The sequence below is a fragment of the Eretmochelys imbricata genome, chromosome 11 (genome assembly GCF_965152235.1).
Source record: "Eretmochelys imbricata isolate rEreImb1 chromosome 11, rEreImb1.hap1, whole genome shotgun sequence".
Taxonomy (NCBI): Eukaryota; Metazoa; Chordata; order Testudines; family Cheloniidae; genus Eretmochelys; species Eretmochelys imbricata.
Genome location: NC_135582.1, coordinates 41,859,001 through 41,998,553, shown reverse-complemented (window position 1 = coordinate 41,998,553; position 139,553 = coordinate 41,859,001). Strand labels below are relative to the sequence as shown.

Genomic DNA, 139,553 nt, shown 5'->3' with positions numbered 1-139,553 from the left:
TATAACATCATTATATTCCTCATGGATACACAGTTGGGCTCAAAAACCTAAAATCAGTGTAATAATTAAGGTCTTTTACTGATTTGAATATTTAGAAGTAGTTTATTTTGATAGTTTAATATGTTCTGTCCAGTTACATATGTCTAAAAATTATATTATATGTGTTTAAATATCCATGTAGACTGATTACAACCATAGAGATAGACTAATTTATTCCCTGAGGACAATAAGAGCTGAGCTGTAATGGTTTGCTTTTGAATGTAAATACATTATAATATAGAGATTAGTACTAAAAATATTTTGAAGTGCATATACTTACAAATTTCATTTTACAGATTATAAAAATATCAACTTTCGGAGGTAGTGAATGTGTCATTGAGTTTTAATCTGCTGCTTCCATTTATTTTAGGGCTATGTAATGAATTTCAGTGCTGCTTTGATTTCATTTCAAAGAAAATAATTTCTGTTTTCAATAACCACTGTAATTTATTCCATTAAATTTTTATTTTGATTTAATATTACTAAAGATGTTTAGGCATTTCAACTTCGATGTTAAATATGTTTTTCATGGGAATTTAATTTTAAGTTTTCTCCACTCCATCCCCCTTGAAGTGATGACTCCTAGCCAAGGTCCGTTATATAGGTTCACAAAATAACATTAAATCATGAATGTATTGCTACTCTGCATTATTTGCCATTGTTTGAAAAACAACCTTCCAAAACTCCAGCATTTCCAGTAGGAAAGATGTTTGCCCTTTCCTAGAAAATTTGAAAGCTGGTTTATCTTAAGACTGATTGTAAGTATCCTTGATTTAATGTGCTAAGATATTTAGTCAGGTAAGCATCAGTGAGTAGCCATATTAACCCAATACATCTTTTATTGTAAAAACTGTGCTTTACAATGTCAGACTCCTTAGCACTTTAACATGGTTTATTAAGCAGCCTTTAGGTCACCATTATTTCTCAAATTTCTTTCCATGGTTGTGTGTGCACAGAATGTATGCCCTTGTAATTCAAGACTGGCAGCATGCATTGTTCTACATAAATTTAAATACTCTTTTATGAAGGTTGCATGAATATATGTAGTTTTATATTTTCATTATGTATTTATGATTAGAATGTCATTGGATGGCAATTTTTAAAAAAATATTTTTTCCGTATTTACACTTATTAAAATTGTGGAATAAGATGTAATATATTATTCAGGTTTGAGATTTTTAAAAATGTATTCATGGTTCCTAATATACTTTTTGAGTAGATGAAGTAGTCTAATTGAAAGACGGTGAACATTTATTTGGACTCAACTGAAGTCTTTGATAATTCAGCTTTAGAAGTTACTTTAAAATCTTCAGTTTCCTCACTTTCTCTGGAAAGAACTGGAGATCAAAGTGAATCTCACAACAGAACACAACCACAGCTTATAAAATCAATACTGCTGTTGATACCCATTAGGAAAAAACAAAGCTGCCCTTCTTTAATATCAGTTGGTTTATCTGTGCTAAGGGCATCTATCTATATGTCCTAATATTGAGAATTCGCAAGTTGTATGCCTAACGTTTTAACTGATATGAAACAAAGTTTCAGTAGAGCCTGAAAGCATATGAGAAAGGAGAAACCTCTCTCCTGCAATCAGTCTTCTTAAATGCAATTAATTTTCTTCTGGTCTTTTCTTTGACAGAAAGGGACGAAGGCTCCTCAGGCAGCAGGAAAGATTCACACAGATTTTGAAAAGGGATTCATTATGGCTGAAGTAATGAAATATGAAGACTTTAAAGAAGAAGGTTCGGAAACAGCTGTCAAGGTGAGCTCCCCATCTTTTCCTGTGCCCCTCCCCCATACACACCATTTTCCCATTTCAAGACTTTTCTTTCATTGGGAAGAAATCTCTGGTGGTAAGTGAATCTGACAGTTAACTCTAATAATAGACCACAGATGAACTGTCATTTTATACTTGGAAAAGAATTAAAATACAGTAGTTTAACTAACAGAGATGTGACAATTTTAGTAACTGAAATATGACAGCTAACAGACCAAATGTCAACATTACGAGCAAGAGTTCTGATAAAGTTTCACACAGGTTTATAATATTAACCATCTAATCTTAATATTTTAGACCGTGATGATATTTTGGTAACATTTAAAAATATTTTGACTCTTTAGAAAATTGACTATTCCTCCTCCACCCCCTACACACACACACACACACTCTATTTCTATTAATAAGAAGTAAGTTTGTTTTGAAGTCAGCAGTGAAGGCATTACATTACAACTGTGTGTCAAGTTTCTAATGCAAACATTTAAGGAAATATTTTATGACTGAAATATAATAATGGTTTTGTTAGTAGTACCCTATCATAGTAGGCACGATTAAAATGTTAACGTTTGCCATGTTCAGCAGTTGATTTTATGAAAAAATGTGCAGGCTTCCTCATCTTAAGTACAGGACGAACTGCAGATGTCATGCATAAAGTCAATGCTGTGATGCAGTAGACATCAAGATTTTATAGTGCCCCGAGTAATTGTATGTAGCCTATAGTGTACAATAGATAGTTTCCTGGCTATTATTTACGGAATAGGTTATAAGCTAATAAATGAAAAACTTTTTTCTTGCAGTGACACTTCGTAACTTTTTTTCTTGTGCTGTACACATTCATAAAGAATGAGGCATTTTATCTGCATTCTCAACACTAGAGGGCAGAGACTGATTGGGTGCCCATAGTTGGGCCCTTATTACTTCTGATAAATTAAATCTGATTTGCAGTTATTAAACACAGAGTAAAATTATACATGACAAATAAATGCAGTAAGAAGAGCTGTATATCTTTGTAATGCTGTTTGTCTTTGCAGTTTTTGTTTTTATTATAAGGAAGTAGAATTTCCCTTTATTTCACATAGACTTGGTGAGTGTTGCATTTCTAAATTGAAGATGTGTATTTTATAACATTGAGATTTTAAAAAGGTTAGTTAGATTTAACCCACCACAGTATTTGAAGGCTCCTACTATAATGAGTTAAAGAATTTAAAAGGCTCTGCCTCATTTTTTATATTTGATAGTTTGAAAACTATGCAAAATTGGTTTCAGATTCCTCTTATTCTCAGTAGTATCACTAAGGAAGATGATAGTGAGCAGCAAGGCTTTTATAGGTCTGTTTGAACCCCAGGAAGTGGGGGGGCGAGGGGGAAATCCCAGTATAATTGGTTCATTGCAGCATGTGAGCTATCTTGTGAAAAGGGAAGTACAGCTAAACCACAGTATAAATAAATCAAATATTCCTTAGTCAGAAAACTTGTTTATGTAGCTGGGACTCAAATTATACCAACAGTAGTTGCTGAAATACAAATATGAGTATCCTGCATAAGAGCTATGTCACCTTAGTAGATATTGTGATCTTCAGTAAGTATTTTTCTGGTAAGATTTTTGATTTAGATGTTTTCTCCCAATGTATGAATCTAGAAATTAGGACTTTTTCTGTGCTCCAACTGAAAATCGTAATTAAATATATTTTGTTATGAACAAATTTGAAGATGTCTGTAGAGCACAAATAATTACATTTGCTTATGCAAACTTTTTAAAAGCCAAGTAAAAGGAAATCCTTGCTTTTAGAAAAATGTATGATATTACATAGGCTTTTTAAATATAATTTGAAAAATGCTGTCTCAGGCTATAGACCATATTAATTAACTTACAGTGCTGTTAGATTTCAAAATTAAACTTGGGAGCTTTTGGATTCAGTTAAAATAACAGTGGTATTTGGAGTTGCTTGCTTTGTATGTTATCAAGTTGATCGATTTTTAAGTTTGATTTTGTGTGTGTGTAACACCAGTACAGCATAACTAATTTAATGCCAGTGCTGTGAACTATATACTGAATAGCTCTGTGTGGGCTTTGTAGTCTACAGGGATATCACATTATTAGCAATCATATCTGCTTAGGCAAAGCTGGCTTCTACAGATGGCTGCTTTCAAGTGCAAATGAACTGGTTAGACGTGTCTTGTTTAATACATACTCAAGATTCACAAATGGGTATTGATTTTTTCAACCAGTGTTTCTGGTAGCAATGGAAATGGATTAAATGGTCTCTAGAGAATTTAAAGGAACACTGTCACTGTTAATTGTAAACTAGCAACAGAAATACATAAATGTATATTAGTATGTCAAAATGAATTTAATGAAAGAAGACTATACCACTTTATGACAGAATATAGTGGTGTCCTAGAAACCCTGAACTGGTGCTGCTTTTTGTAAACTAGGTTATTCTGTAAATATTTGTGACTAATGAATCTCTCCTTTCTCCAGTGGAAAAGTGTATGTATTTATCTGTAAAAAGTCTACATACCTGTGCATGCAGATTATGCTTGCTGATAATTTTTTGCAGCAGACTGTTTTATTAGTGTTTATGCTGCCAATTAGTCTAATTACTCTTGACTTAGAGCATTATTAGTATCTTCAAAGGGAAGATCTACTAATATTACTTGAGAGCGAATCTTGTATATTCTAAGTAAATTTCCAGAAAAAGAAGTCAATGTTTTTAAGCTCTTATTTCGGTAGTAATAGACATGTCGTATGGGATAGGGTCAATTACTATAGCATTAAGTGTTTGTTGTATAGGCTCTTGCATCTGAGAGATTTACTGAAGAGTAAAGTCACTGGTCCTCCCATTTAAATTGGGAATGACAGCTACAAGATCATTGAGCTTCTAGATTCCTACACACCAACATGGGAAATGTGGTGTTTTGCAAAGGAGGGTTTTGTGGCAGAAAAGTACCTAACGTAATTATGTACCATTAATCTGACCTGTTCTGTTGTAACTAAGGTAATTAGTTAACAGCTTTTTTACAGTGGTATCTTAGCATGCCACCACTGTGGTAGGTCATTGAGAATATTGGCACAGCAAAATCTTGCATGAAAGCAGTTTCCCTTGCAGGAGAACTCTTCAAAACAAAGAGTATTGAGCTACAGGAGTGGGTCTCATCTTTTCCATGTTATAGATCACATCTTAAAAGTAAATGTTCATGTAGACCTCCTTAATGCCCTGCCTCACAGTGTTGATCCCACACCTTCCTTGTAGCCCTTATAATACTTGTCTTAATAAAAACCAACCAACCTAGGACAACATTGAAGAGAGAAGAAAATTATCACACGCTTCAGTGCAGTGAGGTACCAACGTGTAGTAGCATCAACACCTATTTTGTATCTGCTCTATTTTTTCTCCCAAAGTGTAGGATTTTACATTTGAGTTCCAAATATCCTGTCATTGCCTCCAGCCTGCTCTTTCAGCCCTGTACAAAACTCAGCAGCCCACCTTGAAGGTCACTTCTGTCCTTTTGTGGGCTTGCTGTCCTTCTAACTTCTGTGGCACCGGTAAATTTGATTAGTTGAATTTACTCCAAACAAATACGTAGCAAAAAGACTGAGACTTTATTTTGTGTTTCTCAGCCCTTCCTGTCCTGTGCTGAAGCATAGAAGGAAGCTCTGCTTGAAGAGTACTGCATGCCCAATTTTAACTTTCTGACATGGTGTGATGATCTTTGTTTTGACCATGCTTGCTTCTTCATTGATAGCAGCAGCTCAGTAGACCACCTAGAAGTGGTCAACAGACTAGTATGAGAGCCGTGTAGTTAGGATACAAACCATTTTTATTGTCTTTCTAGCAGTAAAATCTTAGATTGCTATCATTAGTATTTACACTTGAGGACATTTTGGAGGTGGGAATAAAAAGCCTAAGAACTAAAAGAAAATGGTGTTTTATCCATTTTGTTCTCATGAGTTGCTGGTGTTTACAGACACATCAGAAATGTACCATTAACATCATGTAATAAAGCTTCATTATACTGTTCTAATCATATTTATGTACCATAGTTTAGTGAAGAGGAAATTATGGTTATCTATGTATGTAAAATCCAGTTCTGCCCAAATCAAGAATTCATTACAAGAATCAAACTCTGAATTTGAGATAATGGTACTGTTTTATTTTAAACAAAATATATAATATTTTTAAATCTGGGTTTTTTTTATAAAACTTAATTTTAAAGTAATAACCTGTTTTTCTCCTGTCTTTTCCATTTACAGAGTGCTGGGAAATATAGACGACAAGGCAGAAATTACATAGTTGAGGATGGAGATATTATCTTCTTTAAATTTAATACACCTCAGCAATCCAAGAAGAAATGAATATTAGATGTTGCTCATTGTTCACAATAAACTGTGCTACTTCAAAAAGCATATGAATTTTTATTTAGACAGAATATCTAAAACCAGAAAGCATACAGTGTATACCTAGGGGGAAAATCCTTTCCCCCGCCCCATGAAATTACTCGTTTGCTCTTAATTAAAATATGGCACCACCAGTGAACACACAAGTTCACTAAATGTGAACAGCTTTGCATTTCAAATGATTAAGACCCTACTCCAAATTGTAGAAGCTTTTCAGGAACCATATTACTCTCATGATACTTCATTAATCTCCATCATGTATGCCAAGCCTGACACGTTTGACAGTGAGGACAATGTGGCTTGCTCCTTTTTGAATCTACAGATAATGCATGTTTTACAGTACTCCAGATGTCTACACTCAATAAAACATTTGACAAAACCAGCCTTGGTGTGTTTGGGGATGTCTGTATTGACTGACTGTGGTGTGCTGAATGCGATACGGCACCTGGTGGATGCTGATTACAGAATTTAAAGACATGTGTATGATACAGTAACCGGCAGCGTGGGGCAGCTGCAATTGTATCTTAAAAGTGAGTCTTTCATGGGACTCAGAAGATTAGGATGCCAATGATTTGTCTCAAAGTTAATGAATTTGTAGATGGACATTCATTGAAAGATGATAGTAAGGATAATAAAAAGGATATAGCATAAGTGATTTTGACCAGAGAGAGCAAAATATATGTAGAAAAATCATATTGTCTTTGAGGCTAAAGCATTTTTGTTAAAATCATTCTGAAAAGAATATTTAATTCCTGCTTTGAAATTGTAAAATTGCAGAGGCTGGCCCAGTGGTGCCCTGTGTAAGATGTCCTCTGTTCAAGGTTTTAGGGCAATGGAGGAGTATGTAATAATCTTGAAGAAAGAGGTCATGCTGTTCTGTCAGTCAGACAGTTCCACTGACATGGACTGTGGCTACTGGCTTACCCCTTCAACCATGAACAGGAGCAGATTTCTCTGGATATTGTGGAAGGATAAGTTAAAATGGGGATACAACTAAAAATATTAACTCACTTCAATACTTTGAATATCTCTTAAAATGCATTCAATTAATTTAAGATATCTTGTTTGTTTTCTAAAATGAACCCTAACTCAGTTCGGGTTTACACGCCGGAGGGGCTCCAATGGGCAGTGTTAGGGAAGAGAATGATCATTGGAATGGAGTCCAAAGGTAAATAATGTTCTTATGTCCTTTAATCACTTCATATAAATGAAGAAATTATGCTAGAAACCAGAACTGCAGAATTTGGAGACTTCATCTGACTGGATTTCTTAATTGCATTTTAATTTCTTCATAACTTGACAGTAATTTTGTTAGCTGTATATTATAGCATTTCCAGTATCTCCCCAAATTTTAAATTTCATCACAGAAACTGGCCTGAACTAGACTTATTAACTGGACTGAAAAGTAAGTCATCTCTCGCTGAATAATTTGTCTGGTTCACCTAATAATTTTAATTGATCTTTTAGAAGTGTTGTCTAAAAAAAGCATAATCTGACAACTTTGCCTGTGATCAGTACTCTCCAATCTCCAGTGCTGCGTGGCACAGACAGTCTTCATTTTCTCCAGCAGGACTGTGAGTCTGCAGGGCTCTAAAATGTAAACTCATAAAATCTAACTGTTCTTGTAATGCCTGTGAACACTTATAATTTTATGCACAAATTTGACTCGGTCCCACACAATCTGCGTGGTAGGAAACTTCACTTAAGACCAACCAACCACCTCTGCATACCAACCTGCTCAATTGCTTCAAGACCCATATATGGCCATGCCCCACACACCTCTGTACAAATGCTTTAAAGTCCATACAGATTTGCCCCATCACTAGTGCATGAGATCCACACAAACTGGTCACTACAGTGGTTAGAATAGAATGAAGTGGAGGGAAAGCTCTTGCTACACCAGCCAGATGAGGAGCTGTTGTGGGGGCAGTGTTCCCCAACTCGGAGAAAGGAAGGAAGCGCTCCCTTTACAGTTGGTATAAGAGGTGAAACTGTGCTCCCTTTGCTTCAACACCTGAGTTACTGTAAATGTGACACCCTTTGATGACTAAAGTACAACACAAGCACTGACAGAGCAAGAAAATTGTTACCTGCCCCCAGTAACCCAACATAGGGGAGGGAGCCTGGAGTTTTGCAACAGCGTAGGCAGAGCAGAAAGGGACCTGGTATTGCCTTTTCTGGACAGCACCAACTCTGAGCAATCAGTAGGCTCCAGCGTGACACTTTGTTTCTGAGGCATGCCAAAAATGTGATGTTCCAAAGCTCAATAAAGCATAAAATACATCACTAAAACTTAAGGCTTCAGACTACTGACTCCATTCATTCATTAAAAGTATAGAAGGCCAATTCCCAGTATCTGATTGACCTTGATGCAGGACCTAGATTGTCAGGGGAACATGATTTAAGCCACCTTTCTGCTCCCTTGATCTTGGGTTTGACTGGCTCAAATCAGTCCCACAGGGAAGGTTTCACCAGCCAGGGATCACAAAATTGCAGTGCTCTGGCCAAAGCCCCTTCCTCCCAGGCTGTCTATGCCTAAGAGTGAGGGGGAGCGGGGGTGGTAGAGTCAGCTAGGCTGGCTTGATGCCACCTGCGGGTTCCCCTAATGTTGGGGGATCCCCACTGGCCCTTTCAGATTGGCTTTCAGGTCCCCAAGAGCAGCACAAAGGGGACAGAGATGAGGCGCAGGATCTGGTCCAGAGTGTACAGCAAAACGTAAAGTGGTTGTTTCCAGAGTACGTTAGTTCAAATGAAACACCATTGTGGAAAATACGAAACTAATAAATGTAGTGATCGTAAAAAAGTCAAATTCAGGTGCATCTGAGCTCCTCTTAAGAAGCCTAAATGTTTGCTTTGGAAAAGTAGTTGTACCAGCAGTTAGAGTGCAGATTACCCTCAGCAATGTATGTTTAGTTGATCAGCATCCATATGGGCCCAGAATATTTTATTTGGAATGCAGGGTTTCAGTACTTTTGTAGTTGTAGAATATAAATTTAGTATATTCAGTCTCCCTGCATTCTGCTGCCTCAGGCAACCACCCAATTCACCTTTCCTCAAAGGTCACCCTGAAAACACCCAAATGTTGCATAATATTTTTCTTTGCTGTGTTTATTTGCACATTTTATTAAACGTTTCACTTTCTTATTTGCTCAATTTCACCTTTATTTGCTCTTTCACTGTGTGTCTGTTTTATGGTCCCTTGCTATTCCAGCATTACATTTCCTCAATTGTGTACAGATAGACTGGGGCCCTGTTTGCTACAGCTTCCCATCCTCCTCCCTCCTCTCACCACCCGTACACAGTCTGAGCTCTTTCCAGACAGAAGAATTTAGTTAATCAGTGAGCTTGTATATCAGGGAGTCTGGGTTAAAAGTAGGTGGGTGAAAGCCGCCTTTTTGTTCCTTACATACCTCTCCTCTCATGCTACACAGAAATCTTGTCCCAATGACTATAGTGGGGCTGGGATGGCTTAACTGAGCTCTTTTCAGAACTATATTAATTCTGGTCATGATTGCCCAACTGTTTCTGCTATGAGCAAAAGCCTCACCGCTGAGAGCCTCCTGTAAAGTACTCTCCAGCCCTGCTGGCTCAGGCAGTAAGAGCTTCCAGTTTGGAATTCAGATGGGTGGGCTGTGTGGTAGCATGTGCCACGGGAAGCTATGCCACCAGGCTGACAAAGAACTCTTTTTAGCTTCAGACTGTAGCAGTGCTTTTCCAGTGTAACGTTTCGTTACGTTCTTAGGCCTGCTTTTTAAAAATGTTGTCTGCAGAATTTTATGTAAAAAAGAAGTCAGCCATGGTGCTATATTGCCCTCTTTATCAGATGTGGTTAAATAGTGAGTATTACTCAACCCACATGTAAGCTCAGGCTATAAAATCCTGTTGTAAAACAGAAGCATAAGAATATAGCTAAGTGCAATTTGTAAAATTTAAAAACAAGCATATTCTCTCTTCTCCCCTCCTCTGACCTCCCGGGCTCGCCTTCCCTCCCCCCACACACACTAGATTAAGTGAGATCATCTTTTAGAACATTAGTAATTGTTTAAAACTGAATTGTCCATTTTCATTTTGACTCTTTGGAAACTACTAATTACATGTGTTTGATTACGCTAATTCTATCATTTCACTTCACTTAAGCTAGGAAAACCACTGGATGCTTTGGAAAAGAAATAGAAGTGGTGGCATTCATCACTGTGTTGCAAGGGATTGAAATAGCAGTGTTGTTTTAGCTTTTAAAGTTTTAATGTAAATTCTTTGGTTTTAGGCTCTCTTAGAAGCAGTTGTTACTTGGCTTCTATCTACAGGTAGGGTCCATTTCTGATCTTTGAGAGCAGGTACATATTGCAGCACATTGTAGCTTGTAAAATTGCTCTCATAAAAGAGCTGAGTCAATATGTCTGTACATCAGAGATCTGAATAGTTCTCTACATGGACAGAATCCCCTAGGCTTTTATTTTCAATACACACAACATTTGATTCTGCTCAGTGCACAAGCACTTTATAAACCACATAGCAAAATCAGTTACTGCTTTTGCAAGTGCATGTGAAGTAGCAAATTAGCCACAAAATAGATTTTTCCTGGCATGAGAATGGAATTGAGTCTAAAGATTTAGGATGGATGAATAGAAGCTCATGTAGTTCTCCCTGGCCCTTTAACGTTCCACCTATCCTTTAGAAAGGGAGTGCCTTTATTACAGGAACTCTGTTATTCAGTGGAATTCCACCTGCAAGGCCGGACATCTGCACAACAAAAGGAATTTTAAAGAGCCAAGGCTGTATATAACTGAATATGTGCAATCAGGGGTATGCAGTATGGTGTGGGTTGTTTCTGTGAGTAGAGCTGATGCAAGAATCACAATGCTGTATTGACTACATTTTGATGAAGTGTTCCTAGAAGAGTGGGAATATTCATGCTAACTGGGACCAGGTGTAGCATGGGGAGCTGCTGGGTGCTGCTCATTCCTGACTTGCAACAGCTGCACTGTTCCAGCCCTGAGCAGAGAGTGACAATTATTGCAGATTCTGATGTGACTGTGGAACATTTCTCCATCCAACTGAGACCACCAAAAAATTGTCAGTTGCGATCCAAGTCTAATTTGACCCAGGCTTCAATCTGGTGAGTTAAATCACTTAACCTCTAAACCCTTAGGTAACTGGCCAGCTCCCAGGTGGCTGAAACCTGGGGACTAGCTAACTTTCATGGATTTGGTGAGGCCATTTAGGGGGACACTTGGGGGGAATTAGGGGAGAGGGTCTGTGACAGCAGAGAAGGGAGACTGGGTCAAACTCCTTCAGCCCAGGAAGCCAAGAGAAATGATGGGCCTACAGCAGGGACTTTGGTGTTGCCTTCCAAACAGAGATCAGAGTGACGCTGGTTCCTGAGAAGAGTGAATGGGGAGCCTCTTCGAACAACCAGGGTTTAATTTATCACAAATTTTTAACAATTAATGTTATTAATTGATTATAAATCAGTTTGGTTTTCATTCATACTGAGAGACTTCATCCTTTTAAAGAGGCCCTCTACAAGTGTTGGGTTGATGAAACAGCCGATCAGCACCTAAAAGGGTACTTGGAACGTTGTTCTGCCTGCGTTACACACAAAAAGTGTTAGAGCATGGCTGCCCCCCACCATGCTAGACAATCATGTGGAGCATGATTACAGCTGTAGTGTAACAAGAGTGCATCAGAGCACTGGGAGAATCCACTGCACTAATGGGCTAGTGAAGGGGCAATCACAGGTACAGTTTCAGCCCAAAGCTACCTTCTATACTGGACCCAATTCCTTACCTTCCTGTTATTCCTTCCTGGACTTGCCAGATTCTTGCGTTCCAGTAAAAGGAAAAGCTCTCTCTTGCAACATGTGAAACCAAGATAAGAGCGCTGTAAATGTGCTTAACACCTGCTTTGGTGTTTTCTGTGTTCTGTTGCTGAAAAGACCCATCAGCCAAAACAGGCAGTAAAGGAAACTGCATTTGCTCTCCTTTAAAAACTGCAGGAGAAAACTACTAGCTATAAGAGTTAAATTTCCCTAACATAATAATTATGTGCAAACTATTAGGCTTTGGGTATAAATTCTATTTGTTTCAAAGCACAGTATTATTGGAGGTAGCAATAGTAACATCAAACAGCCTTGATAAGATCAACAAATTACTAAGTATAATTGTTTCTGCTGGGGTGTGTACAAGGAGATAAATAGCTCATAAATTAAACCTGAGTGCCTGAGGGTGAGTCATTCATGGACCCATAGGTGTCCTTATACTCTCAAGCAAAAATAATTTTCTCTTCAGTAATTATACAATTTCAGCTCCAAGAACTGCAATCATAAGCACATATGCCTGGAAAATTAAGGGGAAAGTGCAATAACTGGCTACAGGAGTCTAACCTTAATAACAATAAAAAAGCCTCATTTGTCTTCTCAGGAATAGTTTAATTGAGGTACAGTTTTTGAAACTGGATTTTAACTCATGTAGAAGAGCAGCAAAGTGGAGCCCTAACTCTCCCAAATGCTGCTGGAGGCAGAGGGAGCTCAACACGTAGCACAATCTCTCCCCAGGACAATTAAATCTTCAGGTATGACTTTTCTCATAAGCCCTGGGGAGCCTCTCTAAACAGGGATGTCCTAGGGACAAAGGGCACTAATACAATCTTCTGTTTATGCAAGATGTTCTTTTCTCCCCCATTACAAGAAGAGGAAGCTTCTTAAGCCACCATTTTGATCTCCATGTATTTCCTAATGCTCTGCCAGCCATTTATTATGACCAACATGCCTGTTTAAGGGTTATTCTGCAATACTGAGTCAGAGATGATCACGTTAAGAGATGAAATACTGTTGTTGGACAAGTGATGGAAATCACATTTATTATCAGACAGTGGTTGCCCAGTGTAAAGCTGCACACCTAGAGAGAGAACCTAGTGCATTCTAGAATCATTCCAATGATTGCTGTTTCTGCCTTTTAGGCTTGGAATAATATTCCTTCCCACCTTCCCCCCATGTTTCTAGATGTCTGTGTGGCTGGAAAGGAGGTGGAAATTCTTTCAGTGTAGGAAGGAAAACTTGACTGTGATAATTAAAAGCAAAGGTGAACTGTCCACTGTGTCATACGCTGGCTAAAAGGATGGTTTCGAGTTTTGAGGGACACTTGGTAGCGAAGCATGCTGTGACATTCAGATGGCTGAAACCAGTGCTGTCACTCTGCGCAAGGGAGCTGCAGCCAAAGGAGTTAGAAAAATATTCCTAACGAACCAGATAAAGCCTGAATACCTTTCCCAAAGGCCCAAGAGGAGCTGGCAGTTTTGGTCAGGTTTAATCACAAGTTGGATGATGCACAAATAAGATGTTTAAATTACAGATTGATTTACCCCAAGGAAGTGCTGAGACACAAGATCAGGTACAGCTCCAAATTTCTCTCAAGGTCAGGGTCTTTGTATCTAGGGTTTGGCCCATCCCTAGTTAAGACAATCAGTACTGCAGGGAACAAGGAGAAAAAAATTCCCCACTCTTTATCCCTCCAAAAATAATTCACCTCCACTCCTGCCTGCACATGGGAAGGAAAGAAAAGACATATGCCTTCCCCACTGCCAAGGCCTCACCTGCTTCCTGGCGCCCAAAAATCAACTTTCTTCCCACCTCTCTCCAGCTGTGGTGGAGGGGGAAGAAATACCACTGCAGTGCTAACCAAGATCCCTGCAGTGCCATTTCAGTGACTACAGGAAGAAGAGGTCTCCTACATCTTCTGAATGCCAAAGTCCATTCTGTTCATTCTGTAGATGCTTCCTGGATAGTAAGAGAGAGGGGAAGCCTTGGTGGAATGTGCACAAGGCCTCAGTCTTTACTGGATTGATACCTATGCCACAGCAAACCTGGCTTTCCCCCATGGGGTGTGACTACACTTGGAGCTGGGAGCAATACTGTCGCTGTCTTGTGTAGAGCTAGTGCACTAAAAGTAGAATGTAGCCTTACCAGTGCAACCAGCTGAAGGAGTTAGTTGCCCCTAAGTGTGCCTAGGGTCTTGGACAGACATACAGTGTGGGTGGGCTAGCCCTTCCCACTCCAGCTACATTCTTATCTGTAATGCACTAGCCTGACAATAGCACACGCCTGTCTCCTCTAGCTTGGAATCACCCTTCCAGCTCCATGTGTAGACAGAATCCTAGAGTAGTAGGAACAGGCGTTTCTGTGGCTAGAGAGATGGTTTTAAAAAATGGAAAGTTCCTTCTCATTCCCATTTTAGGGTTGCCACCTGCCCAGGTTTTCCCAGGATCATCCCTTTTTTGAGGTTGCTGTCCTGGGAAATCTGTCACAGTGCTCAGTACACGCTGCTAGCTGCCTAGTTTTATCAGCTCAGGATCATCCCACATGTCCCAGGTTTTTGTATCTCAGAGATAGTAACCCTATTCCCACTGCCTCATTTCCCTGTATGAGACTGCCAGAGAGATCCCAGCAGATCTCCCTATTACTGTCTTCATTGCTTCTGCCTGCAACTCACACGTCAGTCTGTTTGTTTAGCTACTGTAACATCCTGCTGCGGACACCCAAAGCAGTGAGCCACTGTAACTCTGCCTCAGCAAGAGTGAGCTTTGCTGGTGATTAGACTGTGCCAACTCCCTGCCACATCAGTCTGTCTTCCTCACCTGCAAACTCCTCAAGGCTCTCCCTGCCCAAACTTTGCATAGCAGCTTACAATAAGTGATCTCTAACCCCTGAGCTCCTCAGATATGTTTCTCTGCAATGCACAGCCCCTATGACTATACATTCACAGAAGATATTAAGTTCGCTGCTCTTTTAAAGTTAGTCCATTACCCCAGTTAATAAGCCGTAAACAGCCTCATCCCTTCAAACACAGCACTATGTTGGCTTGTACTAAAAATAAAACAAGTTTATTGACAATAAAGGACATGGGTTAAGTGATACCAAGTAGAAGGAATAATGATAGAAATGGTTACAAACAAAAGTAAAAATACGCTTTTGAATGGCTAAAACCTAATTCAACAAGCTAGAGTCTTTGTTCAAGGTACTTTCGTCACCAACCTTCCTGTCTCATTAATAGCTGGCTAGCTCTTAGCCAGGACCCCACCCCCAAGTCCAAGGTGCTAGTAGTCCTTTTTCTCCTGCGGCGAAGGGTAAGCCAAAGGCTTTCTGTGTGTCCTTATATCTCAAAGTCTGCCTTTGTTTCAAGGGTCAAATTAATCCCCTGGGGTTCAGTCTTCTGTATCCTCCCAGGGGGCCAACTCCATCTTGATTAAGGTGTGTCTGGTGTGTTCTAATGTGATGCAACTGTACAATGTAAATGTTCTTCTTCTGCAACCTCCGAAACAAATGCATAGCCCACTGAATTTGGTCACACCTAGTTAGTGTCTTTCCTTTGTCTTGAGAAAACCTGTTTTATCAGCTGCCCCTGACATGCCTGGTTTGGTTTTACAAAAGGTAGATCGTGCCAAGCTAACCTGATCTCCTTCTTTGAGAGAATAACAGATTTTTTAGACAAAGGAAATGCAGTGGATCTAATTTACCTAGATTTTAGTAAGGCGTTTGATACGGTGCCACATGGGGAATTAGTTAAATTGGAAAAATGGGGATCAATATGAAAATTGAAAGGTGGATAAGGAATTGGTTAAATGGGAGACTACAGCAGGTCATACTGAAAGGTGAACTGTCAGACTGGAGGGAGGTTACCAGTGGAGTTCCTCAAGGATTGGTTTTGGGACCAATCTTATTTAATCTTTTTATTAATGACTTCGGCACAAAAAGTGGGAGTGTGCTAATAAAGTTTGCGGATGGTGCAAATCTGGGAGGTATTGCCAATACAGAGAAGGACTGGGATATCATACAGGAGGATCTGGATGACCTTGTAAACTGAAGTAATAGTAATAGGTTGAAATTTAATAGTGAGAAGCGTAAGGTCATGCATTTAGGGATTAATAACAAGAATTTTAGTTATAAGGTGGGGACGCATCAATTAGAAGTAATGGAGGAGGAGAAGGACCTTGGAGTATTGGTTGATTATAGGATGACTATGAGCCGCCAATGTGATATGGCCGTGAAAAAAGCTAATGTGGTCTTGGGATGCATCAGGCGAGATATTTCCAGTAAAGATAAGGAGGTGTTAGTACCATTATACAAGGCACTGATGAGACCTCATCTGGAATACTGTGTGCAGTTCTGGTCTCCCAAGTTTAAGAAGGATGATTTCAAACTGGAACAGGTACAGAGAAGGGCTACTAGGATGATTCGAGGAATGGAAAACCTGTCTTATGAAAGGAGACTCAAGGAGCTTGGCTTGTTTAGCCTAACCAAAAGAAGGCTGAGAGGAGATATGATTGCTATCTATAAATATATCAGAGGGATAAATACCAGAGAGGGAGGATAATTATTTAAGCTCAGTACCAATGTGGACACAAGAACAAATGGATATAAACTGGCCATCAGGAAGTTTAGATTTGAAATTAGATAAAGGTTTCTAACCATCAGAGGAGTGAAGTTCTGGAACAGCCTTCCAAGAGAAGCAGTGGGGGCAAAAGACCTATCTGGCTTCAAGATTATACTCTATAAGTTTATGGAGGAGAAGATATGATGGGATAACATGATTTCAGCAATTAATTGATCTTTAACTATTCATGGTAAATAGGCCCAATGGCCTGTGATGGAATTTTAGATGGGTTGGGATCTGAGTTACTACAGAGAATTCTTTCCTGAGTATCTGGCTGGTGAGTCTTGCCCACATGCTCAGGGTTCAGCTGATCGCCATATTTGGGGTCGGGAAGGAATTTTCCTCCAGGGCAGATTGGAAGAGGCCCTGCGGGTTTTTCAGCTTCCTCTGCAGCATGGGGCACAGGTCACTTGCTGGAGGATTCTCTGCACCTTGAAGTCTTTAAACCATGATATGAGGATTTCAATAGCTCAGACACAGGTGAGAGGTTTGTTGCAGGAGAGGGTGAGTGAGATTCTGTGGCCTGCATTGTGCAGGAGGTCAGACTAGATGATCATAATGGTCCCTTCTGACCTTAATATCTATGAAACACCTTTTAGTCACAGACTTGAAAGCATAATATCCGTGAGTATTCAGAATCCTCACACAGCATTGTCACATACATTTCACAATGGTATTAGTGACTGTGCGGTGGTAGTTTTCAGATGATACCTCCCAAGGCGCATTCTGTCCAAATATCACTGCAGCAGCGTGTAGGGTGTGGACACGGGAGTGCCCACGGTCCCAGCTACTTGTATGGCTTCTATCACCATAATACTGAGCATCTCACAAACATCAATTAAGTGATTTGCCTAAGCTCAGCCAGAGAGTTGGTGATACAACTGGGATATGGGTTCTGATCTCCTAAGTTCCAGGCCAGAGCTTTAAGCACATGACTATCCCTCCTCGCTGAACCGCGTGAGCTGACATATTTAACACATTAATTCCAGCCTGACGTATCTGAGAGGCAGAAACATCATTGGGGGTAAAATTCTGTTTTTAAATTACCTTTATCTAATTACAACTATTGGACCCTGATGCATATCTCCTCTTCCCTACCTCCTTGCTATTGAAGGCCCTTGTCCAGGGTTTTCTTGCCAATACTAGCAGTGTTATAGAGATACAGTCACTTTAGCTGGTGTATAAAGACGTTACAAGGGAAAGAGAATTCTGTTGTTAAACGTAGGCTCATCCAGGCTGTGTTTCAGGCAAAGTCTCTGTACTGGACAGGTTCAAGTCTAAAAATGGCTTACTGATTTTTAGGTAGGCGTTTGACAAGCTGTGGTCAGCCATGGCTTCTCCAGCAGATGCCACTTTGGGCATAGAGGAAAAATATTTATTGTCTCAAACGAAAAAGCTACAAGTATGCTCCTTTATTCCCGAATCAAAATGCTTTAACGACTGGAGCATTTAGCACATTGGGGTTGTCATTATTTGCAGTGATGTGCCTGTCTGAAAGGAGAGCGCTGATGCTTAGGCTGAATGGAGATTGGTGCCGCTGGTATTTGTGCTTTTTAAAACATTTTCTATACTACTTTAAGAGAAAACTGTAAAATGGCAATAATGACATATTATTACAAGTAAATTACACTGGGGAATAGCTTTAATACTGTAGTCGAAACCTAGAATTTGAAATAAGATGGAAATATTCATTTGCACATGGCTTTTGTTCTTATCAAAAACAATTTAGATTAAGAATGAGATTTACTTATGCCTGCACATATAGTCAAGCTAATGTTCAGTCACCTGGTTCTAATGCAGTCTGTCAAGCTCATCTGTCATGTGTTGCCACAATACCCCTCAGGCAAACCACGGCGCACCACAAGAGTGGCATAAAACATTACACGTTCTGCAGAGAATGGAGATATTACAACAAAACAAAAAAGCCCATTGCTAATAAAGAGCTTATGTTTAAAGAGAACACAGGCTGGTTGTGACTGTGGGGAAGGGTAATAGCTCTTTCCTTTCAATTTGACCTTGATGATAAAAATAGATCCATCACACAGCATGTTAAGTATACTCTGTTCTCCCGTCTAATGAAGAAAAATTAATATATAGGAATTAGATATTAATAAGCCCAAACGAGATGCAGGCTAACTAGGGTTCTTATAGGTAGCTAGAGTAGGACTAGGACTTCCGCTCTCCCTTACAAAAATTGCCCTGAATGTTTGGCAGGCCTGTTCTTGATCTGCTCTTCTATGTTTGCTAAAAATCTCCCTTTCATCTTTATGGCAAAAATCAAAGAAACCCTAGAAAGGCCACTGCTTAACGGTGAATTTTTGCATTTATAAAGTCCACACGGGAAATCTCTCAGGGCTGGCTGCATAACTTCATTTGGGTCCCCCTTCTTGATGGCCTAATTGTCATGATCAAAGTGTAGCAGGAGATGCAGATTTTCAGCCTGGGGAATGTTCTTGGTCTAACATTTTCCCCCGGAATAAAATACTCCTGATGCCACTTGTGATGTGTAATTCCATATTCTTTATGAAAAATACGCTTATGATATGAATATGACATAACTGAGATATAGTTTATGCAAGATGGTTCATGTGAGATATTGGAAAGGTTATGATTTACTGAATGTGATTATTCAATTTGTATGCCTGTATCATTTCTGTCTCTGAATCTAGGAATATTGGCTATGTATCTATATTCCAACTGTTACTTTGGGTGACACCCCCTGCTAACACTTCAGGTACGACACTGAAAAAGCCTGACAGTGCTGATGGCCCATCAGCAAGAGCCAAATGGACTGTAAAAGAGCTTAGTCTTCCTGTGAACGTGTGGGTCAGCCTGTGAAGAATGGCTAGAAGGGCCCTACAGAGTCAGGTGATGTTGTCACCTGATGATAAAACATAACCTGGGACTTCTTGTAACTTTCCACTGGAAGGGAATGGGGGTCAAACTAGGAAACAAAGGACTCCTGCCTTATGCAAATCCTATTTAAGGGTGGGGAGTGAGGCAATCCTGGTCGTCAGTTCTCCACTGGTACCCCACCTAAGATGACTGCTGGAAACAACTAAGACTGAACTGTGGGAAAGAACTGAACCCAGGCTGGAAGATGTATCTGGCCTGTGAAGAAGATTATTAGAACCATATTTAGGGTGAGAACTTGCATGTAACCTGTTTCTTTAGTGTATTAAGCTTAGTTTGCGTGCTCAATTTTATTTTCTTAATAATCTGCCTTGTTCTATCTGCTACCTCCTTAACTACTTAAAATACACCTGTTAGTTTATACGTTTATTTCTGGTTTACAGTATAAGCCAGTTTATGATTTTTAACTGGGGGGCAAGAAGTTGTGTACACTCTCCTCCATATTGAGGGAAGAGGCGAATTTCATACAATGTTGGGTTTGTACTCCAAGGTGGGCAGAGGTGGACATCTGGGTTCTGTGGACATCTGGGTTCTGTGGCAAGCCCCTTAAGCTGAGCCTTCCCAGAGCAGATCTCTCTCTCTTTCTCTCTGCAGCTGGGTGTAGCCCTGCCTGTGTGCTTGGCTGGAAAAGACTGGGGAGCCTAACCCAGTAAGACAAGGTAAAGGGAACCCAGGCTGGCAGAATAGTCTGACTCAGTGTCCCAGCACACCAGGTGACATCCCAGGGGGTCCAACCCATCACACCACTTGCTGCAAAATTTTGAACTGTGCAATGTACCTACCATTAGAATTTTAAGTGTTGTTCTAAACTCAAGCATAAACTTTCTTTGAACAGCCTTAGTACATATATGCAGGGCCCCTGGGTACTTGTGTAGCAAGAAGCCATAAATTGCAAAGCAGCAACTCTTAAATTCTGTTCCATCTCCATGAAATACCCTTGATTCTCAGTGAGAATAAAAAACTGCCACGCGGGTGGCCACATGATCAATTAAAATGTCCATCCAAGGCATGAGGGGAAAAGTAATTGGATGCCTATGTTGCTAAAGCAGAGGTCCCAAGAATCTCAGTATCCCATTGACCATTTTGTCATAACTCACTTGAAAAAGAACTGCTACCACCAGCTCAAACTCAGCTCCAAAGATTACATCCATCTGAAAAACTGAGTATCCGGCCAGTCCCCTCTTCTAACATGTCACCTGTGCCTTCCAGAGCTTTTTAACTTTCAAAAGTCAGAAGACTTTTTGATTATTTTGAAAGTCTTAAATGATCCAGTATCTTGACTTTGGTGGATGAAACAAACCCACTAGCATCTTAATATTTATGAGAATCAGACCTTGTATCATCTTAAAGAGCTAATAGCTCAGTGGAGTATAACGAGAGAGCTGTGGGATGCTGCAAGCTCATATATGAGAGACCCAGAAATGGGTCAGAGGGTCGCTGATTATTGTCGGTTTCATTGTGACGGACTATAACACCTACTTCACTGGAATGGTGACACGCGTCTCTGTTTTGTCCCTTAGAAGTATAGCTATCTTTAAATCTATTTCTGCATGTCATGGACCATCAGAGCTATTTGTGACTGATGATGTGCTGTCATGTGCTTCTCCTATCTTCACTACTGAATAGGTTTGAGCACCACACCAGCCATAAAAAATGCCCACAAGAAATGGGAAGATGAAAGAGAAGACCAGATTGTTAGAGAATCGTTGCAATACTTTGCTGATCCGTGCTTAGTTGTCCCAGAAGTAGGTCCCTAAGAAATACATAAATTCACTCCTCAAACCTGTGTTCTACACTACCAGATTGTGAGAAAATATGCTTGCAAAAGCCTGTTTAACCAGAAACTTAGGGTTTTATCCAGACCAGCGAATCTGGGCATCTAACAAAGCAGCCAGCAATCCTGTTGATTCTCTGTTAATTTCCTCCATGATCCTACGCCACTGAGGGTGGGATATGAGATGAGGACTTCACATGAAAAATCAGGCCTCTAGCTTTTAACAGCTAAAATGGGTATTAGCTACAGAAGCAGAGTGAATATAAGTTGGGTGGGTATGTTTGTTTAGATAACAACATTTGGCTAGAGTATTGTGTACACAAAAACAGTTTGTTCCTAGAAGGGGGATGTGGTAAATGCTTAGGAGTAAATTCAATAATCTCATCTGCAGCTGTTAGGAGGCAGCATATGGGTATCTTGACAAGGGGTGTCTAACTTCTGGGACAATGAGTCACCAAGGTAACTGTATGTGGTATGGCTACTTACTGTATCAGTCTGTATCTAGCAGAGCTGAAGGTATCCTGTAGGACCTGACTGGCATGTCTGTAATAAGGCAGTAAATCCTGAACAAGCTAACTGATACTGCCTTGCAGTTACTCCAGGTCCCAGACTATGTTACTACAGGACCATGTATATTTCCTACAGGAAAATGACACTCCTTGGTGATTCTTATTGTAGTTCTGCAAAGTGCTTTACGCGCCTCCTGCACGAATGATGCTTCAGTGTACTGTGTAAGGCATTCTTATTAAGCAAATGATTGTTTATCGATATAGAAAACCACTTTAAAAGGTTGGATGTGTATTATGCAATTTAAGCTTGAAACACTTGCCCCCAAATTGTTGGGTCTATTTTTAAAAAGTAGAATGATCTCTTTGTAAAATTGTCACATGTTAATTGTGTGGCTAGCTGCATTTTAAAAGCATTTATACTTACTTTTTAGCTATCATCCAGATCAGATGTTTTATTTAAAAGAGGTACCTAATTCTTCTATAGCTCCTCTTAATCTGAAAACTCACTTTATAAATATCATGAATTCATCCTCACAGCATCCCTGTGGGACAGGGGAGCCATTTCAGCCAGTATCCTCAAAACTGGATACCTAGAGTTACACACCTACATCTAAATTCAGGCATCTCAAGAAGTGGTCTGGTTTTTCAGAGGCACTAAGTAACCATGGCTTTCATGGAAGTCGATGAGAGCTGCAACTGTTGAGCACTGCTGAAAATCAAATAGCTTTTTAGGTGCTGTCATAAATATAAAGGGAAGGGTAAACACCTTTAAATCCCTCCTGGCCAGAGGAAAAGCCCGTTCACCTGTAAAGGGTTAAGAAGCTAAGGTAACCCTGCTGGCACCTGACCAAAATGACCAACGAGGACACAAGATACTTTCAAAGCTGGAGGGGAGGAAAAACAAAGGGTTCTCTCTATCTGTGTGTTGCTTTTGCCAGGATCAGAGCAGGAATGCAGATCAGAACTCCTGTAAAGAGTTAATAAGCAATCTAGTTAGATATGCATTAGATTCTGTTTTGTTTAAACGGCTGATACAATAAGTTGTGCTGAATGGAATGTATATTCCTGTTTTTGTGTCTTTTTGTGACTTAAGGTTTTGCCTAGAGGGATTCTCTATGTTTTGAATCTGATTACCCTGTAAGGTATTTACCATCCTGATTTTACAGAGGTGATTCTTTTACTTTTTCTTTCATTAAAATTCTTCTTTTAAGATCCTGATTGCTTTTTCATTGTTCTTAAGATCCAAGGGTTTGGGTCTGTGTTCATTTATGCAAATTGGTGAGGATTTTTATCAAGCCTTCCCCAGGAAAAGGGGTATAGGGCTTGGGGGGATTTTGGGGAGAAAGATGTTTCCAAGTGGGCTCTTTCCCTGTTATTTTTGTTAGACGCTTGGTGGTGGCAGCAATAAGGTCCAGGGAAAAAAGGTAAAATAGTTTGTACCTTGGGGAAGTTTTAACCTAAGCTGGTAAAAATAAGCTTAGGGGGTTTTTCATGCAGGTCCCCACATCTGTACCCTAGAGTTCAGAGTGGGGAAGGAACCTTGACAGGTTCCTAACTTTAAGCACCCAGATTTGGAAAATGTCCTTCATTTCCATTTGTTGCAATATGTTAATATAATAGAGATGACATACTAATAGCAAAGCATTCTCTCGCACCATTAACTGCCCTGTGAACATAAACAGTGGCATCTGAAAAGCTATTCCGAGTCATGAGGTGTAAGTGTCCATATCCATTCATCGTTAGTAAGAAAAAAATATTATCAAATACATTTGTTTTGAAATGTCTCCCACGAGACAAAGAAATATAACTACAGTTTGACAAAGTTGCCTCTTTATAATAATGAGCAAGTCTGCAAAGATGAGCACCAAGGAGACTGAAATATAATGATAGGGTGGCATAAGTCTGTCATGCCAACAGAAGGGCATTAACTCTTCAGGTCTAACAAAACTAACTCAGTTGATCCTGCAAAAACTTGCTATGTACTTACCTTCTAATCATCTGATTAATCCCAGTGAATTTAATGAAACTACTCATGTGCTCAAAGTTAAGCATGTGCCTATATCTTTGCCTAAATGAAAATACATCATTATAAATGAAGTCTGGGTCAAGTTAGAATACGATTATCACTGTCAGATAGGGAACTGCAGAGTTTTTCATGGTAAGAAATCAGAGGCGATTTATGTATCTTGGTTACCTAGCAGTTTCTCAACAAACCTCCACATTACATATATAGGCACTCACTGTCTACAAGTAAGATCTGTGAGGATGCCACAAGGTAGTGAAAAACTAAAACTGTGTCATTAAATTCATAATAGATTTTGGATATTGCCAGAAAGACATGTTTAGGTTTCTGGATATTGTTCATAGACCAAGCTTAGAACTCTTGAGCTCATCGTGTGTCTTTTTGCTTCCACATCTTGATAAATTCAGGGACACACTTCTGAAAAGGTCTGTCAGCAATGGTCTCTTCTGTACACACCCTCTTTTCCAGGGGTCTATGCTTCAAGTCTCTGAACTGGAGGCTTTTGCCCACACACACTGGTTTGTGCTTTTGGTCATGCTATGCACAGAGCTGGGAGGAATTCTGTTTCATAAAGAGGAAACTAGATACATTTGATGGCTTTCTAAATGCATGTTTTCTCTTATTTCTGAGGCAGGGAAAGTTATGGTTTAGCATCCCTACACCACTCTGTAGGTCTCTGTGCAATCTCAGTTTCTATAGAGGATTTGATGGGGAATAGAAATCATTTGGTGGTGGTGGTGGGGTATTTGAGAATTTTTTTTAAAAAAGGCTGTATGTTGATAAAAATAGTAAGTAACCTAGACTACTTCATAACGGTTTCATCTTTAAGTTCATGCAAGTTTAGGGAACTGTAAGTGACTAAAAAGATGAGTGACTTAAGATTCACTGAGTGATACTGCAAATGCAACTACTGAAATACCAAAGGAGTAAAGGATACATAGACCTTTGCCCATTACATCAAGAAAATGAAAAAGTTAGAAAGGGGGAGGATTCCTGTGTTATATTTTTCAAGTCGTACTCCAAAAGGGGTAACCAGCTTATTAGTATAGGTGCCAGGAAACTTGCTTTTGTGACATCTTACCAAGCATACCTACATTCACTGGACCATAGAAAGATCAATCCTGTCTGAAAACCACCCATTACCTAAGATACCTAATTTATATTAAGCTCAGTAAAAGGCACTGTCTGGCCCCCAACCTTCACTTACAATGATAAAGAGGATGTTTTACACCATATGTGACACTTAATCAAAACCGATATTCTTTAACAAACCCTTAACCTTTAGCACACAGAAGTCACTTGAGGCCAAGGGACAAGACACAGATCCAGCTCAGGGTGGCATATCCTTTGATTAAGATGATACAGATTTCCCATCTTTACAAGGGTAACAAATTCTGGATATATCCCCTTTTGATTTGTCAGCATTAAATTTCTGTAGAGGTTCAAGCCAAAGAAAGACCACAACTAGTTCTATCTTCAACTGTGTATTAGGAAATAATTTCTCAAAATCCTCTACAGTAATGATCCTCAGATCTTCTGATCTTTCTGTAAGCAAGTTTTTCTGGGAACCTGGATTTAAACTATGGCACAAACCTTGCTTGTATCTGGGTCCTTTCTTAAGGAGGAGTATCTAAATACACTTATTCTACAAGCCCTGAAACAGACCTTTTTTCTTTCCTCAGGTCTTTTTCAAAGAGACAAATCTTCAAGTGAGTTCTTTCACGCTCCCCTGGATTTCTGGGGCAGGAGGTTTTACTTATCAAGTATACAGTACTTTAGACAAGCATAGCAAACTTCAGGGGGTTAGACAGTTTTTACTATCTGCAGTATATTGGAATTCTCCTCAGTAGAGTCCACTTTACTCCAGCATGGTATTTTGTACAGTTTTAGCTTTTTGTAGATATCCAATTTGGGGAGGTGAAAGACTTCCCTAGATCTTCACTGGTGTAGGGAAAAGTTTTCTGTTTTATCCATCAAAGATATTAACTCAGATTACCTTTAGCCATCTTTGTAAAGCGCTTTGAGATCTACGGATTAGAAGTGCGACGTACGTACTAATTATCCTCACAAGTGTTGAAAGAAAAACTAAATGTATGCCCTATTTTTTTTCTTCTGTATGATATATAAAGAAAGGAGTGTGTGTGTGTGTGTGTTTGTGGGGGGGAGAGGATTGTTTTATTTTTTGTTTACATTCTGCATATTTTAAACAATAGAAATGTAAGCCTTGTCTACTCTGTCAGACTCTGTGGATGACTGGAGAATTGGTAGAAATCATAGATGCCAAGAAAGTGAACCTCATTATTTGTGATTTTTATTCAGACTGTTCAAAAAAATGATGTCTTTGTGTTTGCGAACACCTGTGTCACCAATACACTTAGGTCAAAAGCTCTTTTTGTTAAGGATTCATTCCGTTTCCCTTGTCCTTTCCATTAGGAGCTCATCCAAAAAGTCCTGTAGCAAAACAGGAGAGAGAAGACTTAACATGCCAAGGTACACCAAGAAAACAAAAGACAAGCAGGTAATAATGGATTTAAAATCTTCTGGGCTTTCTTTATGCATAATAAAGAACAAAAAGGAAGAAAAGCCATTTTTTTTCTTCATGCAAGTTACTCTTTGAGTGAGGGGTGAGAAAACTTCAATTGTAAATGGAGGCCTGTAATCATGTTAAATTATCTTTAAGGAAAACTTCTGTTTAGTGAATGCAAAGCTGACAAGCAAAAATCTGGAGGGCTGGTTCTAGTTTATGACATAACATACATTAAAAAAAATCAGTCTTTTCTTCTCCATCTCCTTCTAGTTTTTAAAACTTCAGTACTAAGCAAAAGCATTCAAGGAGGACAATGATTCCGGCTGTTTACCCTCAACTACCCACCTATCTAGAATTCTTAATCAGAGAATTAACTGAACACTGAAATTTTTAAATTTAGCAAAATCTCAAGATTTTATGAGGGCACTCTGCTGGAAACAGTCTTTCACTTTAACATTTCACAGAATTGAAGCTTAAGGAACCATGTTATTTCCTGAATCAAAAACATCAAAGTTTGTTTTAACTAAATATGTCCTTTGTATGGTTTTTTTCTCTTTATTCCAGATTGAATCTATATTGTATTTTCTCTGGAAGTTAAATTTACTGCACTGCAAAATACTTCAACACTCATACATTAATAGTCAATAAATCAAAGTAATCAGCCCCTTTGCAATACATGGAGGGGGAGCAGTACTGGGTAGGTTTTCACTGGTCCTAAAGCCACCTTTGATAACAAGTATGTTTTGGTGTTTTACACAACAGGAAGAAGAGACAGTATCCTGTATCACTGTCTAATTAATACATTCACTATTTTTTATTTTTTCGCGATGCAGTGAGAATTGAAAAGGGCTGTAATCTCAAAGTCTTCCATTTTTGAAGTGTTTAACAGCATATTTTAAATGCAAATGCTTTTATGCATGCTTTTTTCCTTTAGGATTTTGTGGGAAAGAAAAATGCACATAATGAAGAGGTTAGTAGAGGAAGTAGAACTTGGTGCAATCTAGTCCAGATTTCATCTGAAACACAGTTTAGTGTAAGTGGGAAGCTGGTCTCAAAGCACTAGGTAAACCCCAGTGCATCCAAGAACGGCTGCATTCCACAGCATTAGAAATCAGCCTAGTACGGTTTTATGGTTACGGAATGTTAACAAGGAGATCTGTGTGGCACAGAAGGGATTTATTCCCAATATGTTGTAAAGAGTTAATTAAGATCAATGCTTTTTCCTACTGGACTCATCTGAACTATCTTTACTGATAACAAATGTCTGATATTTATTTTAAAAATGACACCTCCCCCTCAGTATCTACATCAATATTTTTTAAATTTAAAGAACTTTATGTAAAGTATCAATACAGTTCCTATTAAACCTCATCAACCCAAGAGCAAATATTTGTTTAAAATAGCTTTTTGAATGTGAAATGTGCTGAATGTACCTCTCCCCAGCATCTGAAATACTAAACAGCACTTTTCCCAGAGTTGGGGGAGAGAAGCCCAAGATTCTGATCCAAACACCCCACAAACTGTGAGGAAGCAAAGATCCAAGCAGAACCTTGCAGCTCATGCCTATCAATTCTTTTAAACTAAAAACTACTTCAGAAGTTTGTATTCTCAGGCATGGAACACAAAGCCCATTTTGCCCATAGTTTATTCATTTGGTTTACTGTTCATTATGTCCCAGTGAATAAAGACATTTATTCTCAAACTACATGGGAGGGTATTTAATGTTCCAGATTTAAAGCTTTCTTTAGCAGAACTTTGGCTCCACAGTTCACAGGAAAAACATGCCTCTAGGGGGCTGAAGGGCTGGATTAAAGTATTTACAGCTCTCTCCAGGTTGACTTTACATGTGGGGTCAGTTAAAAGCTGCAGAGTCCCATGGCAAGGTGCCAGTTCTGTGTTTTGTTTTAAATTGAAAGCTTTTAAGGGGACTGGTCAATGGTTTTTAAGACCAAGATTTGACCCCCATCTTCAAATTGTTATTATGTGATGAGGGGAAGTTTTTTGGATTCATTATATAAAAATAAACAAACATACCCCAAACCAACCACTCTGTAGCTTTGTGCTCCCTCTACTGATTCAGCTGCTACAGCTCAGTAAAACAATATCCCCAGAGCTTTGCTAATATGTAGATCAGCCCAGATCTTTAAGCACACTAGACACTGGAGGAGTTGAAGTTGTTTTGTTAAATGTAAAACCACAACCCAATTTCAGCTCCATTCAAACACAAGAATAAAGAAAGATGTATTCACTTTCACCATTTTAAGACAGTGCCCCAAGCAATGGCAAATAAATAATAAACTATATAACAATGCGTCTCATCCTCTTTGGCAGCAAAGTCACCAGAGATTGTACCTTCTTTAGTTGTGCTGATTTAACCTTCTTTGAAAGAGGTAGGAGCTCAGATTCCCCAGCCATAAGTGAGAACAGAATTAGTTCCCTCCTGTGACTTCATGCTCCTGCAAGTCTGTGGTGAACTGTTGCCTATTGACAAATATAAGGTGCCTACTACAGTTCTGAGTGCTGTGATCATAATAATAAGCAATAGAAGACCCATACTTCTGGGCTGGCAGAAACATTTCCAGAGCTGCCAGCCTTACTTACTATAGCCTGATACCTACTCTATGCCTAAAGCCCAGACAGCACTGGCAAAAACAGGAGCTCTAATTCACATCTGTGCAGCTCCACCAGGAACTTTCAACATGGCGGATTATTTTCAGTGGTTATCATTCTGTTGGTCGAAGCACTGTTTCACATCCACTGGCATTTCTACCACCATGTTGTTTAGACCAGCCCCAAGCAGACTAACCTTAGTTACAGCTTTTAAAATGTTTGTTTATTTTCAGCCTAAATCAAAAGCTGGGTAACAAAGCAGCTGGAAGGGTAGCATCACTGCTTGACTATGGGGCATGTGTAGGAAAAGGCAATTGGAACTAGTGTCCCCTTTCTCTGCACTGACTCTTGACATGAGGTTGGCCTTTACACTCTACTGAGAGTTTTCCTCGCTAACTTATAGCCTGCAGGGATACACAAAATCTTAACTATGTTTGCTGCTTTGCAAACACAAAAACAGAAAAATCATGTTATCAGACACTAGGGAATTAAGAAGTATGCGTTTTAATCAGTTCTAGCCATTGGAATAGAATACAGAAAAAAGGCATCTGTTACTTTAGGCAACATTATGATATAGTATTGCCATCTCCTGTACTGAACAGTTGACAAATATTAATAGCTAAAACGCAATTAAATAGTCGCCTGGAAAGCGAACATGAGCTTAGAATAGCTGCATGCTTTTTGGAAGCTTTTTAAATGGCTAGTGTGACAGTCTTATGAAAAACTATAACAATGTACAGTTAGATCTCAGCTGCCTATTTTCTGAAAAATAAATTGAATAAACGAGCAGTTACTGCCACTGCAATTAGGCTCCAGTGTACGCTGCTGACAACTTTGAGAAATTTCAGCTATGAAAATATCAAATGTCATGAGGTGTCAGAGACTAACAGAAAAATAAAACAGAAAATTATGTATGCCCTTTAAAGGTTTGTCACAGGACAATTTTAATTTTACAAATAAAAGCCAAAATCAATTTATGGACTGTTATTAATTCTTTACGCCAGTACAACAAAACTTTATTCCCCTTCCCTGTCAGGTGGAGTGAAAAAATGGTTACAACAAAGTGTAATAATAAACCACAATGGATGGCGATGAAGGGAGGTATATAGTGGATTACCCAAGGGGTCAGATTTCAGATGAGTTTTATTTAACACTGTCATTAATGATCTGTGAGATGGAGCACATTAACAAATTCACAGATGATACTAAACTGAGATAAGTTATGAACATTAGTGAAAGTAGAGAAATAATGCAAATGGACTGAGAGATGTTAGAAAGATGGGCAGACAATATCAATGAGATTTCACTTGGAAAAATACGAGCAATGCCCGGCAAAAATAATCCAGAATGCAGATATTTAATAAGAGATTGAGACCTGGGAAGCATCAGTGCTGAAAAAGACCTAGAGGTGATAGTGGACAACAAATTAGACATAAGTTTGTAAGTGTGCTAGGGCTTTAATACATCACATCATGAAACAGGAGACTCTGGTGCAACTGTACCCAGAACATTCCCTTCAGTTCAATGTACTACATTACTAGTGAGATACAGTATTGACAAACTGAAGTAGTACAGCAGAGATCAAGCAAAATGATTAGGAGCAGGAATGAGTTATTTACAAGGAAAGATTAAAACAGGTAAATATGCATAGCTTGGCTAAGCAAGCATGACCCAGATTTATAAAGATACTTATGTGTTGCTCCATTCAGCGTTGCAAGGCCTAAGTGATTTACCCAGCTAAGTCACATTTTTCAAAAGTGACTGAGGTACTTAAGCACCTAAGTCCCCTGGGACTTTGCTGTTTAAGGGTACCTCTACACTTTGAGCTAGAGAGGTAATTGCTAGTTTTAGGAGATTTACCCATGCTAGCTCTGACTGTGCCATGCCAAAAATAGAAATGTAGCCTAGCGTCTTGGATGGGTACTCAGGGCTGCTAACCCCTCACACCACCACAGCTACACTCTATTTTTATGTTTTCTAGAGCCAGAATTTACACCTCCCCCTCAAAGTGTCAACATTCCCTAAGTAACTTAGGCCTTGCAATGCTGAGCAGCACAACACCTAAGTACCTTAAAAAATGGGCAATGAGCCTATAGCTATTTGAAGGATATAAATAGGAAGGAGAGAGATGATTCCTTTAGCATGCAATATGGATGCATCAACAGGGTAGCAAGATGAGATTAGAAAGGAAGAAAATTGGCTGAATATCACAAAATCTTCCTGAACCATGAAATGTGCTAGGCTGCAGAATACCTCTCCCTAGACAAGAGGAGAAAGCCTCACGGCTTGGAACTTTTAGAATCATACTGCAGAAAATATACAGAAGCAAATAATTCTACATCTGCAGGAAGATGCTCTAGTACGTCTTTTCCATTTCTAACTTCTGTGTGCTCGTTAGTAAGCTGTAAAGTTCCCTAGTCTGTCTGATTTTTAATTGTTAAAGTATAATTAATGTGCTAATAAATTAATGCAAATTATAGCTAAGAGTAAATATATTTAAATATTGTGAGTTCCTTCCTTTCTATCTCTGCCATAGACCTTTTCTCTCTAAATTTTGTCAGCATCGATACCACTGAAGGGAGAAATGGTGAGAGCACTAGTACACACGAGGCTCTAGTGGGTGCTGGCATTTTACCCATTTGTGTCATCTAACCTTGCAATAGATAATAAAACCCTAATATCACCAATGCCTTGGCTATGCTAGCGCTCCCTTCAGCCTTTGGAGCTGGCTAGGCTGGAGCTACTGCTGGTGTTGGTTATGGTGTGACATATAAGTTTAGACCTCTTCTAGACACTCCGCAAGAGTAATTCTAGTTATTAGTTTAATTGGTCCAGATCATCCCCACCCCACCCATAGGAGGTGGTTCTGATGGAGGAAAAGTTCTGTTAGCCTCCCCTGGTGGACATCCCTCATTGTCCCCTTTGAGGGGTGGGAGTTGGTTACCCCTTACCATGGAAAGTAAAATCTGAAGGCTCCACAGCCTAATCTGCACTAGCTCTGGCCTCCAGTGTTCCCTGTTTGCAAGGCTGGTTCAGGTGATGGGGGAAAGCTACGTGGTTAAAAGAAGACTGCCTGGGGCTGTATTATCTTCTCCAAGAGGTATCTGTGCCGCTAGATGGTATGTATGTCCTATGACCCTGCACTCTCCCCATTAGCAGTGATGCTGGATCAGCAGAGAAGTCCCTGAGGGCTCTGGAAGAGATAGGAGATAGTGCCCAGGAGGAAAGCCTCTCTCCCTATACAGATCTTGAGGGGATGATCCAGGGTAGTGTATTCAAAGGATGGAGTAAAGTGGTGTCTGTTATATATGGGTGGAGAGACTTACTTAAGCACACATGTTACTGAAAGTAATGAATTTTGTTCAGTACATATGCAAATCCCTGGGTTATGGTTGGCTGATGGCCCTTAGCCAGCATACAGAGATTTACACACAACATAGTTATTGATACAAAAATAACTATACAAAAACAAAACCCTAAGCCAATCAGCATGCAGAGATTTGCAAAACTGAGAAATAAGTGTATTGTTATGGGTCAGTAATTGTATAACATCCCTGTGTGCTGATTGGCTGAGACAATACAATTTCAGTATAATTTAGAGTTATTAAATGGATTTAGAAAATCCTTAATAGTGGTTATTAAGCCATTGACTTATTTTGATGTGTTTTGTATATTAATCCATGTTTTCATTTGTAGCTGTGATGAAGCTACTGTGTATAAAAAGGTGTTCCAAACTCTGTGGTAAGGAATGTTAATTACCAAGCCAGGTGGGCTTTATGACGAATCACACCAAGAATGCTTGACCATTTTGTAATTAACATTAACATTTTGTAGAACATTAACAAAATGAGTTAGAATTAATTGGGGTCAGGAACTGTGTTTTTCTTTTTCATAGTCACAGAACCATTCTGTGCAATACCATCGGTGTCTACTGAGTTTGCCTGAGCTACAGACAATCCTCCCTCACCTACTATGGTTCCTGCACCTATCCAGAAAGAAATGAAGGACGGCAATAATTAAAATAACAGTTGTAAAATAATAGGTGCAATATCTGCCATGTCCCTATAAATTACTGGTTCAAAAAGGGTACAAACATATTTCTGTCACACCGTAGAATTAATTTGTTAAATATTCATGTTGCACATCTGAAAATGTGTAGACAACTACCTGAACAGGCATGAAGAGGACTGGGACAGACCTCTTCTGTCTGATCACCTGGCTGTTTTAAGGGGACTTGCAAAGGATTTTTTAAAAATTGGGCTTAGACCTTTTTTACTTTTATGATGGATAAAGAGAACAAGGAAGACTGTTTAAAACAGAGGTTTTTTTCCTGCTTTTTTTTTTTTTAAATCTTAGAAATATCAGGAGTATCAGCTTTGGTGTTCCCTGCTTTTCCGAAAGAACGTTGTAGGGTCTGAGGATGAATGTTGTTAGCACTGAGGCTGTAACCCATAAGGCCACTTTGTTAGCTTGCTATATTACATAATGTGTTTTCTTCATTAGTTTGATTATATTATTTCCTTTGGTTTTGTTTATGCTGAATTCCAGTATATGTTATTCACAATAGTTATTTATAATAGTTGCTTGCTGTAATGCAAGGAATCTACAGATCTTTATCGTGTATGATTAGCTAGAGTAAGTTAGTATGAGTGTTTGTAATCTTTGATGTATATAAATGGCCTACTGGTTACCCCTTTTGACTGGGAAGCTGAATGGGAAACCGAACAAAGAACCAAATATGGTTACCATAGGTCTGGAACAGGCTGGTAACCGCAGGGTACTCCACAGAACATGGAAGTCATAAGTCAGGTCAAGGGTAACGGTTTTGGGGATGAGATAATTGATATTAATACATATAATATATGTCATAATATGTTAACCTATAGAGTAAGTCTACCCAGAGATTTATCTGGGTGAGGAAATAAGATTTGGGCATGGTAGGTTGGGCTTTGATTAAGGCAGTACCAGGACCCTATCAGAGGGCAAACGACCATGCAGCGTGGTCGCTCTTTCCTATCTTCTATCAAGCTATCGGCTCAGCTTTGCAATATAGCTTAGCTACTCAACACTCGAACCTGATCTCTACCAACCTGGGAAGCCTGGACCATCAAATTCATTGGGCTGGTCCTCTGTCTCCCACTACCAGGTCTTCAAGGAAGGGTGTGAGTATGCTAGTTTAAGTAGTCTTTTAGAATAGCAATTTACCACAAGGGGCCATAAAATTGTATTACTTCTTTGTGACTGGTTTCAGAGTAACAGACGTGTTAGTCTGTCTTTGCAAAAAGAAAAGGAGTACTTGTGGCACCTTAGAGACTAACCAATTTATTTGAGCATGAGCTTTCGTGAGCTACAGCTCACTTCATCGATGCATACCGTGGTAACTGCAGTAGACATTATATACACACAGAGACCATGAAACAATACCCCCTCCCACCCCACTGTCCTGCTGGTAATAGCTTATCTAAAGTGATCATCAAGTTGGGCCATTTCCAGCACAAATCCAGGTTTTCTCACCCTCCGCCCCCCCCCCCCCAAACCCACTCTCCTGCTGGTAATAGCCCATCCAAAGTGACCACTCTCTTCACAATGTGTATGATAATCAAGGTGGGCCATTTCCTGCACAAATCCAGGTTCTCTCACCCCCTCACCCCCCTCCAAAAACCACCCACACAAACTCAATCTCCTGCTGGTAATAGCTTATCCAAAGTGACCACTCTCCCTACAATGTGCATGATAATCAAGGTGGGCCATTTCCAGCGTAAATCCAGGTTTTCTCACCCCCCCACCCCCATACACACACAAACTCAATCTCCTGCTGGTAATAGCTCATCCAAAGTGACCACTGTCCCTACAATGTGCATGGTAATCAAGGTGGGTCATTTGCAGCACAGATCCAGGCTTTCTCACCCCCCCCCCCCACCCCCCGGGAACACACACACACACACACACACATAAACTCACTCTCCTGCTGGCAATAGCTCATCCAAACTGACCACTCTCCAAGTTTAAATCCAAGTTTAACCTGAACGTCTGGGGTGGGGGGTAGGAAAAAGCAAGGGGAAATAGGCTACCTTGCATAATGACTTAGCTACTCCCAGTCTCTATTTAAGCCTAAATTAATGGTATCCAATTTGCAAATGAATTCCAATTCAGCAGTTTCTCGCTGGAGTCTGGATTTGAAGTTTTTTTGTTGTAAGATAGCGACCTTCATGTCGGTGATTGCGTGACCAGAGAAATTGAAGTGTTCTCCGACTGGTTTATGAATGTTATAATTCTTGACATCTGATTTGTGTCCATTTATTCTTTTACGTAGAGACTGTCCAGTTTGACCAATGTAAATGGCAGAGGGGCATTGCTGGCACATGATGGCATATATCACATTGGTGGATGTGCAGGTGAACAAGCCTCTGATAGTGTGGCTGATGTTATTAGGCCCTGTGATGGTGTCCCCTGAATAGATATGTGGGCACAGTTGGCAACGGGCTTTGTTGCAAGGATAGGTTCCTGGGCTAGTGGTTCTGTTGTGTGGTATATGGTTGTTGGTGAGTATTTGCTTCAGGTTGCGGGGCTGTCTGTAGGCAAGGACTGGCCTGTCTCCCAAGATTTGTGAGAGTGTTGAGTCATCCTTCAGGATAGGTTGTAGATCCTTAATAATGCGTTGGAGGGGTTTTAGTTGGGGGCTGAAGGTGACGGCTAGTGGCTTTCTGTTATTTTCTTTGTTAGGCCTGTCCTGTAGTAGGTGACTTCTGGGAACTCTTCTGGCTCTATCAATCTGTTTCTTCACTTCTGCAGGTGGGTATTGTAGTTGTAAGAAAGCTTGATAGAGATCTTGTAGGTGTTTGTCTCTGTCTGAGGGGTTGGAGCAAATGCGGTTGTATCGCAGAGCTTGGCTGTAGACGATGGATCGTGTGGTGTGGTCAGGGTGAAAGCTGGAGGCATGTAGGTAGGAATAGCGGGGTGGGGGGGTGAGAAAACCTGGATTTACGCTGGAAATGGCCCACCTTGATTATCATGCACATTGTAGGGAGAGTGGTCACTTTGGATAAGCTATTACCAGCAGGAGACTGAGTTTGTGTGTGTGGTTTTTGGAGGGGGGTGAGGGGGTGAGAGAACCTGGATTTGTGCAGGAAATGGCCCACCTTGATTATCATACACATTGTGAAGAGAGCGGTCACTTTGGATGGGCTATTACCAGCAGGAGAGTGAGTTTGTGTGTGTGTGTGTGTGGGGAGCGGAGGGTGAGAAAACCTGGATTTGTGCTGGAAATGGCCCAACTTGATGATCACTTTAGATAAGCTATTACCAGCAGGACAGTGGGGTGGGAGGGGGTATTGTTTCATGGTCTCTGTGTGTATATAATGTCTACTGCAGTTTCCACGGTATGCATCCGATGAAGTGAGCTGTAGCTCACGAAAGCTCATGCTCAAATAAATTGGTTAGTCTCTAAGGTGCCACAAGTACTCCTTTTCTTTGTGACTCTGTGTTTTAGATCTTTGATTATTCTTTCATTCATTTTAATAAAGATCTTAACTATTTGGTATTGTTCTCAGTACAACTGTCCTTAACACACAACCTGAGAATCCTCTCACGATGTTGAACTCTCTGTGTTCTCAAACCCTGTAGCCTGAATTGGGACAAGAACCTAACTGTCTTCTGGTCAGATCATTGGCGAGCCGTAATAAAGTAGCCCATAAATCCAGGTCAACAGGCTTAGTTGAGGGAGCAGTGTTGTTGAACTTTAACAAAGATGTCTTTTTCTCCAAAATGGCAGTTGAATTTAAATAGATGTTAACAAGAAACAGAAGATTTTACTCAGTCAGACTAAACATACCTTCCCTGATCAACTTTCACTCCCTGGACTCGTACCATACCATTATTTCACTAGTTATCCAGCAGTCTGTGGTTATACAGCACCTAAACAAATGGGGTCTTGGTCCATGATTGGGGCTCCTAGATGCTACACAAATAGATGCTAGATTATAATACAAATAATAAATAGTAATAATAATAATCCTTCTAGGCTAGACAGGACACAAATTTCAAACGTAAAATACCAGCAGAACCCTCCCACCTACCACCACTATTTTTAAAAGACAAATGTCAGGCCTCTCTTAAAGATCATAAAGAGGCAAACATGGCCACAAGCTCAACTTTACTTCCTTTGTAGGTCCCCTTTAAGTGTTGCTGTGCTGCAGCAGACTATTGGACTCTCTGCTGCAGTGAACTTTGCCTGCCTGTACTGCAGGACAACTTCCAAGGAGCTTGAATGTCACTCTGTTATTAATGGCATGGTTTTATTCCCCATCCTCTGTTAAGATCGCTGCTTTTGAAAGAGATCTTTCCCTGAAAATGATACTGCTTAGTTGCACTGCAAGCTCAAAACAATCTAATAATATAGAAACAACTATAGAACTGCCATGAAGCTCAGTCTCTTGAGTAATAGCATTACGTTTGTTGGGGTTAACAACATACCCTTGGATGCATCCTGGCCTGGGTAAAACCTGCACTAGTATAAAAGCCATCTGTTCACGGTTCTCCTGAAACAAGATGGTTTTCATGGTGTGCTCATTTGCATGTCAGTAATAACCAGGATGCTTTTCCAGGTATTTCACAACTCCAAGACCAATTCAAAGGCTTTTTCCTGTTGTGTGTTCTCTTTCTGAGCTTTAGCAAATAACACAAAATTAAATAGCAGCAGAGACAGCACTAGCCACTTAGAAATGTAACTTAGATGTAATCAATCACATCACAATACATCCTAATTACTCAGGTGAATGCCATGCCCCATTGATTGCACTGTCCCAAAAATAGCAATATTGTTTCAGCATTCCAGCACTGACTAGGCATTTGCAGGGATCAGACATTTCTGGATTCTGTTATTTATCTCATTTTCTACCAGTGGCAGGTTCCTGTGATGCTTCAAGTAATCTCACATGGTCTTAAAGTGTCTTCCTGCTTGCTATAGGAACTTGGTTCTAGGTGGGATTGGCCCGTGTCACAGCATGAGTTGCTTGCACTATCCTGATCCTTTGTCAGGAGGGCTCATACTCAGCAGGCTCACTCACTTCTCTCTTCACAAATGAATTCTTTAAGCTTTTATAAGCACAGTCTGTGAAAGTCTCTTTCTGTGTAGTAATTACTCACTCAGTTGAGATGATCCCACCAATACGCTGAGTGGAACAGTGTCTCCTTCCTTTTTGACTTGGCTTTGATTCTGGCAATTTGTGTAGTTTCAAGGTCTTATGCAAACTCTTCATGAGGGTTTCTACACAGGCATTTTTATCATAAAAACCATTATGTCTAGATACATTTTCTGTGGAAATCTGCAAGATGCATGTATTCCTATAGCCTGTCTCACCAGAGTACCAAGCTTTATTTGAAAATCAGGAAGAAGGGTCTGTTGATTTTATGTTGTGCAATAATAGCATGCACTTCCTCAAGCTGGATCCTATGACTTTCTATACCGATTTAGTACATGGGTGAGATGTTGAGGGAAGGAGGTGATATACTGAGAAGAAGTTTTATTTCTTCTTAGTATTTTCTTACTTATCCAGAAAGTTTTTCCCTCTCTCACATTTTTATTAATGGTCATCAGTGTTTCAACAGGAAGAGAGTAGTGTTTCTTTTCATGTCAAATTGCTCTCTAACTGGCTTATCAGCTTCATAGCAAAAAGATATGGTTTCTCATTAGGATCCTCTGTAAAATGGTCCCAACCTGTGACCGTGAGTTGTTCTCTTTTACACATATGTAGCCAATAAACAGTAGAAAGGGCAATAGGATAATTTTCTATAATGAAACCAAAAGCACAAGCACATCTTTCAATGCTTAGGAATGAAACATATTTCAGAACAATTCCATTTTATTTATAGTCACATCCAGACATCCTGTGCTGTCATTGCTACAGCACAGAGAGAGAGAGCTAGAGAAATCTGCAGCTGTGTCTAGACAGAGTGGATGGGTCCTGAGCAGAGAAATGGGGATGAAGGGAGAAGAAGTTTAAAGCTCTACAGGAATGGGTGAGTGAGGAAGGAAGCAATGTTGGGAAATGGAGGCTCACAGACAGGCAGGTAGCCTGTCATAAATAGAATCATAGTGTATGTAATGCCACCACCCATAGTGGCCAATGTTAAACAAAATCAGCACTTGGCAGCAATTACTACAGGGTGATCTCTATGTGTACATCTACATAGCAAAAAGTCCTCCCCACCCCAACCTTGTGGCAACAAATCTCAGAGCCTGGGTCAACTGATTTGGGGCTGTGGGGCTGAAAATAGACGTGTGGATGTTTGGGCTCAGGCTCGGCAAGGGCCTTGGAGCCTGGGTTCCAGCCTGAGCATCTACATTGCTAATTTTAGCCCTGCAAGCCCAAATGAGTTGACCCAGGCTCTGAGACTCATTATTGCAGGGCATTTTTTATTGCTGTGTAGCTGTACACTGAGATACTACAACATTCTCCTATATATGTAAGATTCTTTTATGGCCCCCATTACCACAGTATCTGTAGAGAAGTTTGAGATGTTGAAAGACTAAATGTCTTGCCCAAGGTTCCACAGGACAGTGATAGCTAAGTACGGAATTGAACTCAGGTCTCTGGGATCTCAGGCTACCATGTTTAACAATTGGACCTCACTTCCTCTGTACTTAGAACAGGAAATAACATCACTAATGCACAGGCCACTGTGTGAAAACCACTGGGATTTTTTTTAATGGTGACCATAATGTTGGCTACATAATTTCCACATTTATTGTGGTTCTGAAGACTCCAGGGCTCTAATCCCACGGGTAGATCTGTGAAAGCATCGTAGATCCAATTGCAGAATCAAAGACCAAACATCAAATATCCTGAAACAGCTTTTGAGGCTCTGTCCCATTAGTATTGACCAATACAGCAATATGCAGCTCAGAATGGACACTATGAATCGGAAACAGACGCAAATGTATTGGGGATTTCATTAGTGACAGAAAAGGAGACAAATCTATATAGCAATCATTATGTCAATATAAATGTACAATCATATTTATGTGCATATTTCTCATTTTAAATTATGAAAACTATAAATACAATATCACACAAGAAGCAAAACACATGTGAACAGTATAAGATCCTATTATTTCTCCAGTAAAAAGAATTTTCATAACTCATTCATAGTCCATTGAATAAATGCTAAGACTCACTGCTGGCTGTTAATTATCCTCTACAAAGATCTGGTTATTGTGTTCAGTCTGAGTAAAGGAACAGTTGTTATTGTATGGTACATAGAAAGAATGGTACCTGAGAGAGAAGAGAGGAAACATGCCTGTGCAGAATTTTAACAAGGAGAGCTTTGTTGCACAGAAGGGACTCGTAGGTTAGGATTTTGACATCCCATGCTTCAGAAAATTAAGGTTTTTTAAAATTTTGTCTGTCTAGCCACATATTTATGGATGGCAAATCTCTGATTCTGGGTGGAATCTCTCTATACTATAGGGACATTGTCGACAAAAATCACTCATTGTTAAAAGGCACACCTAAGATTACTATGACTAAAAGAGATTAGAGAAAAGAAATCCATTCCTCTGTCTCTTCAGTTTGTCTGTGAACATTTGACAGCTCTTTTGTTTTCCCTGTACAGTTAGGTAGGCCTTGTCCTACATTTGCATTAAGGCAGGTGTACAGTCAAATCCATATGACCCAATCATCTCATTGGGGCTCTGCATAAGGTGTGTAGATTTGACTGCTAGAGTGGGAACCTAGTCCTCAGTTAAGCGCTGATCCTGGCTGCAGAGCAATCTGCCTGAGCAAATAAAGTTGCAAGATTAGGGTTTTAGTTAAGACCTTCTCCTGTACGATTCCAACCCATGGACTTCAGTGGGTCAGCTCCCAGTATGCAAAGTTAAACATATACATACATCTTTGCAGGACTGGAGCTTTAATCAATGGGAATTTTAATAATGATTTCATTTGGTTTAAAAGCCAAACCTTATACCTTATTCCTACTCTGCACAACACCCTGCTTAACTTTAAGAAAGTGCTTAATTTTGTAAGTAGGGGCTTAAGTTCTACTGAAGTCAAAGTGACTTCAGTTTATGCACATGCTTCAAGTTAAGCATGTATTAAGCGTTTTCTTGAATCAGGGTCTTGTTTTCCAAACAGCAACAAAGTAAAGAAAATATTCTGAAAAAAGGAGCATGCAGTTTTAGGTGACAATAAACTAGCAGGGAATTTATTATATCTACAGATATGCAAAGAGATCACATTTCACTCTTACATTTGATTAGTATTAAAATCATTTTTATATTAAAATTTTTTAAAAGAACTTGAGTCAACTAATGCAAATGTTATGTGCTCCACTCTAGTGATATATTTGTTCACGAAAATTAGGGAATTTTCTCATACTTCTGAAGTAGCTTTTCCCATCTGTAAGCTAAAGCTGAGCAAAATATTCAGAGCAAAATATTTTAAAATTGAAATTAGCTTTATTTATTTTTGAGGTCACAAAATTGGAGCAGTTTTATTACATCTTTCAACAACATTTTTTGCATTAACATTTTTTGCTGCAAAAATGGACACCATTCACATTGATTTTTCTAATTTTAATATGGGTTGCTTGGTTATCTCTGGTCTCAGGTCAGATTGTATTGGTTTTGGTTTCCTTACTGGCTGAGTTTACCCTACGTGGTCAGGATTAGTAGAAGCCATTTTGAGTCATACTATCTGAGGAAGTGGATGTATTTTGTGAGTTCTTGCTTAACCAGTAATTTAAAAAAGCTGGTGGGGACAATAGAATGATTCTGTGTATTGCTCCTAGATACAGTATGTGTGTGTAGGGAGGATTTGGTCCTCCTCACCTCTACAGGGGACCAATGGCCTGTCTGATGTCCCACTAGAGGGCAGAGCAGACCACCACCACTAGTCTTTTTCCACAAAAAGGCAACTGTAGTTATGGGTGATGGAAGGAGGTCAGAGAATGTCATGTTGCAGGACCTCCTGGGTCAAAGGAAATATATGGGGAATCTGGGATCTGAATCTTCTAGTTTGGGCCCATCTCCACTTTGTCTCTATGTGTATGTATTTGTAAAGACAGAACTAAAAGCAGTGCTTTCCAAAGATTTTTAAAGCAGAACTCCATTTTAGTAGGGAGCAAAGAGGGTGCCCTCCAAGTGTGAGCCAATCCGAAAACTTACTAGGAAAGCCTATATAACCATTCTGTCTATTGACCCTAACTAGGCAGGCTGTACATAAAATGTACTTCACTGTCATCTCTGACTGTATCACTATCTGCATTTCACATTTTCTTTGCATTGTTGTAAGTAGCAGCACACTAGAACAGTGGAAAGTTGTGCCAGGTGCTTACCTTTCTCAGACTCCTGGGACTTGTGCACCAGGGATAGCCACTTGACAAATTAATAACTGGGGTCATTTTTAAGGATTATTTATTCTTGTCTAGGGGAAGAATTACATTTTTTTCTGATAGCAGCACCCATAGGGTTCAGTTAGATTAGGACCCTGTTGTGCTGGATGCTCTACTGACCAGGTTTAAGTGACAGTCCATGCCACTTGAGTAAGAGCGGAGGAGTGTGACTTAGTTCAAGGAAAAGTCTCATTTCAGGGTCAGATTTCTTACACAGTGCAACTACTTTCCATTTCAACAGGCCCATAGAGGATCAGGCCAGTGTAAGGGGATATTCTGGTGATTTAGAGGCCTTTATGCCACTCCCCCCACTGCTGTCTGTATATTGGGGGGTGAGGGGAAGTGTGACTAGAGGAAAGAGGGCATGAATCCACACAATCCTCAGCTGTGGTTTTGACCTGTTGACTTTGTCTGTAGCTAAGTTAGAACAGTGCTCAGGGTGTCTAGCTCCACGTGGGGGACCAAAGCCAGCGGAGAGGCAGCACCAGGAGTGTGAGGGAGTGCAAAGGTGAAGTTTAAGTGTGCACATGCTCCCCCACCCCCCCATATGTGTTCTATATGGATAAACCTCACCCCAGAATCTGCTCTGGTATACCTGATCTTGCCTGGCTTTGTGCCGTACAATATTCTACTCATTCTTCCATACTTTCATATAAAAAAGCAATGACCAGAAATATTAATGTTAACAAAATCAGCCCCCCTAAATCAATTAAAAATCACATCCCTCCCCCATTTCCCTCTGTCTTCTGTCCTGCAGCTTCCTTCTCCTTTGTCCTGTGTTAGTCTGTGAGAATATCTCCCCTACAGGCCCACACAAACAGTCTATCCTTTCCTGCCTATCTCACTAATATAATATATCAAAATGAAAGAAAAGGCTTTTCAGTGGAAAGGCTGTTAGGAGTGACAGCAACAAAATACAGAATAAAGAAAGTTAGACAAAGGAGCAGTAAAACTTCTGTAAATACCAGCCAGAGCTGGGGAGGAGGAAAAAACACAGAATGGGAAAACAATGAAAGAACTTTGGAAAAGAATTTGATAAATAGGAAGACATAAAAAAGAATCAACTATTGTTCTGGCAGCTTTGTGACCTACTGATATGGTTGTCTGATAAATCTCTGTGATCAGTCATCCCACACAGGTCCAATTAGGCATAACTCTTCTATTTATGGGACTGTGTTATCTCATTTTATTTAAACACAAGATACTTTCTCTTGTAGACTCGAGTTAGTGATCTAGTATAGCAATAATACACCATTGAGTGAAGAGGGGGGCATTTGACACCCTAAGGATATGTCTACATTTGAGCTGGGAGGTGTGATTCCCAACTTGCATAGACAGACCACATTAGGTCTGCTGGAGCTACTGTGTTAAAAATAGCAGGGTACGTGGGTAGCACGGGTGGTGGCTTAGGCTAGCTGCCTGAGTATGTAGCAGGGGGTCTGGGCAGATCCCTACCCTAAGAGAGGGTTTTGTTTGTATCAGTGTAGACTCTGGAAGACAGTAGTGCGTTAGTTCAAATTCAGAATCTTTTCATCATAACTGTAGGGGCTAGAAACTTGTTCATTAATGAAAGCCTAAGTGTTGGATGGAGCAAAGACGTGCCAGCAGGGCACACCACCAAGGACAGGCTAAGTGCACCCCCTGTTTTTGCTCTCATAACATTATGGTTGTAACTGTGCGAGCCACCACACAGTTTAAGATGGGTATTGCTGTGTGCCCCTGGCAGGTGTGCGAGGGTTCTTTATTAACCCTGTTCTAACACCATTGTAGAAACATGCTCTAGACTAGTAGAGGTAGGGGAATGCATAGCAGTTTAGTTAGCCTGTTTCCCAGGGAGGAAAAAGATCCCTACGTACTCTGGCCAGGGAAACCCAGTTTGTGTTCAGAGACCAGCTGTGTTTATTAATTACTTCTATTCTGGCTGTGCCCCAAACTGTGCTAAGTACAGTACTTTCCAAGTGGAGAGGAAGATACAGTCTTTGCCCATTGAACATACAATCTGTGGACCTGGACTCTAAGTATGTTCCAGCCAGGCATAGTGTAGCTCCTGCCCAGACAGCCCCCACCCAATGTAGGCTAAGCCAGGCATGTGGTCTGGGCTTAGCCTACACCAGGGTAGGGGTAGGTGGGCAGGAGCTATGTTATTGAGTGTGGGGGAATAGGCTTGATCTTTCCTCATACAGAAAGCTGGTTGGCAGATCTGATCTGGGCCAGATACTGCAGTTCTTTAGTAGTTTCTTCCAGGGTCCCTGATAATTAGCTGGAACTATAATTTGACAGCTCCACCCATCCCAATGAACAGCTGTTTAGAGCAAGTAGGAATGAAGCCGCTGAGTGGCTGCAGTAGCTGTGAGGCACGGATCAAGACTGGGATTCTGGTGAACCCTTCTCAGTGATGGAGAAAGAACTAAGAGGTCACAATGATTGTGAAGGAGGGGAAGCACTAGACATTTGCAGACCATGGGTATGTTACAGCAGAAGCAGCACAATTCTTCATGCAGATCGCAGAGTCTCCATTGAGCAGAAACAGGTTCCCACCCCAGTCAGCCTCCCCCTGGAGGAAGAGACCTGAGAGATTAAGATGATTCACCCATTTCTAATCATGTAAGGGGGGAAATAGGTCCCTTTCATCTCCCCTGGGGAGGCAAAGAGAAGCTAGTAAGAGAGTGGGGAGACTGGGGAAATAATTGTGTGTGGGGAGGGATTTGAGAAGGAAGAGAGAGGAGGGAACTTGAGCTGAGCGGAAGGAGGAAATGAAGGTGCTTGTGAGAGGAAGGATTTGAATAACTTATTTTTTTACATAAGAGACCTAAGAAAAGAGCCAGCCAAGCATATAACCATGGAACAATGTGGAGTGAAGGAAGGGAACAAAAAACAAAGGAGACTAGACCTTAGTCCTCAGCTGTGCCTGGTATGTGCTGGGTCCATCTGAAGGGGAGGGGCCTCAGGGCTCATCTGGCTAGCTCTGAGCCCAAGGAATCAGTGTGCCTGTAAGGATAGAGTGAGAGCTGGCCACTCTTCCTCCTGCCCCTGACACTATCTCTGTGCTGGGGGTGGTGTGGGTTCTCAACCTACAGGGTTGCAAATAGGTCCGGGGAGGGGAGCATCTTTGACCACCACCCTCCTTTTCTTTGTGGCTAGATAGGGGTCTTGAAGCTATTTTCTGTTGTACAGGGTCATGGTATGGAAAAATTAACCACTGTTCTATGCAAAGAGAATTCCTAGCTGGGAAGATCCCTCTTGTGCCACGTGAGTGGGGCCTAAAATTGACCTATAGTGTTTAAAATAGGTACGTTTGCTGCCAAACTACTATATGTTACTGAAGCAGATATACCTGCAGGTATTCAAATGCATTTTTGTGTTTGTTTGTAAACCTGTTTGAAGGGGGTGGGGATAAAGACCATTCTTCAATGGGTAGAAGAGACTTTGGCTTGCTAGCTGGGTAAAAGGGAAGATTCTAAAGATCTTGTGGTTTTATTGTTGTCAGTGCAAACTATGTACTCTTTCTAATAGCTACTTATAAAGATGTGCTGTTTTATTTTTGGAGTGATTTACAATTGAGTAAAATATAATATCTTTATAACTGTTAATGCCTAAAATCAAGCCATTTAAATATTTTTTTTATTTTGACTTTCATGAGTCAAAATATTTTTGATTCTCCTTTTTTATCTCTGTGATATTTTGACCTACTATTGTTCTCTGGTTGTAACAAACATATGTTGTGCCTTTAGGCATCTGAATCAGAGAACTAGGCGAAGAAATGGTTCGTAGCGAAGCTTTGAGAGAGGCATGCTGTAATATTAGGGGGTCAAGGATGTAAAATGAAGATATGTTGGATTTTTGGTTCATGCAAGGGTGTGATAGTCACCTTAACTAGATCTAGCATCTCTACTTCTAGGATTATAGTGTCAGTGTTTTTCTTTTTAATTCATCAGCCTTCAAGTTATGTGACCAAAGTGTCAGCAGAGGAATAATAGAATGAATGTGTGCAAAATGCTGTTTCAGCAAAGATAGCTTGGTGTGTGAATGCATCTTGGATCTGTGTCTGAAAAACACTAGCACAGTAATGCTTCAAGTGCTGTTTCTCATACAAGTGTGGCCAGATCTTCAGTGCTCAAGCTGTAAAGAGAGTGATGGTTTGCTTGTCTTCCTTTCCTTCGCTTTTTCCTCTATTCAGCTGAGCAGCATAGCCACCTCTCCCTGCAGATTTTAAGTGCTGGCTTGAAAAAATACACATGGCCCAAAACACCAGCAGGTATTGGTCTATGTATGTATTGCTATGTGATTATGATGACTCCTTTTCTTTATCTTTACCTTTCTATTTCTAAGGAGCCTGCCTCCCTCTAGGTACAGTGGCCATTTTGTTAGGCACAGTTCATACAGCATTGATATGTTACACAGGAGACGCACGCTGTGATGGTTCTTGGGGTATCTGTGGACTGGGAGTCCCTTTGTTACCTCTGCCTCTGGTGAGAGGGAGTCTTGCTTGTGACAGCTGGGTGTCAGCTCCCTGTTGCTGCCAGCCCTTCAGCCACTCAAGCACTTTCCTCTGGGCTAAGCCAGCCCTAACTTTCCCTTGTATATTAATAATAGTTCCCTTAGCTTGTTCCTCTGTGATATCTAGTCCATGATACTAGCGTCTCACAGAAATTGTAGATCCTCTGCACCCAAAGGTGCAGCGTACCCCAGGTTGCCAGTTTTCTTGTAAGCCACTGCTCCTGTAAAGCCCACAGCACTTGTGAGCACTTTGATAAAAACAAAAGTAAGTTTATTTAAGAAAGAATAAAGATTTAACTAGAAGTGAGAGAAAGCGATGGAACCAGATGGTTACAACTCAAAACAAAATCATAAAATGCAAACCTGGGTCTACATTTACCAATAGCTATCTTTCCACTCTAATATAGCAGGTTTTTCCTCCTAAAGTTCAATCAGTTGCAGAGCTGGTTGGTTTCATAAGAGCTAGGATCCAAAAGTACTTGAAAGCCCTCTGCTCCTTAAGGGGTTTCCTCAGTGAATGGATCCAAAGTGCCTTTCCCTACGCTCTGTGATACTGAAACTGTCTTTATTCCTAACCAGGGTGATCTCCTGCCTGCTGTAACATTCCTTTTCACCTCCACGTTGTTTCAGTAGTTTGCAATTGTGTCTCATGGTTTTCCATTGACTGTTCTGGGAAGTGGCAAGGGTAGACAATAGAACCTTGCATTACGTTGCTAGCTACTAGGGAGGGTTGACAACTTCCTCTTGCTTGAATGGGTCATCACAGAGACATATTACCTCCTGGGGACCAAGTCCTTAAAGCAGTGATACTCAGACTGAGGTTTGTGAGCCAGAAGTGGCTCTTTAATGTGTCCCCTATGGCTCTTTGCAGCACATATTAAAATAGTGTGATTTAATTATTAATCAGGATGCTTTTACTATGTTATTAACCAATTGTAATTGATAAAATAATACTTGGTTAGTCATTTTGCTGTGAGAATAATATATATATATATATATATATATATATATATATAAAAAGTAAAGGAAACAATGAATTCACACTACTATGTCTCTTTTAGATAATGTTGATCACTAATTTGGCTCCTGAACCACAGAGGTCTGAGTATCGCTGCCTTAAAGCATATTTTCAATATAAACATGTAATTCCTTAAAAATTACCCATACATATATTTCACAATGACTCTGAATCTTGATAAGTTATGAGCTTTCTGTAGATATGTTACTCTTTATGTATAAATAGCCTGTAAGACACATGTTTGGTGTAGTGAGTGTCAGGGCTGAGGTGAAAGTTGTTTGCAAAGAACAGGGGACCCTTTGGCAATGGATCTCTGTGACCCACTGCTCACTTATGTAGACTTCGCTCTTATACATTCTTGTTTCATTGTTTACTTTTAGCCTGAATGACTCATCATAAATAGCTACTCTTTCGGTATGGTGAAAACCATAATGTTGCATATCATTCTATGTATATCTGAGAAATTTTGAGATGGGCTGATTGGCTCTCTTAGTAACTCTTTTTTAATATTCAAGTGAACAAGGATAAATATGGACTTTACTATGCATGGGTTTATGCAAGCATACATTTTGTACGTTATGACCAATAGTATATTTTTTTCAAAGATCTTTGTTTCTTATGGAATGGAGAGCCTTAACATGAATGCATCATGTACTGGAAGCAGCAAGGTGAAACGGACTGGAATTGTGGATTTTGAAGCACTATCTGGCCTGAGCACCAACAGCAAAATTCTAAGAAGTTTCGCTTTGCTGCTCTCCTGCCTGCACAAAGAAACAAATGAAAAGAAAAATAACAGGTGGAGACTGCACAAGAATAGGAGGAAGAGCTGGGAGAAAGGGAAACTGTACAGAATGGAAGGGGAGAGTAGAGAATATAAGGGGAGAAAAGTCCTATGTCGGGAGGGTAGAGAACACAGTTGAATGTGGTTGTGGGTGCCAGTTGCCTAAAGCCACTACTTTATTGAGCCTTTTTGATGGTGTCATTGCTGTGCTCCCGATTCCTAATGGTACACAACTGGGACATCATCGCTGAAATGGACGTGAAGCCGTATGGCCATTACGTCAAATGGCTGGGGAGGGGAGTGGGGAGAGGATTTGCTGTTTGTTCCTATTTTAAAGGGAGTCTGGGGGAAAGATGTGAAGAGAAGCAGGGAAACTGACAGGGAAGGGCCAAAAGAGAAAATGACAATTTTAAGCTCTCTGTCTCTTTCAGTGGCAGTCTGTGGGCCTTCAGCACTCTAAACCGAGTGCCTAGGGTAAGGATTAAACTGGGAACTGTTGATTTCTTTTTATAATAAAAAATGATATTGACATGGCTTTGGGGGCACAAAATGCTGCTAAAATGGCAGCCTGGTTTCCGGGGCACAGAAAGAGAGAAAAGGGATCTTAACAATTCAGGAAATCTTATAAGAGTGAGTGAGACTTTCACTTTTTCCCTACTCTTCTGATCCTTTTCCTAGGAAATATTTTTCATGGTGGAAGGATACATTGCATGAACACTCCCAAAATTGTTTTTATACAATAGTTTCATCTTAAATTTAAAAGCTAATATGCCATCCTCTGAAAGCACTAAGCTATGCCACAATGTACAGCACCAGGCTATTTGTGCACTTCTTGGGGGAGTGAACTTGCCCAAGGCATGTACCGATAACCTACTAACACTAGTAAAGTGGCTTGGTGTAGAGCAGGGGTGGGCAAACTTTTTGGGCCGAGAACCACATCAGGGTGCAAAAGTGTATGGAGGCCCAGGTAGGGAAGGCGGTGCCTCCGCAAACAGCCTGGCTCCTGCCCCCTAACTGCCTCCCTCAGAACCCCCAACCCATCCAATCCCCCCTGCTCCTTGTCCCCTGACCACTGCCACCCGGGACCCCACGCTCCAAACTGCCCCCCCCGGGACCCCACCCCCATCTGCCCCCCCCCCCCGCTCCCTGACTGCCCCAACCCCCTATCCACACCCCCGCCCCCGACAGGCCTCCCAGGACTCCCACACCTATTCAACCACTCCCTGTCCCCAACCACCCCCCACCTCTTATCCAACTCCCCCACCCCCTTATCATGCAGCTCAGAGCAGCAGGAGCTTGCAGTCCTGCCGCCAGGCCGGAGCCGCCCGTGTGGCAGTGTAGCTGCGCAGACAGCAGGGGAGGGGCCGGGGGCTAGCCTCCCTGGCCGGGAGCTCAAGGGCCGGGCAGGACGGTCCCGCGGGCCATATCAGTTTGCCCACCTCTAAGCTAAAGACAAACAACACAGAAAGGAAATAGAAAGAGAGGCTGCTGTGTGACAGTGCAGAGTGTTTGGTGCTCACATGGGAGAAGAGACTGTGATTCTGTTTCCCTACAGCAGTGGTTCTCAACCAAGGGTATGTGTATTCCTGGAGGTGTGCAGAAGTATTCCAGGGGGTACATCCACTCATCTAGATATTTGCCTAGTTTTACAACAAGCTACATAAAAAGCACTAGCGAAGTCAGTACAAACTAAAATTTCATACGACTTATTTATACTGTTCTATATACTATGCACTGAAATGTAAGTACAATATTTATATTCCAATTGATTTTATTTTATAATTATACGGTATAAATGAGAAAGCAATTTTTCAGTAATAGTGTGCAGTGATACTTTTGTATTTTTATATCTGATTTTGTAAGCAAGTGGTTTTTAAGTGAGGTGAAACTTGGGGGTACGCAAGACAAATCAGACTCCTGAAAGGGGTACAGTAGTCTGGAAAGGTTGAGAGCCACCGCCCTACAGTATAGGAACAAGGAGGTTCCATGACAGCTACTGGCAGTTGTGTGTGTAGTTTATGGGAGGACCAAATGCGCCGTAGGTGATGGGGATTTTTAAATCTTTGTTTGTTATTAATTATACTTTGTTGTTACAAATAATTCTATCTAATGTACTTTCACGAATTTTATATATAAATGCTTGTACATCTTTAAATGTCTGCTGTGCTTAGTGCTGCTACACTGAATGTGTAAAAAGAGTCCTTGCCATGAAAAGCCTTTATTCTAAGGGCCCAATCCTGTAACCATGTATATATGTGAGTAACTCTATTCATTTGAGGAATGCCATTGAAGTTGGTGGGACTACTCGGATGAGTAAGTTACTGTTCATGTGGTTGCAGGATCAGGCTCTAGCGGAGCTTATGATCTACTCATGTACCATACTTGACAGCGTATCTTAGGTATTTTTTCAGCATTACCTTTTCCCACCATTTGATACCGCATGTGGAGAACGTAGTATCAGTTGAAAGAATAGGTTCTATATTTGGTAATGAAGGCAAGAACATGTCTGAAAGAAAAAGACTTTTCAAGCAGCATGCTGCTGGCTCAAAGATTCCTCAACAAATTCTGTCATGTTCTGTCTCTGAGGCGTGTTGCCCTCTTGCCAGCCTAAGCCATGATGGATCAATTCGGGAACTGCTTGAGACTCGGCACGATATGCTTCAATGTCCTCTTTCTTCTCTTGAAGAAAGATGCAGGAAAATGTCAGAGAGAATTAACAACTTAGATGGGCGGGTGGCTAGAATTGAAAACCATCAGGAGATGATTGAAAGCAAAGCGCTATCCCACAAGGAAACAGTTACTAATATTGTAAAGGTGGGGTTTAAACAAGTTTTTTAAAGTACTGTGCAACACCCCCCCCCCAAAAAAGAGGAAAAAGAACCTCAAAATAATCTGCAGCTACTTCCAAGGCACCACCATTAATTATCAAAATAGCCCCAAAAGGCTACTATTTAATACTCCATGTTATAGAGTATCACAGCATCTAGCCACTAAAGTGATAAGCACTCTATAAATACAGTAGATAATGACATTAGGCTACAAAAGAAAAAAAAATTGGGATGGTGGAGGGGTTTATGGTGGATTTTGCAAACTTCATCAGCCCTCAACCACTGATGTTCAGTCCCCAGTAGAATCTCAAAACCACTCTGACTATTGGTGGGCATGGGCTTCTCAATCAACTTTTCCTTTTAGCTCTTTTTCTGAGTAACCCAGAATGCAAATACATGAAATTGCTCTTAAATCTGTTTAGGTTCTGTCAATGCTAACATAGGGAATCCCATCATTGACCTGGCCCTCTTCATTTTTTCTTTGCAGAGAATGCAAAATGCATTTTATATTGCCCTCACGATTACATTACATTTCAAATGGTGAAAGTGTGTTAATGTAAAAAATCTCCAACAAGAAGGGAAAATGTTTCCCTAAAACTGTAAAGGGACAGAGGTAGGTTGAAATAGGCATGTGTGTTCTGAATGAATTTGCAGGGAGTTAATTCTGAGTTAATTCCATGCCTTACCATTTTTTATTTCTTTATTTGGTGTAGGCCCTCTAACCAGGGATGTAGCAGAAACATTCACTGACAGGTGAAACAGAGTATTAAGTTTATTTTGAAATGTATTTTATTAAACATAAATAACCAAATAACAATGGAAGTACAACTCCTCTATTAACGTGTGTTAACTATGGTGTTTCTCAGTGGATCAGGAAGGATGATCTAGTGAGTTCTGGACTGGAACTTGAGAGACTTGGGTTGTCACAAAACTTCCTGTGTGACCTGGGACAAGCCTCTTCATCCTCCCCTGTGCTTCAGTTTCCCATCTGTGAAATGGGGATAATACCCTCCCTACCTCACATGAGTGTTTGGAGGATAAAATCCATTATGGGTGTCAGGTGCTCAGATACTATGGTAGTTTGAAATCTTAGGTCATTGCTTTGATAATAAACACTGCTGGAGATCTGAAGTGTTGGTCTTGTTCAATAGTAATATGTCATGAGAGATGAGAATACTTCATCTTGCAAGCTGTAATTGTCTTCAAGCAGGGTTAGTTGCAATAGTGAAGATGTCTGTGTTTTCAGCAGTTGGAAGCGCTCAGATTTGTACCTCCATACAATACATCTGAAATTTTATATAAAATTACAACAGGAGATGTGAGATGCTCTACAAGTTTAATCACCTTTCCCTAGGAAACACTGGCCTAGACTCAGTTTTGGGTGTCTATTGAAATGTTTTCTGTGTTTCTTGGCTGAGTATTTATACTGATGACCAAACTGAATTTGGACAAATGATGGTTGATTCAATGAGAAAATGGAAGAAATGAATAGGGCTCAGCTCATTATCATCCTGGCTTCCAATTTTTTGATGCGTGCTAAACAAAGTGCTACAATCAGCTCCATTGGCCTGCCTGTGAGAAATACTCTATAAACATTTTTAATTCTTATTGATTTCTATTTGTCCAGAGCAATATCTGGCTGAGTTGATTTTTCAGAAGTCAGCTAGTACCATTAATTCTTCTTAATGGTAAGTTACTTTTCCTCAAAAGCAACAAAAAAGGCAGCTGACAAGGTTTTGTGGCACACTTAGAAACCCAAGAAATGGTTTTATATCTGACTTTTTGAAAGCCACTTCTGAGCGGTGCTTTTTCATTTCTTGCAAATAAGTGAATGAAGTGATCTAGCATTGCCTGCTTCACTATTGACAACATTACTGGAGACTAGAGAATCAATTCAGGAGAGCACTTAAGCATGTGTTTAACTTTTAAGTCCATGCTGAGGTACCACTGACCTGGGGCCTTAGTTCCTTGGAAGAAAGAAGCACTTCAGAAAATGCATTGTTCCCTCCTGCATAAAATTAACTTGCAGATTTAATTGACTAATTTTATTATGTGTGTTTGTCTTTCTAGTAATAATACTAGAGTGATTATCATTTATCTGAGAATATAATAGCTCCAGTGACTAACCTTAGTGTCACTAAAAAAATGTAATACTGCTAAATATCTACGGTTTTATGGTAGTATTTAACATAAAATGGGTTAAAATGAAAGTTCATTTGTTAAATTATATATCTACTATTCAACAAGAGCATTGACTATAATTTCTTATACCCTTAACTGTTGAATGACAGAGTAGAAATAGAGGCCTATTCTTCTAACTTATTTTAGACTGGTTTTAAAAACCAGGGAAAGACAGCTGCAATACGTGGAAAAGGATGGATATTTATTTTTCCATAAAATTACAAAATGTAGCTGGTTTAGAAGATTGTAACTTAATGTCATTGCTTAGAGGCATGGAGATTCCTGTTCATGCCAGATCATTATTCTTCTTCTCTCCGCAACAAAAGATTAAAGAAAAACAATCAAAATTCAAAAAAGCATCTCAGACTAACATCATACATGTATCACAGCAAGAGGGGCAATAACGCCACACAATACCTAACTTCTGTTGCACTGTCAAAAATGGACACTTCTCTTTTTCTTATAATTAATCTTTTCAGAAGTAGGGAGAAATAATGGGATTTGGCTGCCAATTTCTTTCATTATTTCTTTCTTTTGTGTAGGGTATGAAGGACTGTGAATCAGAGGAGTGGTAGATATGGGGCTGGCATCCAATGTATGTGCATTTATTTCCTGAGCAGCTAGAAGCAAGATTGCTGATCTTGAGAGCCAACTTTCCTTGCTACACAATGTTAAGAAGAATAAAAAGTTCATGGATGATATTTTTAGAGAGGTGAGCATGCCAAGCACAGGAGGGTCTGAAGTGTACAGTGTAGAAGATAGTTGTAGATGAAAGATAAGTTACTGTGGATAGCAAAGGGGAAAAAAAGGCAGAGCCATCCAGAAGAGACTGTGAATACTGAAGTGCAATAGTTAAGACAGTTCCTCCGTGTAAGCACTTGAAGGCAAAGCAAGCCTGCAGAAATTAACTAAACAAAATCAGTCACCCCATCAAACATGCCCTGACTCAAGAAGAGGAAAGAAATGGATATAACAAAAAGCAAGCATTAAAGTACATGTTGCAGGATTGTGTACTTGGAAATCTAAGTTTTCAGCGTGCAGTCTTGATCGTGCATTTCTCACAGTTTCCCTTCTGGAATCCCAGGTAGAACGGAGAACATCATAGAGGGACACACTCCTAATTGGAGTTGAAAAGCACCTGTTAGTTCTGACCTGTGTTGGAACCTGATGACAAAGAAGCAGGCTAGTGTCTTTTATTTAGGTTAACACAAGCTGTAATAAAAGAGCAGCCATCCTGGGAACCCTTGAAAACTTTCAGAAAATGCACTAAAATAAACAGACCTGTCAGTTCCCAGACAGCAACTCAAATACACGGTGATAATGTGCTATAACTGAAATTACTCAAACACTCCCATCCTTAAAGTCCCACACTCCCACTCCCAAATGCCCATCTCCTCAAAGAATTTCCATCCCTTGATAGCATTGGTACCTTTGGAGCTGCCATCCAAGACAGGAGACTGCCTCACTCCCAGGTTTCAAAAGTGCATGACTACCACATCTCTCTAGGAGTCACTTCTGATAGCTCAGCAGAGCACTGGTTCCAAGGGACACATGCTGCCCCGTGAAGAATGGGACAGCCTCTAAATCCTAGAGTTTAAAGCATGGGAGGGGCCAGAGAAGCCTTCAAACAGCACCCTACAGGAGTAGAGGTCCAGCATGGTGATGTTCTGGGTGTTTTATCCCTGCCCATACCTTGCTGTAGCAGTTCTGGGAGTCTGAGCTGCTTCTGTCTGTTCCCAGGGCTGGGGGTTAAAGGGGAGGTCACTGTGTATGATGACCTTATGGAGGACTTCCTGATGGAGCCCAGGAGTGGGAAGGCTGGGTTACCCACTCCACCATGCTGTAACAACTGCTGCATTCTAAGGGCTGAGTCCATCCCAGAGAGTCTGAGCTGTTCCGCTTCTGCTACATCTTCATTATGGGCAAACCCAACTCTGCATGGAAAAAATCATAGGAAACTAAGATGGGCACAGTTGTACATTGCTGTGTAGGAATCTCTCTTGCAGAGGATGATAGGGTCCTTGGATGTGAATAGTATGCCAGATTACAAATGGGATTAGATGTTTAACTACAGTGAGTCTTGCTAACATAAACAATATTAAACTAATTGTGAGACTTGAGAGCAAGAAAGAATTGTCCGCATTCCCTGGGAAACAGGGATCTTGGACTTTCCCCCCTCCCCCCCTTTCCTCTAGACCACTGGCTAGGAATCATCAGTTAGGATATGATGAGAACATCCCAGACCTCTAAATTTCCTGCAACTGTGGCTGATTTTGATAGAACTTTTGTCATTCCTGCCATCTTGGTTTCATCTTATCGGGTATATGAAATCAGGAATTATTTAAGAACAGGATCTCAAAAGTCTGGCCAAGCTTCACCCATTCTTAGCATATTGTAGGATAAGGCTACTTTGAACAGATGGCTGATTTCAAAGATTTTTCTTCTCCCTTTAAAAAACACAAACAAACCTCCTGCCATATTCTGAATCAGACAGTTTTATAGACTAAAAATCTGACAGAGAAAAAACTTGTGGCATGTGCACAAAAAATAAAGAGCACTAACTTCTTTGGGGGGGAGGGTAAGGGGGCAGAGGAAAGGATAGTTTCAGTTTGATTTCAATATTTGGAGGGGCAGTTCCATTCAGGCTAATGGGGCTCATTGGGGAAGGGCAAATTCTTGCAGTTTGGGGTGCAACACCAGCCCTGCCCCTCCCCAACTATACCCATAGATAGATTAAACCATTCTAGGGAAACATACCCAATGTTAAAGGTCAAATTTTGTACAAGGCAGTTTATGTGCAGGATGCCCAATCTTCTTAAGTGCAATTTATGCTATGAAAATCAGCCTTTAGAATTATGGAATAAAGGCTATATTGAAAATGTGTCCTGATCCTGCAAACATTCATGCCAATGCTTAACTTTAAACACTCAAGTAGTCCCATTGACTTGGATGGGATACTTGCATGAACAGAGTTCAGCATGTGCAAAAGTGTTTGTGGGATCTGGATTCTGAGATGAAATCCTGTCCCCATTGAAGTCTCTGGGAGTTCTACCATAGAAGTCAATTGGACCAGGATTTCACCCTTAATTTGCAATTAACGGACATCATAGTCCTAGGAAGAGTTGTTGTTTTGGTAGCACTTCAATAATCTAGATATTACCTGGCCCTCAAGACATTGAAAAATATTTTTAGAAAATAATACAGAATTATTCTAACTCCTATTAATTTTCAGGAATAGAAGGACGTGCAAAGTACAGACATTTGAGAGTGATATTATACTGCGAAGGCTGGCAAATAATGCTGGAATAGGACCAGTTTAAAATGACTGGGAGTAAACTGGCGCATGGTCTGAGAAGTAGCATGAGCAACAGTCAATGGTGATCTTCAGAAGTGATAGGGGAGAGGTTGTGTTTTTATTGTATTATTTTAATAAACAATGCACACGGAAGGCCTGAGGTTGGCTAGGTTTTTTAAATTCCATTAGAGTTTTACTTTACCAAGGTCAGTGTGAAGTTTTGTTGTTGGTTTAAGTCTCTCAGATGTGATATTTTCAGTCCTGAAGTGAGGGAGTAGAAGGATGTTGTATTTTCCTCCTAGTTGTTTCTAAGTAAGAGAGCTGTTTTTATTACCACATATTTAACTTTGACAGACCCCAGTGTTTTACACAGTCAACTGAACTTGCCAACCTCTGTCAGGTATTTCTTGGTATTTGTGGTGATCGTAAACCTGGCTGTCACTATTTTGCAGGAAAAACATGGTAGACATATGAATTACCATGTGTCTTCCATTGTTTTTTTAAAAAACTCCTTATCTTCTCCCCCAACTCAACCTCCCCAACCCTTTCAGCCTACTTTATAGATCACAAAGAAGCACAAAAAGGCACAAAACCCATCCCCTTTCCTGATCACTTTAAAAAGAAAAGTAATGAAGAAAGTAGTAGTGAAAATAGCAAAAGGTTTATACATTAAGGCCCTAAACCTGCAAGCTGCTCCACATGGGTGGATTTCTGCACCTGTACAGATCAATTTGCAAGATCAGGGCCTAAAGGGTCACAAGCTCCAAGGAACTGTTCAAGAAAAGGAACTGTAGTTGATATTGGATAGAAACTGAGACCCTCAGTTCACTGTTCCATACAGATAGGAAAATTCACAGAACAATGGAATTTATAAATGGCAGGGAAAAAACACATAACAGAAGCAGCTGTAAAAATGTCTACTAAGCTCACACCTAGGGCATCATGCACAACTTTCAGTATTATTAGTGTTTGGGAGGAGAAATGAGGTAATCCAATGATTCTACAAGAGACATCAGTTTGAGAGTTAACTAGTTTATTCAAATAATCAAAGAAAAGTCTCCAGTTGATTGGTAAACTCAGGTTTTTACCTTTGCCCCCACAACCCAGTCTCTTCCAGCACCACGTTGTGGATTTGAAAAGCTGGACTTTTAAAATGGAGGCCATGTCATGTGCGTGGCTGGCCCTCATTTGAGTGTTTCACTCCAGTGTAGCAATATACATGTGTATAACAAAAAAACCCTAACTTTTTTTCTTACAGTACCTATTGCATACTAAATTCCATTGCAAAGTATTTAAAACTCCTAGAAACTTACTGTTTAATCTTTTCCTGCTAGAAATGTTAGGCTTGTTTTACGTTCAGATTTCACCCCTTCCTGGCACCTACTTATTGAATTCTCCTTTTAATGTGTTTTCTTTTATCATGTGGGACCATTTCACTGGTATTTTCTAGCAGAGGAAGGGCTCGTCTGCTTTCATGATTGAGAGAGTTTAAATTCTTTTCATGGAATCAATATCACTTAACATAAAAAACTTTTCTAATTAGAAAGTGAAGAAATGGAGAGGAAACAAGAGATTTGCCAGACTCTATGTAAAATAACAAGAGATGCATTTTTCCAGCAGGTAACTCTCCACTATTTTTTTATTCCTATGCTGTTCTTATGTGGAGGACAGAAGGATCGTCTGATGTACACTGTTGACAATGGGAGCCACTATTACGGACCTTTTCCAGCAAACACTTTACCTGGTGTATATTCATTTGCAGCAGTACATGTTGTGCCTGGTAGTTTGTAGGATCAGGTCCTATTAAGAATACAGTCCATTCTGATAATATTGGAGGGTACAAATTGAAGAAGTACAGAGAAAGCAACGTGGATAATAAGGGGCCCAGAGGTTAACTTCTTGGAAGTTAGAAAAATTAGATTTGTTAATTTAGTAAAATGGAGATTACAAGGTGAAATGAATGGGTAATATCCTGACTTCTGTGATCTCACCTGTCAAAAGTACAGGTTTTTTTCTCCCTACCACCAATAAAAATGTTCTTGCTTTGTCCAGAAAGTGAAAGGAGTATAAGACTACTTTCTCTTTGTAGAAAACAAATTGCTGCTTTGCATTACCTGATAATGTTACTTTGGTAACTTATTCTGTCTACTAATTAAATAATAAAGCTGTTCAAATTGTAGAGGAAAATAGCTAATGTACTCTTTATTTACATGTATGAATACAGAATCAAAAGCCAGGCAACAGGATGAATAAAAAATGAAAAGTAAATTGAAAACTCAACTTTGAATAGTTACTTCTCCTTAGTAAAAAAGAAACTACTAAGTAAAAAGGAACAAAACTTGCCCTGACTCAACTGTTTTAAAACATTAAGGAATAGTGAACTGCCAGGGGCTGAAACAATGTCCCAGATGATAGACAGTCCCTTTATTTACAATATATAGAGTCTGAATCACAGAGTCTCTGAAGGTCCTGCTCTTTGAAGATCTGTCACTTATGCTGGCTAAGGGTCAAAATCTCCTTTGTGAAACAATGTAGTAGTGTGTGCACTAGTGTCTGGATACATGTCTTAGATAGCTTTTCTCCTGATGACTTTCATGTTATTTCCACATGGGATACCCCACATTGACCTCCAGCCAAATGCAGATAGTATCTCAGGAACTGATGCAATTCCATCTTCTCATTCTGGTTTGCTAATTTCCTGGGGCTTAGTGGACTTTAATTTTTTCCTTCCTCCTGGCCAGCCCCTCATTGAGTCTGAATGGATCAAATGGAAAAAATGGTGTTCTTAATCAACTGTAGGGCTACCCACTTGAGACATGGGCCAATCTTGCCAGTGGTTTGCTCCAAATGCTAGAGTTCTCCTTGACCTACTTGCTAATAGTTAGCCATGGCCCCTGTTGGCTAGCAAGAGATAGTGGTTAGTACTTTCACAACTGCCTTCTCCATTCAGAACAGCAATCTACCCTTCTAAAAGGCAATTGTCCTTTAAAGCAAAAGAGCCTCTCAAGTTCCATTACCTTGACTGGGATTTTCCTTGCAGACAGAGCTCCTTCATGAGCTGTATTTACCAGGCCATTTCCCTGGACTGCCTTCTGACTCTCAGATAATTCTAGGATGGGGGGGTGTCCAAGTACCTAGAGACTCATGGCAGCCTGAATACTAAGGTAGTGCTTTTCTGACCTTTCAGTATTATGATTATTATCTGAATTACTGTGGCACCCAGGACCCCAGTGTGCTAGATGCTGTAGAAACACAACAGAAAGATAGGCCCTGACCCAAAGTACTGCCTGAAACTCAACTCTGCTCACTGGTTGCAAATTTCCTGCTCAAATAGCAACTTATCACTGGATCCGTGGTTGTCTTCTGGGTACCAATGTTATGTTCCTGACTAACAGCCCTCCCTGTTGACTCAAACCAGCAGAGGGATCCTTTTTGTGACTTCCTCAGCCAGAACCAGATCTCAAGGTTACTGAAGTCAATTGAAGGATTCCTATCCATTTTCATAAAAAGAAAAGGAGTACTTGTGGCACCTTAGAGACTAACAAATTTATTAGAGCATAAGCTTTTGTGAGCTACAATGAAGTGAGCTGTAGCTCACAAAAGCTTATGCTCTAATAAATTTGTTAGTCTCTAAGGTGTCACAAGTAATCCTTTTCTTTTTACGGATACAGACTAACACAGCTGCTACTCTGAAACCTATCCATTTTCAATGGGCTTTGGATCAGGTTGCCAAACTGTTGGTCATGCAGCTGGCTCAAACTACTACTTGCTGGCTTCAGGAGGCCTCTACAGTCACCCCACCATCTCTTTGAAACTGGTACTCCAACTTTGTTATGCAAATAACCCCCCATCTAATGTAGAAGGAAAGGGGAGAATATTTAGAAAATAGCAGCTAAAGGCTCTTTCTCGTTTACTACAACCAGAAGAAAATTGCTGGTAGGAGGAAGGACTGAAAATCAGGATGGAGTTGGGCTCTAACAAGTTTAATAAGTTTGCCTCTGACCTATGTTACTGCTTTGTTTTTAGTTATGCTGACAATGTGCTTGGCACTTAAACACAAAAGAACGCATGGTCCTCCAAATTTTATTATAATATTAAACAACGGACTGAAATACACGATGGAAAATGACAGGATTTTAAAAAAAGTGTCTCGGTGTGGTATCTGGACCTTCCTGCTCTGAGTAACTTCTTCAGGCACAAGACTTATTTCTGCCTTTTCACCCTTTCGTCAAAGCTGTGTGATTTAAGATGACTTATTGAATTGAACCCCTACTGATTCTTCAACTTCATCTTAACTCCTAGCCTTCAAAAGTAAGAGACCCTGGATGTCAGCTTCCCTAGTGACAAAGAACACATGCCATCTTCAAATTTTTTTCTTTCTCATCTTACCTAGTTGTATTCTAGGATACTGCATGCCATGCACACACCTTCAATGAGGTATAACATAACATGGATGTCCCAAAACTTTGAATTGAGCAGGTATTTTTTTAAACAGAAAGTACTTTTAGACAGAAGAGTTGTATGGCTTCGTATTGGAAGTCATGTTAAGTGGTACTCTTCCATTTGAGTTCATACTGAGCTGATGTTCTAGCATGCTCACTGTGCTGCTGTAGGAGCTATAGATTTGATGAAGCTTAAATTACAAGGGGGCAGGACATTCCTTTGAAGTGACACTTCTGCAAAAGTGGAGGTATTTTAGTGTTCTGCCCATATTCCATCTTATGTAATTAAATTTGACCTTTCTAAACTTCCTCTTTAGTTCAACAATGTATATTCTTCACTTCCTGTCCTGAACTCTTCCTAAAAGAGCTGCTACATTCACCCTAGAAATGCATGTATTTCCAAGGTATGGAATGAGATTACATAGATATAGGACTTTATTCAGCCCTCAGTTACATCTGCTTTCTCCTGTGTTGGTGTAATCCATTTTCAGAAAATCTACCCAGCCTATTGTAGGGGGCCTGCATTTGGCCATAAACAGCCCGAAAATAGAGGCACTAGCTTAACTGGTTATGGCCAAGTTGTCTGGAGTACATGCTGAGTCACGGCATCTGCCGGGTAACCACTGCTGGCTTGATTCCTGTGGAGTCCAGATTACAATTCATAGCTGCCCTCGGGAAGCTGGGGTGGAAACTCTACCTACCCTTCTCTGACAGTGAATCCCCCTATTTGACCACAGCAGCCCCTTCAGTCCTGGGGGTGCAATTTGCACTCCCTATGTCTTCAATGAATCAGGCTCATAGCATGTAATGCATTTGACTCTTTAGGGGAAAGTCAGTCTATAAATTATGTTGCATATCTCATTGCCACTTCCTGGACTGTTCTGGCTATGTAAATTTGTTTAAGATATTAGAATTAGCTAGAGAACTTTTTCTTTTGTGATCCTGGTTTCCTTGTTTCTTGTTTTTTTTTTTTTTTTGCCTTGAAATTTGTCATCTCCTGATGTGACCATTATAGAAAATACTTAGAATTTTAATAATAGTTGTTTATTATCAATAGACTCTCCCCCCCCACCCTTGCAATTTCTTTCCTTTCAGGACTTTTTTAAAGACACTTCACACATTTCTTTGCAACTTTCCTTTCATTTCTCAACTAACCCTCCTTTTAACACTTATTTATCCTTTAATATTACCAGTCCTCCTTTTTACCTGATTTTTTTTTTTTTGTATACCTCTGCAGTGTCCCAGTAGTTTTACTTTCTCTAATAGAAAAAGCTACTTCCACTCTTTAAATGGTCAGAAGAGAAGCTGAGGGAGTTCCACCCTAGGACTGAACATGATTGATAAGGGAATATTCCAATTAGAGTTTGGATAGTTGATGATAGTTTGGCATTTGGGCTCAAGTAAGGAGAGGATGTGAAGACTAATACTGTGAGAAAACAAAATAATTTGAAAGAACAAAGGGAAAAGAAGTCTCTTGTAAAAGAAGCAGGAAAATAAGCACTGTGGTAGTGGGGAAAGAAGAAGGTCTAGAAAAGTAGTTTTAAGTTAGGTAAAATAAAAAGTAGCTTACAAATAAGTTTGACTAGTACTAAATCAAGCATGAAAAACAGCATGAACAAATATACAATTTTCATAATGAGTAGGACAAGTAACTTGCCTGGAATCAATAGTCCCATCAGCAAAATGGCAGCAAAAAGCCTGCCATTAATAACACTTTTACCTGACCAGGATTTAGTTTGCAGACTTTTTTGTTTGTCAAAAAACTGGACCGAATACTGTTTCCTGTGGCAAGCCCCTAGCCAGCTCTGTGCTGATCTTTCATTTGTATAGCATCTCGTATAATGAGGGCTCAATCAGGATCGGAGTCTCTGAGAACTATGATATGCATGTTAAATTACAGTCTGCAGCCACTTTCTAACCAGTGTTATGAAGCCAGTTTTTATCTAATGGACTCCAATCCTTACTCTATTAGGTAAACATAGTAAATAATGTATACTGCATCACTCACTTGCTGTAATCCCAAAGGAAGTTGGACTTCTGGGTTAGGGAAGATACTAGGAATGTTAACTGGAAATAGACTATGAGGAATAATTTGGTTACCTAAAGAAAGCTGACATGGATTCACAAGAGGGTGATCATTCCTATCTTCAAGTGCAAAAGAATTCCTTGACCAAGTGACACTGTTGATCAGCAGCAGATATAGTCGTCATTTATTTTGGATTTAAGCAAATATTTTGATGCGAACAACTAATTTACAGTGTGTTAACCAAATACTAAGTTTGGCCCCCTGATCCTGCAATTGGATCTACGGTATGTGGGTGGACCCTAACTTCAGAGGTTCACCTGCATGGATCTGATTGCAGGGCCAGGATCCTAAATATCAGAACTAGAATGAAACACACTTTGGGATGGAAAGATTAGACCATCAGCATTGGGATCATGAATGAAAGAGCATACAATAAACTGATAATACAAAACTGGAGGGAGGAACAGTCAATATAAAGGAAGAATTAAATGACTTGAGTAAACTAGCACCATATGCAGAAGGTGGGTAACAATTCAATATCAACAAATACAGTAAGTATAAGCTAAGGACAGGTAAAACAACACAAGAATATTCTAAACAGCAGAAATTATTCAAGTACTATGTAACAAGTCATAACTGGAACATTATATAAATTAGAGGTGAAAAGTTGGACTTGTTCTCCTTTTTTTAAAATGCCTTATGATATATATATGGTTCTCAACCTTTCCAGACTACTGTACCCCTTTCAGGAGTCTGATTTGTCTTGCATACCCCCAAGTTTCATCTCACTTAAAAACTACTTGCTTACCAAATCAGACATAAAAATACAAAAGTGTCAAAGCACACTATTTTTGAAAAGTTGCTTACTTATTTTTACCCTATAACTATAAAATACATGAGTTGGAATACAAATATTGTACAAACATTTCATTGTATAGCATATTGTCTGTATGAAATTTTAGTTTGTACTGACTTTCCTAATGTTTTTTACGTAGTCTGTAGGAAAAATAGGAAAATATCTAGACGAGTTGATGTACCGCCTTGGAAGGCTTCCGAGTACCCCCAGGGGTACGTGTACCTCTGGTTGAGAATCACTGATATACAGAATACCTAAATAGGTCTGGCACTTTTCCTCCTTTGGCTTGTGTCTTAAATTAGAAATTCAGGACCTGTCAAGGATATAAGAGTGTACACTGTCTACACTACAAAAAATATTTATAGTTTGAAAGAGGGCATCATGTGCTGACAAACTGTAGCTGAACACTGTCTATAAGTATAGACATACAAACTGCTCAACTCCAAGTCTCGTATGTCAGCATTAGTGTGAATTTTCCTCACAATTTCAACTCACATTTCCAGAATGTTGTGTTCATAAGCTATAAAAATTATAAACTCCAAATCATCTTAACCAGCTAACTATATATTAGATGTATTGTTTAGCTTCCCAGTAACAGATTCCAGGATGAAATACCAACAGAAAAATCAAAACAAAAACAGAAATTCCAAAATGGAAAAGGTTTTTTCAGCACTTAAGAAAAATGAATTGTGAAAAATGGTTTTGGGAGTTTAACTGCTCATTGGTAAAACACTTAGGATAAAACTACAGAAGGAATTCTCAGCATGATAACTAAGTGAGGACAATTAAGACTGGAAATATTTCTGGAAATGTTCATTGACAGGGAAGGTGGAGATGGGAAAAGATCAGTCTATTTTCTGATTTAAGTTTATCTCATAGGTTTCCTGTGTTCTGAGTAGAAACTACTATAGAGGTTAAGCCTCCCAGTAGGAAAGATGGCTAAGATTTGCAAGGAAATGAGGTTGGGGCCCATTTAAAAGAAAGATATAGGGTATGACTACACTGCTGCAGCCCAAACATCTACACTGTGATTTTTCTAGCCCTACAGCCTGAGCCAGTTGACACTGGCCAGCTGTGGGTGTTTTGCTGCAGCGTACATATACTCCATGTCTCAAGATTCTGACCAGGTTTCTGGTCTTGCTATTAGCCTCAATTTTTCAGGGATTCTCAGTATGACCTTTAGAAACTAAATTGAGAGATTCTAGGTCACTGCTGTGTACACAGCAGTGTATCTTCAGGGTAAGTCTCTGTGGTTTACATTATGTCAAAGCCTAGAACCCAAGAACAGTTTTGGGCCTCCTGGTGTATACCACTGTTTTGTTAGCCTTCTAGGCAGTGTGTTCCCTCTAGGAAGAATTTATATGTGGTGGGGAGATGATGCATTGAGGTGTCCACCTTCCATATCAAATACCTATGACTCCTGATGTGTAATCAAGAGCTAAGCATTAACAACAACACATATGCCGGCATATCCTTATACATTCCCTGAGTTTATAATCTTAAGATTTCTAAAAAGAATAAGCCTGTTATGTTGCACTGCAGTTGACATATCAGGAATGATACATGAACAGCCTCAGGAGTTCCTCTTAGGTAAGCAATGTTGACAAAGGATTTAGGCAGAACAAGCAGAACATAACCCAGTGTTTCTATATGCACTTGCTTTAGTGACCTCAAAGAGAACACTAAACATTTAACATTTTATCATGCTTAACATACAACTTTCCATACAAATATTAAAGCTTATTCAGAAGACGTTGTTTTGAATGAGTTGTATTTAACAGAAGCAACAGATCAGCAAGCCTCAAGTACTGCAGATGGACCCTTCTGGACTTAGATCTGAGGTGTCAACCAGAGGTGGATTTGTCAAAAGATGCACAATTTGCAGTAGCAAATTCAGGATGTAAGGTATGCCTAGTGTGACTAACTCTGCTGTGAAATCTGTCTTGGCTTTGAGGTAAAATATGAAATGCAGTTGCTTTAGAGATTCAGTAATCATTTGGGATCATAACTTTAGGCTTTTAAGGGAAGCCTGAGCAAGTGAAACATTTATAACACACGTGAGTTTCCCACCATCATGGAGTTTGAATGCTACAACAAAGAGGAACTGTACAGACAGGGCTTGTCTGCTTAGGCCCAGCCATTTTAAAACGTGTATTACTGCCACGTTAGGAATCTGTACCCTATTAAATGAATCCACTCCTGTGGAAACAAAGCCCCTGCCGCATTTCAACCGCACTAACTTCTTCGTGGGTTTTTTGTAAGGCGCCGCCTCATGGGAGCTGCTGTCACAAGCTGTGAGTGACAACGAGAACGAGGGAGATTTCAAACCCTGCTGCGGGAGAGCGGAAACGTCTCCCACGAAAAGCTCCCCCACCCCAGCCCCGCAGGGAAGGCAGCCGGCTGGAACCTGGGCCTGTCCACTCCCCGCACCGAGCGCGCAGCCTTAGGGGAGGCAGCAGCAGCTGGAGTCGCCTGCCCGGAGCGCGGGCTCCAAGGGTGTGAGGCCGTCAGGAGCCCCCAGCCCCGAGGGAGCACGGGCCATGGTTGGGGGAGCGCTGCCCGCAGGCTAACCCAGAAATATCCCCTGAGCGGCGCTGGGCGCTCCCGGGGGCCAGAGCAGGCTGAGGGCCCAGCCGCCGAAAGCTCTCCGAGGAGCCCGCTCATTGTTTCTCACACAAACCCAGGCAAACAGGAAGCCACCTCGGCATGCCCCCCGCCCCGAACGGAAGAGCGACAGGCAGGGCGGCCAGTGAGAGCGGCGGCGCTGGCGCAGCGCAGCCAATGGGAGTCTGCGAGAGCGGGAAGGCGGGAGTTCCGGACTGACGGGCGGGCGGCGGTGGTGTCGGCCGGGCCCCCTCTCCCGCTGCAAGCCCCACCTTTCGGCTTTCCCGCACCGTCAATCAAAATAAGAAAAAAAACCCGGAGTGGGCTCGGGCCGCCGCCGCCGCTTCAGCCCGTGAGCACAATAAGCATGTCCCCGGCGGCAGCCGCCTAGCCCCAGCCGGCGGGGCCTGTGTGCGAGCCAGCCAGCCTGCCTCCCGCCCAGCCAGCCGCTCGCACTCACACCATGACCGGTACGTACGCACAGAGCGAGCCGCCAGCGGGGCTCCCTGCCGCTCCTGGTCCGGCCCTGCGCTCCCCTCCGGCCCTGGCGCGTCTGCGTGTGAGCGAGGCGAGAGCGACACTGAGAGCAGCAGGAGGAGCAGGGGGAGGAGGGAGAAGAGGGGCAGGGGCAGCAGCGCGGGGAGGAGGAGGAGGAGGAGGAGGAGGGCTCCGTGCGGGAGGGCGGGGGGAGCGCTGGGGTTAGGGGGGAAGGGAGGGGGTGATCTCTCCCGTCAGTGACTCTCCCCTCCCCCTCCCCGCTCGCCCGCAGCTCCCGAGAAGCCCGTGAAACAAGAGGAAATGGCTGCCTTAGACGTGGACAGCAGCAGCCACAGCGACTATCTCCAGCACGGCAACGGCGCTGCCTCGGCCTCCGCCGGGGCGGCCACCCCCCAGGTAAGCGCAGGCCCGGCCGGGCCCCCTCCCTTCCCCCCGGGTGACACGTTGGGAGCGAGCGCGGGAGCCGGTGCCGCCGCTTCCTGTGTGCGAGTGTGAGGACGGGAGCCCGAGCCGCTGCCCCGCACTAACCGCCACCCACTTTCTCTCTTTGAACCCGCCCACTGTGGGTAGGACACTCAGCCGTCACCGCTCGCTCTGTTGGCGGCCACCTGCAGCAAGATCGGCCCGCCGTCGCCGGAGGAGGATGAGGCCGCCGCCGCCGCTCACTCTGCCGGAGCGGTAAGTGCCCGCCCCGCCGCGCTCGCACGGCCTGCCGGGGGGAGAGAGCGCGCAGCCAGCCCGCCCGCCTGGGGGGAGGGACGGGACACACGGCACTGCCCGCCCGGGGGAGGGACGATGGCAGGGCCGACCTGCCAAGCGAGGGGTCCCCAGGCTCCCCTGCCTCTCCCGGAGGAGCTGGGCGCCCTGGGGGAGGCGGGAGGGTAACTACCCCGCCTCGTCTCTGAAAGTGGCGCGTTCTCCTATTTTAAACGGGGGGAGGCGGGAAATCCAACCCCCCCCAAGAGACCAGCACAATTCCGCCCTCTCCTCCCCACAAAACAGAGAGGAATCTCCCCTACACCTGATCATAGCCAACCCCTTCTCGAGCTGTCAGCCTGGAACCTTTCACTGAACAATACCACAAAATGAAGGCTGGCTGAAAGGGAGGATGCAGTTTCAGACTAAAATGGCTGTGTAGAAATGATCAGAGCACTGGAAACTAGCTGCCTGTAGGAACACTTCTCCTAGGTGCAGTTATGCACTCAGTTATAGACCAAGTTTGTACCCATATCTCTCTGGTGCTGCTTGTTCTGAAAAGAGTCTTTGATGAGCTGGATGAGATTGTAGATTAGACAGGCATCCCTATAACACTTTCTGTTGTTTATCTAAATAGCAAGATGCTGGTGGAGACTTTATAGTTTTTTTATTTTTATTTTTTAATTGGTCAAAGCAAATTAGTGATTGTGTTTTTGATTATTAAGTTTTTTGATTTTTTTTATGTATAGTAAGAAATATCTGCTTCAGAAGTTGTACATTCTAAATTGACATATGACATCTATTATCATAGGTAAGGAGAGTTACTCAAGACTGGCATTGATGTAAAATAAATAATAGTGTGTTTAAGTACATCGTTCCAGTCATTAGGGAATAATACACACTACATTGGTAAATGGGTTTGCTAGGTTTTTAAAAAGACTTGGTAACAATACAATAATGCTATCAAGATTTTATTAAATTATCTAAACGTTAAAGAGTTAATTTTTAATAGTTTGGTGTTGTCATGTATATATTTCAAAAGCCAGTAAACATTATTTCCACTTTACACAAGGAGAAACTGAGTCACACGGTTCCCAAGGTCACACAGTAAGTCAGTGGCTGAAGTAGGAGTAGATCAAAATTCTCCTACTCCTTTGGCCTGTTCACTACTGTGTGCTTGTCTCCATTTTAATAAACTCTTTTAACTATAAATTAGTTTGCAGCACAATATATAATACAGGACTTGGTTTTTAAAGGTTTTTAGGTTGCTAAGTATCCTTAAAAATCTGATTGTAGTTCCAAATGTACACAGTGCTTTGCAACAGAACTGCCATGAAGATACATATTGGAAATCTTATGGTGCTAATGCAGCTCTTCTCCATGTGTATACTTTAGCAAGTCTGTCACTACTTTACCTCTTTGGAGAGGGGACTTTTTGGGAGGTGGGGTGGTATTTGTACAGTGCTTAGCACAAACAGACCTGATTCCTCATTGGGACCTTAGGTGTGATATCACAGTGTAGATAATACTGATAACTTTTAATTATCAATATTATTCATTTTTTAAGTCTTTAGCTCTTTCCCTTTTTATGTGCATTTTTTAATTTTTGTTTTTCTAATAGATAGCTTTCCTGGGCAAGATCCACCAATTTAGGAGGGACGAAAGCTTTGATTTAAACAAAAAATGTACATGCTTGCAGTATTTTCCAAGTTTGCAGACAGACCATCCCATCATTTGATACCAAAGTTTTCAATTTAGGAGAGATGGGGAAAGTAGCTGAGTTAAATTTCTACTTCCTTTTGGATGACCAAATAGTAGCAGAGGCCATAGTTGTTGCTTTTTCTTAATATGCATCTGGCCAGGAGCTTGTGATCGTTACATAAGTTTTGCTACTGGCATTTATGCTGCCTTCACCTCTAGATTGGACTCTGCAGTGGGTTCTGTATGAGGCTACACCATAAATCCATTCAAAAGTTGAATCAAATGTCGAATGAGGCAGCTCACTTGTTAAGTGGAGTATTTCACCATGGGAATATGACACCAGTGCTTTGTGAACTACCTGTTGGTTTCTGGATTGGTTTATGTTTGGTTTTTGACACAGAAAGTCCTGAGCAGTATGTGACTTGGTTACCTGAGAATCTTTCTCCCCATGCCATACGGCTACAACTTTGGTTAGCTGAGACACTTGAGTTGGAACCCCTTCCATGTGAAAGCTGCCTGTAAGGTCTGTGCGGGCCTCTCTTTTTTGGAGTTAAAGGCATATCTATCTGTAGAAAACAGGCCAAATTTTTCGGCCTTCCTGGCACGGTGTAAAGGCTGTCTTCCCTTTTTTGGGAATTTTAGGTGTGGGAAACTTTGATGTAGTTCCTGACATCACTTTACACACTTCTTTAACTTTAGGCTTCTGAGTAGTCCAAGTGAAGTCACTGTACTATGTGGTGCTTGAAGTTGAGCATGTGCTTGAGTGTTGGCAGGGGTATTGACTTGGTTTAACAATAGTTTTTTGTTAATCTAGAGTTTTATATTTTAATGGTCTGTTTTTGTTCTAAAATGGTTTTGATATTTTTTATTTGACGGCAAGAGTGCATAGAGCCCTGGATAGGTTCTTTAGTTTTGCTAGTTGGGATTTACATAAACATCTGTAGTGAGATCAGGGCAGTGGTTCTCAGATCCTTGTACTGGTGACCCCTTTCACACAGCAAGTCTCTGATTGTGATCCCCCCCTTATAAATTAAAAACACTTTTTTATATTTAACACTGTTACAAATGATGGTGGTGAAGTGGAGTTTGGGGTGGAGGCTGACAGCTCGCAACCCCATATGTAATAACCTCGTGACCCCCAGTTTGAGAACCCCTGGATTAAGGGGTAGGGAAGGTGAGAAGAAAGGAGAAACAAAGTTGTGGAGGAGAGGGAAGGAAAAGAAAAAACTGACACTTGGACTCGAAAAGAGATACAATAAATCCTTGTCTCAACTAGAAGAGTTGCACATGTAACAAAATCGGTTTTTAATCTAGCTAGTTAAACCAATGCAAACCCCTCATGTAGACACACTTTAACTATTAACTTTCAGGCAAGGGTTAAACTGGCTTAAGTGTGTCTACATTAGGAGTTTGCACTGGTTTAACTACCGTATATACTCGTTCATTAGCCAATTCGTTTATAAGATGACCCCCCAAGATGGATAGGTAAAACTAGTAAAAACTGTGTGACCCTTTCATAAACCGACCCTATATTTCAGGGGTTGGCAAACTTTGGCTCCCAGCCCATCAGGACCTTTTGTTTACCTGGAGTGTCTGCAGGCACGGAGCCCCTTAGCTCCCAGTGGCTGTGGTTTGCCGTTACCAGCCAATGGGAGCTGCGGGAAGTGGCATGCCACTTCCTGCAGCTCCCATTCCCTGGGAACGGTGAACTGCAGCCACAGGGAACTGAGGGGCTCCATGCCTACAGACGCGCCAGGTAAACAAAGCCGACAATGTATTAGATATTCAATTAAATGATTTCATAGAGTTTAAAATCATCAAATTTTGGTGTAGACCCATTCATAAGCCCACCCCCGCGCTTTGGTGCATCACCTTTTTACCAAAAATATTCGGCTTATGAACGAGTATATATGGTAGATAAGTCAATTTTAAGTCTGGTTGCACTGGTGCAACTCTTGTTATCGTGAACATAAGAACGGGCATACTGGGTCAGACCAATGGTCTGTCTAGCCCAGTATCCTGTCTTCCTGACAGTGACCAATGTCAGGTGCTTCAGAGGGAGTGAACAGAACAGGCAATCATCAAGTGATCCATCCCCTGTCATCCTTCCAGCTTTTGGCAAACAGAAGCTAGGGACACATCCCTGCCCAGCCTGGCTAGTAGCCATTTATGGACCTATCCTTCATGAACATACCTACTTCTGTTTTGAACCCTGTTGTAGTTTTGGCCTTCACAACATCCCCGGCAAAGAGTCTCACAGGTTGACTGTGTGTTAGATCAGGGGTCTCAGCCTTTTTCTTTCTGAGCCCCGCCAACATGCTATAAAAACTCAACGGCCCAGCTGTGCCACAACTGTTTTTCTGCATATAAAAGCCAGGGCTGGCGTTAGGGCAGGGACGGACAAACTTTTTGGCCTGAGGGCCACATCGGGTTTCCAAAATTGTATGGAGGGCAGTTAGGGGAGGCTGTGTCTCCCCAAACAGCCAGGCGTGGCCCAGACCCCACCTCCTATCTGACACCCCCGCTCCTCACCCCCCACTCCCCTGTTCCCTGATGGCCCCATCCACTAACCCCTGTCCCTTGACCACACCCGGACCTCCCACCCCTGATTGCCCCCTGCCGCCCTATCCAACCTCCCCTCTCATTCCTGACTTGCCCCCCGGGACCCCTGCCTCATCCAACCACCCCTTCTTCCTGTCCCCTGACTGCCTCCCACTGCCCCATCTAACCCCCCCGCCCTCTATCCAATGCCCTCGGCCAGAGCACTGCTGCTCTGTAATTGCGTTGCCCAGCTGCCCGGAGCATTGCGCCGGGGCTAGGCAGGAGGGTCCCGTGGGCTGTAGTTTCCCCACCTCTGAGTTGGGGGTAGCAAGGAGGGCAATTGCCCAGGGCCCCATGCCACAGGAAGCATTGCGAACCTAAGTTGCTCAGGCTTTGGCTTCAGCACTGGGTGGTGGGCTCAAGGTCCTGAGCTGCAGTCCCATGCAGTGGGGCTTCAGCTTTCTGCCCTGGGCCCTAGTGAGTCTAATGCATGGCAGACCCACTGAAACTTACTTGCAGGTGGTCTTGGGACCGTGGTTGAGAATCATTGCGTTAGTTAATAGTGGAGGGAAGGGAAGCCAGGAAAGTATGAAGGACTGGTAAATGGTATTTGGCCAGTAAATTGAATCTATAGTTGGACCAATATTATTCGATAAAGTGTCTAAACTTGGCAAATATTGGTCAGTTGTTTGTATGTTCATTCAATCCTAAGGTACACTTCAAAAAAGTATCAGTAGAAAGTTGACAATGGTAACACAGTATGAACCATATTGAATGTATTCTGTCAAATTGCAGGGAAACATGCCTTTCAGTGGGGTCTAGCAGCATGGGCTAGTATGTTGAATTCTTGAGCTAGTAGCTGTTGGGTAAACTTTTCAATTTCTGGTTATTTTTAGGCATTTCTATTACTCCTCAAAGGTATCTGTGCATCTTAAATTAACTCTCCTCTCTCCAGTGAGGTAGAGGAGCATTAACATTCCCATTTTACAGTTGGGGAATCTGAGGCATAGAGATTTTCTCTCTTTGGCCTTGTCTACACTAGGAAAATCAATTATTGGTATGCTTTCCCCCATGAAATGTGTATCCATGCTACCCACTATGATTATCATAAGGTTTGTCCTGTGTCTGCATTAGAGCTGCTTTACACTGATTTCCAGTGGGGAGGCTGTTACTTTTGTGCACCTCAAGTGACAAACAGGTTTGCCAACTTAAAATCCCCCCTGTGTCTCCCTACCATACCCCTTCCTCCCAGTTGCTACCTCCTGTAAAATGTGCTATTGGGCCCCTGCCCAACAAATGCCTCCTGCGCATGTCTGGAGGAGGATTTTTAGAAAGCCACTGGTAATATGGGGAATTAAGGTAATATGATAGGCGGCAGAGTGGGTACTCAGCTAGTGGAAATAAGAATGCTGGCTGACTGAGAGATTTGTCGGTTCTGACAATGGTGGGAGCTGTCAGAGTTAACTGTCCCATTTGTGATTGTGAATTGCATCTGCTGCTCTGATTCAAGCTATACTATTTCTTCCTTTTACAAACTTTTGAGGTAAGTTACACTGATGGTTCCCACCAATGTTTTTCCATGTATTAAAGGGTGAAAAGTTGGTATAACTTCTGTAGTGTAGACAAGGCCTTTGTTTTACGTTCCTCTGACAAAGTGGGGTGACAGTGTCTTCCTGAAAAACAGTAGACTGACTAGTTTAAGGTTACTGTGGCATAGGTTGATCCATAAAACTAGCCATCGATGCTTTATGCCATCTGAAAACCTAGATGCGTTAAATTCTAACTGAGATGACATGTTTAAAATCATGTTAGAATGAATTTGGGGAAGAGGTCTGGTGGGAGAGAAAATCAAGATAGTAATTGAAATGAGAGGATTTTAAGGTTCTGTATTTTGCAACCTAACAAGAAATGTATGTTTTATACCATTGGAAAGGTGAAAGTTCCTCTTTTACAATTTTATAAATAATTCACTTCTCTCCTAGATGGTGTACAGGAAATCAGATCTTAAAATGCTCATTGGTTCCCCGTTCTGGTAGTGTTTCCTTGGTACTTGCTCAGAACTAAGTACAGAAGTCCTGGAGCTTCCACTAGTGTAACTTTCATTACCTTTCTTTTAAAGATGACCTGTCAAAGACTAAGTCTTGTTGCTTCCTTTGATTTTTAAGATGGTTGGTGTTTTAAAAGGTTTTCTGTTTGTTTTTTATTAAATATATAAACATCAAGGGCATAAAGACAGGTCTTCTCTCACAGTATTGAAGCACTAGTTGGGAGGTACGAGATGTCTATGTGAGTTCTTCATACCTTAAATGAAGGGCTAATGCTATTGAATCTTTTTAACAAAAGATTAATTCAAAAGGATTCTTCCGTCAACCTTACACTGTCTATAGTAGGGGTTAGGTTGACGTAACTATGTCACACAGGAGGTGAAATTTTTTACAGCCCTGACTAACATAGCTAGGTAAGTTTTAGGTGGAGATCGGGCCTCAGCTTAAATGGACTTGAATGTCTAGTGTTTTTTACCAAAAAAAAAAAAAAAGTTGTTAAGCTTCCTAGCCTGCCCTACATCTCAAAGAAACAGAAAAGGCAGATTTGTGTCCTTTTTTATCTCTACAGGTGACCTTTAAAGGAGATTGTTCACTTGAATTACACATTCTTAAACATAATGTATAAAATTGTAATTTCCTTCTTAAAAAAAAATTTTTTTTTCCAATAATTCAAGATGGCATTTTTCCTTTTAAAATCTTAAACTTGATACACTGCTCACTTGTTTCAGTGCACTTTGTGGGGAAAAATGAGCATTAGGATGAGTTAAGTGACCTTTCTTGGTCATTTATATATGATCTTAAACATTTAGGGTATCTTGATTGATTTTTCTCTCCCTCATTTTCCTGCCCAGACAGTTACAACACTACAGGGAGCAGGGCCAGTGTGGCAAAAATGTGGCTGTCTGAAGAAGCTGCAGCAGAAGACTGACCTGGCTGGGGTGGGCGCTAGAGCAGAGAAAGGATCCCCCATCCAAGGAGAGACTCCATAGCTTTAGTGAGGAATGCTCCTCTGGGCAGCCCACATAAGGGCGTGGATGGGAGATACATAGGGTAGGGAGAGGAGATTTCCACCAAGGAACTCAGAGCAGTTAAGGGGATGAGGATGAAACTTGTCAACCTCTCCACCATACAGAACTGCCCAAGACAGTTGGGCGAGTCTAGAGTCGGTATATGATGCCCGTTTCCCTCCTCCACTGGAAGCTGGAGCAACCTTGGAATTAGGAGGGAAAACAGTGTTGTTTATTGGCCCTGAGTGCTCTGCTGCTGCTGCCGCCACCGCTTGGCTGAGATCTGCTAGTGGCCCCACTGTGCTAAACCCCACGCCCTGTCAAAGGGCCACTGATAGTGTAGTGCAGAGGTTCTCAAACGTCATTGCATTGTGACCACCTTCTGACAACAAAAATTACTACATGACCCCAGGAGGGGGGGAATGAAGACTGAGCCCTGCCACCCCAGATGAGGGGGCAGGGCAAAGCTGAAGCCCAAGGGCTTCTGCCCTGGGCAGGGGACATGTAACCTTAGTCTTGGGTGGTGAGATTTGGGCTTGGGCTTCAGCCTTGGGCGGTGGGGCTTGAGCTTCAGACTTGCTGGGGCCCAGGCCAACACCAGCCTTGGTGACCCTGTTAAAATGGGGTCATGAACCACTTTGGGGTCCCAAACCACAGTTTGAGAACCCCTGGTGTAGTGGGACTGCTTCTGCACAGAGCTACCAGCAGAGTACTCAGGGCCGTGCTTGCTACCTAGCCCCACTGTGTTTCTCGAAGTGGATGCATGTGTGCACCCCTATTATTGTAGCTTTCATATTGAAGGAAGGGTGTTAGTCCATCAACCCTTCCCCCACAAATTGTTCTAGGTTACCTCTTGGGGATAGAGGTCATCCTTTAAACTTGTGCACCTCCACTCCCCCACCATTTGACTTAGGGTTGCTGCAGCCTCTCTTTTTTAAAAAACAAAGTTAGTCATCCTGACCATCATCCTTATAAGAAGGGACTTCAGTAAGGAGAACCTCACCTTGGTGGAGAGCACCTTTCTGTAACAAGTTTGTTGCAATTCCCAGTAGATAAAATAAGTAATCAAAAGACAGAGCAGGCAGCAGTCATAACATGTCTCCCTCCTGCAGCACATGAAACATTGATAACTCCCAAAGGACACTGACCTTTTCAGGTGGATTTACCATATGGTTCTTCCTCCTCCGTCACTTTGTCCCTGGCTGCTGATTTTGCTCCCTCTCATTTCTGTGCTTCACTTCCTGATGCTCAACTTAAAGACCTTTGCCAGCTTCCTATTAACTTCCCTCATGTCCTGTTCCCTTCTTGGCGGAAGTGGGTTCTGCTGCAGACACTGCACTTTTCTCAGACCATTGTCCCTCCCTCTCTCTCAACTGGCGTGGAATCTTTGGATGCTGAAATTCTGCACCTTCTCTTCTGAAAGGGCAACCCTCAAAGCATTCTGCTTGCTGAGTCGCTGTTGATTGCGAAGGGACCATCACTCTCTGCACCTTGTTCAATATAGCCCAGATGTCGTTAAGTCTTTGAAGGCAAACAGTGTGTTATTTAGGATTGAACCTTTGAGCTCAATAGTAGTCTTAGTCTAAATTAGACATTGCTTCTTTAGGTCAGTGGTAGGATTTATAGTTATTAACATAACTTAGCCCCTGCCCAGCTTGGGAGCACAATAGGATCTGTTACCTCCAGAAGAGATGGCAAGGTACAGTTCCAAGAACTGCTGTACCAACTCTGTGGTCTGTAAGAAAAGGGCAAAATAGTAAAGTTTATTGTGACAGGAATAGTAGAGGACCAGTCAAGGGTGGGGAAAGCTGTCAAACATCCGTCTCACCATGGTAGCTCAGTCTGCTGTTCTGATATTACCAAATTGGGATAGTAGCCAGAAGCTCTTTTTTCTGCCCCTCCCTGCTCATGGTTCATGTTGTAGTTGGTGAAAGAGCCAGCTGCAGGAGCAACACGCTTGGCTAGCAGATGTTTCCAGGAAGCATCTGCTAGCCAACCACATACCATATATGGCAGGGTTGCTTCAAAGCTCCCTGCCTGGAGATCCTCATTTGCTCTGTAGTGTGACTAGTAGACCTTGTTATTGGAGAGGGGGAGTGTTGGAGAGCCAAAACACTTGAAGAGAGGGAAAGGATTTCAGGGGACTGCAGAAAGGGGGGGAGCTTCTTTTACAAGGCGGGTGTGTGCTCCCAGCATGAGGAAAAGGACAAAAGCCACTGGACCTGGTGAGGAGAAAAGATAGGTGTTTGGGTCATGGCACTCCTATATTGCATAGGAGGTGGGTCTGGTTTGAATTAGTGCCGGAGGGGAGGTTTTCATGTATAGGTACACTGCTGCTTACTAAGCTAAGCCCTGTTTGTAGCCTTGGCAAGTATAGTAGAACCTCAGAGTTATGAACACCAGAATTATGAACTGACTGATCAACCACACACCTCTTTGGGAACCGGAAGTATGTAATCAGGCAGTAGCAGAGACAACAACAACAAAAGCAAATACAGTACAATACTATGTTAAACGTAAATTGCTAGAAAATAAAGGGAAAGTTTTTTAAAAAATGATTTGACAGGGTAAGGAAACTTTCTGTTTGTTTCATTTAAATTAAGATGGTTAAAAGTAGCATTTTTTCTTCTGCATAGTAAGGTTTCAAAGCTGTAGTAAGTCATTGTTCAGTTCTTAGCTTTTGAAAGAACAACCATAACGTTTTGTTCAGAGTTAGAAATTACGAACAACCTCCATTCCCAAACTGTTTGTAACTCTGAGGTTCTACTGTAGTGCTATTCCGTATGCAACTTTCTCATTGACTTATTTAGGCTGCTAAGCTAGGGTTTGCTGCAGCCTCAGTCATTTTTTTGTTGTTGTTCTTTGCCTTGCTCTTCCAACAGATAATAAAAGTGAATAATAGAATGATTATTTTTTAATTAATGCAGAACAGGAGATCAGTTAGCTTCTCTTGCTCCATATATTTACCCACAATTTTTTTCAGTTCTTTTTATATTGTTTACTGCACCTTTGGCAGTAACTTTGGAATAGATACTGTCTCTACATCTTGATAGTTTTGTCTGTTTTTAGATAATCATCTATATATTTTTCATAGCATTTCAGCAACCAAGGATTCTCTTAAAATGATACAGTAATAGAAAATTATGGGGCTAACTAGATAGCAAAGGAAAGCTGCGTGTGATATGGCTGGTAGGGGAGGGTCGTGCATTGCGTTGCTTGGCAGAAATTCTTCTTGTCTCTTAAGTAGTGATGCTGAAAGACTGAAAGAGCTTAAATCTTGTCCTTTTTGCAGAAAGGATTGTATCTATTGCAGGAAAAACAGTAAAAGGTTAAAGCTGGGTGGGGGAGTCTTCAAATTGGATCTGCCTTTTTTTCTCCCTGCTCCCTAAAGCCAAAAAATCAGAGGGTTTGCTTCTGGGAATAGTAGATATGCTTTTTCGTGGAAACTTCCAAGTAGTTTATTTTTACTAAGGTCAAAAATACAAGTTTTGATTTGTATGTAAAAAATTATTCTGTAAAATTGACATTGCATGACAGTTTAGGTCAAAAATATAGGTTTCATTATTGGGAAGGAGGCTTACAAAATCAAATAAAATTATTTCTGCTAGGGCTTTCAATTAATAGCGATTAACTCAAAACAAATTAACGCGATTAAAAAATCTCTATTAATCTTAGTTTTAATCACACTGTTAAGAGAATACCAAATTAAATTTATTATAAATAGTTTGGATATTTTTCTACGTTTTCAAATGTTGATTTCCATTACAACGCAATACAAAATGTGCTCACTTTATATAAAGTGCTCACTTTATATTATTTTTATTACAAATATTTGCACTGTAAAAAATAAAAGAAATAACATTTTTCAGTTCGCTTCATACAAGTACTATAGTGCGATCTCTTTATTGTGAAAGTGCAACTTACAAATGTAGAAATGTTTTTGTTACATAACTTTACTCAAAAATAAAACAATGTAAAACTTTAGACCCTGCAAGTCCATTCAGACATATTTCTTGTTCAGACAATTGCTAAGAAAAACAAGTTTGTAGATATTTACGGGATATAATGCTGCCCTCTTGTTATTAACAATGTCATCTGAAAGTGAGAACAGGCGTTCACATGGCACTTTTGTAGCTCGTATTGCAAGGTATTTACGTGCCAGATATGCTAAATATTCGTACACCTCTTCATGTTTCAGCCACCGTTCCAGAGGACATGCTTCCATGCTAATGATGCTCATTAAAAAATGTGTTAATTAAATTTGTGACTGAACTCCTTGGGGAGAATTGTTTGTCTCCTGCACCATGGTTTTACCCTCATTCTGCCATATATTTCATATTAAGGCAGTCTTGGAAGATGACCCAGCCTGTGTTCTTCAATTTAAGAACACTTTCATTGCAGATTTGACAAAACGCAAAGAAGGTACCAATATGAGATGTCTAAAGATAGCTATAGCACTCAACCCAAGGTTTAAGAATCTGAAGTGCTTTCCAAAATCTGAGAGGGATGAAATGTGGAATGTGTCAGAAGTTTTAGAAGAGCAACACTCCAATTCAGAAACTACAGAACTTGAACCACCAAAAAAGAAAATCAAGCTTCTGTTGGTGGCATCTGACTCAGATGATGAAAATGAGCACGTCAGCCTGCACTGCTTTGGATGTTATCAAGCGGAATCCATCTTCAGCATGGACACGTCCTCTGGAAAGGTGGTCGAAGCATGAAGTGGCATACAAATGTTTAGCATATCTGGCATGTAAATACCTTGCAATGCCGGTATAACAGTGCCATACAAACACCCGTTCTCACTTTCAGGTGACATTGTAAATAAGAAGTAGGCGGCATTATCACCGGTAAATTTAAACACATTTATTTGTCTTGGCAATTTGCTGAACAAGAAGTAGGACTGAGTGGACTTGTAGGCTCTGAAGTTTTACATTGTTTTATTTTTTGAGTGCAATTATGAAAAAAAAAATCTATATTTGTAACTTGCACTTTCACGACAAAGAGATTGCACTACAGTGCTTGTATGAGGTGAATTGAAAAATACTATTTCTTTTGTTTATATTTTTAAAGTGTAAATATTTGTAATAAAAAATAATATAAGTGAGCACTGTATACTTTGTATTTTGTGTTGTAATTGAAATCAATGTATCTGAAAATGTAGAAAACATAAAAAATATTTAAATAAATGGTATTCAACAGTGCAATTAATTTTTTTAATCATTTGACAGCCCTATTTTCATACATATATGTGAAAGATTAACATTGCCCTGTAGTGCTTGCATCCGAACAGTCGGTCATTGCTGCTGGTATGGGAATCGGAAAGTGAAACTGTCTAAAGGAGATCAGAATAGTTTCTTTATTCAAGATGAGCAAGCTGGAAAACATCAATAGCATAAATAATGAAAAGTAAACTAGCATTTAAGTAATTACGTTAATGTACTGTAGTGGTAATAGCACAGGTAAGGAGGAATTTGATTTTTAAACTGATAAGGTATGTTTTAACTATCAGGAATTCAAATGAATACACACACGTAAGCATTAGGAATGTTAACCTGAATTCTTAATATTGCGTTTTGAAAAAGCTCTATTTTTTGTTTCTATTGATAGAGTAATTTATGTAGTCTTTTCATTTGTGGGACTTGATTTTGTGGTATATTTAGGCACTCGCTGACTACAAGGCTATATTTTGAAGTTCTGAATCAGCTACTGCTGTTCATGTGGGTTACGCTGCATGTATGTCAGTAGCATACCATCCTCTGGTACAATATCATATTGAATGTAATGCATGCTTGTTTTAGCATATATGATCTGTATATTATATTTCAAATGTTTTTCCTTTTTTGTTTTTGCTCAGACAGGGGATTTGTCTTCTGTACAATTAGCAGGAACTCCAAATAGATGGGAGGTTCTGTCTGCAGCTCCTACCACTATAAAGGATGAAGCTGGTAATATAGTACAGATTCCAGGTGCTGCCACAGTAACTTCAAGTGGACAGTATGTCCTTCCCATTCAGAGTTTGCAAAATCAACAAATATTTTCTGTTGCACCAGGATCAGATTCATCGAATGGTACAGTGTCTAACGTACAATATCAAGTAATACCCCAGATCCAGACGGCCGATGGTCAGCAGGTTCAGCTTGGCTTTGCAACCTCTTCTGATAATGGTGGTATAAATCAAGAAACTGGTCAAATTCAGATCATTCCTGGCTCTAATCAAACCATAATTGCCTCTGGAACACCTTCAGCTAATATTCAGAATCTCTTATCACAGACTGGTCAAGTTCAGGTTCAGGGAGTTGCAATTGGTGGTTCTTCCTTTCCTGGCCAAGCACAAGTAGTTGCTAATGTCCCTCTTGGACTACCAGGAAATATTACTTTTGTACCCATCAATAGTGTTGATCTAGATTCTCTGGGACTCAACAGTGGTTCTCAAACCATGACTGCAGGCATTAATGCAGATGGACATTTGATAAATACTGGACAGGCCATGGATAGTTCAGACACTTCTGAAAGGACTGGTGAACAAGTTTCTCCTGAAATTACAGAAACTACCACTGATAATGACTTATTTGTGCCAACATCATCTTCATCACAACTGCCTGTTACCATAGACAGTACAAGTATATTGGAACAAAATGCAAACAGCTTGACCACAACTAGTGGGCAAGTACACAGTTCTGACCTTCAGGGAAATTACATCCAGACATCAGTCTCTGATGACACACAGGCTCAGAATATTCAGGTCTCCACAGCACAGCCTATTGTACAACATCTACAACTTCAGGAGTCTCAGCAACCAACCAGTCAAGCCCAAATTGTACAAGGTATTGCGCAACAGACAATCCATGGTGTGCAAGCAAGTCAAGGTATATCACAACAGGCTCTACAAAATCTTCAGCTGCAGCTCAATCCTGGAACTTTTTTAATTCAGGCACAAACAGTGACCCCTTCTGGGCAGATCACTTGGCAGACATTTCAAGTGCAAGGTGTGCAAAACTTGCAAAACTTGCAGATTCAGAATGCACCTGGACAACAGATAACTCTAACACCTGTGCAGACTCTTACTCTTGGTCAAGTTGCAGCAGGTGGGGCCTTGACTTCAACTCCAGTTAGTCTGAGTACTGCTCAATTGCCAAATCTACAGACAGTTACAGTAAACTCTATAGATTCTGCTGGTATTCAGCTGCACCCAGGAGAAAATGCTGACAGTCCTGCAGGTATTTATCTTACTCTAACTCTTTGTGAAAAATGGCTTCTTTTTTTTTTCTTTTTTTCCTGTATGTACTTTGTTTGAACAGTGATAATCATAACTACATTGATTTGCTGAGGATGCATACAAAATACATTTAGCTGATCAAGTTATACTAGTACTTTGAACAACTGATTCACAGAACGTTGTCAAATACACTCTCTAAAGTGTAAGTTACTTTGACTTTTCAAATTAAAGTAGTCAACATTAGCACCTTCTAAAATGGTGTCTCTAGATGCTTCTAAGTTTTCTGAAGCAGAAGACCTCTCTTCTAAATTGAGGGGACTCTGACCATCAGATTTACAGGGCAGCAGTGCCATTACCTTACCTCCCTTCTAGCAGGGACCCTCATCATATAGTCTATCAAGTTTTATAGGAAAAATCCAAACGCTTCTCAGGATACCACCCTTACTTCTCTGAAAACGTTCATGGACCCCTAGGTGTCATGTATCAGAGGTTGAGAACCTCTGCCATTATTGATCTACCATTTTGTTAATCTTGTTTCCTACCAATTTAATTTGAACAAAACTGTGGTTACAGAACTTTTACAAGTAGTAGTGAAACAAGTGCACAAACATCTACATGGTATCTGTGTTTAAGAACGAGTGACTTTTACTGTCTAGTACAACTTGTTTGCGCAATGTTTATTATACATACTGCTTATAAGTTTATTATAACTTACCGCTTGTAAGTTATAAACTGCTAACCGCTTGTAAGATAATGCTTGTAGATATCAAAAGTTAGAATGTTTGACATTTATCTTCATAGGTAAGATAAGAATTGTAATTATTTCAGAAAAAGTCTTTCCAACAGTGAATTAAAAATCCAAAATTGAAGACCGTTTACTCTTAGCCTATGTGATTTAAGATAATCATGTTAATTAAGGCTCTGATTCAGCATGGTACTTAAGCACACATGTTTAACTTTAAGTACATGAGTAGGTCCAATTAAATCAATTGGACTTCTCATGGGCTTAAAGGTAAATGTGTGCTTAAGTACTATGCTGGATCAGGGCCCAAGTGTCAAAGACTTGGTAGTTTTGGGCTTGAATGGTTATTACTATTGTATATCCAGCAATTTTGCTTTCCATTCAGAATCCAAAATTTCATTCTAAAATAATAAACCATAATGCTTTCTTCTAATTCTTTTCCTTGTGAAGATGGCCTCAGATCCATGTGCTGTTGCACCATTAAGTTATTAAGGAAAATTGTCTAGACCAACAATAACAAAGTAAAATATAGCCCTCATCCATTATCTTATATAGTACTAGAAACATGATCCAGGGTGAGAGAGAAGAGACGAGAAGGGAAAGCATACAGAAACCAAAAGAGAAAAGTATGCACACAAGGAGTGAAAAATGAAGACTGCCATGGTATAGTGCCACTGTCAGTTAGTTTGGCCCCTTGCTTTCTGGGCCATTTCAAGAGGGGAATGGCTTACATCACAAAGTTTGAATGCCTTCTGAATGGCTGCAGGGACAACCCATCAAGCCTTCCCTGACGGAGTATTTCTGATATGGCTAGGGAAGGAAGGTAAGTAAAGGGGGCAATGTGGACAAAGTTCACAGAAATAATGGATTACGGGAGAAGGAAATTGTATGTAAACCAGTGGATCAGCAAAATTTGATTATAATTGAGACTGAGGGGAGATTATAGTTAAGGTTTTTGCTATCTTTCTGATAATGGTAAATGGTTGAGTAGTTTTTGTTTTTCAAGTCCCTTCCCTAAACTTTTTGAGAACTTAATCTGTCCTTCCTTCACATATCAGACCACTCCTTTCCCCCAAAATCACAAATAAAAAAATTTAAATCCATATTATTTGGTGCATGTCTCCGCAGAAACTTTCAACATAGTTTCTTCAAACCAATAGAATCAGATTGAATATTCACCTCCAATATTTCAGATTTACTGCATATATCTGATATTCTCTATTAAAATGGCTAAACTCAGTCTCCATTCACCACAACCTTCTACTGCTGTAGTATAGTGTTCCATTCCTACCTTTTTATTCATAACTCTCTGTAGCTTTTGCAATACCATAGATTTTCTCTATCTTAGAGGATATGCATATAAAATAGGTATGGGGAATAATCACTGGGGTTGGAGAAGAAATTATGCTTTTCTGGCCTGAAAAAGGGAGGGGAAAAAAGCTTAGGTTTGTTTGGTTTTTTGGTTTTTTGGTTTGGTTTTTTGCTTTCTCTTCAATGAAAGGGGAAGAGATGAGGAGTGAGTAACAGAACAAGAGAAGGTAAATCAATAAGATACATGTGACAGGTTATTTTATTTTGGGCTGTTGAAAGAATCCATCTTTACCACATATGAGGAGGATTGCAAAATTTTAAGGTGAGGGGAAGGGTTTTCATTGCATTTCTTCATTTTACTAGGCAAACTGAAGCACTAAAGCTCCTCCTTTCACAGAAGACATAATTAAGTTGTATTCCGCTTATGCTCTTTAAAGTTTTCCTTTTGGGGTTTATAGCCCTAGGAAAAATAACATCTGCTTATGCTTTATCTCAGGCCGGAACTGATTGGTGTGTGTGAAGTTTCAATAAAATCATGTGAGCTGTTATGCAGTTGTGAACTATGTAGGTCCAATTAGAGTTTGGTCCCTTCAACCTTGATTTACTGTTAAGAGGTGCTCTTCTCTACCTTGGTTTCAAGGGACTCTGAAGAGGACATCTTTACTGCTGAGAGATTTAGTCAGCATCAGACAAAATGCCTCATGAGTAAACAAAGCGGAGAATCAAAAGGAAAAACAGTCAGATACTGCAAAATAAGTTAAGTCTAGTGAGAAAGGGACAGTTTGTCTCTCTACTTGAAAAATAGGTTGTTACTGCTTTGAGTTCTAACAGTGTGTACAATACTTTACATATATACAGAACCTTCCATTATACTGAATCAGTTCTGAAGGAAAATCTTCATCTTAAATTAGTTAACATCCTGTTTTGGGATGTTTACAAGAGCTCATGTTACCTACTGTTAAGCTTGTTATTGTCCAGAGTGGGAAAAGCAAGTAGTAGACAGTCGGGTCTGAAGCTATCTAGATCTGAGGAGTGCAGAACAAAGTACAGCAAATTTCCAAAATGTCAAGTACTGTCAAAAAGGTATTTTGCTCCCCTAGATTCTTGGTTCAGTTCCTGATGGTCTTACTAGAAATTAACCATAAGGAAAGATCTCTCGCAGCTTTCTCCTTTTACCTGTACTTATCAATGACCTATTGCATGCCCGCTGTAGAAACGAAAGGCTAGGTGCACATGACTTGTATTTGAAGGCTACAAATTACTGCTTAGCTGTCCCCCAAAAATATTCCGTTTCAGTCACATAATATAATTTCTCCTTCTCCAAATGTAGACTTTAAGTTGTTGCGTTGCTTTTGGAGACCCTTAAAACTTAAAATTAAAAAAAAAAAAAAAAAAAAAAAGACCATGTACGTTAGCTCCTCTGAAGACATTTCTCTAGATAATTGATGAGTTGAATGGAATCTAATCTTAAAGGCTTCTCAAATTAGTTATTGTAAACTATTGAGTCCCACTTTAGAGTGGTTACTCCCTTAAGTAAATACAACTTGATCAGTTCTGATCAGGGTTTCTTCATTAGAAGCTGGATTTAGTTTTATGATGGTACTTTTGGTTCTCAAAAGTAATGTGAAGAAAACTGATAAAGCAGTTGGAATAGTAGTAGCTCTTGCCAAGGGAATGTACACAGCTGGGCTGATATTGCACATCCGTCAGGTTCACCTTATATTTAAAAAAAACCCAGAAGGGCTTATACCTATACCTGAAGGTCTATAAACATTTTGCTGACTTTATCCAAATATAATTCCAGCTATAATTCCAAAGTAAATGGTATAATGTAAAGCTTGTTTAATTTAAGATCTGTTGAGGAAGGAATTGTCCTCTCAGTCCCAGTCCTTTTTCTCCCGACAGTGTGTGTATAGATCTACAGGAAGACAGCTACTCAGAGAATTAGGTACCTGCTGCCAGTGAAGCTCATCATCATTCATACCTGCTAATCCAGTGGCTCTCAAACTTTTTTACTGGTGACCCCTTTCACATAGCAAGTCTCTGAATGCAGGACCCCCCCCCCCCTTTATAAATTAAAAACACTTTTTTATATATTTAACACCATTATAAATTCTGGAGGCAAAGCAGGGTTTGGGATGGAGATTGACAGCTCAAGACCCCCATGTAATAACCTCGTGATCCCCTGAAGGGTCCCAATCCCCAGTTTGAGAACCCCTGGGCTAATCAACTCATGCTGGATATTAGAGAGCAGGAGAGGTGGTCTGCTCATGAAGGAGATTTAATCCTATCCATGCCAGAGCCTGAGGTCCTTATCACACTGACATAAAAGTAGCATAAACTAGTAATTTTAAATTTGGCCTTAAAAGGGCCAAATAGTTTTCTGGATAAATACTTGCTCAAGTGACAAACTTTAATATCTTGCCAGGTATCTTTCACCTCCAAGATAACTACACCACATTATTAATATAAAACTTTTCTGGCATCTTTCTTGCGTACACTGACTGAAACAAATAAGAGGTTGAGGGCTAACATATGAAATGTGGCTTTAAAAAAACCAAAAATTTTAACATCTTGGTAATGACTAAAAAACAGAATACACACATTTGTAGCTCTCAGGTTAGTTCTCAGAAAACTTCAGTATTTCTGGTGGAACACTGTGAGCCATTGTTTATAAAGGAACTGTCAGTATGAATTTTTAAACTTGACACATTTCACAACAGCAGTTTTCTGCTCCCGTATTATTTAGAAATGTTTTGTGTATGGGCCTCAGATCAGCAACGCCAAATATGCTTAGTCCTTTCAGTTTATGCTCCTGCTTGCTGACTATTAAATTTTACTTTCAGCTTTGCTGCTGCTATTACTAAGAGCCACTTTGACAAGTTAGAGCTTGTTCCAGGGGCCTCTGGTTGTCTTGGGTAACTTCCCCACATCAGAGATATTTAGAACAGTGATAAGGAGCTTGATCCTCACCTTTACCACTCACTTATTCCTTAGTGCAAGCCTCCAGGTTGGATGTTCGTTTTGGTAGGGCAGTCGTACAATACTTTTCAAGGAGGCCTCCATTCACTCACATCCTAGCACCGGTAGCACTGTTTGATTGTCACCAAGACAATCACTTGAGGATGAGAGAGTGGCTACGTACCTTACAGTAACTAGTTCTTGGAGATGCGCTGTCCATACAGATTCTAAGATGTGTCCTCCATCCCTGCTGATCAGAGCCCTTCTCCTGTGGAATTTTTGTGGGGAACAAACTGAGTGAGAGTTGTGGCCATCCTGCTTTTTATGCCTTCAATTTTGGGGCTTGAGTGTGCATTCATGGCACAGGTAGGGCTCAGTGGACACTGCTATTCAAAAAATAAAATCTGATCTCGCATGCACACCAAGAGAGGTTATCCATGCAGATTCCAATCTCGAAGAACCATAATTACTATATGGTAAGTATTCTTTGCCACATAATATGTATTGTGATACTGACTTAAGCTCTATTAAGACTATTTTTAAATGACTGACGGATGAAGCAATACATGTGGTCCTTTAAAACAGGTATTCTGTGGCATGCTTTGCAAGAATGGTTTTAAATGCACTTTTGCTGATCTTGATTATTGATACAGTACTTTAAAACTCATTACTTTAATTGTGAAATGAAAGACTGCCTACCAAGACCTGAGTTTAGCCTTTGGGGTTTCTAGTCTCCATGCAACAACTGATTATTTTAATAAATTAAGACCTGATTTAAAGCCAGTTAAAGACAATGGTAGACTTTCCATGGAGTTCGGTGGGCCCAAAGTATTGCAGGAGTGATATACCCTGAAATTCCTTCCATTGGTTTAGGATTTAGTGTTGTAGGAGAAATACAGAACCTTGAACAGAGGTCTTGGCAGGAAAAATCAACATGGGAATGACTTAAACCTGCTTTGTTTAAAAGAATCTGTGCTGTGACTCTGAGTCGAGGAAGTGGGGTGCTAAGGTGATTTTAGGCCACCTTTGCACCCTTCTGATGATGGGCTGCTCCAGAGGCCTGCATAGCATATGGTGTAATTTAAGCAGCTCTAGAAGGCCTTTTGAGTTATGGCAGTATGTCATCAGCTTCCAGTGGGCAGCAGTGCTTCCTGGAATTTGGTTCCACCAACTCCTGTAAGACTGACTATGCTGGTATTTGCAACAGGGTCTTAAGAAGACAGCCAGGTTCCATAGTTGGGGGAATGTTCCACCAGTTATATTTGGAGCTTCTAGAGCTCCTTTATTTCGCAGGGTGCTTCAGCTTCAAATTTGGGTGGAGTTGAAGCAAAAGGATCGGTTTACCCAACAAGGGGTTTTGCCTAACTTTTATAAAAGGCAAATATTCTGCTTGAGACTGATGATAGGCTTTCCTGATCATCAGCAAGTTGATGTAGTTTTCAGCAAGGATTCCTGAAAGATGACCCATTTTAAGCACTAATGATGTAACTGCCACACCCATAAGGAGTTCCTGTTCTGAAGAGTTTAGTCTGAGACACAGAAGACTACTGCTATTGGGAGACTTAGAGGAGGAAGTTAGTTTAGATTAGCACAAACAAAAATCTCACCCAAGAAATCTGACTCTTGCCTAATATGATTCAGCAGAGTTTCTTCCCATCCAGAAGTATAAGCAAGGAAAGCTATGACGCTGAGAGCTGTATTACACACAGAGATATGGAGGACATTGCTACATTGAAGAAAAAGAGAGAGACTGAATCACAGAGGCCTGACATCCTATAAGAGGACAAAGTGGTGACTTTTTGTCTCGCTTATTTAAAAAGTTCTCAGACTTTCAAAGGGACCCAGCTATATAGAATTAATTAACTGGAAATGCAAGTTGAATGTCTGCACTCTTAAGACCTCTCTCTGACTTAACTGTGATACCCATGAGGAAGTTGACTTGGGGTGGTGTCTGAGAACAATAATTCTAACTCTCTGTTGGGAGACTTGTAAAGCTTAACTGAGCAGGCAGACTGGATGATTTTGGTGTCCAGGGGAAGAGGCTGCATTTGTGTTAATTGCAATTATACAGTTCATCAAATCCAGTGATGCTTACTAAAAGCATTTGTGGATGGATGAATTGCATCAACTGTGTGGGGGTACCCCCCTTTCCCTACAGTAATGGGGAGCTCACCTGAAGTGAGGTCTAAAGTGACCAGATTAATTCTTAAGTAGTTTAATAATAATTCTGCATAAATAGAAGTACTCAAGCAGAAACCATAAAGTAGACAGGTTCTTCCTCTCAGTACTTTCTGGGGTTTAAGATTGTGTCCGTGACAAAGTACTGGGGAAAAGCAGCAGATCCAGCACTTTGATCACAGCAATTTCAGGTAAATGCCCCATGCACACTTAAATATGGGAACTGTGCCAATTTTGATAGGCTGGAGAGAGTTAAAAGCTATCACTTCTTTAACTCAGAAGGTACAAGGGCATAGGAAGAAAATGAAGGGAGGAGAGAGAAAGTGAAAGAACTTTGGGCTGGTAGAGCCAGGCCCACAAGAAGGCTCTCCCTTGCTGGGCTCAGGAGCCTTAAAGCCCCAGGATACTGTTAAAGGTGCTGCACAATCTGTAAAGGTGGTAGGAGCAAAGATTTTAAATAAATCACTGGATGCTTTAGCTGAAGAAGGTCTCTGAAAAGTTTTTGTCTGGAAAGAAGCAGGAATGGAGCATGCCCCTGTCGCAGTGTCCCAGATATCGACAGGATCGGAAGCAGCAACTGTCTTCTTAGTGGACTGAATGATAAAGAGTTTGATTAGAATTCAAATGTTTAACAGCTCTTCATAGGGTTCTACAGACAGATTATCATTTTTAACCTTTCAGTTGAGCTTAAAGACCGGATCTTGATGGTTGAGTTAAAAGGTCTAATGTAGCTGCACTCTGGAAAGTAGATCGCTGGTTTGCTCATCCTAGCAATGGCTGGTTTGAGGAGCTAGCTTGTACCCATGCTTTTATAAAAGCCTTGGTTCTGAGACAAACTGCTTTTAGAAAGATCTACCAAGAAATTAGTAAGTGAGCAGAATTTCACTTCTATATTTTTCTGTACCGCTGTACAGGTTCAACAGAGTTTGAAAACCACAGATATCTTTGAGATAGTATCAGCTGACAATCCTGCAGGCAGGAGAGGCAGATAAGCCAAAAATTAGTGGAATGAAACTCTTAATTTCTCATTAAAAAAATAATGCAGGAGTATACTACTTTAAATCCAGTTGAGGCAGAACAGGAATGGGAATTTAAGAGAGAAGGGCCAGAGCCTTTTGCCTTAATTCTGGTCCGGTTTGACTGATGCTTTTGTCATGTCATATGAGAAGCAAATGGCCAAGCGGTACCAGACTGATATATCAGAAACTTTAGAAAAATCCTTTCCATATTAGATTACCTAGTCATGGTAGCTGCAATAGCAAACCATACTTAAGGACAGTTTTCATACATGGCATTGACATCTGCTCAGTTTCACCCCATTACTGGACTAGATGAACTCTCAAGGACCCTTCCAGTCCTACGATTCTATGATTACTACTAGGGTATTCCTTTCCTAAGCTCAGCTCTCTGAAGCAGTTTCTTACTTACTGTTTTGTCCATCAGATATTTGTAAATTCAGATTGCAGGTTTTAGTCAGGGTTCTTTGTATTTTGCAACTGCAGAATTCACTCCTTGCTGCAGAATTGTAGACTAGAAGCTCAGCTTTCATCTTATGAAAAACCCATCAACAAACAAACCCACACCTATATCTAGCCCCACAGATGCAAAGAAAAACTTGAAAAGGTGAACCGAATGGAAGCCATTGCAGTGGGTCTTCATGCACTTTTAGAAACCGGAAACAATTAGCTTTTGAGTTTGTGAACTGTTCATTTCATCTTAATAAAATATATATGGCATGTTGAAATTGAAAGCAAGGGACAGTGTGAAATAGAAGCATAAAAATGCAGTGGATAAGATTGCTGGCACTACTTGTTTCATACTTAATAAAAACCTGTATATTAAAAAAAGTGTATCTGAAGCTGCCACAGAATTTCCATCAGTTTGCCATAGGTTCTAGGGACCTTGCAACAGAATTTAGGTCCATTGTGTGTCAGAGTACAGGGAGGAGGGCCTTGTTCATCAGTCAGGCCTCAGAGCACTGTAGTTCATCGAGGCACCAAAAGGCAACTATGGAAATGCAATACCAACATTCAGTGTTGTGGCATACTAAAATGCAAGTGAGGGCATTTTGATTATTTTTTATATGTCTGACTGTTCCCTGCATGGTTTCCCCTTAGTCCTTGAAGCACAATTACCTGCACAAAAAACTGAATGAGGGGTTATATTCCTAAGTTTTAGCCCTTTCCCTTGGCTCTTCTCACAAGCATTTGAAGAGGAGAATGATTATCAGTTTATGTGGCAGGGAGTTTCTTTTTGAAAACCCGTTTATTTTGAGCTGTGGAGTTTTTTGCGTAGTCCTATTTGTAAATTATACTTTTTATTGTGTTTGTGCTTAGAACGTAGGATGGTCTCATTCTTAAAAATATCTAAAGAAATGGTTATAATTTAGAAACAATACAAAAATGCAAACAATACTGAAATACTTGTTTTGACTTTAATTTCTAGGGGGGCTTGATTTAGCTGCTTGTGTAAATTTAAACCCCAAGATGATACAGTAAATTACTAAAGGTTCATAGGAATTCTTATTTTTTCCCTGCGTCCTTAGCGTTTCAGAATTGCCCTTTGGTGGGAGTTCTGCAAATAAAAAAGATATTGCAAGACACTGCTTAAATATAGCTGTTAATTTAAAGAAACTAGAACTTTGCTGTGTTTTTTAATAAAACTAACTGAAAAGGTCTTCAAATGCAGAAAATTGTTATTCTGAAAAAGTTTCCCCTGTTCCTCAGTCACCCACCGCTACTCAGGTTCAGGTTTGTGCAGTTTTTTCTTGCACATATCAAAATTACAAACTAAAGCAGTACTAGGAATGTAACTCCATTTTCTGATGTACTTGTTCAGGGTGGTGTTCTATCTTGCAGAATCTCTGAACTTGGGTCTTACAGGTTTATAAAACAAACACTGAATCTTCCAGTTTACCTTTAAAATTACAAATACATGCATTCAGATAATGTAACATTTTGAATAGTTTTGTATTTATTTTTCAAGCATTTTAATTTACCTTTTACCACTCACTAAGTTTCTGAATAAGTATAGTATTAACGTTTTTTAACTTTAGGCTTTGTCTGCATGGGAAAGTTGCACCAGTTTAACTTAAATCTGTTTTTTAAACTGATCTAGTTAAAGGCTGTGCAAACCCCTGTAAGTACTCTACTCTTTGAGCCACAACCAAAAGACATGGTCTTGGTGGCCTTCTCTACCAAGAACAGTTCAGACTTTAAGTTTTAGATGTATTCTAGTTTTGGCTTGCTCTTTGAAATTTAAAGTTATATACACATTTTAAATATGGAATAGGCTACAAAGGCACAGCAGCAATGTCAGCACACACTAAAAACTGTTGACTTTAGAATGACACACAGTGCTCTTTGCAGTAGAGATTTCATCATTATGGTTTGCTTCTCTCTGTTCAATGGGCTACTTATGGATCTGTGTTTTGTTCTTTCCCTTAGATATTAGGATTAAAGAAGAGGAACCTGATCCAGAAGAGTGGCAGCTCAGTGGCGATTCTACACTGAATACCAATGATCTGTCGCATTTGAGAGTACAGGTAGTAGATGAGGAAGGGGACCAAACACATCAAGAAGGAAAAAGATTGCGACGAGTTGCTTGCACCTGTCCCAACTGTAAAGAAGGTGGTGGGAGGTATGCAATTATTTAGGTCCATATAATACTTGTTATGCGGAAAACAAATAATGAGAAAAGACAAGAAACTCAGTTATAAACTTCTTGACTGTAGCTATGGGAGATCTTTGGGCACCGAGTTTATGCAATAAAACATCTCCAGCTCTTATTTTGTGTTTACGGGGGAAGGGTCTGATTCTACACTCTAGTGAGTCAAGTTTTACTCCATGCTTGTTGAGTTGTCGCACTGAAATGAATGGGACTACTCAGGATGAGTAAGGGTGGCAGAACATGGCCCTGAATAATACGAAAGTGTGTTGAGTTTTCTATATATGCAGATCTGAGATTGGCTTCCTACCATATCTCAATTTTCAAGCATTTGATTAAGTCCTGTGTTTGTGTATTTCCTGATTGATTAAACAAAGGCTTCCACAGCTTTGTCTCCTATAGTGAAGGGAATGGTATGAAAAGCTGAGACAAGCCTGGATATTTTTTTTTACTTGCAACATTTTTACTCTTTAGAGACCTATTGTGTTTTGACATATTTTCAGTAAAGGATCTTGTTATGGGTGTCGGAAACTGGAGGGGGAGGGAAGAAGTTGTTGCCTTTCTGAAATGGAAATATCTAGGATAGCATTATTGTATTTGAAACTATTGTATATTGGAAAATAGCCTTTGTACTGGAATTTTCATGTCCATTTTGGCAACCATGTCGGTAACCATTTTAAATGGGCACCTAATTTATTTGAAAAACAAATATAAACTTTTTGGTTCTATTTTGAGGACATATTGACATCCTAAGGTTCTACAAACCTGTTACTGTCTAAGGATTGTGAGAGGCTAGCTAAGTCTGGCTGCCCTGTTGCTTCCACATCTTCTCTGTTGGTTTGTTGATGTGCTTGCAAGGAAAGTACCTAGATTAGACAGCCAAAGTATTTCCTGGCAAAATGATACAATACAACTTAATTATGGGCAGAGCTGTTAGCAGTGTTTATAGTTAAAGTAGCTTCAACTCTTCGTATTATAAAACCCTATTTTCAGGTGCTTATAACTTCACTGGACTCTTACCATTTGGGCTGAAGTTTCCTATCCCTGGTGTCTGCCTCAGGCTGACTTTTTTTTTTTTTTTTTAAGTTTCAGTAAAACTGGTTCAGTAGTTTCTGAGAACATAATTAAGCTAAAATATGTTGATTTTCCCACCTTAAACTTACATCTGTTTCATTGAGAAGCTTTAGCATCTCCATGCTTTGGAATTGGGACTTGAAATTTGCTAAGGGGGTTGCCTTGTTGCCAGTGACGTACCTTTTTGAGTCCCCCCGCCCCCATGAAAATCTCAGATTTGGACAAATACACTTCTGAAAAATCAGAATTAGCACATGCTCAGTAAAGGTTTGCTATAGGCTGGGAGTTAAATTCTCTGAAGATTTCTTCTGCAACAGTCATGCTCCTGTATGCCAACTAGATATTGCATGCACCATCCTCACAGAGTGACTGAGCTTGCTTCATCTGAGGGCTGCAGGGGCTAAGAAGGACTTTCCCTGCAAATGCTCCTCCCAGTAGTCAGGGGTTGCTATAACACCAGGCATCAAAACTGAGAGCAGGAATACCATCTCTCCTGTGCTTTCAGGGTTTCTTCTGCAATCTGCTGGTGCCCAGTCAGCATGGAAAAAGTAGCCTGGCTGGACTTTAGAGGGTGGTGGTTGGGAGAGCCCGAGATGGGAGCTCGGGAAGAGATGAGAGTAAACAAGTGGTGCTGGTTTGTGGGGGAGGGAAAGGGGGAGGAAAGGGTAGGTAAGAGGGACACTGGGACAGGAACTAGGGGTGTGAGGAGGACTGGTTTGAGGGTGAAACTGTCTAACCAATAGAGTGCATTCTCCTCCAGAGCCTGGATTTGAACACAGGATTTTTGAGTTTTGGTATTCATATGCTGTCTAGTAAATAACTGTATACCTACGGATAAAATGTATGTCTTTTCCTCCTCTAATGACTGGTGACCATTTAAAACTGCCTACTATTGCTACCAATTCCTCAGTTAGCTCCAGTGGTTGAAGTCTGTACTGATGTTCTAAGGTAATGGTCTCCAAAGTTTTTGGATCACGCACCCCTACGGTGCCGCCAAAGAAAGAAGGCGGGAAGACCTGCCGCCGAAGAAAAAAAACAGCGGAGTGCCGTCCGGCGGCGCTCCTCCTGCTGCGCCCCCTTTGGGATCCTCTGGCGCACCCCCTGGGGTGCGCACACTCCACTTTGGAGACCACTGGTCTAAGGTCCCAGCCTTGGCAATGACTCCTGAGGGGCCAGCTTAGTTCTACATTATGGAGTTTGCTTTTGTAAAAACTTAAGAAAATACATTTTTAAAAGAATGTTAGGGTTGCAAAGTCAAGTGCTCAAAAGTTAGAAATGCCAGAATTAAGGTTGTCTGTGCAACCTTAATTTGGCTCCTTATGGGCATGCACTATCATACAATGTTCAATACATGATCACATACTATTTTTTCCTCAAGACCCTGCCTCTGCAAAGTTCCTCTGTGATGCTGGGCAAGCCACTAAAATCAGACTTTTCACAGGTAGCCATTGATTGTCTCTGTCTAGTTTGAGACATCTGAGGCCTACTTTTCAGAGGACAGGATGGCCTACGCTCAGGGAATTAATTGGGGTTGTGTAGTGAATGAGGTTATTGTCTCTGGGACCCCTGCTTCATTTGTAGCAGAAGTTGGAAAGCATCTAGTGAATGAGACAGGATATTGAAGGAAGAGAAGAGATGGTGTCATGGTTAAGGCAATTGAATGCCTTAGAATTGGATTCTGTCCCTGCCTCTGCCACAAAGTTCCTCTGTGATGCTGGGCAAGCCACTAAAACCAGACTTTTCACAGGTAGCCACTGATTGTCTCTGTCCAGTTTGAGACATCTGAGGCCTACTTTTCACAAATGCAGAGCACTCAAACCTGCAACTGAAGTCATTTGGAGCTGTGCTTTGAACTTATAAAGTACTCTGAACAGGAAGGTCTTTGGTAGCTCAAGCTAGGCATTCAGAATCATTGGATGCTTGACAATTTTGGCTTTAATCTCCCTGTCTGTACAATGGGGACATTAATATCAATTTACTTGTTTGAAGAGCTCAGATAATACAGTGATGAATGTGCATGATGAGCAAAGCCCATTAGGAAATTAATAATTCTATATTTAATATAGGTTTTAAATGGTTATGCACTAAATAAGGTGTGGAACCATACCTTGAATGGTAAATATGAAGAAAAAGTATTGAATAGCTTCCCATTCAGTGAGTGCTGTCCTTCCTGTATACTGAATGAGACAGGGATACTGTGGAAAAGGTAGAATGTGACTCTGTAATTACAGACTGTGTCATCCAGATTCTTGTGCATATTCATTAAGATCGTATAGGCAACTTTGATGCTGGCATTTTCTAACTTTTCTACATTAGGTACTTATCTGGTCCCCATCACATAGTATCTGATTGTCTTACAATCTGTTTATCCCCATTAAACGCTAGTTATCCCCATTTAACAATTGGGGAACTGAGGCACAGAGAGAAAAAGGTCCAGATTCTCACAGGTATGTAGGCATCTAACTCCTATTTGATTTCAAATCAATTTCATTGAAATCAAATAGGAGTTATATGCCTAAATACCTGTGAGGCTCTGGGCCTATGTGACTTACCATGGGTCACACACGATGTTTGGCAGAGCAGGAACTGAACCCATGTTTTCCACAGTCCAGGCTAGTGCTCTAACCACTGGACCATCCTTCCTCAGATACTTCTGAGTGTTTGACTTTGCAACCTTAACTCTCTTAACAACCTAACAATTCTTCTAATGAAATCTTTTTGGATGTAATTTTGTATGTCTTACACAGACACTCTCCCAAAATGTTTTAGTGTTAATTACAAGATAGGGAGATGGAATATGGCATATGTTGCTGAACAGTGGTGTAAAGATAAAGTATACAGAACATATCAAACTATTGGATTATAAATCAGTAAGTAGTGTGGAAGGCATAAGCAAGGGATGAACATGTTTTCTGATTATATGAAATAAGGATAATGATCAGAGATGGCAAGAGCTTTCGGAGAATACTTCCACCTGCCATGACTATATTTGGGTGGGGAGAGGAGAAGGAGGAGGAATATATACAAAAGGCAAGTGCTAGACACTCAGCGAACCAGCACTTAGGGGAGAAAAGAGAGACTGGAACAAGTACAGAATAAGTGGTTTTCAAAACAAAGATGGTCTTGAACTGCATTCTGAAATGAAGACAGAATCCATTGAGTTGAGGATTGGGAGAGCATGGTCACATTAAAAGATGATGAGGAATAAATTAGGTCTCTTTCTTGGAGTCAGGCTACTCTCAGCTGATGGGTGAGTCAATATGGAATTGTTGCAGGCAGCATAAGTTACTTACACTATGAGCGACTGTGGTTCCCAGCCATCTTCAGGATCTCAGCAATTAAAATGTTTTTTTTCCTAAAGTTAGGTTTCTAAATCCCTTTGGAATCAGCTGAGTACTCGGCACTATTTAAATTAGTCTGTTTATTTGGGTGACTTAATAGGGTTTAGAAGCCTAACTTTAGACTCTTTTAAAAAAATCTTAACCAGCAGAGATGCAGGAGAAGGTGGTGAGCTAAGGATATATCTACAGAGCACCATCACCCCATGGCAGCAAGTCTCAGAGCCTGGGTTAACTGTCTTGGGCTCGTGGGACTTCACGCTGCAGGGCTAAAAATAGTAGTGTAGATGTTCCGGCTCAGACTGCACAGGAGGCAGTGGAGTCTGAGCCTGGACTCCAGCCCAAACTTGAACATCTACCCTGATGTTTTTAGCCCCTCATTGTGAACCCAAGTAGGTGACCCGCACCCTGAGACTTGCTGCTGCCAGTCTTTTTTGCTGTGTAGACTTATCCTAGCAGCCAAAGTTAAAACTAAAGTTAGGGGCAAATGGAAGGACTCAGTTGAGATTTGAAGTAGAAGAGAGAAATGTTTGAGATGTTCCTGTCGGCCAGAAAAAGTACATCTCACTTCATCTTCATTTTTCAGTTAAATATCCCAAGTGAAAAGTGTTCTTGGTCAAGACTGGTGGAGATGGAAGAGTCAGTTCTGTCAAAAGATATGTGCAACTGGGTATCATAAGCATAAAAGTAATAAGTAAGTTGATCTAAGAGGGACAAGGAAGAAAAAAAGTACAAGGCAGATAACTGAACTTTGTATGATGCTGTAAGGGTTAGAGCAAGAGAGATTTGATGGATGGGAGCAGACATATGACTGGGAACCAGATAGGCCCATATGACTATGGAATTGATTCAGGAACATAGTTATGCCACTTCCTCTTCGACTGAATTGCTACAGTGCATTATATTCTGAGCCCTGTGTATTCCGTAGTTTTACGGCTATTCGGTTTTTTGTGGAGTCAAACCACTTCTACAGAATTGTTCTCTGGAATTGAAGCTTTCATTTAAAAAAACGGGGATGGGTGGGAGGGGCAATTCCGCCTTCATTTTTGTGAGGAAATCTTGAAAACACTAACAAAGTATAAAACATTTCAGTTTTTTTTCCTCCTGAGTCAGCGGACAGCTGGAAATGATAACTTAGGTATAGATAGATTGATCCATTCATCTCATCTGGCTTTAAGTCTGACAATATAAATGTCAAAATCATTAACTATTTCACTTCTGCTCATTTTAGCGAAACATTCAGCTAATTTCTTTATTTTACAATCTGAAATAGCGTTCTGTGCCTCCCCAAGGTGCCAAAAGCCCTATTTGTCCCCTTCCTAGCTGCCAAAATCTCCAGCTTCGCCTTTCACAACTTCAGCAGTGTAGTTGTTCTTTGCAAATACACAAGTCTTTGCAATATTAAAATCCTGAAAATATGGAGATTATAAATTAAATGGACTTTCTGCTATCTATTTTGATATTGGACTACTGTAATGATTGTATTTTTCAATTTCATGTTTCTTTAAAAGCCTGCACTTTGTCATTTCAATGAAGTTGCTGCTGAATTTCCAGTCTACTGCATCAAAGTGCTGCAGAATCCAGGAACTGTGCTACAGAATTTAGGTCCAGCTTCCTGTGGAGTTCACAGGGCTTTCATTATATGTGGAGTTACTCTGAAAATCCATTCAGATTAACATACAGAACTATTTGGATACATTTTTCTAAATCATACAAAATATACATTGTTCAGGAGAAATAACTTAGATTTGCTGAATAATTTTAGTCTTTTTTTTTTTTTTTAAACAGAGGCTCTAATTTGGGAAAAAAGAAACAACACATCTGTCACATCCCAGGGTGTGGGAAAGTTTATGGGAAGACTTCACATTTGAGAGCTCATCTCCGCTGGCATTCTGGAGAGCGCCCATTTGTTTGTACTTGGATGTTCTGTGGTAAAAGGTTCACTCGCAGTGATGAGTTACAGCGACACAGAAGAACACATACAGGTTATCAATATTTGATTTTGGCAGATTTGATTGGAGGAATGTAAAGGATAAAAATCTCTTAAAATCGGCCAAATTTTTGCCACTGATTACTCTTCCACTGACTTCATGAAAGTTGTGCTAGTGTATCTGAGAGCAAAGTTGCTATGTGATCTGTTTATTTTGTAATAATAATTAGATGTCCCCCTCCCCCTATTAATTACCAAATATTTAATTTTGAAATCTGTTTCTATTAAAAATAACTTGTTTTCTACAATATCTAGTACATCATGAACTGATAAGGGCTTCAGAACTCTTAGAACTTAAAGGGACACTGTGAATGTGAAAATCACAGTACCATTTGAAAATTTTGCACATACTATTGTTACAAGTAACCCATGGATTACGATAACTGAAAGCAATTTAAAAAAATAAAATTTTTAAATAGCATATTTTATGCTTTTGACAGTGTTTTTTTGTATAATTAATGTACCTACTAGTCATGTGCATCAGCCTCAAGCCCCGCTCTGGGGGAATGCATCTGCACTCTGTTCTCCGTACCTGGCAAGAGGTTATAGTAGCAATGAAACTGAAGAGGGAGCAAATGGGTCCAAGCATGTTGGTTGATGCCAAAAAAGACCCTTTGTAACCTCACCAAAGGAACAGAAAACGCTTTAAAAATCTTTTTAAAGTGTGTGGGGGATACGGGTGTGTGTGTGTGAGTGAGAGAGAGAACCTTTCTTTTTAAAAGGATGTGAAGTTGACAGTGTCCCGCCAGTGCCTTTCTCATCAACATGATTTATGGCTATATGGTTTATTGTACATGAAGATAATTTCTCTTTATTATCTTGTGTGACAGGAGAGAAGAAGTTTGTCTGTCCGGAATGTTCAAAACGTTTTATGAGGAGTGACCACCTTGCCAAACATATTAAAACACATCAGAATAAAAAAGGTATTCACTCTAGCAGTACAGTGTTGGCATCAGTAGAAGCAACACCTGATGATACTTTGATTACTGCAGGAGGAACAACACTTATCCTTGCAAATATTCAACAAGGTTCTGTTTCAGGAATAGGGACTGTTAATACATCTGGCACCAGCAATCAAGATATTCTCACCAACACTGAAATACCTTTACAGCTTGTCACAGTTTCTGGAAATGAGACAATGGAGTAAATATTACACAAGATACCTATTAATTGTGGTTATTTTTATACAGTAGTGAGAAAAATATTGTTCCTAAGTTCTTAGATATCTTTTTATTGATGTGCAAAAATTTTTGGATTGACAGTAACTTGGTTATACATGACACTGAAATGCCTTACTTTGTATGATATTCCATAGTATATTAAAATGGTAAAATTGCATGGGTTTTGTAGGTACTTTTGGAATCTAGAAGAGATGAAATTTTACCAAGTTATATTAAAAAATGAATTTAATGATGGGAATGGTAGTCTAACCAAATGCATCAATCCTGTGTGGTTTAGTGTAAAAATGAGAACATGTTGGTATTTATCTATTGTAAGATAAAAAGAAGTTGATGGGTGAAAAGAAATCATGTTATGATAAAAGAAATTTTGTAATTTTCTTGATGACTGGAATTTTTATTATGCATAACTGACAAATCAAGTTTCCAAGCAAATGTTACATAGTGTAGGCTTTACTTAGCTCATCAGCTTGTCATTTTGAAGCTAATTATTTTAATTAGGTTAACTATGTACAATATTTTAAGCATTACTCTTGTAAGATTTTGAAAACTACATTTTAACATGGAACTCTAGGGATACTCACCTTTTAAATCCTGTTGAAAAGCCATGTTTAAGATTTAATTTGCCAAAATGATGTCTTGTTAATATTCTTTCAATAACCAAGTTCGGCAATATAACCAATGTTAAAAAAAGTTTAAAATGTTTAAAAAAATGTATAGGTTGAGGCATTTGGGTGGTAAGGCAAATGTTATAGTGAAATATATCCCTTTTCTTGAACACTGGAGGACCAAAAATTAGGTGTGTTGCGTCTCAGCAGTGATTTTTATCAAATCTTGTTTCCAAAAACATCTGTCTGCCAGGGCCTTGAAAGCCATCATGTAATTTACCAGTAAAAATATAACATATGCAAATATAACAGAAAATCACTTCCATAGTGACAATACTCCCAACCATATGGATATTAGTCATAGTGAAGTAGGGGTTTTACAAGGTTTGTTTTTTTTTTTTTAATTTGTTGTTTAGCTTTTGGTTAGTCAATCTGCATTTAAATATCAACCATCTTTCCTTTTTCGCTTCTTCCCTTAAATTGTATGTATCCAGTACATTTAACTGATAAACATATATGTTTTTTATTATGCTGAATTTTCTTTTTATTTTTAATTACTGTTTATATTTTCAATTATAGAAAAAATGTACAAAATAAAGTTACATAGCCAGTCTGTAAGTTCTATACCATTTTCCAAAAATGTACAACAATAATTACAGCAGTTCACCTATTTACAAACATGTGGAAATCTGTTCATTATCCTTAAAACCACCTCAAATTTAAAGGCTACCTTATTGTACGTTTAAAGTGTATTATAACAGTGTGGTAGTTAATAAAACACTATTTTTTTCTTTTGACTTGGCGTTTACTGCATTCCTTTGTGCTACGTAACAAGATGTGATATGTGCTACATAACAGGGTGTGATAACACATGTTTAATAGCTGCAGGTTTTTTTTTTCAACAAACTTCATAATGAAAATAGTTGTATTTTTTTGCTGACCTTGCTCTGATATAGTTGACCCTTGAAATTCCTGTTGGGCAAGGGAATGGTCAGCAATGGAAAGAAGATGTGACAATGGCCTTGATGAAGGGGGGAGAGGGGTTGCAGTAGAATACTGAGCTTATGAGTTCTGGGTAACCGAGAGAATGGTGTTTTCAGCTACACCAAAGAGGTGGAGGGCTCATAGGAAAGAGCAGTTTTTTAACTATGTTGTGAGAGTTGGTGGCAGGACATGCAGGAAGATGTCTCAATCAGCAGTGCATGACTAGACTGGGGAGAGGTTGGGGTGCCAAGATAGATTTGGGATACTGATCTTAAAGATTCATAGAAGTGAGAGTGGGCCCCCAGGGGAGAGTGTAGAAGGAGAAAAGATGGATAGATCAGTGAGACACACAGAGAGTGGGAGATGTTAAGTGGTAGAGACACCGAAAAAGGCAGTGGAGAAGGTAATAGAGTATTGAGTCCAGGAATCCAACAGAGGGGATGGGGTTCAGCACGAGAGAGAGAATGGTGGTGTCAAATGTAGCAGAAAAATCAGAGGATGACCATGAAGAATCCTTTGATTTGGCCAGGAATAGGTCATTTGTGACTTTTTAAGGCAGCGTTGGTGGAGTAAAGTTGGGCAAAAGCCAAAGTGCTGTGAGTGACAGGAACAGCCCAAGTGTTTAATTGAGTTGCCCTTAAGGGAGTTCAGGGGACAGTCTCTGTTTTCTCAGATGAATGAATTGCAGCTCAATGCTGTAAAGTGTTCTTAAAAATGACATTTTGGTTCCTTTGTCTGTGCCTTGCACATCAAATCTGTTTTAGTTTACAAGTAAAAAAGTTTAGTTGGCTTGTAAAATTAACCTGGAATCTACAGGTCATTCTGGATTCTTTCTACCTTGCACTTCAACAGCAATAAAGATTCTGCAGTTGGGGCTTAATTAATATTAATCTGTTGATGCTTGAGTCAGAACAGAATCCAGTTCTCTCCTATAGCTGTATTTGCTTTGTAACAAAAATATATTTTAATTATTGAACGGGTATGACTTATTGCACACATGGAACAGATCTCAGTAAGAAGGTGCCATATTTACATAACCATTTTTCAGAGCAGAACTGCACATTAGAATGTGACTTTCTAGTCTATAATTAGAACAAACATCTTTGAGGAACTATTCATGTGTCCGTGCTGTGCTCTCAAAAAAGAAGTACATTGAACCCAACGCAGTATGATCAGTGGTGATGCAGGGCATAGTAAATCTTTCTAGAAGGTTCTTCAGTACTTTTGTATGACAGCCAGTCAAAGTGCATGATACCAGAATTTTCAAAAGCTCATTTTTATGAGTGGGTGTGGGGAGGGAGGAACTTTTCCTACCAAACAGTATTGATATTAATGATGTCACAGTTTGCACTGTAATTTTGCTTTTAACATTGTTAATGCTTCCTGATCACCCAAATCTGAAGAGGGATCAATTCATTGTGCACTCAGAATGGCGGTAGAACATCTTTCTGGCAGATGAAAGGAGGATTGTGAATCAGAAGACATCTCAATGGCTGTTCAGTGACTAATTCCTGCTGTGCTTCACGTAATGTAAAATGAAAACTTCTTATGAGCAGTACAGTAAAGAGCTATGCGCAGCCAAGCTCTTTTCTCTGAGGCTGTAATTTATATTCTTTAAAGATGCCATCTGTGCAGGATTCTCATTCTTGGGTGTCTCCGCTGCAAATCATGCAGGAATCTCCCCTAGGTTGTAAGGTTTTTGGCTCTGACACATCCGTAGCCCTGTGTGAGGGGTTCTGCCTTTTGGAGTATGCACTATTAAATCCCAAGAAAATTCTAGGTACTTTTTTTTCAGACTGCAGTCAGCACAGGCGTTTCCCACAGACGCTGACTTTTGTAGCTTTGGTTCTATCTGCCTTAGCAGCTAAAGGGGTTGGGGTTTTACTTTCTGATTTCTAGCCAGTGTTCTAGTTCACTGAGCCTGGTAACCTGGCTTTTTTCTACACTTACTTTTTTATGTTCTCTTCTGTTTCCTCTGCAGGTCCACTTGAGGTGTCATCACCGTAGCCAAAGATTTCCTGGATATAACTTGAGCTCCCAGCAGAAACCCATTGGGAGACTGTATTCATGTATCATTATTTGCAGAGCTGGATTAAAATTTTCCATCAAAACTGTTTTTTGATGGACATTGGGTTTTCAACTAAACAAGAATTTTTATCTAAATAAATTTTCAGTGAAAATGTCAATATTTCATTGAAAAACTGAAATATGTTGACCAACAATTAAAATATTTTGATTCAAAAGAGCGCTCCCATTCTCCTCCATGGACAGCGCTCTCTGGCAAGACTCCCATGATGCCCCATGGCCAGGGACTCCTATGGTGCACCCCCTCTACTCACCAAGAGTGGAGAAATTGGTGCCTCATAGGAAATGTGGTTTGGTCAGAGAGGTAGGACCACAGAGAAGAATGGGAGCATAAGGCACTAGTACTACAACTCCCAAGAAGCTCTGCAGCTTGAGTTTGAATCCAAATATTTTGGGGTTTGGCCAAAACATTTAGCCAGGAAGTTAAAATTTTCTGGAGAGAAGAATCCCTGTTTTCTGACCAGGTCTAATTATTTGGGTTCCTGGTAGAAAGTGTGTCCACTGAAGACTGGATCTCCAGACTCCGATGCTATATTAGGCTTCTATCAGACGGTGGGGATCTGTATCCTAGAATCCATTTCAGCCTGGAGACATTTGTATCTTGTGGAGAGTTTTGGCATCTGGAAACTTGACATCTTATAGGTGAAAACGTTGGTATTTTGATGTTCGATGCATCAACATTTTGAGGCTCCACACAGATGGCTCTGAGCCCTGTCAGCCTCAGCACCATAGTCAGTGTCTGAGTGACTTGGAGTATTTTTGATGTCTTGGCACCTGACCACAGAGAGACCATAAGTCCTGTAGTGTATAAGTCCTGGACACTTGCATTCACAACATGTCAAAATTCTGCGAAAGTGGGCCCACTTGCCTATTACCACAGAATGGAGGTAAAAACCCTTTGTCCTTCAATATGTGTTGCTGGGAATAGTATAGGATGCAGGAGCAGGGAAGCATTATGATGTTGTCATGCCTGCTGAGCGATAGGAAGGCAACAGGAAAAGGTGCACAAAACCTTCCTTCTACTCAAAAGTGGCTTTTCTTCCTCTGCAGCAGATTGGGTGTCGTTGTTGTTCCAGATATGCAAGCTTTTTTTTGTTTTCTCTATCATCCCAGAATCAATCATCTTTAGATTCATATTGCCATCTATACTTAACTAGTACTCATCTGAATTCTGCTGTACTTTAAAGTAGTTTCCCAAATATTGGGAAATGGCAAGATTATTTTTGTTTTGCCTCTTCAACTGGCATCACTACAGTATTCTCCCAAAGGGTATGGCAGTAGGCCTACCCTACCTGCACAAACTTGCAGTGCATCTGTTCTTCAGTTGGACTGTTTATTGAATAAATAACATCACTTTGAGGTCTGAGGCACAGTCCTTATCAAGCTGAGTGTTGCAGGCCCTAGTTAGCCTGAGTCATCATTTGCCCCTGGTGGGCAATTGTTTTGGACTCTATAGAAAGTCGGCCTGAGGCTGCCCATCTCCGATGCTCTTGTCTCAGGTCACCACAGGTTGCTGAAAATGTTATTGAAGAGTGAAATGGATAGTTGTTTGGTCCTGCTTACCAGGACTTCTTTTTGTTGTTAATGTGTTGGTACTTACCATAGTATATTATCGTATTATGCTTCCTCAACTGAGTTCCCAGTGGAGGATGGAGACACAAGATTCTTCCATTGTCACAGGAGTATAAAGATGACCTGGATTTCGTATCTGGGCTGCAGTTCAGAATAGTCTCTAATTAGTAAGGTTCTCTGAGACTGCCCTTAAAACTGGCTGGACTGGAGAGCAGGTCTATACTTAAGAGATGAAAGAGACTTATGTGACTGAGCTTCAACACCCAGGGTGCTTATGTTCAATAAGTACAAGATCTGTATGTCCATGTGCTTGGACCTTGGTATTCCTGAATGTACTAATGACGCGTGGAATCCTGTCAGATTACAGGCTTCTTGTGACAATCTCAGAGAAAAACAGGTTCTAGCCATTCCTGTTAGCTGCTTGCCTAGCAGAGCGGAAACGTGATCACAAAGATAATGAAGTAATCAACGTAAGACTCATATGGAGGATCTCTGATGTGGGGAATGAAGGTTCAGACTTTCCTCTGGGAAAGCAGCTAGAGAGAGCTCATCTGAGCAACAGCTATCAGTCTTTTGCTCAGGGCATTTAGAAGAGTCCGTATTAGCAAATTATTCTTTGAGTAGTGTCCCTGTGGGTGCTCCTCTGTAGGTGTGCTTGCGTCCCTGTGCTGCTGATCAGAGAACTTCGGTAGCCGTGTCCGTTAGGCCTGCACCCAAGGCTAGTCAGCATGGGCGGGCTAACCCCCCATCAGTTCCTTTTCAAGTGTCCCTGGCTAGAAACGGAGCTATTTGTAGTCTGTTATTACCATTGCTTTCGATTTTGCACTTCTATAGTTAGTTAGCCTCTTAGTACTTAGTTAGTTATAGTCACTTTTATACTACTTTTTTGTTTTTCTCTCATAAATAAATAAATAAAATTAAATAAAAGACTCTTTTACCTGCATTTCCTTTCCCTAATGGGGTATGCCCAGTTCACTGGGCTTCAGAAGTGCCTTTCTTGCCAAGAGGCGATCCCCGTCGCAGACAAGCACTCCCAGTGCCTACGCTGACTCAGGGAAGACCACATTCAACAAAGGTGTGATCTCTGTCAGCACCTCAAGCCCAGGTTGCATAAGGATAGACAGCTCAGACAGGTCATCATTGAGGCAGCTCTCCGACCCTCTCTGGATCTGTGCTGTGAGTCTCCCCTGCAGCCCTCAACATCTAAAGGCTATGTGTCAAAGAAACAAGCTGCTGACTCCTAATAAATCGTCGAAAAAAAAGAGCCGGAAGTTCCCACAGAGAGTGCCGTGGGATGACTGCAAATGATCTCTGGCAAGCTTGGTATCCTTGGTACCATCAGCACTGAGACAATCCCACCCTGGTACCCACGGCTCACGGAAATCTACAGAGGCAGATACCATTGACAAGACTATGGACCTGATGGGCACGGGCACCAAGTCAATGGCACCGAGGGACCAGGACAAGAGTAAGCACTCCACTAAGAAAGCATTTCCAGTATGCAATTCTCTATCGGTATTGCCATCAACACCTCATTCGGCACTAGAATGACTGGTACAGGCAAGACCTCCATCCCTCCCGGTACAACCAGTGGAACCATGTTGGTTGGTACTGTCTGAATTCCAGCACTTGAGGGACCTCCATGTATCCGACATACCGGAGTTCCTCTTCTCAGCACCAGGACCCCCGTACTGAGGGCGGTGCTGAGAAAGAGGTGAACCCAAGGACCATATTCTTCTCCTTCTCCATGGATGAGGTCATCATGCCTCCCCCCACCAATCTCTGGTTGATTACTTTCGCCTCTTCCAGGATCTAGCGTAGAGAGTGTCAGACACTCTCCAAATACCAGTAGAAGAAGTCAAAGACACCCACCATCATCTCCTTGACATACTCTGCATCCGCATCATCAAAAATCTTGCTACCCATTAATAAGGCCAGTCTGGCCCCTGCAAAAATCATTTGGCAGACCCCAGCATTGGTGGCACCTACCTGCAAGCGGGCAGACAAAAAATATTATGTCCTAGTGAGGGAGACTGAATTCCTCTTCTCTAACCCTCCACCGAACTCCATTGTGATGGATGTGGTTAATTCCCGCAGCTGTCAACACCAGTTGAGGTCCAGTCCCTATCATAGGGAGTGGACCTCAAGTGTTTGGACTGTTTCAGGAGGAAGGCATCCTCCTCAGCCACGCTTCTGTTTTGAATTCCCAATTACCAAGTTCTGATAGTGAAATATGACTACATAAACTATTAAAAACTGAATGGTTTTATTGAGCAGTTGCCTGAGTAGCACCACAACCAATTTAAGGCCATCATCCAAGAGGGACAGTGAGTGGCCAAGACGACACTACAGTCTGCCAGTGATGCAGCCGACAACGGTCATCTCCATGGCTGTGGTGATGCAACGTATGTCATGGCTCCATATGTCAGGTAGTCAACCATTGAAGGAGGTAGTCGATCATTGAAGACCTTTCCTTTGAAGGCACTAAGCTCTTTGCGGAGAAGATTGTTGCCTCTCTTCACACCCTGAAGGATTCTAGGGCTGCTCTGCATTCACTGGGCATCTATCTGCCAGGACAAGAGAGAAAACTTAGTCCACAGCCCCAGCACAAACCACGCACCTCCCAGTACCCGGCTCAGCATTACTACGAGCCACACAGAAAGGAAAAACAGATTTTTGAAGTATCAACCTTCTGGCCCGCAATCTTCCTTGTCTCAGCTGTCCACATCCAAGTACCAATTTTGATGTGTTGGTCAAGGTGTCCATAGACCACTCCCCACAACCACTACAGCTGACCACTGCTATTCACCCATTTGGCTACCAGCTGGTAGTGTTCTGCAGCACTTGGGAGCACATAACATCGGACTAATAGGTCTTAGAGATCATTTGCAATGGGTACTTGATCCATTTTACCTCCCTGCCCCCTCCACAGCACCCTTTCCTGTCCCTTCTCTGGGACTCTTCTTGCAAGAGTTTACTGTGATAAAAGGTAGATTGTCTCCTCCAGTTAGGAGCTATAGAACCAGTACCTCAACATCTACGAGACAAAGGGTTCTATTCTTGCTATTTCCTAATACCCAAGGGGAAGGAGGGTTGGAGACCCATACTTGACCTCAACAAGTTTGTCAAAGCTCAAAAATCAAAGATGGTCACTCTAGCAACGATCATTCCAGTGTTGGAACAGGAAGACTGGTTTTCGGCCCTTGTTCTTCAGGATGCCTACTTTCATATCTCAATCCTACCGACTTAGACGATTCCTCAGATTCACTCTGTGACAAGACCACTACCAGGATAGGGTAGTCCCCTTTGGGTAATCATCAGCCCTGAGAGTATTTTCCAAGGTACTTTCAGTAGTGAGCGCACGCTTATGCTCCCAGGGGATCATGATTTTTCCTTATCTCGACTATAGCATCTTTGGAGCCCAGTCTCTCCAAGAGGCTTGCCAAGTCACCAAATCTGCAATGCACTTGTTCATAGAACTGGTCCTACTGATCAATGCCCAGAAATCAACCCTTGTTCCAGTGCAACACCTGGAATTCATAAGCACCGATCTTGACTCGTTACAGGCCAGAGCTCTCCTACCTCAACACAGATTCCTCTCCCTAGCCACACTCAGAGATTGTTCAAGCAGTCTGCAAATATCAACCAGATGCTGCTTCAAACTCTTGTGGCATATGGCAATGGGCACAACGGTAATACCTCATGCCAGGCTTCACATGCAATGCCTCCAGATGTGGTTCAGCTCAGCATACAGACCAAACTGGGACCGACTAGACAAACCCCTGTCACTACATCGCAGGATCAAAAACTCCTTAGACTGGTGGAAAGACCCAGCCAACGTTTACAAAGGGACTTCTTCTCGCAACCCCTCCCCCACCCCCACCCCAATTGTTGCTTCTCACCACACACTGCCGCATAGCTCATAGGGTGGGGCATGCATCTAAACAACCTCACGACACAAGGCAAGTGGTCACCCATAGAGAGATCCTTTCACATCAACCTCCTGATTTCTGCTTATCCTGTCCCATATAAAATGCCTTGAACTTATAACTTTCATGATATTTTCTGTCTTTCCAAAAGGTTGGTCTTTACCAAATCATTCTCAGGTTTTTCTAAAGCATTATACTTCAAAATAGTTTTCACCTACACAATGTTTCCCAAGAGTATCTCCATCTTTCATGCTATTTACATGTTGTTGCCTTAATATCCCATATAGGAAGTAGCAGTCACACATGGTATAGAATGAACCAGTGCTTTCAGTTTTTAATTAAAGTGGGTTGTTTTTTGGAGAGGGGAAGGTGTTAAATTGCTCCTTATTTCCCGACTCAGTTGCTTTCCTAAAGGTGACTAGTTCTATTCAATTAGAATGTTATTAACAACAGCCTCATGGACATGATTCATTCTCTGACTGTGTAGTATACGCTCCAACCAGCAGTATCACTTCTATCCCACATGCCACAATGTGGTATCTCCATTTCTTGAACAGTCCACTTGTCTACTTATGCTGGATGCTTTGTATTCTGATGTTTAGCCTTGCCCCTCTGTTTGAGACCTGAAATTATCAGTCTGCCACTCCAATGTGCTGGAGTTAGTAGCCTGTTCTCCAGTCAGCTGGGGGGATTTCCTGTCCACTTTTTATCCTCTAAAATGGCTAAGCTGGTTTGAAGGTTCATATGTCATTGTGCAGATAGTTATCAGTTATGCTTTGATATTAAGTAGATTCTTCCATAAGATGCATTAATATGTTTTTGGTTTCTACCCAGTGAAAAAAATATGGCAAGTGATACAGTCCAACTGCTTTTGATACTTTAAAATAACAATGAAATGCCAGAGACATTGTGGTTTAATAATTAACTACCATGTTGCATAGTACATTTTTCCATATATTTTTATAAGAATTTTTACTGTAGGTAACATGTCCTAAATACATAATTAATAGCTAGGATTAGCTCTAAAGGAGCCATTCAAGGCCTTTCTGTAAATAATACGCCTTTTGAAATTGTATGACTACATATTTGTGCAGAGTCATTTTGGTCTTGCTGCTACCTTTCTTTTTAAAAGATTACTTAACTATTTACCAAAGGGATTGAAATGGCCCCATTTTCAGTCAGAGAACTAATGCTAATTTTATTCTTTCAGAATACTCAATTATGTATTTACTCATCCTTGAGAGCCAGTAAATACACGGTACATGTTTGTTTTTAGCCATCCTTGAAGTATTAGAGCTTTCAAAGGAATGAATGACTATGAAAAGTATTTAAAATAAAGTAGGGTAATAATGGTTTGATTTTATTTTATTCAATTTTTCCCCCTTTCATTTCATTTATTACTGTTTATATAGAGCTGTATAAAATAGAAATCAATGTTAACTATAGGTATAAAAAATAAACATTCTGATTTTAGAGTTAAGGTAATGATGTTTAACTGTGATCTCCCTTCCCTAATCCCATCCCTAGTTTTCTGCATCATCCTCAATCAATCTCTCCGCTCTGGCATCTTGACCTCTGCATTTAAACACATTGGTGTCTCCCCAATCTTTGAGCCTCTTGACCAATAATAAGGCTTTCTTTCTCCCACCCTTGTTTGTAAGCTGTGTGGGGTGAGGACTTTTTATACATTATAAAGGAACTGTGGAGGACACAAACCATCTTGGACCAGTGGCTTGGACAGAGCACTGGGAGTCAGGACATGTGAATTCTACTATGGACTGTGCCCTTGAATTTCTGTGCAGGGTGGATTTGATTTAAATCAAATTGATTTATTTCATTATTGAAATAAAAATTTAAATAACTAGTCAGGAAGACTTGATATAATCATGGATTTCTACATAAAAATGCATTCTTGTTGGTTGTTATAACCTTAATACTTATTCTTCACAACTCAGAGAAAGATGTAGGTTTAATTTTTAGAAATACACACTATACATATTTAAAGTGATTTATTTTGAAAACTTTTCAGATTAGTTTTACAGCTATATCAGAAAATGAATGATTGTTCGGTTATTTCATTTACCAAAGGTAATTGAAGCAGATATTTATGAAGTCACTGGGAGGCGAACTATCTCCAATTCAACAGGTTAATCATTAATATTTGGAGGATTTTCTTGACATGCTGTATTAGTAGGAGAACATCACCGGACAGACATTTAAATTGTTTTATTTAACTAAAACACAACATTATGTATTCTGGATTTTTTTTCTTCAGCAGCAAACATAATATTTTAACAAAACAAGCATATGAATTTTTGAATTTAGTTAAACATTCAAGTTTTTTAAAATTAGGTTTGTTTTTGTTAAAATTGTTTTTAACTAAAATAGTTAAATGAAATATTAAAAAAAAAAACCCACCAAAAATTAAATTGACTATGTCAGCCAGGTCAACATGAGAAACTTAAAATATTGGCTTCTGCAGCCAACTCACTCGTCTTCACCTTTATTTTCCTGTTTGTTCATAATCTGGAAAAGAAAAACAAGCTTTCCTGCTTTTTCAGTCCCAAACAATTTCTCAATTTGGAATGAATTAGTCCAAAGGAAGAAACTATACTTTCTACACCGGCAGAAGAAGCTACTGCTATTAAAAGTGAGATTATCACTTCAACAGTCTCTGAATCCAACTGCTTAAGTGACTCCACCAGTTCACTGGTGTGACTTTCTTTAAAACATCATCAGCAAACACACATTTCTTGAACGGTTCACCCTTAGCTCTGAAGTTTATTATAGTTGGCATTATGGAGGGATGATTGCTAGACGTCCATGTCAGGCAGCTGTCTCCTGAGAGGGAACAATTAAAACTATCTTTAGATAGGTTTTTTCCTCAAAAAGCATTTTATCAAAAAAATCCGATTTAAATTAAAAAAAATCCAGGTTTTTTTTAAATCATTGATTTTTATCTGCCCTGTATGTGTGACCTTAGACAAATCTCTGTGCCTCTCTGCCTCAGTTTCCCCACCTGTAAAGTGGAAATGATACTTTCCTTTGTAAATGGCTTTGAGATCTATGAACACACACAAAGTGCTGTATAAGAGCTAACTATGAGTATTTCTTGGAGAGATTATTTCTTTCACAGCTGTCTATTATATCCTATTTAGGTTCTTATACTGTGCTCAACCCTGTGGTATTGAAGTGCCTTTCTAGCTAACAGTGTATCCTTATCTACTCTCTACAATTTTCCCTCTTATTTCTTAACAGCAGGAGGCAAGGGAACAATGACTGTCCCAGCCTGAGTTTCATGGGGTTCTTTGTTGGATTTAAGATGACAGTACTGATCTAATTAGTCAGACATCCCTTGTTGTACAAGACTTATGATAACTGCTTCATGCATTGCCTGGGTTTTCTCCTAAGCTTCAAGACTATCACTCACTAACATTTGTGTCAGAAAATGTAACTGAATGTGGTTTTTAGTACTTAATAGTGCTCTATAATTGATATAATTGTCCCCTCGTAAGACACAACGCCTTTACTCCACACTCTGGTTTTCCTTTTGGCTGTGAAGATCTGACAACAATCACTGAGGCCTTGTCTACACTAGAAAGGGTTTGCTATACTCATATAGCTATACCAGCAAACGCTCCTAACACAGTTGCAGTTTATGCTGGCAAAAGAGTTCTTTTGCTGGTATAGCTCAAAGCAATTGCCTGAAAAAAATAAGCTATGCCAACAAAAGCACTTTTTTGCTGGTATGAGTGTCTACACCAAGGCCTTTGTCAATGTAAAAAAAACCCAACACATCCGTAACCACCATTACTGTTCATAAGGTCTCTCCATGACTTGCACAAACATAGGTGTCATTTGTAGTAATAATAATGAAAGAAAATGCAGTGCAACCTAAGGCAACTGCCTTTCTTAGGGTGCCGCTCGAGACAGGTGTCCCGTTACTCAACTGCCATTGTATGCTCAGACACGGGTAGCTCAATTTACTGCTGTCAGTTCCTAGGAGCAGGTGACACTGATAGCAGGGTGAGGGAGGTGCTCCATCCTTTTTCAAGGAGCTTGAACAGCAGCATCAGAGCTGTAGTTACTGCAGTAAAGTATTGCTAGCCAGCAATCCTCCCTGTGTCTCTTTCAACTCTCTGCAAAATGCTTGCAGCCACCCCTTCTCCAAATGCCGGAGGCTAGTGTAGCCACTGTGCATTGCGTGGAAGTCAGGGTGCCTGCTTCTTTGGCTGACCCTGAAAAGGAAGGAGAGTTGTGTCCTACTGCATCATATGAATGTTCTCAGCTCCCACTCGCTGCAGGCACCAGCTACAACAGTGCAGCACGGTGGGCTGCACAGGGGCCCAAACACCTTTCAAATGCTACGCTGGAGAAAGCCAGTGCTACCACCACCAATGCTAACTCAAGTGCACAGACTATTTACAGGACAGGAGGAAGCCTTGAAGGCCCTCAGACTGAAGGCGGAGAAATGGAATTGCTTTATCTCGGCTGAAGAAAATACAAAGGCTCCTCCAGGATTTCCTGGGTAATGGCCAACAGCAGCAGCTCATCACTGTCACTGGAGCTGGGGCAACCTGTGTGCAGGTGATGGGAAGATACCAATGCTGTGCAACAGGCATCTGAGGGTGAAATCTCAACCCTCTTTCATTGACTTCAGAGGGGGCAGGATTTCACAGGTCAGATAAGGGAGGGGTTGTGTGCTCATTTTGGCATTTGTTAGGCACGTTACTCTTTTAGACTCAGGTAGTTAGCCAATATTTGTGGATTGTTTGTGTTAAAAGAAGAGCTGGATGATAAAGTCAGGTATTTCTTTGATGCAATCCTATTTATTTACAGAGAAGGTACAAAATCCTGTCTCCTTGCATGAAGTAGGACTCAGGAGGGAGTTTCTTTGCTCAATATTCCAAGACTCTTTTTCCAGCAGGCACTCTACCCAAAACCTCCCTCTCTCAGCTTTTTCTCTAAATCCTGCTACAAGAGCTTCTCTGGCTGTCTTTGGCTTTCTGCTGCCTCCTCTGTCTGCTTCTGCACATGTACACAATGCACCTCTGCCAAAACAATACACCGCCCTTTGTGTTTGCATTCAGCCCACAGTGGAAACCCTTCACCCACACAACTCAGCTGCTGAGTCCTGACTGGCCTTGCATGTGGCCTAGGTTTTGGGGAGCAGCTCCCACTGTTTCAGCTATCCAACAGGTGCTAAACTGCTTCTTACATTTATCTGGAATGAAGGGCAGCTATTACACCCACCAGCTTCAGTGAGGTTTCATCCAGTCCCCAACTTAACAAAATGATGCTACAGTTAAACTCACAAAATGGGGTCAATTTTTGTAATCCCTATTTTCACTCACTCATCACTTTCTGAAAAATATTCCCTTGGCCTGAATCTTATGATGCTTTCTTTGCTCCAAATGTGAATTTCTTTGTGAAAAATATGAAGGAAAGTGTTTAGTTTGTTAGAGAGAGTGTGTCCCCTGCTTGTTTGTAGGTTCTGGTTACTATTCTTTCCCATACGGTTACATTGCAATTACAAGGGCTGGCCAAGGAGAATGTTGGGGGATGTATAAAAGGATGTTGAAAAGCTAAAAAGTAAAAAAAAAAACTTGTGGTGCATGGATTGATAGCAGGAAAACCATGCTTATTCTTCTCCACATATACAGAAAACCTTGATGAAACTCCCATGTAAGTATCTTTAGTGCATATATAATTGGAATATATAACCAATCCATACACAATTAAGAAAAGTTCCCATTCTCTTATACTACATTTTCTCATAAAAATCAAGATACACTGTATTTTTATAAAACCAGTTTTTCATGGGTTTAGTTCAGTGCAAATGCACAATTTTACTACGTGGCAATAGTAATGGGGCACTATTTTACTGCAAGAATAATGAGGGGGAATGAGCTTTATTTTGTGCAATTAATAATTTTTCTTTCAAGAACGACACTAGTTTTCAGACAACTCTGAAAAAGCTGAATTTTGAAACTCCGCCTCCAATTCTGCAAAGTGTGGACTGCAAATTACAGGACTGGCGCCCTAGCGTGGAAATAGGTCTTGAGGATTTTGACCAAGTTAAAAAAAGAAAAGGCTTAGACATTAGTTATTAGTTAAAGCTTGCAAATTGCATATGGAACTTATGCAATGTAAAATATTGCAAAATCAGAGTTAGCTTGTCTGTGCATTCATACCTTTCTTTATAAAAGTGCATAGGTTTCAGTGTGTCAGAGACACCTTCAACTTAAGAAGTCATACTTCTCTCTGAAATTTTTTTAACCAGCTATCCGTATAAGATACGCTTGAGATAACTATAACTAAAAAAAGACCAGAGAGAACAAACATTTCTGTTGTTGTCAGTTTGTTTACATTATGCATTTGACAATGTATGCACAGTCAGTTTTACTGTTTCCTCTGCACAGTCTATGAATTAATGAGTTATCCTTTTGTTTGTGTGGATTTTCACACAGTTATGGGAGAGTTACAATTTCTGTCAATTTCTGCTATTTTACAAACAGGCTTAGGAATGGGGGTGTTATTTTGCAGAGGGTGAGGCTTGTGTGTTGTGAGGTTTTCTCAAGTATTTGTGAAAGCACTTTATTATTTGTATTATCGTAGCACCTGGAAGCCCCAGTCATGGACTGGGTCCCTGTTGTACTAGGTGCTGTACTAATACAGATCAAAGAGAAAGGTCCCTGCCCCAAAGAGCTTACAATCTAAATGAAGACGACAGACACGGGGTGGAACACACCTGCAGAGTGAATAATGTGATGGTAGCAAACATCATGTGAATTCCACAGTTGTCTCTCCGGGTGGGTATAGGTAGGAGGGGATACGCTAAAAGGGAAAGAAAAAGGAAGGGAGTGGGGACACGGTGGAAGGGGAGAAGATTGTTAGAAGGGCAGGTGTGAAGTGATGCTGTGGTGAAGAGATTGTGAGGGAGGAGCAGGGTTGGAGCAAACAGCCAATCAGCACAGGCCAGAGAAAGACAGTCAAAACTTGGGAAAGTTCTCCAAGAACCAGTAATATGCTTTGGCTGCCTCTGCCCCTACCAGCTGATGTCTCTGGCTGGCTTCTTTTTTCAGTTTTCTCCCAAGTCCTTGTGGTGCGCAGCAGGGGAAGTGGCATGTCAGTCTTGATGCTTCCCCACTCCTCCCTCCCCCGCAGCGTGTGTGTGTGTGTGTGTGTGTGGTATATCTCTCAGGCACAGTTGTGGGCCCAAGGAGTTGTGGGGGGACCCCACATTCCCCCTCCCCCAATACTTTGGCTTCTTCCATCCCCCGTGTCTGGGATCTCCGATAGAAGCAGCTATACAAGTGCAAAAGATTATTTATCACCCTAGACTGCCATTTCTTAGAAAACTGAAGTTTTGTACACGTTGCAGAAACCGAAGATGATGTGGATATCCCAGACTGCTTACAAGGAGGAGACTGAGTTAGAGGCGGTCTCTTACCAGCTTCTTGAACAAGTCACCATTCTCTTCAGCCAGGTAGTGATGAACACACTTTTGCATGAAACTGGTTTCTTTCATTCCTTTCATCTGACTTTTCTTCTCTTCTTCCCTCTGCTTGAGGGGAGGCTTAAGAAAATACATTTAAGGAGGCCTTAAATGCTTGTCCTGTAACTTTTTTTTAAAATAGGGGTGGAATCCTAGCCCTAATGAAGCTAATGTGAGTTTTGCCTTTGATTTCAATGGGGGCAGGATTTCATGCAAAACGTTTACTTCAGTGTTAATGTTTGAGATTGGTTTTCTAATGAATTAGGCTCAGCCTCACCTGACCCTAAAGCAGATCTGTCACTATCCGTTCCCATTTTTTTCTCCTGTTAGCATTTCATTTTTTCCTTCTGCTCCCTTTTTTCCCTTCTCCTCTTCCTCTTTCTTTTCTCCTTTCCTCCTCTCTCATTCTTCTCTTTTGCCTCACCAGAAGTAGAAGATGCAACATGTACTGTTTTAAGCCTTTCAGTGCAAGTTCTAATTCCTAAAGTGTGCAGGAATGTTGTACAGTAATACACTGACTTATTGTAGAATCCCCTCAACACAGACTGTTACAATAGTGCAAAAATTCGTTGTAATCTGGGCAAGATGTTTGTTTCTTTTAAAATGGATTTTGAATGCTGGAGCATCACAAGATTAAGGTAGTTTAGGCTTCTGATCTGACTGATGCCACTGTGTAGCGGGGTGGTCACTTGCTCCTGCCCTGAAGGGCTGAAAAGCCAGCCCTTTGAGAGGGCTGGGGCTGTGGGCTAGAAGCTGGGCGGTTTGGGGAATTAGTCGCAGCTGGGCCACGCCCCTAGCTGGCCTGTTAAAGAAGGCCAGGGCAGCCAGGAGTACTTACACTTTCTCTGCCTTTAGAGGGAGAAGGGCCTGGCTGCTGGGGAGCTTGAGAGAGTACCTGAGGTAGAGCAGGGCTGGGGGAAGGCCAGAGGGGTTGGGGAGCTCTGGCCTGGAAACCCCCCAGGCTGCAGGCCTAGAGTAAGGCCAAATAGATACTGGGGTTGCAGGGGGCAGCCCATGGGTAAGCAGAGGCAGCAGGTCCAAAACCCTTCACGTGTGATGAGTGGCTGATACACTGCAGTCTGCCCAGGGAGTGGGGCTAAGTGAGGACTGGCAGTAGCCAAGACTGAGGTGAAGTGGGGATAGTGGGTGGGGGTTCCCCTGGGTGGGGAGACCCCGAGACTGAGGGGTTACTGCCAGAGGGGCAGCACCCCAGACAAAAGGGCACCGGGTCCAGGCGGGACACGGGAGCCAGTGACGGGCAGATCACTAGACGGCAGAGGGAGCTCCGGAGCCTGGTGAGCGAATTCCCAAGGATGACCAGCAGGAGGCGCCACCGGGTGAGTCTGCGAATGCTTACAGAGTGGTGGAGAATGTGGGTATAGGCGGTCTTCCCCTGATACAAGGGGCAGAGTGAGGACAGCGGGACTATTGCCCAGGGACTAGAAGGTGGAGAAAAAGGGGACGATGGATGCCGGGTACGCTGGCGTTTATTATGCGAAGACCCCAGGTGCCATCCCAGGCTGGGCCCCGGGGTCAGTGTCCCAATGGAAGGGGGCAGATGACCTGCAGGGACTCCGGGAGGCCCATGAGTGACTGTGACCCAAAGGAGGTCGGGATCCAGACCAGCGTGGAGCCGGTCGCCAATGCGGAGACCCAGACTGAGTGGGGCCGCCAAGAGGTCGGGACCCAGGTCATGAGAGAATGAGAGGCCGTGAGGACCCAGGCCGTGGTGGAGCAGAGAACAGCGGGGACCCAGACCCTGAAAGAAGAGGGCCAGGGGGACCCTGACCTACGGGCGTGGCTGGAGGCCGCAGAATGGGCCCTCCGGAGGGCGGAGACCCAGGTCTGGGAGATGTCCTGAGCCTGGGAGGCCGCAGAGAAGAGAAGCGTAAGCCTGGAGGGGCGACCATGGAGGGCTAACGTCGGGGAGCCCAGGCCATGAGGCCCCCCCCTTCCCTCAGAAGAGAGGGTTTTGATGGGGAGGTGTAGCGAGGTGGTCACCCCTCCTGCCCTGAAGGGCTGAAAAGCCAGCCCTTGGAGAGGGGTGGGGCTGTGGGCTAGAAGCTGGGCTGATTGGGGGAGTAGCTGCAGCTGGGCCACGCCCCAATCAGGGCCCAGCTGTGGCACCCAGAGGCACTGCCGGGTGAGTCCGAATGCTTAGACACTGTAAATCAGAAGGAACATCAGTGGCAGATCAGAATCGGGCCCAGGGGAAGCTCATATCCCACATTATTCCAACAATGTGAAATATTAATTTCTTCAAATATTGTGATCCATGCAGAAAGATATCTGACTTTCAGCGGTCATTAAAATTTAGTGTCGGAAATATGACAAAAAGAAATATTGGATCAAGTAATCCCAGCTTCTGCAAACAAAACTACCAGTCAGGCACTTCTGCTAATAAGGCTATTTCTAATACCTTAAATGCATATCTGCAGAGATTGCAGACATGTGTTTATATTCTGATGACAAATACTAGATCAAGAACTGAGTAGAATCAGGGGAGGAGTGCCTCTCTCAATTGTACGGTACAGTGATTACACAGTACATCATGAAGACAGAAATAAAACACAAATTGGCATAATGTCAACAAGACTCTTGTATGATGGTGATTGTCTTAAAAGAAATAATTTTAGCTTTGTAGTCTTCCCTGAAAGACTGAAGGAAGAAAAACTGGTTTATTTTGTGGTAATCATAATAAATATGGGGCAGCTTGCTCTATTGGCAGTAGGGAGACAATGAAAGAGAAAAGCTTTTGCCAAGAGCAAAAAAATTATGGAAAAAGTGGTTCAAATCCTCTACTGAACACTCCATAAGATAACTCTGAGAGATGCTCAGGTGGTTATTCATACTGAACGGGAATATTACAAGAGGTAGTGAATTCCTGGAGAGAACTTTCATCCCTTATCTAAATTAAATGGTTTGGTCAGCCCATGAACCTGTAATGATGACTCTGTCAGACTGGGCTTATGGTGAAGTTCAGAAGATCTTGTGACTACATGATATGTGAAGATATTCTCGTATTAGTCTGTGGAAAAAAAAAGGGTGGTATGTTCGCTGGATAATGGAGATTCTAAAGACGACACTGTTGGTGAGATGTTTATAAAAATATAATGAAAGACAAACTTATCAGCTTTGTCTTTGGCCGTGAAAGGGAAGGGGAAGCCGACAGGCACAAATTATTAGATGAAATAAAAAAAAAACTTGGCAAAACAGCAGAGAAACAGATTCTGAAAGAACCCTCAAGCAGCATACTACCTTAGAGGCCAATTAAACATGAGTCAGTCAGGAAAGATAGAAGGAGCCCTCCTTAGGCCTAATGAAAATATATATGAGGGGGAAATAAAGCCCCCAGATCATTGGCATATAAATTTAGAATTGTAAGAGAAACCGACTATCTTGGTTATTAGGGATACAATGAGTGATATTTACATTTACAACAAAATATATTTGTAAGGTATTTTTGAAGTCATCTATATCCATCTGTATATCAAAACAAACAAAAAAAACCTTGTTCCAGTTGACAAAATATATATAATGAAGCATAAATGCCCAAGCTTCCAGCTGCTCAAATCACCATTTTTAGCCATTTGAATCAGAAGAAATCAGAAATCATCTAAAAGATGCCAGTGGGGAAAAGCATTTAGCTCAGTCAGTGTTTTCTGAGAGTACCCCAAGATACCCTACCTGAAAATATGTGTTATTCTCTAGTATATTAGATAGCAAATGGCTCCCATATTGGGGAAACTAATACATCAAACGTTTGTAAACTTGACAAAGATGAAGTGGAACATGACACTTTCAGACCCAATTTTCCTTAACGTACTGTAAGTAAAATGTCCTAGCTTGTAGGCTAGGGTACCTGTGACTTCAGATGGTAAATGGGCCAGACTGGCTTTCTGTAGGGGTGACGGATGACTGACAACACTGAGGTTCCTGGAGGTGATCCATTTGTTCCTGTCACGAGGGTAGTCTAGTATGTGGCCCTTCTTAAGTGCAGAGAAGTTTTTGACTGTATCAAATGGGATTATTTGAGAAGGCATGGTAGGATTAGGAGCAAAACTAAGGTTCTGGATAGATGCACACTGCAGCATGTAAATTGCAAACCAACAGGGAGAGAGCAGATGTGTTTATTTCCAAAGATAGAGTAGGCAAGGATTCTGCATTAGCCTCTCCTCTTTCCTCTTATTTCACTTAAAGAGTTAGGAGCAACATGGAAATACATAGCTCACATCAATTGACAAGGTGGGTAAAATTATCAAAAAGCACTAAGTGATTTAGGAGCTTATGTTCCATTTTCGAAAGTGACTTCAGGCACTTAGGAGCCTAAAGATTGGTCAGATTTCCATCGATCCAGTCATAACTTTACTGCTAAGATTTTTCTCAGGTGGCCTTAAACCCAACGATCTTGCGAAATGCTTTCTCTCCTGTATAAAGAAGGGATGCAGGATCAGAAACCATTAATAAGACTGGCATATATGGTAAAATTTTCAAAAGTGCCTCAGTCACTTTTGAAACCGGGAGAAAGGGCTTGTCTACACTGGGAAGTTAGTGTGGCATAAGCTAAGGTGTGAATGTAAAGTGCAATAGCTATTCCCAGTAACTCCCTATGTGGACACTCTTCTGTACTGCCAGTGGCTTTTCCCAGTTTAGCTTAGGCCATTTTGGCCAAGACCATAGGCTCCTAAAGTCACTTTGATGCTTTTGAAAAAAGTTACCCTATATGCCAGTCTTATTAATGGTTTCTGATTCCTTTCTTAAACAGAAGATTAAAAAATTTGGTGCGATCATCAGGTTTGAGGTCACTTGTGCAAGATCTGAGGCAATGGATCTAGGAATGGAACTATGGCAATAGAAGAAATTATACAATCCTTCCTCCTTAAACAGCTATAATGTCATCAATTTCCCAAACTCTAGCCTGTGCCTCTTACAGCAGAAAACAGAACCAGGACCGTCCAAGTCCTTCAGACACAATTCTCTAAGTTTTCAGGCATTTCCCTTGCATGTGTCTGAAACCACACACTTCCAGAGATGAGCTCAAGTGCTATTGTGTACAGAAGTTCCCCTTGCACACCCTCTATGAGGTGCCTAGAGAGCATGGTGTTCTGTCCCGTCTAATGGCAAGGAGACCACTCAGAGAGAGTTAAATGAGTGTGCTCTACAGCCTTAGCTAACAGCCAGTTGACTTTTAGCTCATGCGGTTGAGGCTCATGTACTAAGCTCCTGAGTTCGCTGGTTCGATCCTGCCCTCCGCCGACCGGGGTCTGTTGGCATTACTCTAGCACTGACTGTAACATTCTCACTCTACCGCGCCTTGTGTTCTGGGAGTGCACGTCTCTGAATTCTTCAGGTGCACAAGAGTGGGTGGAAGAAAGGGACCCAGTGCCTTCATCATGCCATCCTCATTAGCTGTGCATCCAGCCTGGGCAGCAAGAGTCTGGCAATATGTTCTATTGCAGGGGTTAGCAACATGTCCAAATTATACAGACACAAGTGTCTGTGGTAAAAATTTTGAGGTCCTTGGCAATTTCTCAAAAAATTGAATGACTGAATGACATCCCACCCCAGCCCCCAATGTCCGTCACTAAGGACAGTAATTTTGTCAGGTGTCCATCGCGCAACATGGTGGTGCCAACCTCTGTTCTATTTAGTGAATGTTGTTTTACTGGTATAGAAATTTCAATGAGAAAATAGAGCCCCCAAATGAATTCTGAAAAGAAAGCGTATTCTTTTAGAATCCCTAATGCCCTGGAGAGTCATGCAGAAAAATAAACTTGATGCATTTCTAGTTTGTGGTTAAAACCCATCCTCTCCCATCACAAACATTTAAATTCAGACTATTCAACTAAAATATTCATAGAAGCAGCTACTAATTTAGAAAATTGTACATGGTATTTGTACATGGGGTTGGTAGGCCCTAAAGATTTCTTGCATTCACTGGGACCTCATCCCCAGAGTGCTGGGCTTCAGATGGGCTCAGCATGTGGAGAACTCAAGAAAAGGAATTTTAAAACATCATTTAAATAAAACTGTCATTGATAAAAACTAAGCTATAATTGGCCTAAAAATAAACACCAACATCATATCTCAGGCCCCATTAATTTGGTTTTGCATAGTTAGGGGAAAGCCAGGCTTATGATCTGCATTTAGTGGAGCAAGTCCCCATCCGATTTGCTTGTCCTCATTTGCAGTACTTTTGTATCTTGAAAAGGATTTTATATATTTCAATTTTAGGTTTTTATCACCAGCCTGTACTGCTGCTTGTTTCACAGTTACAAAATGTCTAATTTTCTGAAGTCAAAAGCAACTTCTGCATATTTTGGGCAACTAGTCTTCTATCTGTATTTAAGTACACTCTTTTTCATGTTTAAATATATATAATTGATGCATATGAACTTTGTTACAAATATATGATAATCATATTTTTCCACGTTCCAAGACTGAGGTTGCTCTTAGAAGTAATATGTAAATAACAGAATAAGTTCTTAGCAGATTTTTTAAAAAATAGATATTACTTTACACAAACAGCATAACACTCAAAACTGAAATGATGATGATTTTACGGGGCCTGCTGTTCTGTTCCTTAGGTATCCAATATCCCTTCTTCTTCCATTCCCTTCCCAATTAGTTTAATGTGGATTCAAGGGCTGCAGGGGTGGATCCAAATACGTTAGGCCCTCCTCTTATTGAAGTCATTGGCAAAGGGTTGGGTGCTCAGATCCATATAGTGGAGATTCTCAAATCCCTGGGAAATGTCTGTCATGAAATAAAAATAGGTTGTTGTAAAGAATGTTGAGTCAGCAATCTCTTGTAAGGGGTATCTTGCCAAAATTAGCTACATCTGAGCAAATGGATGTCCTCACTAAGCAAATATTTTACTGACAGTGAAAACTGACTCTTCACTTTTGACGAGAGCTTTCAGATAGTTTAAATAAAAAAAAAAGCCCTCCATGATAAAATACAGCAGCTAATAGATTTGTAAAATATTGAGCATATATGCTATCACAAAGCAATCGGACCACAAAGAATATAAATATGTCATCAAATTCATAATTGTGTAAACACCTAAATTAGAGGTTTTAATAAATGCATTATCATTTTTTCTCTTGTTTTAAAAACTGTCATTACTGACTTATTTGGTTTGTTTGTTTTTCATACTGAAAATTTTGATTTTTTTTTTCTCCTCAGATTCTAATTTCAGCAATTCATCTTTGACTCACTTAAACTTGTTAGCAGGTCGTGGTTACCATTCTTTCCAACCCAAACAATTCCAATGGTTGGGTAAGAATAATGTTGGAGGATGTAAGGAAGCATTTGAATGGCTGATAAGCAAAATTTTTGTTGTGCGAGGACTTGTAGAAGGAAGAACTTACTTCCCCCTGCATACATATAAAGAAAACCTTGATGAAACCGATGTGTAAGTATGCTTTGTGTGTATGATAATTTGTACAGATTGCAGATTCACATAATAAAACAAGCATATGACAAGACTATATGTGCAAAATTCTCATTATACTAACTTTTTTTAAATAAGCCAAAGATAGCTTTTTTAAATAAAGAAACTGTAGTTCTTTTTCCTGGATTTAGTCTCTAAATGATGCACAAACCATGTTTCAAGATGGCAATGACAATGCTGCTGCTATTTGAGTATAAATAGGTATTAGAATTATGCTAAGAGGGTATTTTTAATATAAAGTAGTAATAAGGGGCTGATGATGTTTTAAATTTTGCATAACGAATGCTAACCTCTTTCCTCAAAGATGAAGTTAAAATAGATGTTAAACTGTTTATGATCTAGTTTTATTTTACAACTGGAATTAAAATACCTGATGGTTATAAACTATTAAAACTCAGATCGGCCTTCATTATTTTTATCTTGTTCATCATCAGTCTTCCTATGTGTGAGCTAGAGGAACAGGGCCCCAAATTAGGACCAATTGTTGTTTGTTCTTTATAACTTAGCCATCTAACAATTCACCTTTTTCTCATGTGGTGCTATGATAGGGGTATTTTATCTGTATGCATCCTGGGTGGTGCAGGCAGGAGAGTAATTGGCTTTAGAAAGCCCCAAGGCTCAGTTCTATATGGGGAGGCAAGGGTTAACCAGTGGGACTGAAACAGCTGCAGTGTGTTAGGCTTATAGGAAACCCAGCCTGGAGAGACAGGGCAAACTAGCAGCAGGGGTCTGGGAATGGCTAAGTAACTCAGTGGTGGGACTGGAGAACTGTGCTTCCCGGTGGGGTAACACCACTAACTTCAGCATAAGTTTGTTTTCCTTTAAAACTGGGGGCCTAATCCAAAGCCTACTGAAGTGAACAGGAGTCTTTCCATTGACTAGAAGTTCTGGATCAGCCTCTGTGGTTCTTTTGAGACTGCTTTTGTTTACTAGCTTGTTTAAAAGCTTTACTTTCTCCTGGCTCTGAAGAGGAAAAGGACTGTGGGGCTTTAGGCCCATTTGAAGGCTTTAGTTCTCACTCGGTACCAGAGATAGTAAGTGAAGCAGAGGATTTGCTTTGAGGAAGAGAAAACAGTCTCAGGAAGACAAGAAAGTGAGGGGAGCAAGGGTGGGATGGAGTTTCTCTCCTTAGCACTGAGGGATTGCTGAGACAGTTCTCTGGAACCAGGGTGGATAAAAATTGATTCTATTTTTAAAAAAATTGTTTTTGTTAAATTTTATTTTTTTTAATTTAAATGAAGTACAGGTTTATTTTTCAAAAAATAAAACTATTTCAAATTAATTTTGAAACTGAAAGCCTGTGTTAAGGCATGAACTTACCTATTAAGATAATTTAAATTAAATACAAAAATAATATTAAGCAATACAAGTTTGTTGCCAAGTTTTAAAGAAAGTCAAATCACTAAACTGGTGAAAGTCACTGGCTAAGCACCTTGAACCAGACTTGTTTGTTGAAGAGCTCAACCAACATTTGACAGAAGTAGCCTCTTCTGTAGAAGCAGCGAGAATATTTTCTTCATTTCTGTTTAACTAGTTTGGGCCAATGACTATTTCATTCAAAGTTAAGAAACCAACTGGGAGTTGAAAAAGCAGCAAAGCTTGTTTTCCTCTTCTTCTATGAATAAAAGCTAGGTATGAAAGGGTGAGTTCTAAAATCTTGAAGGGCATAGGGAACAGAACCAATCAATTCAATTTACTAACTACAGATGATAATTCCTTTGCTTAACACATCAGTTAGTTTTAAATACACAATATGTTTTGATAAGGAAAAAAGCTTATGTACCCAATATTTTTAAGGTAGTTTTATTTAATAAAAAATGCTGTCTTTTGCATTTTAATTGAATTTGAATTTCCACATAAATAGAGCGTGGAAAAAAAATCACAAGTAAAAAAGTTCATGTAGTAAATAAGAACTGTATCATTCACCATTTTCTAACAAAAATGTAAAAATTAAGAACCTGAGTAAATGTAAGTTAAGCTATATAATTGCTTCTGTAAGTGTATACTTATAGTGTGTCCTCCTGGTTAGCAAAACAGAGCAGTAAATTTTTAGGGCTTGTCTACACAAATTTTTAATCTGTAGCAAGTGTGTTGTGAATCCACCATGCACTAGCCTGCTGCAGACTATCCATGTGAACCCTATTGACACGCACTAACAGTTTGTTATTGCACTTTGGTTTAAAGGACTAGATCAAAGCACATTAACAAACTGTTAATGTACCAGCCAGTTCATACAGGTAGTTAGTCCCTGGCAGGCTAGTGCTGGGGTACACATCCCAGCTTTGTTCCTGTAGGCAAGCCATGAGTGTAAAGGCTATGTTTAGTTGCAAATCGACATGTTTTAATAGTTATCAGCTAATGAGACAAATCAAGGTTTCCTGCTTGCTGATTTAAATTAATCCACCCTGCTGAGAACTGGCTACTGTTTATAGGCCATGACCAAAGCTCTGGGTCTAAACACTGAACCATTGAACAATAGTTTTCTTTTTTAAAATGTGGATCCAAAGTTCACTGTGTGAGTTAAATTTCCTTTTTGGGGGTGAGCTGCTGTTTTTGTAAGTTGGCTTATTTAATATGTGAAATATGTTAGATCTGTTATGTATCTATTAGAGTGAGAATTCATGGTATACTGTAATAATACAAACACATTTTTCAGTTTTATGATGATGTAATTGGAGGAATGAAATCCAAACTGTTTAATAGAAAATAATGTGAAATCGTTGTTTGTTTTCATTATGAATGGTGAAAATCTGGTATTTTTGTTCCAGGTCACTTTCCATTGAAACCACCACACTATATTCTATTGACATTATGGTAATCCAGTGGACTCATCAGATATCTGATGTTTTAAGACAAGATTCGGCACAAATAGGGAGAAACCTCTGGACCTACAGAAACAGAGTTTTGGCAAATCCGAAAGGAAAACTTATTTCAGGTAAAATATCACTTCAAAAGAACTTGCAGTCTGCTTTGGAACTTTCAAAATAATAAACGATGAAAGGGATGAATTGGCTTGATTTGAATAGGAAATGTGCCAAATTACCAACTTGATGAGATTGATGTTTTTGGTTAAAACTGAACTAAATGTACCATTGGCTCCTAGCAGCAGTAACTTCATTTTCCAGGATTATAGCATTAGTACTGTGAAGTTTCTTAATTGTTTTAGCCATGTGTGGCCAGCTCACCGGTTCTACATCACTGGGCAACTAAACAACAAAGTCTGTGTTTCATACAGTATGTCTCTCTTTGATCTTTTTATTTTTTACCCTCAAAGCACAGATGAAAATAATTGTGCAATATAATCCCCAAACTAAAATGACTTGCACAGTTGGAATCAGGGTCCCTATTCCGAGGGGCCATCTGAGCTGAGTTAGGGCCCAATCCTGCAAACATTTATGCACAGGCATGACTGCTTGTGCGTGTTTGCAGGAGCAGGCCCTCGGAAAGTAGGTCCCTGAAATGTCTCATCTCTTGATGGTTCCCGTTGCTTTGCACAGGATAATTGGTTTCAGTAGTGCCTACCCACTGCCAGCTTGCCCTGTATCAGCAGACACGTGCTGCAGCTCTACCTGCCATGCGATATTTGGTTCTCTATATACCCCATTACATTGCACAGACCAATGAGAATAATAGTATTATGTATATATGTTTGTATCTCAGTTACTGTGTGCAGGGCTACATGACATACAGCAAAGTGACATACAAAGTATACCCTCATATCTGTCGCTTTGCTGTACTACATATCTTTTAACGTTTTTACCATAGGTATAAAATCCAAAGGTCCAGAAGATAATAGAGATCCTAAAAAGATCAAGAAGCACCTATTATCTCAGTTTCAAACAATTTATCTTAAAGGTTGGAGAAGATACGAGGCACTGATTTTTATATGTGCTCATTTGCAAAGCACACAAAAGAATTTAGATTACATATTAAGAGTTCATATGTTTTGATGCTAAATTTCTTTAACTTTTCTCGATAATACAGTTGTCTGAATCAATTTAGAAAAATGTTTTCATCCCTATTATTCCTTTCTACATATTTTAGCAGTTTCAGAGGCTCAGGATATTGACTTGTATGTTGGCCTTAAAACATTACATTAGATTCTTGGAAGAGTCAAACTTCCCAGATATTGAAAGTCTCACTGAACCCCTTTGCCATGCCATCTGTCTGGTCTGGACCCATTCCAAATACTACTGCTTTCCTGACAGAATAGTTGTCTTGCTACAATAGTTTTGCAATCTTTGAATTGCCAAGGTAAAGAAAATGCACTTTATTTCCGCTAACAAGTCGTATGTTTCTTTCATAGAGGATTTAAATACTGACATATGCCCACATAAATTTGCAGTTTATGGATCCTAAATTGCACACACAAAATCTCTTGCTGTTCATCAGCAATTTCAAATTGTGCTTTATCTAATTGAAAAGCTGACGTTCATTGATAAATAATGTTTGTATTTTCTGTCAGTATGTTACTTATTACTTTGTTTATGATCAGAGTGACTTTATTATGGTATCTGTTTGTTCTTACAGTACAGATGTTTTGAAATCTGGTTGGCTGATTAAAGAAAAGTTCCAGATTATATGCAGCCTGGTAAAAATGTTAATTAAAAACAAAGACTAATGGCCACGATTTTCAAAAGTGAAAAGTAATTTTAGGAGCCCAACTTGAAACACATTAAGGATGTTTGATATTGAGAAATGGATGAGCACCTGGCATCTGGAAACTGGGGCCCTTTACAGGTGTTTTAAGTTGGGTACCCCAAATCACTGACTTTAAAAAAAAAACTTAGCCAACATCTTGACTATTCAGTAAGAAGCCTTAGTCTTATTTAAATAGTATAAAGTAGGTCATATATCACGCTCAGTTGGTGTGCAGCATTTCCATAGATATCCAGGGGAGATGGATGAACAGAGCAAAGGTAGCACGTAGATCTAAGAGAATGGGTTGCACCATTAAAAACCTAAGTAAAGAGATACTTACACCTGAAGTGAACTTATTATATTTTTATATAGACAAAAACATGAATTATTCAAAAGATGAGGTCTTATTTACATTCCTGCCTCTTATGCTGAAATTGCTTCCATACTAGTAATTAAATAGTGCCTTTTACAGTGAGCAACAGACACACCCATAAGACACACCCAACTTCCTGTAAGAAAAGTGTGCTTTGTTACTGTTCAACATTACATAGATTACCTCTGTACTGCATTAGGATTTCTTGGCAAACAACAACTCCATGTATCCCAGTATACCCTACACAAAATCTTTTTCTTATAGTTTTCTTCCTCTTTTTTCTTACCTATCATCAGTTTAAGAGAATGTAAGTCTTTCTTCTTCACTGCAGGCTGTAAGAGAGAAGTACTGTAGTATTCTAGGCTGCTTGCTGTATTAGCAGAGCTTTCTATCCCTAGAATTTACAAAGATGGGTAAATACTACCAGGCAGGCAAGTGTTATTGTTGTACTGATGGTGAAACTAGGGCAGAGAGAGTTTGAATGACTTGATCAAGGTCACCCAGTGAGCCAGGGCTAGTGATATGACTAGAACCTAGCTCTCTGGTTTCCCATTGTGGGGCGTGTCCATTGGATCATGCTGCCTGGCGATGGGATCCTGCCCAGGGATTTGAAACTACTAACACAGAGATGAGATTGAACATGTCCCAAGAGAATCAGTCCCAGGTTTTACAATGAGTTCACTGTCTGCTGGGACAGAAGATTGGGAGCTTAGTCAGCTCTGTGTGAGTATAGGTTTGTGCTGAAATTCACTGTGGTGACAGGGCCAGTCATAAGGCCTCTGTACCATTTAAGTCTCACTTAAGCCCTGTTTTGAGGACAGAAGGCCTGACTTTCTTTTACATTAAGGCCACTTGCCACTACTCTGGCAGTGAAAAGGTGCCTGAAAGTGTGTGCAAATGTAACTTCCACCTGTTTTAAGGCAAGTGGACTTTAGTGTAAATGAGAATCAGGCCCTGCAGTGTTACATAGGTGATGCTAATGCCTTGGGCTGGCCCTTTGCACAGAGGTAAATTTCACCCAAAATACAGATATGTTCAATGGAATTCACGGGTTAAATACTTTTCTACTGGGTCTCTATGCCTTGATGAATTAAAGGACTCCCCGATGACATGGGACATAGCATTCATTTTCTGTTCTTCCGCTTGAATTGCAGAAAGGCATATTTCTATCATTAGTGTCGGTTTCTGTTACAAGAAAAATCTGCTGTTAGTGGTGAATATGTGAAGTTTTAAAAGCATTTTACAGTTTTCTGAAGTTTACTCATTTTCTAATGGCGCTGTGTTGATATGGTATCCGCAAGATTATTTTTAAATGAATGGCATTCAGTGTAACTTGACGGAGTACTGTCTGGATTCTATTTGATGGAGTCATGATATTGCTTTACTGTATTTTCTTAACGAAATAGACATTCAACACCTTATGGTAAAGGAGATTGTATTACAGCCAATGCTGACTACCAGATGATATTTGTTACTCTGAAAAGCTATTTGGGGGGAAAAAAGATTGTTTTTTTTTTTTTTTTATATGAACTTGAATATAGTCTCATGCAAATTCCACAAAGGGAAATTGGCAGAAGTAACAAGTATGAAAATGAGGAGGAGAGTCTGTTTTTGCTCCTTATGCACACTCTGCCAAAGTCTGTCCCCAGGCCTCAGAGCAGATTTGTTGCAGGGTAATATTTTGTTTTTACTGTGAAACAGATGTATGTTGCCTGAGCTGGATCCCAGATACTGTATGTATTCTGTATGAACAAAATAGGATCAATCCTTCTCTAGCTAAACTCAATGAGAGATTTGCCATTGGCTTCTATGAGAAGAAAATCAGGCCTTGTATTTATAAGATATGGATATGATCTAAAAGCACAGATCACTGAAGTCTGTGTATTGACAAATCGTTGAGATGGAGTGGAGTAGTGATTTTTGAATGTATTGTTTGAAGGGGTAGTCCGTAGTGTTGTTACGCAGTCCTGATCCTTATTCTTCATGGGTTTACAAATCATGTGATTACAAAAAAATTGCTTACACAGGAAATTTAGCTGAAAAGGGGTTTCAACCAAATAAGTATTTTAATTTTTATTATTTTTTTATTATATATTTTATATATTTTTATTTTTGCAAAAGGGAGTGGATAATTTTTTTGGGGGGGGAGATAGTGATTTAGTTAATTATGGACTTGTGACAAATGCAGACATTTACCAGTGTTAGATGCTTTTCTAGGATCCTAAATGTAATGGAATTTGACAAGTGATTAATCCATAACGTGGCATACTTGTTGTATTACTGCTATGGTAGTGCTTGGAGACCCTGATTTGTACTGGGGCTCTGTTGTCCGAGGCCTTAAAAAAAATTCCTATTTATTTTTGGAAAAAGAATTCCAAGTGGGGAAGAAGTCCATGTGCCAATGGGATTTTTGTATGCATTTTTATTGCTGAAGATACAGCCCGAGTCAATGTGCTTGAGAAGTAGGTAGTAGTGTGTGTGGAACTAAATCCTCACCCCCAGGTTGTGTAGTGGTGGTAGACCTGCTACTATTATTACAGCCTCAGGGTAATAGTCCTGCATCCATCCCCGGATGGCGAAATTCAGCATGGTTCCATTGTTCATTACCCCCGCTTCCAAAACACCCCTTCATTGCAATAGTTAAAGCTCCATGAAGCGCTGTTCTGCAGCAAGCAGGCTGTGGCGCATCCCTGCCCTCCTGCATTCCAAGTCCCTCCTCTTCAGCAGAACTTTGTTACCCAGTCAGCGGGGTGCGCCGTTGAGGCAGGGATCTCCACTAGGAGCTCAGTCATGCCCTCTAATACCGAGCGTACACCTGTACTTTGGGCCCAATCGTGGAAACACACATGCACATACTTTAAGCATGTGAGTAGCCCCACTGAAGTCAACGGGACTGCTCACCATGCATAAAGTCCAACTCGGGTACATGCTAGGAGGATCAGGATTTTCTTTTTAAAATGAGCTGTGCTTATACTTGGTTTGGGTTCCAAAGAATTCTTAGAGAGAAACGCCTCTCACAGCTGGAGCCACTGCTGTGTATCATCTGAAAGGCCAGGGCAGCGCAGCAAGTCACTGCTGCTGACATCTGTGAAAATTTCACACTTACACAAGCAGATCCTTGAAAGGACAGAATTTGGCCATAATACTCTTCCATACTTTTGTTTTCCCTTCCCTTGCCTTTTTTGTTTCTTTAACTGTCTTTGGTAAAATAACATTTGAAACCACAAATTAAATTAAATTGTAAACAACAGGAGGGGGCAGGCTTAAACTGACAAAAGGTAGGGAAATCAGACTTGCTCTAAGTCTGAACCTCTGTTTTTAACTCACGGTACATGCCGGAAATGCAGCACATGTAAAATGCATGTAAAATTACCTAGTGTTAATGATCCCTGGTGCACCGTGGCACAATGGAGAAAACAACAGAGATTCATATTGTAACCCTCTGTTGTCTGGCATAGATTAGTTTTAAGCCAGACCCCCAGTGCTGGTTTATATTTTACAATTGAAAGATATTAAAAAAATAGGATTTCTATCAATTGCTATTATGTTAATACAAAAATTTATTTTTGCTCTGGAAAGAATTACAATGATGTAAAATGATCAGTGTAGCATAAAGAAGAAATATACAGTGATGTAATTGCAATATTTCCTACAGTAATCAAAATCAAATATTATAGTGACACATGGCTACAAACAGCTAAAGATGTTTCTGATACAACGCTTTGCACTGATCACTGTAACAGGGTGGCTGGCCTGTGGGCAGGAGAGCCTGGGGCTAAGCCACCCCAGATTACAGGATGAGCAACACCTGGGTTGAATCAGGTGATGCAGGGTAAAAAGAGCAGGCAGCTGCAGTAAAGGGGGAGGGTTGCCAGGTGTCCAGTTTTCAGCTGAACACCTGGTTGAAAAGGGACTCTCCCCAACCTGGTGAAAATGAGTGAGCGAGTAAGTGAGGGTGGGGGAGAGCGAGCGATCGGGGGGGGGGGGGAATGGAATGGGCGGGGCCTCAGAGAAGGGGCTAGGCAGAAAGCTGGAGAAAGCTCTTCAGGCAGGGAGGTTTGGGGGGGCGGGAGACCCTGTCCAAGCATGGAGAGAGACTGCAACGGCTGAACTTGAAAGGCCTATGGAGAAGGACAAACTCCAGGTGGAAGATACTGGGAAGCAGGTTGGCAGACCCTCAGGAAGGAGGGGCTGAGTCCAGCGGAAACTGGGGTAAAGAGTGTGAAAGTTTGTTTTATTTTCAACTTTGTGTTGTTTTGGACTCCTGGGGGAGTGAGAGAGTGAACTAGGGTTGTTGTGGGGGGGGGGCGGGCAGGGGCAGTGTGTCCCCAGTGGCCTAAATAAATGGGACCCCTTGTGGGGAGTGTTTGAACTAGTTTTGAACTGTGAAAAGAACAGGAGTACTAGTGGCACCTTAGAGACTAACCAATTTATTTGAGCATAAGCTTTTGTGAGCTACAGCTGTGAGTTCTTAGAAGGCCCTGAGGAGGGGAGAGGGAAAACAGAGGCAGGGCGCTAATAGAACAGTGGATTGGTTTTCAATCTTTTTTCATTTGTGGACCCCTACAAATTTCAAATGGAGGTGTGGACCCCTTTGGAAATCTTAGATGTAGTCTGCAAAGCCCCAGGGGTCCATGGGCTACAGGTTGAAAACCACTGCTGTAGCGCAACCTTTGGCTACAATCACCCTTTTTAAGTGAGTGTCTGTGTGCTTTATAGACGTTAATTAGATAATTAATCACAAAACTCTTTTAAGATAGGCTAAAGCATATTATACCTATTTTACAGTGCGGTAAATTGATGCACATGGAAATCAAATGATTTCCCTAATCTCTCTCTCTGTCATGGGGGAGGTAGAACCCAGGAATTTTTAGCCTTGAAAAGCCACTACACATTACTACCTCACAGCCATTAAAACTTTGACACATTTCTAGTTAGTTTTTCTGTTATTTTTTTTTGTATATTGCATGCACTTCTAGGACAAAATATTAATGATCTTAGTTATTGTGCATCAAGCTCTGATGCACAAAACATTTTCGTTTGTCTTACCATAATATAATCACAAATATGACACTACTCAGCCATCTGATTAAGTGATGTTGTATCTTTTAATTATGTTATGTTAAAAGTAAGATTTCAAAATATGGCCTTAGAAATAATTAAATGTTGCTTTGTTGAAACCAGAATTAGAAACATAAAAGCCTGAGGAGATTTTCAAAGGAGATCAAGAAGAAGGAATGGAAAGATGCTCTTAAGGGTTTGAAGACTACCCCGTTTCAGCAAAGCATTTAAGCATGTGCTTAACTATAAGCAGGTAAGTAGTCCCAAGTCAATCTAGACTGGAAGTCTATTGAGTTTTGTGGGACTACTCACCTGCTTACAGTTGAGCACATGCTTAAGTGTTTTGGATTGGAGCCTGCATGCTGAAATGAACAAGTAGTTGAATGGTTCAGGATTGTAAATGATGAGAATTTTATTTGCATTTAAAATGATTTAAAGCATTTTAAAATGAAATGTATCTATTGAATAGATATCCTTGGGAAATAAGAGCAGATACATGAAAATGTAAATAGAAATCCTAGAGAAGAGACAATCCTCAAGCCTCTGGTCACAGTATTTCTAATTTTGGTGGGGATATTAGATTAAAATTCTTAGATCTGAATCAATCATTAGTCCACGATTCCATGGCAGATCCAAGACTGGATGGGCTTGTTTTCTGGTTCTGGTTTGGATGTGGCTATAATCTTCCTAGAATATCTGATTTTGTGAGACTTCCACCAGATCTTGGCACTACTGAATGAACTCTGAATGAATGAAACCTGAACTCTGGCTCCAGTACACCTGCAAAGCTACACCCCAAATCCTGGTCTGAAACCAGCCTTTCTGAGCATTAGCTCCTTAGGTTATCTTTAATGAAACCAGATAAACTAGAGGTTCGTGAATATGGTTGTTTCTATTGGCTGAGCTCATTGCACATTCCATTCCCCCCATTGCCCCGCAAGCTCCTTGCTTTCTTCCATTCCCTTGCAGGCTGCCTTTTGCCACCTTTCTATTTTTGATACTACCTGCAACCTCCCCACAATGGCAGGGGCTCAGTGTACCCCCCATATACCACATGGCAGGGAGTTCTGTGCCCTTCCACCACCATTGTCTCCCAGTCTTCGTCCTTATGCCAGGCATTCTGTGTGCCCTCCTTTCCTCTTCCCAGTCAGGAGTGAAGTCTTGAAGGTGTGCCTATGTGCACAGCTGAGCCATAGTAGGGCTGCCTTATTGACCACTTTGCCTGATTGGCCAAGGAAGTCAGCAAGCCCACTCTTAAGCCCAGTAGTGACCACTGATCTCTGGCTGCTCAACGCACATGCCTGCAGCTGCGAACTCTCCTCTGTTTACCTTGCTTTAGTCCTGATCCTGTGCTGCTCCCCTGCTTGGTTCCTGACTCTGGCTTGGACCTTCAGTGCTCTTCCTGGCAGCTGACTCCAGCTCTGACCACTAGGCCTGACTGCCCAGTCCTGGTTTGTGACAATTCCCTATCATACTAGGGTCCCCCATTCTCTCCCCCAGCCAGAGGCTCTGTGTGCCTCCTTCCCCCATACTCCCCATTTTCTCGCTCCATCATCATTCAGAGGGCCTGTCCCCATGTTGAATTAGTGCATGGCAAGCCAGGGGGTGACTCTACAGCGCACCAGCTTGCTGCTCACTAACTCGCCATGTAGACAAGCCTTTATTTCTTTTCTGTCTGGGAGGTAAATAATTCAGGGTGTCAACGTATTGAAACTGTATTGGGACCACAGGCAGAGCTGACATGGTGGTATGCATGTGCTTTGCTGGAAGGTGTAAGGGCTGCCATCAACTGGTTCTTTGATCTGTCCACAATTACAGTGGTGATTGAAACTGCTGGGTCTGTTAGCCAGACGCGAAGGGCTCTATGTTGGTATTCCCCCACCCCACCAATTTTTCCCTTCCAGTGCTCACCAAAATCAATAAGGTTCTGCTCATTACTGCCTAGAACATGCCCTGAAATTTTGGAATTGGTTGCATGCAGCATTCAAGTTATTACATTCCATACAAACAGAGAAATGCAGTCGAGTGTAGGACCTCACTTTGCTCAGCCAATGAAGGTATTGTACACTAAATATCTTTCAAGTCCATTTTAATATAAGATTTCTATAGCGGACTTTGCTTCTGCATTAGCATCTGACCAACTGAACACTGACACTTGTAGAATGCATAACATACATCCCATAAAAAAGGACATCACTTTCACTTATAAGAGACAGGGGGAAAACCTAGAAATTGGTTTTTTTTTATGCCATGATTAGAACTAGTAGATTGTTTTCAGTAAAAAAGCGATTTCAGTGGAAATGGATGGATTCCTGTTTTCAATTAATTTTTTTTGGTCACTTTTTTTGGGGGAGGGGACAACTGAAAACTGCAAAATTTTGGATGGTTAGGTGAAATTTTTGGTATCTAAAAAGTATTTTTTCTTTCATTTCAGTTTTTGGTTGTCAAAAACAGAATAAACAAAAACACGCTGCTTTTCACTGAAAATTGAAATTTTGATGAACACAAAAAAATTTTTATTTTCACTGAAGTTTTTTTTATAAGGAGCAATAAATCGTTTCCCGACCCATTATAATCATGTTATTTGACATAGCTATTATTGCTATATAAGAATTTAGCACTTCATGCATACATAAGTAGGAATAAATAAAAAACAATAAATGGCAGTGCAGTTAAGTTCCAGAAGTCTCTGGATATTAATGAAGTGTGTGTGCGTGTGGGCGTAAAGTTATGGAACCCTTGGGTGAAATTCTGGTTTTATTGAAGTTAGAAGGGGTTCTGCCGTTAATTTCAATATGGTCAGGGTTTTACCCCTTGATTCCAAGGCAGCCAAGACAAAACTCTAGCCTCAGTTATGAAATTGAGCAAGTTATTCATAAATAATAAATCTGGAAACCCTGGCCTGACTCCCAGTATTTACAGTAAATTGTAATTTGTGTAGTAAGCTCAACTCAAGGGTAGAAGAATTGAGAACTTTGGTGGTAAATGCGTGAAATTCTATGGCCTGTGTTATATCGATAATAAATTTTAAGGCCAGAAAAGACTACTACGTTAATCTTGGTTTTTGTAAGATCAGTTAGTATATAGAAATAGAGAACCATTGGTTCAAACTCTTTCTGTTTAAAGGAGCCCATTGACTTTCTCGGGTTAGAGAAAACAGGTTTGGGGGGCTGAGAGGAAAGATTCTCCATGAAGAAATCACTGCATGAATCAAGAATTTCATGAAAGCTTGGAGGGCAGCAGTCAGGGCCAGATTAATCTTTTGTGGGTCCAGCGACAAACATATTTGTGGCCTCCCATGGAGGCAATGGTGCATGGCACGGGGAGGTCAGTCCCTAGACCAAGGGGCCAGCCAGAGGCAATGGGCCTGGCATGGCAGGGGTGGTCCCGCTCCTACCAGACCAGTGCAAGGCCACTATTTACAAACTGGCAGTTGCCAGATGCACAGTGGCCCACCTGGCCCTGTGCTGCCAGCATGCCCCTTCCCCTCGGGGGTGGGCCCATGCCATGCCAGATAGCCCTCTCCCTCCCCCTCCCGCCAAACATCCTCTCCTCAACTCCCTATGGCCAGAGCCCCCCGGACCCACTATGCCCAGTGTGCCCCCCCCAAATGCACAGCGTCCTGCACAACACCACCCCTGCCCAGCCTCCCCCCACAGAACCCCCACTCCCTAGTGCCCCAACACACATTTTCCCTGTCCCCTCACAGCCCAACTCCCCCCCCCACACACACACACCCCAGAGGCCCACTCCCCCATGCCCTGCCTCCTGGCCACACTCATCTGCCCTGAGTTGGGCTGAGACGGCAGCGCAGCCAAGGCTGGTCCTGAGATGGGGATTCGCTCCGGCTCCTCGGGAGTGACACGATCAGCCAGGGCCTGCCCTGGCTGGGCTCCCTCAAGACGCACTTGCCTGGAGGGGCCCAGCCAAGCCCCCCACACTGTTCTCCCCGCTCCCCACCTGGCTGAAGCTGGCCAGGCTTCTGCACCAGTCCCCGGCAGCTCAGCTCCAGGGAGACAGATGGGGGCCCCACATGTGGTGGGAAGCAGAGACTGCCTGGAGCTGGAGGTGCATTGGGGTTCAGCCAGGGGGCAGAGAGGAGCAGGGGGGTGCAGCCAGGGGGCAGAGAGAGTGAGTGGTGGGCGGCGGGAGCCAGTGGGATCTCGGGACGCAGTGCAAGCAGAGCAGGCCGGGGCCCCTTATGAGCATGGGCCCGGCTCCATTGGCCCCACTGTAAGCCCGTCACTGGAGCAGCACAAGTACAGCAGTCTGGTCCGGTACACT

The 139,553-nt window shown here is 40.8% G+C and overlaps 2 protein-coding genes and 1 long non-coding RNA gene across 7 annotated transcripts in view; 2 read left to right on the top strand and 1 right to left on the bottom strand.

The window, feature by feature from the left end:
• Positions 1-6,596, top strand: part of OLA1 (Obg like ATPase 1) — a 207,077-nt gene extending 200,481 nt beyond the window's left edge. For all 4 annotated transcript variants that reach the window (XM_077829963.1, XM_077829961.1, XM_077829962.1 and 1 more), the window contains exons 10-11: positions 1,679-1,801; positions 6,071-6,596. In XM_077829963.1, the coding sequence (XP_077686089.1) occupies positions 1,679-1,801; positions 6,071-6,172 (225 nt within the window). In that variant the 3' untranslated portion in view covers positions 6,173-6,596. The remainder of the gene's footprint in view (positions 1-1,678; positions 1,802-6,070) is intronic.
• A 45,671-nt stretch (positions 6,597-52,267) lies between these two features.
• On the bottom strand, positions 52,268-67,506 carry LOC144272276 (uncharacterized). 2 transcript variants are annotated; one of them, XR_013347532.1, is made up of 2 exons: positions 67,396-67,506; positions 52,268-55,628 (listed from the first exon to the last, which is right to left on the bottom strand). It is a non-coding gene; the product is annotated as an uncharacterized LOC144272276 (long non-coding RNA). The 2 variants fall into 2 exon arrangements; XR_013347531.1 differs by lacking the exon at positions 67,396-67,506 and adding an exon at positions 57,192-60,526.
• SP3 (Sp3 transcription factor) lies at positions 67,146-102,467 on the top strand. Its single transcript, XM_077830234.1, has 7 exons — positions 67,146-67,387; positions 67,687-67,811; positions 67,986-68,093; positions 81,263-82,625; positions 93,263-93,455; positions 99,683-99,879; positions 100,715-102,467. Exons 1-7 carry the CDS (start codon positions 67,381-67,383, stop codon positions 101,029-101,031), a joined length of 2,310 nt encoding a protein of 769 aa, XP_077686360.1. The 5' UTR covers positions 67,146-67,380; the 3' UTR covers positions 101,032-102,467.
• Positions 102,468-139,553: the final 37,086 nt, after the last annotated feature.

What these genes read in the sequence shown, in the direction of transcription:
- SP3 (XM_077830234.1), top strand. An exon ending in AAATGCTGACAGTCCTGCAG is followed by an intron (nt 82,626 to 93,262) that starts GTATTTATCTTA and finishes TCTTTCCCTTAG; the next exon opens with ATATTAGGATTAAAGAAGAG. An exon ending in ACACAGAAGAACACATACAG is followed by an intron (nt 99,880 to 100,714) that starts GTTATCAATATT and finishes CTTGTGTGACAG; the next exon opens with GAGAGAAGAAGTTTGTCTGT.